The sequence below is a fragment of the Crocodylus siamensis genome, chromosome 1, assembly GCF_052110815.1.
Source record: "Crocodylus siamensis isolate JL-2025a chromosome 1, ASM5211081v1, whole genome shotgun sequence".
Lineage (NCBI taxonomy): Eukaryota > Metazoa > Chordata > Crocodylia > Crocodylidae > Crocodylus > Crocodylus siamensis.
Window position 1 is genome coordinate 71,363,367 of NC_143395.1, and position 122,182 is coordinate 71,485,548.

Consider the following 122,182-nt stretch of genomic DNA (forward strand, 5'->3'; position numbering starts at 1 on the left):
GGTGTTAATCTAGAAATTCTGATGAGCAAACATTGAAAACATCTGCCAGCAGGGGCAATGCATAGGGGGTGCCTGCAGGTGCACGTGCATGAGTGTGGTGCTGCACCCCTTACAAAAAGGTACCTCCAACACTGTTGGTGGCATTTGTGGGCAGTTGCCACTTGCTAACCCACCGCCAGCAGCATCTGCGGGTGGTCTGTGATTGCCACTGGCCACCACTGCTGCTGGTGGTGCCTGCTGTAAATGTTTTATTTCATTCTGTATAACTGCCGCATGGCATTTTTCACATTTATGTAACTTTATAGTCTTATCTTTTAAGTCAACCCAAACCAAAATGTTTATTTAGTAATAGCTATAATCGAAATCCTATCGTGCGCGCTTTGTATTTGCCGCGCACGCAAATTTTGTATTTTGCCGCGCGCACAAATTTTGATTTGCCACGCGTGCGAATTTGTATCAAGCTGCGCATGCGTACTTTGTAAGTTTCTTTTCTATCCTGTAAGTTTCACTTTTGCAGAAACACAACCTATATAAAAATCTGCCTAGCAACACCCATGTAAAAGAAACTATCCTATTCCTGCCCGCTTAGCTTATGTCATAGTGTCATAGAGGCGGTCCAACCAACATCAATAAAGAGACGAAGAAGCAGGAAATGGCAGAGACGACAACTGGATAAACCTCAGGCTTGATCACCCTGTTGCCGGTCCTCAGCCTCCCGTCTGGGCGTACCCAGTGAAAACCCGTCAAAGGCCTCGAAAACCCGACAACGAACATCAGCCTCTCAGCGTAGCTTAGACCACATACCCGCTTTGACTATACCTCCGCGCTTATACTTTAGCTGCAACTTCGCTCCAGCCAGGCTCCCCTCTTATTCGTAAGAGGGTGAGGCCAGGTGAGTTGAATAAACCCTTTTACTATAAACTTTGAAAGCGTATAGCATTTCACCTACTTGCGCCAGTAAGGTGAACCTCGAGGGCGGTCGACGAGCCACCTCTTATCCCACCCCATAAGCCGCGTACTCGCTCGCTCCGTAAAGTCCGCGGCTCACCAAGCGGTGTTGGAGTCTCTAATCTGGCATTTCGCGACATCTGCGGGTGGTCACTGACCCCTGGTCAACACTCCCCGCCCCCCGCCGCTGACATCTGTGGGAGTTCCCGCTTACTGCCACCATGCTCCCACCACCACTGCCACGCTCCCACTGCCGCCATGGAGCAAGCATCATTCATGTCTGCCAGCCTTTTATATGTACTGTAACTTGGGTCTAGTGGTATTGGTATGGACAGAGACTGTCTGCACTCATAGGCTGGTGCAAATCTGCCTGACTTCTGGCTCAGGGAGAGCATCGTAGCATTGCTCTGCTGGCAGAAGGCAGGCAGTTTATTCCTGCTCAGTGGGTTTGAGTGTGGATACACTCATGCCTTTGCCAACAGAAACACAGTACTGACAGCAAAGCTATATAGTGTAGAAAGGGCATGACAGGTCCATGTGCACACTCCCCATTTTCTTTGTACCTGAACCAAGAGGCTAAGGTTCTACATGAATATACTGAAAGTAACTGACAACCATTGCTATAAAGACATTGTCATGTGAGGTGCATATCACACCTTCAGGTAAGTTGTGGGTATGCATGTGTTGATTTGGGGGGGAGGGGTTACTAAAAACCTAGAGCTATTCAATCTTTTGATACAAGACTATAGCCCACCTATGATCAGGATTTCTTTGTTCACCAGAGCGCCCCAAGGGATAATGAGGTTGAACAGTTATAAACTACTCCAAGACCATTTCAGGCTGGACATAAGGAAGAATTTCTTTACTGTCCGAGCCCCCAAGGTCTGGAACAGTCTGCCATCAGAGGTGGTTCAAGCACCTACATTGAACACCTTCAAGAGTAAATTGGATGCTTATCTTGCTGGGATCCTATGACCCCAGCTGACTTCCTGCCTTCGGGCAGGGGGGCTGGACTCAATGATCTTCCGAGGTCCCTTCCAGCCCTAATATCTATGAAATCTATGAAACCTAGAATTTAGAGACAGTTACAATTTTCTTACTGATTTCCCCTTTTTTAAACAAAGTTAAGATGCAGTCACATTTCTCAGTGATCCTCCATTCCTTCTTATAAGGTAAAGCAGTGTTTCTCAACCCATGGTATGTGTACCCCTGTGGGTATGTGAGACATGGGCAGGGGGTATGCGGGTGCTGCATTTTGTGTTTGGTCTACCTCCCCCCATCCCCTGCCTGGCAGGTTGGAGGTGTCTTTGCCTGTTTGGCCCCAAGTTCCGGCTGCCACCCCTCTCGCCACCTCTGATGCGTCGGGGCTTTCACTCCCCAGTGTCAGTGTGCCAGGGGACAGGGAGGGAGGCTCCACGCAGACTGCTTTGTCCTGGGCCATGGTTCACGAGGAAAAAGTGGGAGTTGGCTTACAGCAGCAATACCAGAAGTCCCATGGTGGGACTTCTGGTTTTGCTTTTGCCACGTTGATTAGCAGGGGTTATGTAGGGTACCAAAAGTTGAGAACCACTGATGCAAAGCATTACTACTATCACCAAAGTCAGAAAAAGAGGCAAGACACAAGTCTACAACCCAGCCTTTTACTGATTACACCCCAAAGCAGGAGAATAAGCATTTGTCTCTATGCCAGTTTAGCTGCCTGCAGCTGCACAATACAGATTCTCATCTATAGCACCTAGGGAGACACAGGAGGAAGCTGGCCGGCGGGCTGGGAGCTGGTTGTCTTGAATTTGCAGAGGTCTCCTTAAAGATTCCTGGTTTACACCCAATATTTGTGAGTTATTTAAATAAATATTGTGATGGGTGTTGTTCAAATTCCCTTGTTTCCCTGCAACTTTGGGAATTGGTTTGAACCAGTTTCCCCATGGACTTGGAAAATGCCTGTTAGCTGGGGCTTATGTCCCTGGGAAAAATAAAACTTTGGGAGGGAGGAGGACTCCTCATCTCTCTCCCTGGCCACCTGGGAATGCTACTTGCTGTATATGGTTCCTTTTACTTTGCCAAATAGACCAATTATAAAGTGCAACAGGCTAACAAAAATCACTGTAACAGGGTTCTAGCTAACTCCATACAAGTCAGTTGTTATCACAAGGCAAAACATCAATTGCTACTTCTAGTTGCTGTTACAAAGCTTTCCAAAAAGAAGTTATTCATTCTTGGCAATATATCAGTGGCAGGACTTGATAAATTCTTACTCTACTTTCCCAGGCTACTGCTTATGATTTAACTGCAATCTTATTGATTATATACTAGCTTAAGCAGATATTATTCATAATTCAGGCTTTTGCTAGGTCTGCAGTCTGCAGTAGTCAGTGTGGTGTGTCAGCCACTGAAAATGTTTGGAGACTATTGGAGGGGTGGGGACAGGACTTTAATTAAAATTAGTGAACGAGAAGATGCTCAGCACTTGCTGGATTGGGCATCTGGCCAAGCTCTAGGAAGCTGGAATGAATTATATTGTAAAGCATTCTTCCAATTCTCAGGGGAGGGCAAACCGGGTGACCATCTGGGGCTCCATACTTTAGGGGGCCCAAATTTTTTTGGGGGGGGGTGAAGTTTTTGCAAGGAAGTGGCTGTATTTGCATGTTACCACTCTATTTATCTAATTCCCCCAAATAATATTTTAAAAAATCCACGAAACAACTGTGGTGGGTTAATATTTACCTGAGTACATACCTTTAAGAGGCCCCAAATGACTTGCTTGCCCAGGGCCTCAACAACTCTAAGGCCAGCACTGCTTAAATAGTGTAGAGTGAAAGTTTTAATAAGAAAAGGGATATACCAGTATTAGTTTGAATATAGGCTTCTTGCTACAGTCCTGGCTGTGAAGTCTTAAGTGTTCCCATAGCATTTAGTGTCACTAGAATTTAGGGTCATTCTACATACATCTTTGAGCAGAAAAGCTGCTATGCACATTTTATAAATGTCTGGAAATACTATTCTAGAATTGGGGGGAAAAACACACCCCACAATACAAATGTAAATATTTATTATGAGTTGTTTTGCTAGAAATAAAACCATAAATAAATTTATTACAGAAATGAAAAGGAATGGAATGTTAATAATCTTATGTAAAATGTACATTGAAAATTTAAAACCCCAAAGTGCTTTTTGTGTGTTTATGTAATGACTTACAAACTTTGAAGTCAATTATTGCCTTTATCTAACACCTCCTGTTCTCATGGAAGAAATGTATTTATAATACAAACCAAAAAGGCACTAGAACATGGAAGCAAAACTATAAAAATATAAGTAATGATGGAAATTCCAGTACACAGATTAAAAATCTTGGAAAGAGACATGAGGGAAACTTTGAGGAGCACAAAGGACTGTTAGGCACCTGTCTCCCACTGAAAGTCACTGGAAGTAGAAAGCCCAACTTCCATTTACAGTTTTGAAAATCTCCTTTAATACCATTTGGTCAAAGGTCAATGAAGTGTATAATGCCAGATTACTGAGTCTTTAAACCCACTGAAAGGAATGGTGCATTGAGGAGAATAGTTATAGGCTATATATTTAGATGTAATTTTCTGCAAGGTTTTACAATCCCACTTAAAAAGAACTTCAGCGTTTAGTATTCCATTGTAACAATGGAAACCAATTGTCCTTTATAATGTTCAGGGCCAAACTTTACTGGATTAGTATTTCTCTTGAAATCATAGGATTATTTGTGGAGCAAGATATTATTGACTGTGAGTAAAGGATGCAGAATCTGGTCCTTAGCTTTTCAACTGCCCTGTCAAAGCAATGTTTTTACCTTTGTTCAGTACAAACTCTATTTATAAGAAAGAATGTGAAATGGGAAAGCTCAAGGAAAGCAAAATAAGAGAAGAATAAGATAGTCAAGACAGCATGTAATAGATTTATACTCCCTGATGCATGTTTCTGCAGTCCAACAATCATCTGATGGCTGTAGATTTCTATTAGTTATTTTAGAAAGTACATGTTTTTATTAACATTTGGATGCTTTGGTAAGCAGAGCCCCATTTTATCTTCCTATCAGTTCATGATTGTAGCAGTTTAAAATTTTGAGTATTTTATAATAATGTTTTTTATATATTGAAGGGAAAAAAGTATTGACATTGTTCAGATGTCTTCTATGTCTGCCTGGCTAACACAAGCATAAAACAACAGAACCAGCCATTTGAAATCATATTTTATGCAAGAAGTCCATTCACCTTAAAGAGGTGTAATTTCTATAGCATGACCATGATGAGGGGCTACCAGTAGAAAAGATTAAAACATTTAGCAGCACGTGCAGCAATTTTTTTCCTGTACATATATACAATTTCTTTACAGTTAATTTTTCAAGTCCTATTATCCATCCACATTCATCTACCTACATGTTTGTGGGTAATATACGATGACTGACTGCAAGATACGTACCACTACTGTTTTTCAAGGTCCACTGATTTGACTGGAGGAAGGTTAAAACTTCAGTATCAGACTAATATCTTCATCTATGTTGTTTTACAGTTTTTACTTTTCCTGCCTGAACATGTTGACTATAACTGTAATGTCTTAACTAAATAAGGATGTGATCATTTAACCTGTTTCTCTTTAAAATGGTAATTTGTCTAGTTTCTCTTGAATAGTTCTGTTTTTCTCTAATTAATTCACCAGCACAACTCCCATTGACTTGCAGAGGCAAGTCCTAAGAAATCTCCCATGCATTTTTGGAGAATTTTATTACTGTTGAAGAAAATAAAAATTCTATTAGATATATTTGTATCAATTTACACTTCAGGTTGTACTTAACACTGGATTATCACACAAGCTTGATAGTTTCATTTCTTTTTAGGAATGCACAGGGTGGAGCACATGTGCTCTGTAAGACATCATGATTTGGATCAATCAGTTACTCCACCACTCTCCTAACAAAAGAATGTGTTAAATAGGGGAAAGTGAGCCATAAGCTTCAGTAAAACTTGCCATAATAATCTTTTGGCATTGAACATTTGGTGCTTGCTATGCCACCTATGTCTTTGTCCTGCTAGTTAAGTATTTATTAGGGGTGTGTGAAGCGGGCCGCATTCAATTTGGATTCGGATTCAGTTTGATTTGGGGGACAGTGATTTGATTAATTGATTTGGATCACTGTCCTGATTCGGTTTGGCTGAATCTGAATCTGAAGATTCAACGCTGATTTGGAGAATCAGTGATTCGGCCATAGACACAGCTTTAAAAGTTTTTTCTACACACCTCAAGGTACCAGGAGCGGCTTGTGAACACTTCAATGCTAGGGCGGATGGAGCGTCACACAGGAGCGCGGGGCAGTCCCCCACATGCTCGGTGGCAGACCCGGAAGTGGACTGGAAGTGCTTCTGCTCCACTTCCAAGTCTGCTGCCAAGGGTGCTGGGGACACCCCCATGCTCCTGTCAGACACTCCATCCGCCTCACCATCTCAGCGTTCATGAGCTGCCTGATACCTTGAGGTATGTAGAAAAAATATTAAAAGTTGTGTGTCTATGCCTGAATCATCGAATCTCTCCAATTCCATTCAGGGAGATTAAAGGGTCTCCTGATTCAATTCAGATTTGGAGATTCAGGCCAAATCTCTGCCAAATCAAATCAGCGAACGAAGCTTTGCGCAGCCCTCATATTTGTATAATGTTCCTGACATGAGTAATGCCGTTGAACTCAACTGGGCTATTTAACACAGGAATTAATCCACATGCTTAAGTATTTGCTGGATCAGGATTTTAGGAAAAGTTTCTAAGATACAAAACGAAGGTTTCCCACACACGGGTAGTTGATAATTCTTCAAGATTTATAGTGGCCCATGAGGCACAAGACGGAACATGGTACAGCCTGAAGTATAAAAATATTTGCAGTGAATTCTAACTTTTAGCTCAAACCTGAAGTGTGCACATTGAGGTTTGCAACACATATGCAAGTTATATAATAAAAATATCAAACACAGGATTAATTAAACAGTGTTCAAATTAATTTTTTTTCTCCATTTTCTTTCTATTAGCATGAGAGAGACTGATTTCAAACACAAAGCACTGTGTGGAAATTGACTACAGAAATAACTAATGCTTATGAAAAAATGGACCAGTATATCAAATTAAATAAAATATATGCACCCGGGAATATTATCCTGGAATATTTGTCAATGGCATGGGTGTCAATCCTCATGCTGACGTATCTTGGACTTTTCCTCCTGTTTGAACTCCTTTCAGAACCAAGTGAAAGCTGAACCATCATTCGGTCTTGCTTATCACCATTCTCGGATACATAGTGCCCCAGTTCATTCACGTCCCCATCACTGAAGTTTCCATCGATCATCATAGGCCGTGGTTGAGGTACTCCACAGGTACAAGGAAGCTGTAAAAGAGAGAACGTTCAAGTTTGAATGTTGTCCTAGATATTTTGTATTGGGTATCTGAACCAGATAATTTATCTCTGCCTCCCATCAGCAATGTGGCACAACCCATGGAAGACAAAGGAGAAGAGCAGCAGGAGTGAAGGGAGGGCAGCAGCTTCTCTTCCTTTACTAGGTGTAAATGCAGTGACAAAAACTAGAAGAGGAGCCAGGCTGCAGAGGGGTAAGGAAAGGCAATTTATTTCCTGGATGGTGCTTGGTCTGCATCAGATGTGATTTGTTAAGTTGTACTTCAGCTTTGTCATCTTTCATATAAAAGCACGAAAACTAAAATCCCATTTTTTTTGGTCTATTTAGTAAGAAATTGCAAAATATGGCTTGTGCTGAAACAGCATGCAAAGTTCTGTGAGACTAAGAAAGGCATAGATAGCTCTCAGGCTCTGTGGCCCAGATGTCAGGTGTTCTCTGCCTGGAGCTGTGCAGGACCTGGGACTTCTGTTTCAGAAGAAGTGTTGCTAGCTTAAAACTCAGTTTTGTTCTGGATTTCCCCCCACCCCCTAAGAAATATTCTTTGTATGTCTAGTTCAGCGAGATTAAGGGCCAGGTGACAGTAGCTAGCCTTCAAACCAACAAGGAGTATTATATTAACATCTGCTTTTTTTTCACTTCCTCTGTTCTTTCAAGGAAGCTTAGAATTTCACTGCAAATGCACACTTTCAAACTCTTTATTTTTCTGTTGCATAAAATGATACTGGAGACAGTTATCTCACCTTGTCTCGCAGCTTCCTCTCCTTCCGCTCTTGCACTGTAGTAAGGTAGTTCACTGCTGCATATTCCAGCACTGATAAGAAGACGAACACAAAACTGACCCAAAGGTAAATGTCCACTGCTTTGATGTAAGATACACGAGGCATTGAGGCATTCACACCAGTGATGATGGTGGACATGGTCAGCACCGTTGTTATCCCTAGGAACACACCATCATCCAGTTAGACATAGTCACATTAGATTCTAAAGTTCTTGGGTATCCTTCAAATGTATGTTGTCCCCCCTGGTTAAAGTATGCCTTAGTTGTCTGGGTGGGATCCAGTACTCCCTGATTTCTAACCTGGCTTCACTAGGAAGGACTTGTCTTCACTGCACAGTTAACTTGGATCCTTATTTGAGTGTTGTTTCATACCTGACTTCTGTCCACATAAATACACCGGTGCAGGTATTGTGGTAGTGTTCTAAATTTGAGCTAGATGATTCATTAGAGGTTAAGCACTAAAGCCTAGATGCTATGAATAATTAAGTTTCTATCACGAAGCTTGGCCACAAACTAAGCAATATGTGCACACCACTCAACTTCCCTAGTTCTTGCCAGCCTGTTTTCTTGCCATCTGCCTACAGATCTGCCCATATAATTGGGTTCAGTGTTTGAAACTAACACTGAACATGGTTTACTGTGCTTCTATTACATTTGCAGAGAGGAGGTAGGAGACTATCTTTCAGGAGTTGGCAACCTACAACCCATGGAGTTGGCAACCTACAACCCATGGCCCAGCCCATGAAGGTAGAGGGCCTCTGGTATTTTGCAGTGGGGGGAGGGAGTTTTGCTTTCACCATGGGTCGGTGGTAGGGAGAGCCAGCAGTAATGGCCAGGTCTTAGTGTTGGATCACTGATGAGCTGGGTTTTTCTGGCCAGTCACCAGAAAATGTTGCCCATTGTTGTCCTTGCCTGTTGAAAGCTCACAAGAGGATAAAGCCAGGGTTGTGACTGAAGGACTAGTAGAAGGATAGTATGAGTCACAATTTTGGGGATATGATTTGAAATCTATAGTTCTCTGAGGCTGACAGAGGAAGGAGTCCATCATTTGGGACCTTAGGGCTGTGAGAAAACTGAATCCTTCAAGAATGTGTCCTGGAAGACAACCAACCCGTGCCTAGTCTGGCAGCTTCCCAAGAATGTGCCAGAGGTGAGGTTCCTTTTGAGGCAGAGAGATCAAAGGCCAGGTTCTGATACCTACGTCATGGTGAACAGTACCTTGCTTTGGGAGTGATCCCATTGATTCCAGCAAGCCTTTTCATTGAAAAAGGTGCTGCTCAGCATGCCAAGCTATGAGAATATGGCTGTAGTTAGGTTGCCCAGACTATACGTTCCCTATCTACAAAATCAGGATAATCATATATATCTCTCCCTAAAGGTATTTAGGCATTTAGGGTGTCTGCAGATGTGTGGGGATGCTGCTCTGTAATGACATGTGCTGTAATTACAGCGTGTCAGAGAAGACTCAATTAATAGTCTGCTGGAATTAGCGCACTCCAGCAGCCTCTGCGTCTCATGTATTCAATGTCCCAGGGTTCAAAATGGTGACAAGGGTGCTTATCTAAAGCTCATTCAACAAGCTTTAGTTAAAGTGTCCCCATCACCATTCTGAAACATGGGACGCTGAATCCATGAGACACTGTGGGCACTTTAGTTAGAACAGCTCTTGGAGCCACTCTAATTAAAGTTTCCCCCTCCTTCCACCCTCAAAGCATGTATAAAGATACCCATAGCTACTACAGAACCTGGTAGGAATTAAATGACTAATTTCTTTGTTGCTTTGGGTCTAGTTTCTATTTTCCATTATTATAACTTTAAACTAGGTCTCAAGACATCTGATAGCGACACCTTAGTATAAATGTCAACTGTTTCCCAACAAAAATATTCATTCATATCTACTGTATGCCTAGCATATATTTTCTGTAAGGAAAGTTAATTTGAAGTAAATAAAGCCCTGGTCCTGGTTTGCTTAACTCAGTGGAAGCAAGCTTGGGTTCTCAGTCTGTTGGAAATGTTAACAATTACTCAATAAGGATGAGACTTTCAAGGCATTACTTTTAAAGGAAAGTTTTTGTCCAAGGTCACAATCCTGCAACAAACCCCACTGATTTCAGTAGGTCTTGATGGAAGCCTCTGGATCCATCTTCATGAAGTTCATTGCAAAACTGGGAGAGAGTTCCCTTGCACTGCTTTCAAAATATCAGGTTTATTTCCAATAATACAAGACATCTTGTAGCAAAGGAAATACATTTACATGTTTAAACAGAAGATCATCACTATCATTTTTTTACCTTTTAGTACACTAGAATTGTAAAGTTTATTGGTATCTGTAGTTGGACATGCTCTTCCTTTCACATTTGTTTTTTCAGTGTGTCTTGGTATTTAGGGTACCTACTAATATGCTAGGATAATATGGAACAGGTGGAGGCAGCCTAGGCCATTTTCATATGTGAGCAGTAACCGAATTTCAAGTTGTATAGTAGCACAGGGGTGATGCTAAGCCTGATGAGTTAATTTAGATTAAATGGTCCCTTTTAGCATGTAGTTCTTAGCTGGGTTTTCTATTTCAATATTTTTATTTACCTAAAGGGACTCTGGCAGGTACTGCTCTGCGATCGATCCAGAAGGACACCCAGGACAGCATGACCATCAGAGTGGCAGGGAAGTAGGTTTGGAGTAAGAAGAAGAAGATGTGGCGACGTAAAGTGAAGTTGATATACAGGCGATTGTACCACCCTGTATAACAGAAAGGGGTGGAGGAAAGAAGTGGCACTAAGATCATCACAATCTAATGGTACTGCAATTTTTCAGTGATCACACAGCTTTTTCTGTCTTTCAGAACAAAGTGGATCTTTATCAAACTTCTTGAAGTTTTGGCACCTCACAGGATTGAACTCTTTAGACCAGGGGTTCCCCAAGCATGGCCTGTGAGCCCATTTGTAGCCCACCACCCTTTTGAACTGGCCCTTCAGAAGTGAAACTTTGGGAGCCTCTGCTTTAGAGCAAATACCTGGGTATTTCCATTCAGATGGAGGTAGAGTGCCAGTTTAAAGTAGCATAGCTCTTCCTGATCACATCTTTGTAGGTACTCTTATTTCAGAATAAGAGGGTGCATCTACACAAGCCGCTGTGGCATCGTTGTTACTGCACTGTCATTTAGTACTTCCTTTTGGAACTACTAAATAATGGCACAGTAACAGCCTGTACTGTGCCAACTGCATGGTGCACAGTTATTTTTAGCCTCTACATCGCCATAGCAATGCACTATACAAAGGGAGCATGTCACCATGGTGATATAGCTGTGGCATCATGCTTTTTGCCTGCTGACACTATGTAGTGCGTTGCTACGGCGATGTAGCATCATGTGTATGTAGCATCACACTCCCAGAATGATGCGTTCAAACTGAAATTACTCCAAACTGGATTAAGCAAATACAGAATAAGAAACTCCCAAGAGTCAGGAATAACTCACCATGTAGGCAAAGCCTGACCATCCTAATTTGGAAAATAGTCTGTGTAACTCCTCTGTCAATTTTTGCTAAGGTTAAAGGTAGCTCCATGGAGAGGAGTTTTGTAGAACCAGGCCCCTATCTTTGTGGGCCTAATAATTATGTGGCTATACATATTAAATTGCCAGTTAGTTTTGCATCCTTGTTTTCCCATATTTTAATCAAAGGTATCACCAGCTATCATGTGGTCCAGTTTGAATGCAGCAGATTCCTATACAGAAATTATTATTGATGTTGCAACATAAACAGATGTTGTACAGCACAGAAGGGGTAATATGGTAAACAGTTCAAAGGTGGTGATTTGACATGATCTTTGCCCATTTTTCAACCTGTGGGGGAAGGGAATGCCTTGCACCATTTGACAGAGACCTCTCTGACCAATTAAAGGGCAGTTTTGTACAGGCCCAGAAGGAGTCACACTCAAGACCATTTATTCAGGCAGTGACAGAGTTGAATCTCATCTGAAGGGGAAAGGCGAAACCTACCATGATTGTTCAATACTAGCAAAATTCACCTACCTGTACTACTATAAAAGGCAAGCTTTGTGGTGGTGTGGAACTCCTGTATAAGGAACTGTGATAGTGATATCCTGTCATCTGTTTTTAAAGAATCATTCCCAGTCTTCCAGTACAGCATGAGATCATCTTCAGTGTAGGCATCTGGGAAAGCAGGACACATCTTTGCAGTGCAATTAAATCAAACATTAACAAATTTACAGTTGGCATGTGTTAAAGATAGGTTCAAAAATGTTATAAACCAGAGATTTCCTGCCATGTTGGTCCAGCATTAGTAATGGTCATATATGGTGATGGATGTAATGAGGTAAAGAACAGTTCTGGTTAGAGTTTGATTTCAAGATGTCTTAATTGTATATCTTGCTGAAAGTCAAGGTAAATGTGCAGAGTAACTGCCTCTTTCCTTTTGTTGTATTAATTTTATATTGAATGTATTTTATTATCTAATGTATGGTTTAGACCAATGTTAGTTATTCCTAACAAAAATAACCATGTTAAAGTGGACTTAAGGTTACAAATACTTGTCAACAACTTGAGGGCAAAACCCTTTAATTGTGCATAGTTTAAAGATGCCTATGTCTGACAGCCAGAAAATTCAAATTTAGGTCATAGAAAAAGAAGCTCCATCAGAGCTAGGTATAGCTTAGACATAGATGAGTGTGAATATGACATGTAAGAAGTGAAATGATGATGTTGCTTTTTCATCACATGCATATTGTGTACTCCACATAAAAAACAAGACACATGAATAATACTAGTTAGTATTCTGCTACTAGTTAGGATTGAACTGTAGTAGGAATATATGAGATTTCCTTTTAATGTTAAAAATTTGGTATTCAAATGACAGCTTTCAAATGATTTTGGGTAAAGGATGAACAGGGATATGAGGAGAAGGCTAATTTTTGGTGGAGACACTGATTTAAAAAACATACTTGTCTAGTAATAAAAGGTTTCAAATAAAAACCATCTACGATTATTTTAACTGAAAGAGAGTAGAGACAGAAAGTTTTTACTTTTTATTTAATTTGTTGAAAGATGCAGATCCCCAGCACCTTTGGGAAGCAGCCAACACATTTACATGCCTAAAGTTAACTTATACTAAGATTTTCAAATAAGGGTGCCTACATATACATCCTGTTTACTTACAGCTTTCAATTTCTAGTGAACAGGTTTGTGTATCCAGGGGGAAACGACTGAAATCCATGTTGCACATGGCAGTTACGGTGACCCTAGAAATAACAAATAAAACAAAACCGAATTCATTGTCTTAAGCTACTAAAATATGTTAAAACAAATAAAACTTCAATTTTTTTTAAAATTAAACACTCAACTTATAGATGTTCAAAAAACTACATATATTCAACTGGGAGTAGTACTGGTACTATCCCACTTTCTGCATAATTTAGTGGCAAAACAAGAAAACATTTGCAATTGGCTCTGCAGACCTTTGTTGTTTGACAAGTCATCTTTTGTGTGGTGTTTTCCCAAAAGTGAAATGGTTAATACAGCCATAAATGCTCCCTATTCACCTAACTTCTATCGAATCTGAGGTTTCAGGCACTCTACAAACTCAGGCAGACATCATTGCAGCTGTTCACATCTGAATCATGTACTGAAGGGGGGGTTTTATAGTTATAAGGACTGGGGATATATTTTAAATATGAAGAATAAACTCTGGAACATGGGATAGCTGTGTACAAGAAGAAAAAAGTTTGCTTATCTGCTGAGAGCTAGTCTAGCTCAATTTTGGGATATTATTTTCAAAATGAAAGTAAGACCCTGATGCCTTTGCATCATTATTCCATAAGTGCATACACATACACAAGCATATTCGCAAAACTTACAGCCATGTTGATTCAGCCTGGCAACTCTAGAACTGATCTTTAAATTTCTCTTGAAAGTGGAAACTTTTGGTTCTGTGCAGTTCTATCCATGAAATGTAAATCCACATACTTTTATCCAGTAAATCAAAGTTTGAAAAGTGGGTAGGAACTTATAATGCTACATATTACTGGTATGAGACAAAAGAGTGTTGGAAAAAAGGCTTCCTTTGCAAAGATCTATGGCTTTGCCAACTGCTTTCCACTTGTCAAGCAGTGCTGTGGATGAAGTACATAACTTTCTCAGGGCATTTGTGCAGTCCTACTAACATGCTCCCTGTCTGGTGATCTAACACTGATATCATCCACTAGAGGGCATAGATAGAATTTGTAGTTACACTAGACTTTCAAAAAATTGAACTCTGGTCTTGCTGAACTCTAATATTATTTTTCTAAATAATTCCAGTTTGAGGAGGGCACTGGTTTATCTAGGAAGTATCAGTAGGGTTAACTTGTAAAGACTACAGCTATGAGAAAATGAACAGAAATAATTTACAGGTTACAATGAGAAAACAAGCAATAAATTATAATGAAATTAAAGACAGCCCATGGTTACATGACTGTGGAAGAAAAATAGTCTGATTCTGCAAATGCTTGTGTTTGCAGCCCTTACTTATGTCCATACCTCCATTGATGTAATTAATGTTTGTTACACCCTGAATGAAAAGGTTTTGCTTCCATTTCCTTCTTAGATTGTGGTGCTACCAAAGGTATGGACAGGTGGTTTCTAAACACAGATGAAAAGACAGTTGTGTTGTCCAAAGAATGAAGACTGTCTTACAAAGTCAGAAACAGCTAAAGGGCATCATACATAAAGATATAGGATCAGAGTGATGATAAGAAACCATCTTAATAGCATATTTTATTTTTAAAGTGTAATTCCCCTTCCCTCCTTGTCCTACTTCCCTTCTAGTTTTGCTTTGAGTATAAATGCACATGCCACCTGGCTGATAAGAGTTGCTATATCATCTTTATAGTGATGAGTCAAGTCCAAGCACAAAGAAATCTGAGAAAGTTCAGATTAAAGTCTGTGTTTTAAACCATCAAATCTGATAGCATGTGGATCAAAGAGTTTGCTTTCACATTTTGCCATACTCTTGAAATAAATACTTCAGAACTTCAGTCCAAACCCAAAGTTTCAGTTAAAGTTCATCTCTAGACTTTTTTATTAAATGCCTTTCATTTTAATTGCATTGTTCTTACATATTATCAATCTTCCTTAAGTGTTTGCAACATACCCAACATGCTCATGTTGTGGGTACTATAGGAAACATAATGGAATTACAAAAATTTGTTAGTTGTGAATAAACCTTTCTAAATTGTGTATGAGTCATGTGTATGTCATTACCTAGACTTCAAGCTTCTTGGATACTTTCGAGGCAGCAAAAATACTTGTTGACAAAGACTTTTTCTCAAGATGAATGAAAAGAGATTCATAACGTGCCCTTTAGATTCAGTTTTTGCCAGGTATAGTCAGTATTAGTAGCCAAAGCATTTTAGATGGTATATTAGCTTTTGGATTTTTATCAGTTTTCAAATTATGTTTTTTGTCAAAGGCATTGGGGAAATTATTAATGATCAATTCTAGATTTATCTTGCATATTTAGGCTTTACCATAATGCAAAGACTGCACTAATTTTGGTATCATTGCTTAAATAATAACTGCAGATATAAGCATTTTCATTGTTTAGTCTGGTATGGTTTAAATTACATCTACTGTGCTACTTGGTGGCGGTCCCATGAAAGAGAGATTTGCCAGCTTCTCCTTGTTTGTGAAGCATGCTTCAGGGGTATGTTGACTGCCTGCATCCATTTTGATTATTTATGTAGTCTGCACTTCTATAGAAAAGTAGGTGATACTGGAGAGAGTCTATTGGGGGGGCAACACAAATGGTCAGGTTTGTGACACATGATTTATGAGAAGAGGCTGAGGGAACTAGAGAAGAGAAGACTGAGAGGGCATTTAATAACAGCCTTCAACTACCTGAAGGCTGGTTACAAAGAGGATGGAGTTCAACTTTTCCCTGGGTGGCAGATAACAGAACAAGGAGCAATGGTTTTAAGTTGTAAGACAGGAAGTTTAGGTTAGATAGTAAGAAAAACTTTCTCAAGAGAAGGGTGGTGGAGCACTGGAACAGGTTACCCGGAAAGGTTGTGGAGTCTCCACCATGGAGATTTTAAGACCCAGCTAGACAAAGCCTTGGCTGGGATGACCAAGTCACTACTTTGAGCAGGGAGTTGCATTAGATGGCCTCTTGAGGTTCCTTTCAACCCTCATTTTCAATGATACCATGACTCTACTAATGTTATTTTTGGATCAGAGTGGTAAAAAGAAATTTTCTTTTAACAGCTAATTTCTTAGTCATCTGACAATATCTGTTCTACGACTTGACGAAACTAAAGCCAAGACAGACAGAAGCACTAATTATTGGCTTAGTCACAAATCGACGGATTAGGCATAATGCTATCTTCAGATTTATGGTGAGGTATCTTCCAGTTTGCTACTAAGTCTCCTGTTTCATATATGAATCCTTGTCAGGCTAAGACCATTGCTAATAAAAGATTTGAGGTCAGAACCAAAATATGAAGTTAGGCTGTGTCTAATCAGCAAGCTACCTATCCTCTTTAATGGCTCCTGCATGCTGGCCACTCTTCTAGGCAGAGGTTCCTAACTAACAAGTTTCAAACTGTTTCAGCATCCCCTTTAAGTTGGCACTAGGGGCTGGTGGCCCTCTTGCGTCTCATACCCCTGCACAGTTATGTTACTACTTCCAGGCAAATTGCCTCCTAAACCAGAAGCAGCATAGTTGTTTACTGTAGGTACTGTAGGTGAGTTAAGCAGAGGGAAAGCCAACTGGCACTGTCATTCAGAAGTGCTATTTCACCCACCCACAGCCCTGCACAGATGTGGGTATGCTGCTTCTGGTTGAGGAGGCAGCATGGCACAGTAGCATGGCAGAGTGCTGGAAAAGGGCCAGTGTAGTCCCACTCTTTAAAAAAGGCAGAAAGGAGGACCTGGGAAGGTACTAGACAATATCCAAAGGAAAGCCATTTGAAAGCACGTGACAGAGGAAAGGTTGATCACGAGTAGCATGGATTTACTAAGAACTAATCCTGCCAAATAAACTTGATCTCCTTTTTCAATAAAGTAACTACTTGGGTGGGTGAAGGGAGTGCTGTGGATATAGTGTATCTGGACATCAGCAAGGCTTTTGACCATCATAAACAAACTGGAGAAACATGGGCTAGACAAAACTACTGTAAGGTGAATAGGTAACTGGCTCAATAGCTGCAAGCAAAGGGTAATTATTATGTGTCCATGTCATATTGGCAGGAGGTTTTGAGTGGAGTCCCATCAGAGTCTGTCTTGAGCCTGATGCTGTTCAGCGTGTTTATTAATGATTTGGACGCTGGCATAGAAAGTTTCTTGAGCAAGTTTGCAGATGACATAAAACTGGGAAGGATTGTATATAAGCTGGAGGATACGAGCACAATTTAGAAGATTGGAAAGTTGGGCTAGAGCTAGCAGAATGAAGTTCAGTGCAGACAAATGCAAGGCGCTATACCTTGGAGGAATAATAACAAAAAAATACAAAACTGGGGACACCTGGCTGGATGGTAGCACTATGGAAAAGGAATTGAGAGTCTTGGTAGTGTGATACAGCCACACAAAAGGTAAATGCAGTTTTGGGATGCCCCAATACAAGTAATAGGCACAAGGTGCAGAAGGTGATAGTGCCTCTCTACTCAACACTAGTTAGGCTTCAGTTGGAGTACCTGGAGTACAGTTTGTAGTTCTGGGCTCCACATTTTACAAATGATGTGGAGAAGTTAGAGAAGATCCAGAGGCGGGCAACAAAGATAATCAAGGGCTTGGAAAACAGGTCATATGAGGAAAGACTGAAGGAGCTAGGCAGGTTCAGCATGTGGAAAAGGTGCTTAAGAGGGAACATGATAGCAGTCTTCAAATACTTGAAGGACCAGCATAAAGAAGAGGAAAAGCACCTTTTCTCTGTTACTGCAGAGAGGAGAATGTGGACCAATGGTTTTAAGTTGCAGCAAAGTAAGTTTAGGTTGGGTATCCAGAAAATCTTCTTCACTGTGAGAATAGTGAGGCGATAGAATTTACTGCCTAGGAAGCTGTGGACTCTTCATCACTGGAGGTGTTCAAGAAGAGGTTGGACAGCCACTGGTCAGTGATGATCTATGCCTATTTTCTACCATGGGTCTTTCCCATGTTCCAGGGCTTTACTAGTTGCCCCCTCCCCCTGCCCCACTCTTTCTGCCATGTGTCAAGGTGTTTTTAAGCTTTCCTCAAAGCACTGGGTGTTGGCTACATCCAAAGCTGGGTATTTTGACTGGGGTGTCCCATTACTCCTGCTGGGACCAAAGCCAGAGGTTCCTGGCTAGGGGGTCTTGCCCCTCTGCTTAGGGTCAGACTGATTGCCATATATGGGGTCAGGAAGGAAATTTATCCCATGGTCAGATTGGTGCAGACTGTGGGGGGTTTTGCTGCCTTCTGTAGCAGGGGCTGTGGCCCTCTACCCAGGACCTCTTGAGTGTATATTGACAACATTTCATAGAAGCTGGACACTGGCTGTTGTGGTTCCCCAGCTTTATGTGGCAGGTTAGGGTGTTAGGTACCTGTTTTGTGTTAGGGTTGAGAGTAGTGTTATGCAGAGTTTAGAACAGGGGTGGGCAAAGTGGCCCACCCAGTCAAAATGGCCCACCCAGCCAGTGACCAGACTTCATTTCTCAGCAGCGCTTGCCCACATCACTGTGGCCAGTTCCCATGGAGCAGCAGGACTGTAACAGTGTGGGGCCACAGTTTCCATGGAGACTGGCCCAGGCTGCGCTGGTAGGGCACACAGTTGGGCAGGAAGCTGCTCCAGGGCTGGGGCTGGGATTCTGCAGCAGTGACAGTGTGGTCTAGAGCCACGATCCACTGCCTGTACGTCCTTGCCTGGGGCATATGGGCAGTGGGTTGCAGGTCTTCCTTGGCTCTGGCCAGCGCTCTCACTGTTGCAAGATCCTGGCCCTGGCCCAGGCTCCGGCTCTGGCCCTAGCCCTAGCCCTAGCCCCAGCCCAGCTCCCTGCTCTGCCAACACTGCTCGGGCTGGTCTCCATGGAAACCCTGGCCCCACCCTGTCCCAGCCCTACTGCACTTGGGGTCTCCATGGAAACCAGCCATAGCGACACAAGCAGGGGCTGCTAGGAAATGGAGTCAGTTGCGGGCTGCCCCTGGTTTAGATTATAGTTGTATGGCATGGGTTGGATAGGGATGATTCTGCCTCAGGCAGGGGTTTAGACTAGATTAGGATTACCATATGTCCGTGTTTTCTCAGACGTTCCCTCTTTTTGGATCTTCTGATCTCCTCCTAGGCAGTTTTTTTTAAATATGATCAAATTTTGGAGAGAAGTAGGGCTGGAAGGGATCAAATCCAGCATTTTGGTCAGCTCAGATTTGAAGATTTTCCCAGCACTTCTGGCTTGCCCTAGTAAGGGGCTTTTTGCAGCCGGGGGAAGTGTGGGGAGGGTGTATGGAGGCAGGATGCAAACAGGCAGAGTGATGGGAGCAGCCCCAGCAGTTGGATACAGGTAAGTCTGTGGGGGGAAGAGGTTGGAGGACTAGGGCTTAGGGACTGTCTGGATGGGAAGGAGAATGTGCAGGTGTATGTGTGGCAGGGTATGTGGAAGGGTGGGTGCGTGGCAGGGCTGTGGGAAACTGTCCGGGCACCAGTGCTGCAGCAGGGCAGGGGAGGTGGTGGGGAGGCACCCGACTCTCCAGCAGGGAAGGCGGGGGGGGGGGGGCTTTGGTGGCAGCATGGAGCTGTGTGGCCTGGCTGCTGGCACCAGGGCCAGTGCCCTTGCTCATAGGGACAGGCCAGCCAAGAGACGTGGGGAGCAGGGGGATGTGGGTTGGGAGCGAAGGGCCCTGGAAAGGCTGGGAGGCCTGCGGCTCGGGAGTAAGGGGAACAAGAGGAGGCAGGGGACACTGCGTTGAGAGTGCAGAGAACTGGCAGTGCTGGGGAGCAGTGGATTGAGAGGGAGGGGCACCAGCAGGGCTGGGGGTATTGTGGCTTAGGAGTGAGGGGAGCTGGGGTGGGGGGAGAGTCAGGAGTGTGGGGCACTGGCAATGCCAGGGGGCTGTGCGTCGGGAGTGAAGAACACCAGAATGGCCCTGGGGGACAGGGTACTGCAGGTCGGGAGTGAGGGGCAGCAACAGGGCTGGCTGGTGGGCTGTGGCTTGGGAGTGAGGGGCAACAGAATGGGCAAGGGCAGCGCACCAGCATATCACTGCCCCCCTCCTCCCCACCAATCACACATGACAGGTGTCCTCTTTTTTGGAACTGGAAATACGATAACCCTAGGCTAGATGGCCTGTGGAGGTCTCTTCCAGCCCTACTTCTCTCCAATGCTATGATTCTATGCTTGAGAGCTCCACTGCTGAGGTAAGTGTACAGTGTAGTCATAACTACAGATCCCTGAAGCTGGATTTAGGCACCCAATTTCCCCCGAAGTCTAAAACTGCAACCTTGAAAGTCCTGTTTAGGCACATCTAGAGTGAAGGGACAGCTAAACTCCATAAGCTCCTCAGGTTTTGACACAAGTTCCTTAAGTGGCTGAAGTTCTCGAACAGCTGAACAGCTCACGTTTATGCCCAATCAGGATTCTGTACATAGGTAGTCCCTCACTATGTCCTCAGAAGGTCTTGATGTGGGAGGTGTTTTTCAAAGTATAACTAACAGATTGGGCTCTGCACACAATGTGTCACAATGCCCACCACTTCCTTTTAAAATAGAGCTGTGGGTGCTGGTGCTCCACCTGCTATTCCTTATCCGACAGTTCTGTGGTCAGAGCTCTCACCCAGGATGTGGGAGACCAGTGTTCGGTTCCTTTGTCTGTCTTAGTAAATACAAACACCTGTCCATCTCACTTGCAGAGTGCTCTAACTGCTGGGCTGCAGGCTACTCGAGATGGGGAAGCTAGTCCACTGGGCAGAAGAGAATTCAAGTTTCTTTAGACAACAACAATAAGAGCAAGCAGAAGCCTAACTATAGCGTAATGCTTCTGGGATTCATTGTGGGGTTGAGGGAACCCAGGTTCTGGTCCTTACTGCAAGACTTTACAAGCAACAGTCATTGGAGGAAATGAATAAACTGTTTAAGTCAAGAAGAGCACAGCTGTATCTAATAAAATAATGGAAATGATTTAAAGTGCTTTTACTCTGATTCCACTAATATCACTATCATGGGTGAGAACAACTTTACCTGAGGCTATAAAGCACCTTTCCATCGGGCTGGACCCGCAGCATGACATTATCAGTCGTGGTATCATGGATAAAGGAGCGCTTGGAATGTACAAAGAACATGTCAGGGACCCAGATCTTTTTCACTAGTCTGCCATCAAATGTCATGCTTTGATTGTTGGTACTTGGGAAGGACAGTCTTTCATCTTTCCAGTAGTGCCTGAGATACAGGGTCATAGTAAAATCCTGAAAGAAAAAGGTTTCACATTGTGATTTATTCTTTGGGAAGAGCATTTCACAGCGATTAGCTGTGTAAACAAGTATGCATATGTAAATATGTATGCACCGGTTTCAGTTGGAATAGCAATTTTCAGGCCTTCCTTCACACTTGTTACATGTCAACATGACTACATGTTAAACACTACATCTTGTCCCACTGATGTCACTCCCATTCCTTAAACTGTTGGAAACCAGATGACCTAAGACCCAATATTTATTAAAGAGACTTATTTATTTTAGAAATCAAAGATCATCCAAATGGAAAATCCAATTCTAAATGGAAAATCTACCTCTAGATAGTAGGGCTGTGCAAAGCTTCAGTGCCTGATTCAATTTGGTCCGATTCAGGAGCTGAATCTCCGAATCCAAATTGAGTCAGGAGACCCTTTAATCTCTCTGAATCGAGCCAGAATCCTCTGAATCGATTTGGAGAGATTCGAAAAGATTTGGAGATTTGGACACAGACACAGCGTTAAATGTTTTTTCTACATACCTCTAGGTAGCAGGCAGCTCGTGAGTGCTGCGATGCTGGGGTGCATGGAGCATCCCATAGCCACACGAGCATGGGGTGCTCTCTAGCATGCTTGGCAGCAGACCTAGATGTGGACCAGAAGCACTTCCAATCCACTTCCAGGTCTGCCGGGGAGTGCGCTGGGGCCCCTCCCCACACCTCCCCTAGTTCGGTGACTGGTGCCTCCTGGGTCTGGGGGGCATACAGGAGGATTGAGCTGGGGGGGGATGTGGGAGGACCCCCCCATGTGGTCCCCAGTGGAGGGCCCTCCCCATGCTCCTGTGGGATGCTCCATCTGCCCCAGCATCACAGCATTCACAAGCTGCACCTAGTACCACTGATTTTCCCTCGTTTTCTTGCTGCCCCTTTGAGCTATGATTTTCTGTTTTAGCCTTTACCCCGCATGGTGTTTTTTTGTAAGGTCCAGTTTCTGCTTGATCTGAGATGCTCTGTCTCTCTCTTCTTTCACCTTGCTCTTGCAAGTCCTTACCCTGCTATTTCATTCTTAGAAGGTAAGCATCTCACTAATACCAAAGGTTCCTCAGGTCTCTTAAATTAAGCATGTGCATAAGTGTTTGTAAGGTTGGTATCTTGCTGTGTGACTATATATGTTTAGGGACCTGCCTAAATCATGGTTTTGCAGATTTCATGAAAACTGTGAAAAAACAGTTGTCCACAATTAACATGATCACCAGGAAATCTGGCATTGGCCGTGATTTCCTATGCAATAATAAGCCCAAAAAAATGCACTAATGACATAGACTGAGTCAAGGCACCATCCACCAATCAGTGGTGAGGAGCAGGGCACTGGGGCTCCTCCACCAATCAGCAGTGAGAGGTGGGGCTGCTGCAAAATACCCATGAAATTGGCTCTGTGCGCCACAAGCAGGCTGTGAAAAACCTGTTGTCTTTCTGCGAGTTAGGTAGGTCCCTATATATGTTTCTCTGAGGGGAGCCCAGTTGCCTTGTGGGTGTCTAGTAAGATCAAATAATCTTCTGTGACACACAATCAAGGAATTCTCAGCACTGCAATATTTGGACATTATCTTAGAACTTTTGGGGGGATCTTTTTGCAATATCAGAATATCTGGTTTCCCCTGAGTAATACAGCAGAGATTATTTATTAACCTTGATCTATGAAAGTGAATTGAGGGTCACTGTCAGTATTTTTCATCTTACAATACATCAGTTGGAGGTTCTCATCCTTAGTAACCAGGAAGCTCCTTCCTCATCTTCTGGTCTAAGTAGTTTTATTTCAGGTCCCCTGTCCTCCCCCACTTACATATGCTTTAAAAAACTGGTTTTAAGAAAACTTTTTCTTTGAATTCTAGCAAGGTTATTTCATTTTAGCAATAATATGTTTGTTTTATTTTGCAGGCAGAACCTAATGTTGAAGCCCACGTTTTATGCATGAACAGACCCATTTGTGGATGCAGTTGAATAGTACTAGGGCATAGCATTATACCCTCAACAGTTTTATGTTTGCAACCAAGTTTTAAAGTCTCTAGTTACGACCTGATTTTTCTTCCTCTCCAATGTTCCCCTCAGATGAAACAAATCCACAAAAAGACATTTTTAGTGTCAAGATCTTGCCCAAGATAAAATTTTATACTCAATTAGAAGAGAATTGGACAAGAAGTTTCTGAATTGTATCATCCTAAGAGGCACCCAAGATGCCTTCTATTATTTTTTTGCAAATTTTATGGCAAATAATTAAAAAGTAGGAACAAAATAAAACTTAGTTTGACTTTTAAAACTTAGATTGAATGTACTGAGAAAAAGTGTATTTGGCTGACATTAGCTCCAAAACCAAACAATGTCATTTTACTTCTTATATAATTCTACCCACATTAAAAATACAAGAACCAATAATAAAAGTATAAATCTCTTTCACTGTTGTTTCACTAATAGCTAAAATTGACTTTGAATGCTTTTCTTACCCTCAAGGCAGGCAAGGTTCTTTGGGTAGATGCAATATTTTTTATTAGACCAACTGAGTAGTTGGGGGAAAAAATTGAACACTTTCAGGTGCAATCACCCTTCTTTGGGCATAGGAAGTCTCTGCTGTTCTGAGACTCCAAGGAATGAAAGAAGCTAAAAGTGTGATAGGATGTCAGTGAGAATGTAAATAGGTGGAAATTAGGAAAACAAAAGGTAGAGCAGGGAAAGGAGGAAAGAAACTAACTCAGTTTTTTCCCCCCCAACTACTCATTTCGTCTAAAAAAGATAAAAGATATCACATCTACCCAAAGGACCTTGCCTGCCTATGTCCTTAGACCAACACAGCTACAACCAAAAACCCAGCAACATGGAAGATTTCTTACCCAAGGCTTTGGAAGCTGAAATTCTTAAATAATTACATGACTGGGATTTGGGGCTTAAACAACACAGTCAAATGCCTCACTCTGAACCAGTCTTTTGTGGGCTATGAGAGAAGCATTCCACTGTTTCAACCTCTGCAGTGGGTAGGAACAAGAAACTGGGAATGAGGATCTCAGAGGAACTGTGGACCTCATGAGGCCCACAGGAGGCTCAAAGCTGCAGAGATTGCCTAGAGCAGTGCTGTGGCATGCTATTGTGCAATGAGAGTGGCAAAAGTGTGCCATGAAAATAAATACTTTATTAATGTCAGATCCAGCCTGTGAAGCCATATCATTTGGCCTACAGGGCTTTCCACAGGTCCAGATTTGGTGGTGGGAGAGCAGTGGCAACTAAAACTGCTACTGTTCATCTGCTGCCAAATTTGCAAGCTCTGTGCTACTGCATTGGGCCCATGGACCAGATCCAGCCTGCAGACCAACTTGGCACTGCTCATCCAGCCCATGGGGTCAAAAAATTGGATACCACTGTGTAAGTCTTACATATATATATGTTCCAACCTATGTAAAATATATATCTTTTTGGGTGTAAGAATTAAGTGTCACCATTTTTAATCTAGAAAACATGTGTCCCCCAGATATCAAAAGTTTAGGAAACACTGCCCTAGAGAGCAGGCTGGATTCCAACCATTCCCTCTCTTTGGAAGCAAAACTGGAGGCCCATTTCACTGTATTGTGTACATGTGGGAAGAGTTGGCAATACTGTAGTTGCTATATCTACCTTGCAACAGCAGGCAGGTAGTTCACACATGAAAAGACAAAATATAAGCCTGATATAATCTTTTTTTTTTTACTTTTCATAGTATTGGGGCAAATCTGATTTTTTTAATCTGACGTTTTTCAGTATTGTCAACCCCCAAAATTCTAAAATTCTTTATGGGCTAAAATGTGGGATTTAGTTCAGCCAGGCATTGAGTGGCAAGGGAGGTGTTAATTGCAAAGGGAAGAAGAAAAAAAAAAAATCAGGTCAAAAAATCCTCAGAAATCCTGAAGCATAAAAAATCCGGTTAAAAGGGTGGATGACTCCTTTTTTTGTTTGTTGATTCAAGCAAAGAATGAAAAATCCCTTTTGACTGACAGACTGTCTCAGAAACCCCATGCCGTCAGACGTCAGCCTTAAGAGAATTCGCTGACATAGGACCAGTGATGCTTCCATTGACGTCTGTGGGAGTGCTGTCACCGAGGTCACTGGGAGCACAACTGGCCCCAGAGACTAAACAAAGCTGCTTGTTCTCCAGTCGGGAAAGGCCTGAAAGCTGTTAATTAGGTACTGCTAACTGTGCTGACACAAAGCTGTGTTTGAAACTGGAGACAGGACCAAGTCAGGCAAAAGGGCTTTTCTGTCACACGGTTCATTTGATTACTTTAAAGATGGGAGAATGCAGATGGCTTTTTTTTACATTTTTATGAAATCATCAAAAGCTTCCAAATAAGATCTTTAGGAGAATGAAATGCTTGAACTTTTTCTTTCTGCAAAAGGATTTTTCCCTAAGTAAATGAAAGAAAAGCTTAAGTATTTCTAATAGCTTTTCTACTCTAAATCTAGAAGCCTGAAAAGCTCTGATCCAGGCCTGAATATTGCATTTTTGGTGTCCTTCTCTTGCACTTTCCATAGAGCATGCTATTGCATGCAATTAATTTATTTCAGTAATCTTTTTTAGAAAATCTCCTTTGTACACCATATCTTATTCCCAAGAGGTGATTTTTTTGGTGGAGAAAAGGGAATAGCTGGTTTAACAAGTAAAGTAATGGGACAAATAATAACATTTCAGCAGTTCTGTTAAATTTTAAAGTTTACCAAGTGAATGTAATTACTTGTAGGTAGTGGGTGAGAGTTTAAAGACGAAACGAAACTCTGACATAAATTCATCCAAGGCCAAAGGCCTGTACTAGCACTATGGGTCGCTGTGGCAGGACGGTCCTTAGGGGTGCCGTGACCTCCCCTAGTGCCCTTGCCTACAGCGCCAACCTGGGCTTTGAATGCACCCTCTATCTTGCCCACCACATCTTTGATCTTAGTGTTGTCAGTGGAGGCTGCCTTCCTACCCTTCTTGGCATGGGGCTGATCTTACTATGCCGGGATTTTGGTTCTAGTCCCTGTGCTGGTCCTCTCCCGGGGCCAACTCAATACACGCGCCCCCTCCTGGGGCAGCTCTCTGACTGTGCCCCTCTCGCCCAGCTCGGACTTCTCTATGGGCTTATGCCCCACTCAGGGCTTCGTAACTTCCAGGCAGTGCCCTGCTTGGGCCTGCTTCCCCCATGTCCCGCGGCCGCTCACATACCGGCCTATTCTGCGCTCCCCGTGGTCTCTATGCCCGCACTCGGGCCTGTACCTGCGCCTCTCATGCTCTCTGCCCGCACTGGGGCCTTCTATGCCCGCACTGGGGCCTGTGATCACACCTCTTGCGCTCCACTGCCCGCACTCAGGCCTTCTATGCCCCCACTGGGGCCCTTGCTCGCACCTCTTGCGCTCCCCGCCCACACTCAGGCCTGTGGTCGTGCCTCTTGCACACCCCGCCTGCACTCAGGCCTGTCTATGCCCGACTCAGGCCTACGCCCCACTGGGGCTCCTCCCAATTGGGACTTCCAATTGGGGCCTGTCCCAGTAGTGCCCACACTGGGCTGGGGTCGGGACCCCCTACTGCTTAGACCCACCTTCCTGGGCCCACACCCTACTGGGCTTCCGCCTCTACTAGGCTCTTCCCAAAGTCGCCCCAATGGGCTGGGGTCAGGACAACCCCACAACACGGCACCCTCCGTGGTGCCAGGAACTCCCCCACCTTACTGGGGAGCTCCTGCCGAGGCCTCCTCCACCCCTACAGCCTCGCCCAGTCCTCCGGTGTAACGATAGCAACTCCACAAAGCTCTAAGCCAGCCGGCTATAACATATCACAAGCCCCCCGAGCTTATAATACCGACTCCACTCTATGCTGGCTCTCTCCGATACCTCCATCAGGGTTCTCTCCACCCCTGCATCATTGCAGCTGGTCAGAGTGGTCAGGCTGCAACCACTGACTCGGGCTGCTCAGCTCACCCGCAGAGCTCGAGCTCCTGCTCCTGCAGCTGCCAGAGGGGAACTGTGTCTGACCTCAGCCTTCCCGCCCCCTGTCAGTCAGCTGATCAGCTCCCATAACCATTGGCACCTGCTGCCTTAATAAATGGCAGCTAAGCCATTTTTTATCTTCAGTAGCAGGTACCCTAGTGCCCTGCTACAGTCACTGAAATCCTATTTAGGCTTTATTTTGTAGACTTAGGAGGGAGTCTGATGCTGTAGCCATGTGTTGGCCCTCTGCACAGGAGAGAGGTTTGCCTTCAATGGAAAGGAGGCAATTTCTAGGTAGGCATTGGCCTTCAAGCATTCTTCTTCTATTCGAGCCTTATTCTAGTCTATTTCAGTTATCAGGTAGCAAATTAACCCCTCAGTTGACTAACTGACTGTGCAGTAAGGCTCAGCACGTGTAGACGGTGACGCTTTATTTCAGTTCTGCCTGACCTTTATGGAGGTGAAATACAAGTTTAAGATCACTGGTTGTCAGATAAATACTTACCATATCAACTTCTGAAATACTATCCAAACTTTCAACTTGTACATCTATTCCAACAGGAATTGCAGGGCCTGGAAAAATAAATTAAAATATGTATATTTTAATAGGGCAGATTAAACGTTGAGCTTTAAAATGTAAACAAAAGGATATAAAGGAAAATATGTTTAATTGGTGAACTATTTGAAGTTGGAAAACTTTGTAATTCAGGTGAAATATTTGTGTACAGCTTTAAAGCAGTGGCTTAACTTTAGGGGGGCGACTGTGGCATCAGGTGTCAATTCAGAGGGGCACCAGAATGCCAGCCCCCAGAGAACCTGCACTGCGTGGCTGCTGCTACTACTGTTGCAGCTGCCAGCAGACCTGCTCAGCTTCCCTGGCGTCCAGCAGCTTCTCATCTCCCTGTTGCAGCACTCGCTCTGAGTAGCAGGTAGGGAAGCAGTGGGGGTGGGGGGTAGAGGAGCTGCAGCTGAGCGGGAGTGCAGAGCATGGGGCTGAGGCTGGAGGGAGCGTGGAGCCTGCACCTAGGGGTGGCAGGAACACAGAGCTTGGGTATGCAGGGTATGGGTGTGAGGGCAGGTGGGGAAGTGTGGGGAACCCCCACACTCTCTCCCCATGGCGCACAGCCTCCGCTACTGGCAGCAGCAATAGGAGGTAGGTGCTCAGGGTGCACCTAGTGGTACACGACTCCGGCCAGTGCTGCATGTGGGGACAAGGAGCAGATCCAGGCCAGCCTGCCCGCATCATGTGGGGCTTCCCACAGCACATGTGCAGCTCCCGGCACTTGTGCACCACTGGGGAGAAGCCCTGTGTGATGGAGCAGACTGACTTCCCCGCACCCTGCCATGAAGGTCCCATGACTCTGCCAGGAAGCAGGGGCAGGGCTTCAAAGGGGTTTCAAAGACATAAACCCCCTTGCCCTCTGCCTCCAACTGTGCCCCCCTGCAGCCCTTTTACATCCCCAAAGCGAGAAGCAAATTTGAAAATACTGACCTTAAAATAAATATACCTGTAGTAATTTGCATATAGGGTACCCATAGACCAGGGGTAGGCAAAAAGCGGCTCACCAGGCTATTCTATCCGGCCCTAAAAAGTTTAGAAATGTAATATTTATCTGCCTCTGGCTGCCTGTCATGTGGCCTTTGATGGCTTACCAAAACTAGGTAAGTGGCCCTCTGCCCAAAATAATTGCCCTTCCCTGCCATAGACTGAGTTCATTCAGAACTGTTGCATTTTACCTTTCTTTGGAAACTGCTACAAGTTTTAGTACAGGGACACACCTTCAAGCAGCAATTTTGTACCTACTTATATATAGTACAAATTTTTTTTGTAAATATGTTATTATACACATTCTACTTCTGACCCAGTTTGTGACCACTGTGGTTCACGTGGCAGTCCAAAACATACCTTGACAATTACGCCATTCTCTTTCCTGTTACAAAGCTGCATCGTGCACCTGCATTCCTGCATGCTGTCACCTTTAACCATCACAGTTATGCAAAGGACCAAACTGTTAGAAATGCACAGCCTGCATCTCACTCTTGATAGGAAGGAATGCTACTCAAGGTTTCTTACCTCCCCCAGCTTCTCCCTAGTCTTTCTCATACTGATTACAGAAGCTGGAATTCAATTATCTGTGTCCTTGAAAGGGCGGGGATTTGAACTCTTGCCGACCTGTTGTAGTTTCTGGGCATACTTAATTAGCTGATGCATATTTACCTCTCCGCCCTGCATACTTAAGTAGCTAATTATACTATACATGCGATGTATGTAGTGATGTAACTACATGTATGCTTGTATGAAACGGAAGTAGCTGTAAGAGTTCCGGTGTCTGCACACGTGCTCAGGAGAGAGAAAATAAATTCCACTTGCAAATACCAATGCTTGGTCAGAGTAATCTGAGTACCTGACTCTGCTCTGACCTTTGTTTGCAAACAAATACAACCTTTTATGCCGGCTGCTGAGTGTGTGTCTGTGATTTTTGCAAGCCTCTAGAGAAACGAACCGCAGTTTATGCATCAAAACTATGCATATTAGTCCAAAGTCAGAAGTTTCACGATTTACTATATAGCTCATTAGACTGGGCCCCAGAAGAGTCAACAGCATTTCAAGACATGGTGACCCCACAGCTTATCACTGCTCAATATGTGTGCAGGGCCACACTAACCATATGCGACAGGCTGAGACACGGGATGACAGAGGGATTCCAGGTGGACTCTTTGGGGCCCCATTTGGTGATGTTTAATAGACATTTAAGGCTTGAGATGAAATAGGAATATTGGAAATGGAAAAAAGGTGTGGCTCAGCTGTCAGAATAAAGTGGAAGTGGAAATATATTCAATATAGTAATTTACCATGACTTGAAAAAGAGTCAGCACTGAAAGGGGACTGCATGCAATAGGCACTACTATGTGTCTTATTCAGGTAGGGTCTATTGGCCTGTTTTTGTGGTAGAGCCATCAATTTTGAGGCCATCAGGGGCTATTGTTAACTTTCTCTAGCTATTTCTCAGCCTTTTGGCTAGGAGTAAGCAAGACTAGAGGACATTTGAACCCTTTGTTTCCCAGACTGGGGCTTGTTCATAAGATACCACCAAAATAAAACAAAAAGGTTCCTACCTGGGTGATCGCCCAATATAGGCCATGTGTTTTATAGTCACGCTTTGTGTTGGCTGCAATAATCAGCTTCATAGCTGGTTTCCACTACTGAGCACATGCTACTTTTGGGTGCAGTTTAATGACATAATGAGGTTTCCTTGACTGTGGATATAAGATGAGGAGCTTTCTTCCCCATCTTATATTTGAGTAAATATGATAACAGAAAGCTCTTTGTAATCCACATCTCATCCAATAGCTAATTCATAGCTATTTCTATGAAAGAATCATTTCATAATGTTAAAAATGCCTGATGAATTATTGAAGTAGATAATTAACCTGTGAAAGTATGAAGAATTACTCCTTTGTTACTTGTGAAAGAAAAACTTTTTTCAAACAGTTTGAGAAAGAAACTATGATAAAAGGCCATTAAGAGAATAGGGCACCTCATCTACTGAAGGATTTCTGGATGGCAGATAATGCAGACTATTATCTGCATAATTAAGAAGCTGGTAAAGCATCTTCTAAAGCAAAAATGAAATAATACTATGCCATTAAGACCTAAAGTATGATATAAGAGGTGTGAGACATGAGATGTTTACCACACAGTTGACTGGCAGTCATAGTACTAGAGTTTTATCTTTGCTGTTAAGGGAGAAGTAATAATAGAATAAATTAGTTTTACCGTCACATAATAAGAATAACTATACTACCTAAGGAAACAGCAAAAACAGGGCTCTATGCAGCCATATTGGCACTATATGAAAAGTGGGTTAAGAGTGGTTGGAACTTCAATTCTATATGCTTCATTTAAGTCTTCAGATAATATGTGTGGAAACTGAATGGTGTTACAGCTGACAACTCTAGATGCCTGAAACTTATGAATAATGGTTTGTCCGTATGTAGTTGTTTTACTAATTTAATTTCTTTGTTTAGAAACAGATAGTAAAAGCAAATCACTTCCTTGTGGATGTAAGTATACTATTACAATTTGGTTATATGAGTATAGCTTATTTTCATAAAGATATCTAAATAAATTGTACCTTGCAAGCACTACTATTGTGGTATAACTTTATCCACTGTGGGCACATCTACATGGGATGCTTACTGTGCAGTAGCGTGCAAGTCAAAAACCATGCCACTACACTACTGCACAGTGTTATTAGGCTACTGAGCAGTAAGCATCAGAAAAAAACCATGTGCTGATGCTACTGTGCAGTAACTGTAGTTACTGTGTATTTAGTTAGTACTTCATTAAGCAAGTAATTACTGCACATTAATGAATATGTAGACAGGCCCTGTAAGTACATTACTCTGGTATAATGGGACCCATTCAAAGGGATGGTGCCAACTAAACTGGTTCCTGAGATAGCATAGCTACTGTTATTATGTGAAGGTAAAACTAATTTATTCCATTACTCCTTCTCCCTTACCTGCAAAGATAAATCTCTGGTACTATGACTAAGTGTAGTCAGTCTAAAAAGAATTAGGTTCCCTCAAATGTAATGTTGTATACGGGAACATTTGTAATGGTTCATTTGTAATGGTTGCGATCCTACTAAAGGGTGAGATAAGCAGTAATTGTACAAGGTTCAGAATCCCAAATTCCACAGAAATAATTAGAAGCCAGTCTGAATATGCTAGATAAGCCCTTAGGACTTTAATAACATCTCATTCCCAGCTCTGAGGACCCAGGGCTCTTTGTGGCTTCTCCTCATCACATTTCTGCAAATGCAGTGAATAGCCAGAGAATAGCAAAACTACCTTCTAGCTGCTGATGCTTTAGGAAAACCTTATCTTTACAGATTAGCTTGAGTTCTAAAGATTAATACATACAATATTTACCTCTGGAACTGTTCCAACATGCAGAATATATGTGACCTTTGATAATTTGAAGGTAGAGTCAATCAGATACAGGGCAAAACCATCTAAGACAGGAGTGTCAAACTTGTTGAACCCTGCTGGACAGATGCAGAGCCCAGGGCCTCCCACAAGCCAGATGCCCTGCAAGCAGTGGTGGCAGTATTAATTCCAATGACTGTTGGAGCCACTATTTCAACATGGATCTAGAACACAGGGAGATAGTACTGCTGCTACTTGCTTCCCCATTTTCTCCTGCCACTGATCTTATTTGTCAGAAGTGACTAAAAACCTCTATTTTGATGATGGGTTGGAGGCAAGTGAGTCCTACAGGCTGAATCCAGCCCGTGAGTATGAATGGTTCAGCACACAAGAAGCCCTACAGGTTGTGTATTTGACACTTCTACTTAAAGACATTCTCTCAATATAATGCACATTCAAGCTTATCTGAGTCCCATATATAGAAGGACCATAGGACTGCATAACCTGAATCCTCAGTGATGGTGTTAAAGATGTGATCAGCCATTTCTTTTTCTGGATATATTAGAATATGTGCTCTTTAGACCTTGCACTGACATCCAAGTACTAAAACCTCTTCCCAAAGTGGAGCACTATTGACTTCTTTGGGATTGTGGCAATGCACAGTTCTGCCCACACAGTTCTCAATGCAACATGGAGGCTGTATTCTGTATGTTGCAAATGACTCTTACATTTTTTTAATTGATGTAGTTAGTAGTCATGAGAAGTGCTTCCAGACTGACAGCTATGAAAAGCCTTCTTTTAATGCACTGAACAGGAGCAGCAGGTAGCAGCATATTTAGGGAAGAGTGGGTACATCTACACATGAATTTGATCTGAGATTAGTTTACTTCCGAGTAAACTACTAATGAGTAAATGCTCCCAGGCAGGTGTCTACATGTGCAGGGACATGGGAGCAGATTTGCTGCTCTTAACAACCAACTGCTCCCACTTTCTGCAGCCCTGCAATGGGCCCCTGCTGCCACCAGGGGATGCTCCCCCTGGGTACTAGCCCAGGGACAGGGAGCACCAGGCCAGGAGACAGCTGGCTCCTGGCCAGGGCTGGGACATTGCTCTCTGCCTGCTGCTGGGGTGAGGACAATGCCCCACTGCCCCGGCAGCAGGGATCTCTCAGCCCCAGCTCCCTGATCAGGGCAGGGGACTTGGAAAGAGCTGCAGGAGTGGGGCAGGTCCCCAGATAAGGATCTCCCATCCCTCCCTCCTTGATCGTGATCTTGGAGGGGGGCAGGGAGGGGGGCTTGGAGCTCCCTGCTGCCAGAGCAGGGGCACATAGTTCCTAGTCAGGCTTGGTGGTGGATCCCGCCCTGGCAGCAGGCAGCTCCAGGAGGCAGGGAGCAATCTCCCACCCCCTGATGGCCAGCTGACTGGGAGCAGATTCACTCCCAGTCAGGCACCTACACAAGTGCTACTGCACAGTAACTACTCATGAGTAAAACTTGTACTTGCATTTTCAGGTAGCAAATTTTTTTTGTGATTAGCAAGACTTTCTGTGCAGTAAGCACGTGGACATGTAGACACATGCTTACTGCACAGTAAACTACACTACTTTGCAGTAAAGTGTCTCATGTAGATGCACCCAGTGAGAAGATATTCAGAGACACACCTTTAGTACTTGCCCTCTCTAACTAACCATCTCTGTTACTGACAAATACTTTGGCTTTCTAAATGTTAGATGTATAAAGAGTAATAAGCAAGGGATCCTGGTTTTCTCTGTTTAAAAATCACAAATTCTCTGATAAAAATATAGCAAATTCTCTAATTAAACCCCCCAAATCCACATTTTTCTGTGATTAAAATTAAATGCCACTGTATATATAGGTATCTGTTGAACACAATGTTTTATTGATATATTTACAAGTTTAAAGCAATTTGGAAGCCTATCAGTGCCTCAGTTCTAATATAATATAAGGTTTATTCTGTGTGTGTGTTTGTGTGTCTGTCTGTCTGTTTTAATGCTTCTGGCCAACTGCTCATGCACCTCTGAGAGAGCGGATGGCAATTGGCTGCATGGCCCGAGCTGTGTGGGCCCAAGTTTGCGCTGCTGCTGGGGAAGTTTGGGGTCAGGGAACATACTCGGGCTGTCTGAGCAGCAGGGCTGCCCCCTGCCTCCCTGCCTGAGGGCAAAGGGGGGAGGTCACGGTGGTGGTACCTCCCCGATACCCCCCAGAACAGGGAGGGGAAGGCAGTGTGCAGGGAGGGAGGGTGGGGAGCAGGGAAACAGTTAGATGCAAGCCAGGTGGACCCAGAGCAGCGGGGGGAGGAGGGAAGCGGGGTCAGACCCAAAGCAGCAGGAGGGGGGCCAGACTGAAGCGATGGGGAGGGGAGGAATGGTGTCAGACACAAAGTGGCAGGGGGGAGGGAGTGGGGCAAGACCAAAGCAGTGGGTGGGAGGGGAGGAGTAGGGTCAGACCCGAAGTGGCGGCACAGAAGTGGGGGAACAGGGCTGGACCTAAAGCAGGAGGGGGAGGGGGGAGTGGAGCTAGATCCAATTGACAGCAGGGTCGGACCCAAAGCGGGGCAGGAAGAGGGGTCAGACCTGAAGCAGTGAGGGGGGAGTAGGGTGGACCCAGAGCAATTGGGGGGGGGAGTGGGGTCAAAACAGGGGATGGAACAGAGCCAGACCCAAAGTGGTGGGGAGGGGGTGGGGAGCAGGGTCAGACCCCAAGCACCAGGAGGGGTAGGGGGAGAGTGAGGAGAGATGAGGAGCTGAAGGGGAGCTGGATGCAGGACTCTGTTCCCGCCAGGTCCTCCTTCCCTCCCCCGTCATTCTTGACAGGCAATTTCCTAGTCACTGCAATAAAACAAATTCTAAATACCTATACATTTTTGCATTTGATTTTGGGTTTTCTATTATGAAAAATCATAGCTTCCCTTACCCCCTTCACTCACCAGGATGTGGGTCCAGCTGTGACTGTCCCCATCCCCTCATCCCCACACTGCTTTGTGGAGCTGAGCAGCCCTGATATGCCAGTCCCCTGCCCATAGCATTGATTCTCACTTCACACCCACAGCCCTCCAACCATGCTGGTGCCCCTCACTTTTGACCTACAGCCCCCCAGCCCTGCTGGTGCCCCTCATTCCCAAGCCACAGCCCTTTGGACTCTCCTGGTGCTCCTCATGTCCCACCCACAGCCCCCCACAGCCCTGCTGGCACCCCTCACTCCCCACCCACAGCCCACCAGGCCTAACGGTGCCTGTCACTGCCCACGCACAACCCCCTGGCCCTGCTGGTGCCCCTTACTCCCTACTCACACCTGCTTAACCCTGCCAGTGCCCCTCACTACCCACCCACAGCCCCCCACCCACCCACTGAGCCCTGCCAGAGGGGCCTCCCAGCTGCCAGAGGGCCCACAGTCCTCTGCCCCCCACAGCAGCACCTGACCCCAGCTGCCACCACAGGAAGTGGTGGCTGATGCGGTGGAACAGAGTGCAGAGCCCAGCTCCTCCTCCCCCACAGGCAGCGCAGGCAGAAAGGAGCCCATAGTCAGGGTATGGTGGCAAGCTGCCCACTGTTGGTTGGGGCTCTCTGCCTTGCTACCTTCCCCCCAGGGCCTCAGTGTGGGGCTCATGGTAGTGGCACTGAGATGCCCCACCCCACTCTGTCTTGCCACATTGGGTCCCACTCACTAGGCAGCAGAGGCCATGGAGGGAGGGCAGCAGGGTGGGGAGCCCCTAGCCCACAGTGGACATCCCACATCAGCCCCCACCTTGCACACAAATCTGGGGGGTATGTGCCCCACTTCCCCGCCCTCCCGGGAGTGTGCACAGTGGCAGAGAGCCAGCCCCCCACCCCCCAATCCCTGGGATAAGACACCCATGGCCCCATTCCACTCCCCACCTAGGCCATGCATTTCAGTCCTGGGCCCCAAGCCCCATGCACTGCCAAGGCTGGGAAGCAGCCCCAGCTCCAACCCTGCCCAACTCCCTTCCTCTCTTACTATAAGGGTCTCAATCTTCCCTCCACCACCAGTAGACTTACCTGCAGGAAGCTGCTCTCCAGGCTCCCTAGTGGCCATTTGCATGACTGACTGCCCTCCTCCCACTCCCCCTAACCCCTTGCAGGCTGGAACTCTGCCAGCCTGCAAGGGAAAACCCACCAGTTCCCACATTTTTCTCCTTTAAAGGGGAAAGCACAGGTTTTTCTCCTTAAAATGAGAAGAACCAAGCTTTTCTCCTTAAAAAGAGAAAATCCAGTTTTTACCATGTTTTTTCATGGCAAATAACAAACCCAGATCCCTGGTAATATAGATGAGTTAAAAGGTATACAGACTCTAATATAAATGTATACCTTTATGAATACTGGTCTTTAATAGTAAATTAGACACCTAAAACCCTTTGTGTACATTTCCTCTTCATCCACCAGACTTTTGCCAACCTCTAGCTACTGTTGACAGTCACAGTACAAGATGTTTATTATAATTGTAACCCGGGCAGTACTCCAAGAGGTACCCCCTCTCCAATTGAAGGGATCAAAGCAGGTGCACAAGTGCTGTGGGAGGTGTAGGGACTCTCCTCCCCCTATAGAGCAGAGCCAGACCACCAATGGGGACTTAACCACATACCTTTTAATACTGGGAACATAACAAGCATAAATCAGAGGGTATAGTGGACACTACAATGCCTCAAGGGGGCAGGATTCAACAAAGGTTAGATACTTACAATCATTGACAAAAAATAGGGTTAACAAAATATAAAACACAAACAGCAGAAAAAACAATACGGGTTGGTGAAATATAAAAAGGCACAAAAATGCAAAATGTCAAATGACAAGGAAATATAGGGCCTTGGTACCTGGAGGGGGAGAAAAACACAATGGCCTCTTTCCACTGTAAGATTTGCTTCTTGTTATCTCACTCAACCCAAATCACCCATGTGGTAGACAGGAACACTGCCACACAGCCACCACTGTTTTGGCCTGCTAGGGGTCTTGACCTTCCCAGAGCCCCAGCCTCACACCGAGCTGCCTGGCCTCTGAATCGAGGAGCTGGAAGCAGAGCTGGGAATCTCTCAGGTCACTGCTCAGATCCTTCCTGGAGCAGGGGGAGACTTCCTGCTGGCTGCAGCCTCTCATAGTGGATCCTGGAGCCCAGTGGGGAGCCTCTCCTGCCAGCCGCGCTGCTGAGGGTCCCACTGCTGCCTGCAGGTCCTGCTCTTTCAGGCTCTTCCGGGGCACTGCTCCTGCCCTGCTGGGTCAGCTCTGTGATGCTCCTTCCTTGTTGTCCCTCACTGGTCTCTCCCCTGAGTCAGCCCATGCTGCCCCTTTTATCCCCCTCCAGGTGACCCAAGGGGCCAATCGGCACATGGGGGGGCTGAGTCTCTGGGGCCTGATTGGTGCAGAAAGGGAATCCCAAGTCCTTCAATCATCTTTTGCCCTTTTGAAACCCCTGGGGCAGGTCACTGCCAGCCAGCCCGTCACATCCTCTCCCGCATTACCCTTCACTGTCCCCAGTGAAGCACAGGCCTCAGCCTAGGGGACTACTGAACCCAAGGGGCAGTGATGTTGACCTCCCCCAGCACCCCCAGGCATCATAGGTGAAACGACGGACTAGCCGAAGCTCCCGCCTTGGTCATGGGGTGCAGTCTGGGGCACAACTACATGAGGGCCCCGGCGGCTCAGGTTCCCTCTCACTGGAGGAGTCTGCCCCACTGGCAGGTAAAGGCATGGGGATGTTTTCTCCTTCGGTCTCACCAGGTGGGGCCCCACGAACAGCACTCCCCATCTCCCCTTCACCCTGAGGAGTGGCATATCCTAAGCTTGGGTGAAAGTCAGCAGGGTACCACCAGTCAGAGTCCGAGTCCTACTTGGGAGCTGCAGGTACAACTGCCGGCTGCGTGTCGTGAGGCCTCCTTCTATGGGGAGACCTAGGCCACTCTTCTCGTGGCCCTCTCTCGGGTGGAGGGGGCCCCACCAATTAGCCAATAGGCAGCAGGAGGTTCTGGTGGACCACGCGACTTCGACCCAGTCCAGACTCAGGGAAGATTTCATATACTGGGAGGTTTCCCCATTGTCGCACCACTGTATAGGGCTCAGCCCACAACCGATCAGTGATTTTGTGTCTCCCAGTTAGCCCCAGGTTTCGCAGCAGCACCTGGTCTCCTTCTTGTAACCCCTGCTTATGCACGCGAGCATCATAAAGCAGCTTATGGCATTGCTAGTTTCTTCCAGCAGTTTTGGCTGCCAGTCGGTACGCACGACAGAGATGGTCCCAAAGCTGTTGTGCATACTGACCATGAGTCAAATGTTGTTGGTAGACTCATTCTACCCCAAAGTATAAATCTATGGGTAACCGGGGCTCCCTCCTGAACATGAGTAAATATGGACTGACTCCTGTTGCATCATTCCTAGTGGAGCTGTAGGCACGCACCAGGTATGCAATATGCTGGCTCCATGCAGCCTTCTGTTCCTGCTGGAGGGTACCCAGCATATTCAAAAGAGTGTGATTGAAGTGCTCAGGTTGGTGATCCCTTTGGGGGTGGTAGGGTGTAGTCCTTGATTTCTGTATGCCAGCCACTGTCAGCACTTCACGCAACAACTGGCTCTCAAAATCTTGCCCTTGATTGGAGTGGATTCTTGCGGGCAACCTAAACACGGAGAAGTACTTTTCCCACAGTACTTTGGCAACTGTTCTTGCTGTTTGATCTCACATAGGGAAGGCCTGGGCATATTGGGTGAAGTCGTCTGTCACAACCAGCACATTCCCCTTTCAGTGCCCCTCCCCTTCTATGGCTAGGAAATCCATGCACATGAGCTCCGTGGGTTTTGAGCTCTGGATGGTGTTCAACTGTTCTGGAGGCAGTTCGAGCAGACAGGGTCTTCCTCCGTACACACCGATCACAGTTTGAGAATTTAGTCTTTATGTCTTCAGTCATTTTGAGCCAAAAGAACTGCTCACGGGCTAGCACCAGGGTGTGCTCCACCCCCATGTGCCCAAAGTCATCATGCAAGGCCCGTAACACAAGGGCCTTATACTTCCGAGGGAGGACCAGCTGCCAATATTTCCATCCTTCTGGGTCCTGCACCTCCCGATGTAGCACTCCATTAAACAAGCGAAGCCTTTTCCACTCCCTCAACAGGAGGTGGGCTGCTGGGGTAGCATTATTAAGGGTCGCGGGGTGGGTATTCCCTGATCTCCAGGCACGCAGCACCTCTCACGCATCTGGGTCCTGTTCTTGTGCCATCCAGCATTCTGTGGCCGTGACCTGGGGCAACGAAGAGGGAGTCAGCGTGTTGTACTGAACCCAGGCCTGTGGGATCCCCTCAGGGGGCACCCCCAACACCTCAGCCATGCAAACAGTACTCTCCCTCGTCCCCACAGGGTCTTGTATCTGCAGGTCGCAAATGGTCTTCACTATCTTGGGCCTCCAAACACTCCCATGGTTGCTGGAGAGTTGTCAAGACACGGCATCAGCATCCACGTTCTTTCGTCCCACTCAATAGTGCAGGCTGAAGGTGTAGTTGGCTAGTGCCGTGATCCAGCGTTGGCCGGTCGCATCCATCTTAGTGCTGGTGAGCACATAGGTAAGGGGATTATTGTCTGTCCACACCTGGAAGGTAGTCCCATACGGATAGTTCCAGAATTTCTCAGTGACAGCCCACTTGAGGGTTAGGAATTCAAGCTTATGTACCGGGTAGTGCGTCTCACTGGGTGACAATCCCCTGCTGGCAAAAGCCACTGGTCGCTGGTGTCCCTCACGTTCCTGGTACAGTACAGCCCCCAGTCCTGACAGGCTGGCATCTGTGTGCAAAATAAAATGGCGGTTGGGATCAGCATATGCCAGCACAGGTGCCTGAGTCAACCGCCGGATCACCTCCTGGAAGGCATCTTCACACCGTGAGTCCCACCAGCGACCAAAAGGCTCTGTGGGGTTTTGTGTCACGGGAAGCCCATTTAAGCCATTGTTTCACCCCTTCTTGCGGGGTGACCTTCCCACCTGGTGTCCATGAATTAGGGCATTTAAAGGTCCAGTTATTGTACCATAGTCTTAGATGAATCGCCGATAGAAACCCACAAATCCCAGGAACGTTTTCAATTCCCTAAAGTTCTTGGGTTGAGGCCAGGTGGTCATAACACTTACTTTCTCCAGATCAGTGCTGACCCCTTCCTGTGATACAATATGTCCTACGTACTTCATAGAGGCCTGGTAGAACTTACATTTATCAATGGCCAACTTAAGTCTAGTGATTTCCAGCCGATCAAGTACCCGGAGTAGCCGTTCTTCGTGTTCCTCCAGGGTCTTTCTGAAAACAATAATATCATCTAAATAAACCAGTACTTGGGTCATATGCATATCCTCAACCACCTTCTCCATTAGTCGCTGGAAGGTGCCAGGAGCCCCGGATATCCCTTGGGGCATTTGTTCAAACTGATAGAATCCCAAGGGGCAAATAAAAGCAGTCTTCTCTTTGTCCTCTTCCTGCAGAGGTATCTGGTAGTAGCCACTGCAAAGGTCTAGTATTGAAAATCATTTGCTCCCTGCTAAACAGTCCAAAGCCTCCTGCACCCACGGGACAGTGTACTGATCAGTGATGGTCTGGACGTTCAAAGTCCGGTAATCAATACACATACAGAGTTGGCCGTTCTTCTTCTGCACAATCACAATGGGAGAGGCATAAGGGCTCTTAGATTCCGTGATGATGCAGTGGTCCATGAGCTCCTGCAGATGACTTCTTATTTCCCCCATCTCAGCAAGGGGAACGCGCCGAGACCTTTCATGAAAGGGTCGTGGGTTGCTCAGATGAATGTGATGCTCCACCCCCTCAGCCTCCCCCCACATCCCAGTCATGCAGGGAGAAAACACAGGCTCGAGCCCTGAATTTTTCCCTGAGCTGAGCTTTACAGGCTTCAGGCACTGGAGGGTTCCTGAAAAAGAACCTTGAAGGGTCAATTGGACAGGGGTTTCCCTCCTGCTCAGGGTTCACCACTTCAGCTTCCTTTATCAAGGCCACCTTTTGTCCCAGGCAGACCACAATATCTTTCAAGGTTGGGTTAACCACTATCACTGTAACTGGGTTTTGGTTGAGCCCTTTTGTCTCAATCATGCCATCAGGGACCCTCAGCACACTGGGTCTCTCTCTCCCAGTGGGGATCTCCACCACCAGCAGCTTATTCTTTTCATCCCTCTCAATCCAATTGCATACATTAGACAAAGCCCATTGGCTCTACACAGGGACTCGCTGGGGCTTTGCTACAGAGAAGTGCAGGGTCCCCACAACCTCAGGGTGACCCATCTCTCTATGCTCCCATCGGCCATACACCTCTAAGCACAAGGCATGCATCGTTAACCATTGTTGGTAATCTGGGCCAGCCTGTTGTTTATAGTAGCAAGCAAGAACCTGGAAAAGCCTGGAGTTGGTCCCTACAATGAGAATGGCCCCTTTCATCCACCCCAGATCAGGGCATCCTGGAGTGATGGTTGAGACTTGAGTGGGGGTCTACTACAGACCTCCCAGCCAAGGGGAGGAGCTCGACCAGGAATTCTTAGGTCAGCTTACAGAGGTAGTGAAGTCTAAGGATGTGGTGGTCATGGAGGACCTGAACTTCCCAGACATCTGCTGGGAAGAGCAGTCAGCCAGAACTGACCACTCACGTAGGTTCTTAGCCAGAATGCAGGACCTCCATCTAACCCAGGAGGTGCACAGCCCCACCAGGGGAGACACCTTGTTGGACCTGGTGCTGGCCACAGAAGATGACCTGGTGAGGGGGCTGCGGGTGCTTGACCACCTGGGTGACAGTGATCATCGCCTGCTGGAATTCACCATCCAGCGCAAGGTGGCAAAGACCTGCAGCAAGGCAGCAGCCCTAGATTTCAGGAGGGCAAACTTCAAGGAGCTAAGGAGAATAGTTGGGGAAGCACTGAGGTCCCAGAGAGGAGGGAAGCCAGGTGTCCAAGGAGAGTGGTCGCTCCTTAAGGAGATGATCCTCCAAGCCCAAAGGGAGGTAATCCCAATGTGGATCAAAGGGAGTAGGAGGGTACACAAGCCCCCATGGCTCACCAAAAGCATCTGGGAATGTCTCCTAGCTAAGAGGGAGGCGTACACCCAATGGAAAGGAGGGGCCATCACCAGGGATGACTATACTACAGTTACTCAGGGATGTAGCGGGGCAGTCAGGAAGGCCAAGGTAGAGATGGAACTGGGACTAGCTTCCCAGATTAAAGACAATAAGAAGTCCTTCTTTAAATACATAGGGGGTAAAAAGAAGATTCTGGGTAATGTGGGGCCCTTGCAGGACATGTTAGGAAATTTTGTCGTCACACCAGACGACAAAGCCAACATATTTAATGATTTCTTTGCCTCCATTTTCCTAAGCAGGGATTGGAACAGTCACCCCCCCCGCTGGGCCTCCCTCAGGCCCCAGAGGAGGCACACCTAGGCCAAGGGTTAGTGAGGAACTAGTTAGGAAACTTGTGGAGGGACTGGATGTATTCAAGTCAGCCGGTCCAGATGATCTCCACCTTAAAGTACTAAAGGAATTGGCTGAGGTCATTGCAGGACCTCTGGCATGGCTTTATGAGCACTCGTGGTGCTCTGGTGCGGTGCCAGAGGACTGGAAGAGGGCCAATGTGGTTCCCATCTTAAAAAAGGGGAAGGAGGACCCAGGAAACTATAGGCCAGTTAGTCTTACCTTGATCCTGGGCAAGCTTTTTGAGAAAATTATTCTGGCACATATCCACGAGGGGCCAGCAGGGGAGGTCATGCTTAGGGGCAACCAACATGGGTTCATTAGTGGCAGGTCCTGTCAGACCAACCTGGTGGCCATCACCAAATCCTTAGATGCAGGGGTAGCAGTGGACATAGTCTTCCTGGACTTTCGGAAGGCCTTCAACACTGTCTCTCACCCTGTTCTCATTAAGAACCTGGGGGACTGTGGTGTTGACACCCACACAGTCAACTGGGTTGCCAATTGGCTGGAGGGCCGCACCCAGAGAGTGGTGGTGGATGGGTCATTTTCGGCCTGGAGGGATGTGGGCAGTGGGGTTCCGCAGGGCTCGGTCCTCGCGCCTGCACTGCTCAACATCTTCATCAGTGACTTGGATGAGGGGGTAAAAAGCACCCTGTTCAAATTTGGTGAGGACACTAAGATGTGGGGAGATGTGGGCACGCTAGAAGGGAGGAATAGGCTCCAATTGGACCTAGACAGGTTACAGGGGTGGGCGGATGAGAATAGGATGGGATTCAACACCGACAAGTGCAAAGTGATGCACCTGGGGAGGAACAACCAGCACCATACCTACAGGTTGGGGAACTCCCTTCTTGTCAGTACAGAGGCAGAAAAGGATCTTGGAGTCATCATTGACTCCAAGATGAACATGGGCCGGCAGTGTGGGGATGCAGTCAGGAAGGCCAACCCTACCTTGTCATGTATCCACAGATGCATCTCAAGCAGGTTGAAGGAGGTGATACTCCCCCTCTATGCGGCACTGGTCAGGCCACAGCTGGAGTACTGCATCCAGTTCTGGGCGCCGCACTTCAAGAGGGATGTGGACAACATGGAGAGGGTCCAGAGGAAGGCCACTTGCATGATCAGGGGGCAGCAGGGCAGGCCCTACTAGGAGAGGCTACAGGACCTGAACCTGTTCAGCCTCCACAAGAGAAGGCTGAGGGGGGATCTAATGACCTGTTACAAACTAGTCGGGGGGATCAGCAGGCACTGGGGAAGTCCCTGTTCCCCTGAGCACCGCCAGGAGTGACCAGGAATAAGAGTCACAAGCTCACAAGCTGGCAGAGGGTAGATTTAGGCTAGACATCAGGAGGTGCTACTTCACGGTCAGGGCGGCTAGGATCTGGAACCAACTTCCAAGAGAAGTGGTGCTGGCTCCTACCGTGGGGGTCTTTAAGAGGAGGTTAGATGTATACCTTGCTGGGGTTGTTTGACCCCAGTACTCTTTCCTGCCACGGCAGGGGGTCAGAGTAGATGATCCACTCAGGTCCCTTCCAACCCTAGAAACTATGAAACTATGACACTTCTTCCTCCACCCCAGCTATTTCAGCAGGGAATTTTAGCCTCACATTCACATAACACTCGAAGGATACTGTTTCTGGCTTAAGCCACAAAGTCCCAACCCCATAAAGGGAAGCAAAGGCAGGTGTCTCAGATCTTCTTCATAGAAGGATTCAAATAGGATGGTAACCTGGGACCCACTGTTTAGAATGGCCCGGCACAGGTGACCATTCACCATCACGGGAACCTTTGCACGGGGTCCCACTACCCCCTTTGGCAGTGAATTTACTGAGGGTAATGTGTGGGAATCTGTCTGGGTCTAGAGCGGAGCCAACTCCATTGCTCTGCCCTTCCCTGTTTCCCGCTGCCCAGAGCCCTTTTAACTTTTCAAATACCAATTCAGGGTTCTCAGGCTGGGTGAACTCTCAAGCCATGTGCCCTGGCTCCCCACATCTATAGCAGAAACCCAGGGCCCTAGAGCAGGTATAGGGCTGAGGTCCTCCAGAGGCACGAGGACGAGGCAAGGGCTGACCCCTGTGGGGGGTTCTGGACACGGAAGCTGCTAGTGCTGGAGCCACAGGCTCCTCCTCCACTCCCAACAAGGTGTCCTCATGGGGACCCACTGTTAGCACCCGACCCATGGGTTCTCTCCAGGGGGAAACATCCTCTGGGACCCATATAGTCTCTCAGAGTCTGGATATCTCTTCCTCTTCACGAATCTCTCAGAAGAGGTGACTGAAGTCAGGTGCGCTGCTCCTGCTCCCTGCTAAGTTGAGGTTCCGGAGTAAGTCCGAGCTATACCGTGCCCCAATACAAATTTGCTGGAGCCGTATCTGATTGGCGTCAGTGACACTAAGTGCTCCTTGGGTCACCAGGTGTTGGAGCACGGGATCTAAGTGAAGGACATATGCTGAAAGTGCCCTTGTGCTGGAAAGTTCCCAGAAATTTGTAGCATGTCCCCCCACTCCCTGCAGGTTGGCCAAAAGCATCCTGAAGGACCTGCACACATTGCTGGGTGGTGATAGCAGAGTTCCGGAGTTTGGCTGTCCTCACAACCCGAAAGGCAGGCTCCCTCAGGACCTCCAGCAGACGGCATTGCTTATCCTCATCAGGTATTTGCCAAGTCTGTAAAAGTCTCTTAAATATGGGAGAGCCAAGAGTCAAATCCTTCCTCCCCTGCAGGGACTAACAGGGTTCCCGAGAAACTCCAGAGTCTCTTATAGGCTGCCTGGTCACTGGAGGAACAGGTCACCTCCAGCAGAATCTGCTGGAAAACCCCCACCCATTCTAGGGTAGCTTCAGTACCAGCAGTTTGCTCTGCTCCCTCCTACACAGTCCCATCACTCCCGGAAGGTACGGCAGACTGGTTGGCATTGGACATGTCTCCTGGTGGCTCTCTCTCTCTCTCTCTACAGGGGTACACAGCGCTTGAATAATATTCTAGCACCCGCTACACAGGAATCCCAGATGAGCCCCCAAAATGTAACCCAGGCAGTACTCCAAGAGGTACCTCCCCCTCCAATTGAAGGGATCAAAGCAGGTGTGGGAGGTGTAGGGACTCTCCTCCCCCTATAGAGCAGAGCCAGACCACCAATGGGGACTTAACCACATACCTTTTAATACTGGGAACACAGAGGGCAGATTCAATAAAATCAGAGGGCAGGATTCAATAAAGGTCAGACACTTACAATCACTGACAAAAAACAGGGTTAACAAAATATAAAACAAACAGCAGAACAAACAATATGGGTTGGTGAAATATAAAAAAGGCACAAAATGCAAAGTGACAAGGAAATATAGGGCCTTGCTACCTGGAGGGGGAGAAAACACAATGGACCCTTTCCACTTCAAGAAGATTTGCTTCTTGTTAGTTCACTCACCCCAAGTCACCTCAGCTGGGACTTGACCCTAGATCTCTCATGTAGCAGGTAGGAATACTGCCACACAGCCACCACTGGTGGCACTACTCCAGCCTGCTAGGGGTCTTGACCTTCCCAAAGCCCCAAACTCACGAGCTACCTGGCCTCTGAATCGAGGAGCTGGAAGCAGAGCTGGGAACAATTCAGGTTGATGTTTGGATCCTTCCTGGAGCAGGGGAGCCTCTCCTGCTGGCTGCATCCTCTCCTCAGGGATCCTGGAGCCCAGTAGGGAGCCTCTTCTGCCGGACACATGCCGCGCTGCTGAGGGTCCCACTGCTGCCTGCAGGTCCTGCTCTTTCAGGCACTTCTGGGGTGCTGCTCCTGGCTCAGCTCTGTGAAGCTCCTTCCTTATTGTCCCTTGCTGGTCTCTCCCCTGAGTCAGCCCACACTGCCCCTTTTATCCCCCTCCAGGTGACCCAAGGGGCCAATCGGGACATGGGAGGGTGAGTCTCTGGGGCCTGATTGGTGCAGAAAGGGAATCCCAAATCCTCCAATTATCTTTTACCCCTTCAAAACCCCTGGGCCAAATCATTATCAGATTGGTGAGGAAAGGGAATCCCAAGTCCTCCAATCATCTTTTGCCCTTTCAAAACCCCTGGGCTAGGTCACTGCCAGCTAGCCTGTCACATAATTAATGCTTATATTAATGGACTGTCCTGTAACTGAAGCCATTTTAAATTAATTGAACATACTGGCATTGTGTATATTGAGATTTTAGTAATAAAAGCTTCTCTTATCAGGGTGTCTAATGGTATCCTGGATTTGAATGACCATCTGTCAGCCAGAAAGGGGCAATAAATTACTACATTCATTAATCCAGTGGGTCATAAGAAAGCATGTTCTCCCTAATCCTTTGTTCTAAAAGCTTGGATTGCTATAGCATATAGTCAAAAACCCATGAGCAAAATATTAGTATGAAGCAATCTAAGTACACTCTTTTTTTCTTATAAACTAAAGGACCAGGTCAGCAAATATGGTACATTAGTTGATCGTAGACAAACACTGGCACAGTGAATTAAGGCCCAAGGATTTTGTTGCCAGCTAGAAATGAATGAAGACCAAATCTGTATTTTGTCAGTGGAAGTTTAAACTGATACCATGAATATTAAACATTTGCAGATGATTCCTTGATCTGTGTTCTCATATTTTTGCTGAAACTTTTGTACTGCTCTTGTTGCAAGTTCCCTCATGCTTGTAAATATCTGTCTTGTATTTACAAGGCAGAAAAACAACAATTAGAGATTGGATCTGGGAAAGACCCTATCTTTTCAATGCACACAGTCTTGGCGCTATTCTGTATGGTGTCATAGAAAAGAGCATGTCGACGACTATATTTTTCATACCTCCGAAACCTGGTCTCATGCTGAAATCATGGTCGTCTATTCTCAGAAGTTGTTCTGACTTTGTCAGTGGAGTTTTGGTGATGTCAGGGCTTCGTTTTAGTATGGGGCTATATGGAAAAGATAAACATGGTTATTAATTTTAATAATTGTATACAAGATATGAAAAATAGTTTTAATCTCTACAATGGAGTCGTCTTTTTTATTTACCATATCCTTGTGATCATATTTGATGTCTGACAGAATGGACATGAAAAATAACTCAAGGATTTGCCATACTTAGATGTCTATTTTAATGCTGGTTTGCTGGTAACTCCCCTCCTTTACCATTTTAAATTCTTGTCTCTATATAAACTCAGGTAAAATGTTTATAATATAGTCTGAATACAAAAACTGAAATTTGTGAGTTTTTTTCTTTATTTGTTTCTAGTGTATTAAGTGCTGGGGGTTGAGTAAAACATTTCTGATGTAGTCTTATGACAGGACATGGGCACAGGAATTAGGGAAACAATATCTCCAATAAAAGCCATTGGCTGCAACCCAGGAACAAAATGGAGATGGACTGGGAACCAAGCCAGGAGGCAAACTAACCTGAGCTTGGAACAAAATGATTAATTCCTGCTCCAGATTTCTAACGAGAAGAAAAAGGAGCACTGGAAATTGTACAGTAAATGGCCTAGAAGTGGTCATTCCAGAAGCCTACATGACTATTTGGAGCCTGCACAATTTCATGGGATCTTGTAAAGTGGATCCAGTGCTTGGGCATTTTCCAAATTTACCTCTGAAAATGGAGTAATGCAGATTGCACTCTTCAGCCTTGGAACGCTGGTTTCATTGCAGTATCACTTTTATCGCAGTGCTGATGTAATTATACTTATCTGGGACTAAAAATAGGATGCAGAGATCAGGTGGTGATGAATAGGAAAGGCAGTATTAAGAAGTGAAATTGGTCAAGGGACTCTTCAAAGAGAGAAACTTTCTGTTTCTGACCCAAAGATATACCGAGTGCCATTAGCTTACACTCAGACAATGTCTCTCATGATCAATTTAAAGGTGGGTCAGCAGCAGACCAAACAAGTAAACAAAAATGTTTCACACAACCATGTTTTCAGACTATAAAAGGAGAAAAACATCCTAAGTGAATGCTGGGCAAATCTCAAGAGATTGCTTTATCATGTAGGTTCAGACATTAAAGCCAAAAGAGACTATGATGATGTATCCGAGCATGAAATTTCACCAGTGATTCCTATATCAGTCCATAATTCCTCACTGATCTGTAGCATATTTTGGAAAGATATCCCACTTTGATTTAAAGATTTCAACTGATGGATAATCCACTGTGTCACTAGATAAGTTGTTCCAGTGTTTCATTACCTTCATTTCTTAAAAATGTACACCTTATTTCTCGTTTCAGCTTGTTCCAGCTTCCAACCATTGGACCTTATTATGCTTCTTTTCCTGCTATATTAAAAAGTTCTCCCCTGGATGTATTTATAGACCAGGATCAAATAGCCCCTTATGCTTCTCTTTGTTCAGGTAAATAGATTGAGCTTTTTATGCCTTGTATGTACAGCAACAGTGTTTGTCAACAAGGTTGCTTGAGCACATCCTCTATGCTTGCTCTTAGGTGTAGTGGAGACTGAGGCCTCAAGAACAAGCCCTGAGGATGAGACTAGAGCAGCCTCATCAGCAGATTTGAGGTCTGGACCATAATTGCAGACTTGGGTGTGCTCAGGCCATCTGGTCCCAAGACACATCACCAGTGTAGTAAGTATAAACAATTCTTTAATCTGTGTCTGTAAGCCAGGTTTTCCATACCTTGATTCATCCTTGTGGCTCTTTTCTGAACCCCGCCTACTTTGTCAACGTTCCTTCTAAAGAGTGGACAGCAGGTCTGGAGACAGTATTTCAGTAATTGTCTCTAAGGGCGTTTATACACATGCTTACAAGGGGTGGGAGGAGCGCTTTCATTAGCTCAGCTCCAAGATCTGTGCAAATTAAAATCACCCAGTGTGTTATGTGTATCAGCATTCCTACACTGAAAAATGGTGCTGGGCACTATGAACTAAAGTTCACTGAATAAGCCTTAAAGTGCCCCCCGCCCTACTATTTTTCAGTGCAGGGACGCTGATACACATGATGCTGGAGGCTCCTGGAGCACAATAATTTCCACACTCCAGCAGACTCGATTAATTGAATCCGCTTCAACATGCTGGAATTACAGCACATTGGAGCAGGCTCCCTGAATGTGTATAGGAGCCATATGTTATAAGCAGTGGTAAGGACCTTTCCTTATTTTGACTTGATATTATCTTTATATAAGTAAGGATTGGATAGTCTTGCTTTCCTAGCCTGCATGTCACATTGCAAGCTTGGATTCCATGACTTGTGCACCAGGAGCCCCAGGAGTCACTCGTTTCAAAATTCATTCCCCTACCCTGAATGATGAACATTATTTATTTTTGATGTATGACTTTGCTTTTACCTATATTACAAGATGTTCAAGTGAACCCAGATGCCCATACATTCCAAGCACTCTAACATTGACCAGTTCTTATCATTGTATACCAGTCTAACAATTTTTGTGCCACCTGTAAACTTTACTAACAACTATTTTATGTTTTCTTTCTGTAGTCTCTCACTATAAACTCCCATTGACACAGATTCACAGAAGTTTGGGGCTGGAAGGGACCTCATGAGATCATTGGGCCCAGCTCCCCTGCTCTTGGAGTGAATGTTTCTCCTTCACCCACCTTTTGAGATCTACCAGTTAATCATTTCTAATCCATCTATTAAGGGCCACACTGATATTGTATTATGCTAATTTTAATCACAGTATCATGTAAGCCTAAGACAAAGGCCTCACAGAAATCTGTTATGTCAACAGTTACTTTTGTCAAATAAATTTGTAATCTCAGTAGTAAACCGTTTCATCTGACAATATAGTAAAGACTTTTTATTTCACTTCCTTTCTTAACCAAGACTTTTTTTAACTGACAATACCTTTAATGATGGTAGGATTTGGGGTGTTTTGGGGCAGATGATAAAGTTTTCTTAAACAGTTGTCAATTGCTATTCATATTTTTATGTTTATTTTTTCCTTCTCAATCAATTTTGCACATAACTGTTTTTTTGCTTTGAAATAATTGGTCTTGTAAAGTGCCAAATAGTTTACATATTACTAATTGGGACAGATATCTGTGTACATGTAGCAAATATGACTAGGTTGTGATTGCTTTTACCAAGATACCTTTAAACTTTCAAAGATCCTCAAATATTTCAAAATGGTAAGGAAGGATGTGCTTTGTATTTTGAATTGTTTTATCTCAGATTGAGTGTACACATTCAAATGATCTGGGAGAAAACTCCCAGGTTTGTTTTCCTGGTAGAAAAACTGACCCTGATATCTTTGAACAGACATTTGAATCCTAAGCCCCTGAAGAGCAGAGAGCTTGCAGTGCTGGTACGGTGCAGCCAGGTGACCCTTGTGCACACATTTCAGTATGCTCTGCAGGCTCCCTGGAGACAGACGACAGCAGTGCACAGGACAGCCCTGACTGCTGGACCCAGGCTGCTCAGGATCAGCCTGTCTCCCTGCACCATTATGTAGGGATTGTGAAGGGAGATTGTTCTGCTCCCAGCTCAGCTAAACCAGTAGAGTCCAGACTGAGCAAAACTGTCTCCATAGGAAGCAAAGGGGGCAGGGATGGAGGCAGGAACAAAGCAGCTTGGGATGCTGGAAGACTCTACTGTGGTTTCTCTCCAAGGGAAATGTGTGCAACCATTTGTTTTCCTAGGAGAAACTCTTCTGAGAACGATTTAACCCCAGTTAGTCCTGAGTTATTTTTTCCTGGAACAGCCATTTTTGCTTTGGGAGAAAAATCCTGAACATCTCTACACTGTGGTTTCTACTAGGAATGCAGCAACAGTCCCAAGAGAAACTGAATGTCTATACATGGCCTCAGTCTGGGATCTGATTTCTGCTTGTCCTTCCACGTATTTGTTTTATACATCTATTGTTGTTTCATCTTATGTATAGGCGCTCAACTCTGCGGGGCAAGGACTGTTTTTAGAGAGTGTGTATGTCTGTGTGTGTGTCTACAGTACTACATTATTGCAGTGCCCTAAAGTTTCAACAGTGTCTAAAAAACTGTGTAGGTTTGGAACTAGATGGCAGACCTCCTAAGGAAAGTTCATTTCTGTGGCTGTAAAAAGTAATATTTGAAACTTACTTTATTATTTCCAAAAGGAAGATGTTACAGGAATTGAGATTATGGACTACTAACAGACCTGACAGACTCATTTGCACATAGGAGTTAAAAGGAACTTGAGTAGGTTGGCAGATATAAAAGGTTCTACATGGCCTTGGATCTTCATCCATCCTTGTTCACGTTTTACAGTGCATCACTCCTTGAGGGGAGTGGGGTGATACTACCAGATCACTGCTTGGTGTGAACAGGAGCTCTTGAGAGCTGAGTTGCAAAGCTGGAATGGCAAGAGTGTAGACATATAGCAGCTTTTTGGATGCACAGGGGACAAAGGTATTGCAATTTTATTTGAAGAAAAAAAAGCCAAAAATGTGACGGTAAAATCAAGGGGTATAACTGTTGTGGCTCTACTGAAGTCAATGTGCTGTGCCAGCTTCCATTAAAAACCATACCTGAAATACTAGAATAAAAGCCTAAAAGTAATAACACTTGGGGAAGGGAGAGGGAAAAGGTGAGGGGCTGATTGTTATTGCCCTGCAGGGCTACTAGCTAGAGCTGGTCAAGATAATTTAACAGGACTAGTATAAAAATGTTATGTTGCTGAAGCTGAAATATTTTGTGGAATGCGTAGGTTTTGATTAAAATATTAGAGAGAACCAGGTAAGCGGGGGAGGGTTCATCTGTCAGCCACAAAAATAGCCAGAGCCCATAGTTATGGCACTCAGCAGAGGTGTGAAAGACTCAGGTTCAAGTCCCAAGTCTTCTAGTCTGAGATGTCAGTTTTGCATGAAAGAAGATAAGTGTTTTTTTTAAAATTCTGAATAGGAGCAAAAATATCTTTGTTCACAAAATATTATGACTATTTTCTAGTCAGCAATTTTCTGACTTCTATTACTACTCACATCCTGTATTGTGTTCCCTGTCTCAGGGTACAGGAACTGCATTTGAAAACATGTTTTCGAAAACAGCTATTGTCTCTATATGCCTGAATTATTGGTCTTCCGACTACTAAGGTACATCAAATGGGTGCCCACTTGTGGGCTGATTTGATTTTTGCTGATGTGAATGTGGAACCAACAGAACAATTTTTGAGAAAAAGATGGAAGGAAAAAAATGTTGGATTTAATTGTTTGATTTATTTTGTATAAAAATGTGGAAAAAAATAAAGACTTTATTCAGATTTAAACAAAATAGCCAAGCCAACAATTTTCATATTAGGTTTGTAGCTGAATTCACAGATTCAAGGAATCTGACAGGGACCATAACATGAATGCTCCTGCTGTGGGTCTCGGGGTAGGTCGAAGACAAGAGACACCAACTTCACAGCCACACTGCATAGACTAAAATCACAGAAAAGTTTCCTATCTACAATACAGCCACTGGATGTAAATCTGACAGCCACACAGATAAAAATATGACAGTCATGATTAGAGATGACCCAGCATGAATATCAAAACTGCCAAACATCTCCCTGTAGGCACACAGCTTTGTTGACCAACACAAGGAAGCTTGAGCAGCCTCCAAACACGGGTCAGTAAGACTAAAGTTCACGTGCAGTGTGGGGATACTGTACAACACAAACGCCATGTGCATGTGCAAATATGGAAGAAACCATAAGCTTACCCAAGTATGGGGAAACCATGAACCAGTGAAGACCTCACTAAGGCTACAGATTGAACAATAGCATGAGCCCATTTTTGGACTCGAATTTGAACAGGGTGACAGGACATGAGAAGAAGATGTTTGCTTTTGAAAAATGAAAGAATATGGTTTTGTTTCTTGTCCCTCTCCCCATCCTTACCTTCCCCATTGCTTCTTTCTTCCTTGCTCAGATGGGAAAAGAAATGAAATATGAAGTAGGAGGAAAGGTCACACCTCTCCCTCCCCCCTTTCCCCCCAATTAAACCCCCAAATCAAAATTTCTTTGGTTTTTCAAAACAAATGAAAAAAACTGTTTCTCTTTTAAATAATACATTTGCCATTCTCTTCTTTTTTTTCCCTCCCCTAAGAAATATCAAAAGTTTTCCAACAAAAAGTATTGTTTTGTGAAAAATATTAGGTTCATTCAAAAACAGGCTTTTAACCAAAACTATTTTGGATTAAAGCATTTCAGTCCATCCAATATATTAATTCTTTCTTCCTTCCTATTCTTAGAATTAAAAAACAGGATCTTGACACTTCCCTTCCCCATTTGATTCACCCTCACAGTCTACAATTGCTGAGAAAGCAACAGAAGCTTTTGCCTTCCATGTTTTGAGCGTGAGGGTTTTGTATGTTTTGTGAGTGCCATAAGTAATTGACTTTTAACAGACCACTAAGAGTCAGTTTTGTCTATTGACTTTCAGATGTAATAGCTTGCACTGAGCAGCCCTGAGATTTGCGAGTATCTAAATTTGGCTCTGCTTAATATCCATGCTAAGGAGATTGCATTCACTATCAGAGGGACAGAACTGAAGAGAGGGGAGCAAATGGCATTTTCTGACGTAGCAATGGCAACAGCTGTATGAGTGGCTACGACTGACATAGTGCAGTACTTCTGTTACAGAAAGATTGCAACCTTTGTATAGGTTAGGCTAAGGCAGAAGATTACAAGTGGCCCAGATACTGTCTATTCCATTCAAAACCTGCTTAATGCAAGCCACAGCTACTCTGTGCCACAACACCAGAGAGCACAGGCCCAGGGCCCACAGGAGAATGTCGGTAATTTGTTAGATTTCTAGATGGCATCTGGGAATCCAGTTTGTTTCCCAAACTTGCTCAGTTTCTCTGGGAGGCATTTGGTTCTGTCAGCTTCTACACAGGTCCTTCTTGACAGTACTCCCTTTCCTGCTTCGACATGATTACAATGCATCTATTATATGATGCCGGTGCTACTTGGCACTGATCTCAGTCATATATTTTTAATGACTCAAAACAAAAAGACAAATTTTTCAATAAAGAGCAAACAAGTCACACACACAAGGTATTCTGGGAGCTGGACAGCAACAGTCTCCCACGAGACTAGAGGAAAGGGTTTTCTAGTTTTCATAGGAGCTTGCATAAGGGATGGCAAGACGTCTTACAGACAAAAAAGGACTGCTGTGATTATTCACCTCTCTGTAACACCTAGTGCATAGCCCAGGCTATAGACTTTTACCTGATAACTTGTGGTTGAGCTAGATCATGTCTTCTAAAGAGACTTCATTCTTGATTACCAGTGATGGAGAAACCACCATGTCACCAAATCAGCCATTCCAAAGGCTGCATAGTGTTTTCCCACATTCCCCCCACCCCCTATATAAGACACACACCTTGTTTTTGGAAGGCAGAATGTAGAAAAAAAGATTTTTTCCAGAGTCATGGTTTAGAGATGGCTTTTTTATAGACACTGTGCTACAAGATGGCTGCCAGCTTCTCCCTCCTCGCACAGAAGCAGAAGATACCCACCACAGTACTACATAGCCCCCACATTCTTCTTATCAGATAAAACTTGTCTAAAACTGGTGCCAACTGGAGACCATCTGTGAAAGGGTTAACACTGGAGTTTCCCCACCACCCCTGCTTCCTGGAAGGGAGAAAGTTACTTCTCTGTGCAGGTCTCTGGGCAAAGTCGCATATTAATACCATGGGAAACAGAGAACAGGTTGTGATACCCAGCTCCAAACCACGACTGAAGCTTGAGGCTTCCACAGTTCATTTGCTTATTCAAATTCTGCCCCTTCCAAATGGTGCCTAAGGCATAACGGTACTGGTGCTGCTGACACGCAATAATAAAAAGAGCTAGTGAGAGGTAGTGGCTACTGGGATGCTGTATCTTTAGTAGCATACCTGCCTTGCTTGTGTGTTTCTCCATGTGCTTCCCGTCTCTGTCTTTGAGGTCGACTGTACGAAAAGGACAAGAACAAGGGAGAATTGAAACATGCAGAATCTCACAGACAGTTGTCATGCTTTACAAGCTAATCGGGGTAACACCAAGAAAAAATGTGGTGGGAGGGGAGATGCTGGTACAGCACGTTTGGGGTACAGTACTTTCTTTGTATGTGTTTGTAATGTGTGTAAACATGTCCACCTATATAGTTTTATCTACTCATCTGGACCCTTCTTGAGTGTCGGTGCAGCTATGGAAGAAAGTGACCTGTCAGTATTGCTGTTTAGATTGCTTGACAAAGGGATGAGAGAAGAAGGATTGCACCTTTTGTCCAGGGGCCAAGACTGTCCTTTTTAATGACTGACTTAGTTTCACTACCTCTGTAGGAATAAGTCTGCAATAGACTCTGTTTACCACAGAGCAGCATGGTACTTTCAGCACTAGAAACACAGTCATCATCTGGATGTATGGAGGAAATTGACCCTATATAGTCATGGGCTATTAGCAGTTACATGTATTTAGGATAACATCTACTTAAAACCTTGAACTTTCAGATGGGAGGGAAAGGAAGATAATAGGATTAGCATTGCATTTTAGTTAATAGAACTTTGTCTACTTGTGCTGCACCCTGTGATGGTACAACATGGGCCAAGATGTTGTCTTGTGCAGGAGAAAACAGTGAAAGAGCAATAAAATAGATGCCATGCCATACCAGCAAACAAGTTCACTGCATTGCCCGTCTCCCTGGAGAACATCTATCCAAACTTCCTTGGACACTTTCTTTAAAAAAGCAGACAAAGCTCCAGAAAAACCTGCAGGCAAGACTCCTGAGAAGACTCCAGCCAAGAACCCTTCAAATAGTCCAACCAAGAGCCTTTCGAAACATCCAGCAAAGTCACCTAAAAAAGTCCTTCCAAATCGATATAATTGCTATTTACAATATAAATACACTAATGTAGCTATATTATTCATCTATAATTGATTGAGTACAGAATTCTGGGTTATTTTGGTGAAGATAGGGCATTGGGCCTTGGTTCAGGAACCAATCCCCCATTTATAACATTGTTTCCTATGGGAAAATTGTTTCCAAGTTACAACATTTTGACTTAAGACGCGGTTTTCAGGAACCAATTGTGTCGTAAGTCTGAGGACTGCCTGTACCCAAAAGCTGCCAAAGCATGGGAAAATATCAAGGGTTTATTGCTTTGATTTTCTCCTATAGCACTATATTGACTAGGACTGGCTGGGAAAAGGAACATTTTCCTGTAAGAATATTCATTAAAAAAAACCTAGATTGAAAATTTTCCTATCAGAGCAAACATAAAAATATATTAAAATATGAATACTTCTATTTTCCCCCATGTTCTCACTCATTTAAAAATTGTAAAAATGAAAACCCCTCTCCTTGTTAAATAGTGTTTTTTTTACTGCAAATTCAGTTTTACTTTATCACTAAATAGGGCTTTTATTTTTAATAGTGAAAGTGCTAGTTTCTCCCTGAAATTTAATGCTGCTAAGCTTTGAAAGTAGTTTAAAGTCCAAATTACCTTTTTTTAAGAAAATGGAAAGCTGAAATATAGTATACATGTTTTAAAAGTAGAAGTAAATGTAAGAGTCAAAAGGTTACTTTTAATAGCAAGGAGTAACACAACACTTAAAAAGATGAGGTATTCTACTTAATATATATACTTTTTTCCTATTTTTCTAGAGTTAAAAAGGTGAAATGCAGAAAGAGAAGGCGGAATGTGTCCCACAGTTTCAAAATGAAAAATAATGACTCTTCTATTGTAGCAGTAGCAGTAAAGATAATATTATACTTTGGCAGAGTAATAGCCTGAATGTGCAGCTTCCCAGAATAGGTTTCCATCTGGATGAGAAATTATTGAGTCAAGGTGTTTTTAGCTTAGTCTCTTTGTTTACAAAACGTACATATGTTCTGGGGGACCCAAGACCAGTAATACCAAAACTGTACATAGGCTTTTAATGTTTAGAAGCTTGAGCCAGGCACTCCTGTTTTATTTCAATATCTACACTAGATATTGATAGTTATAGGTGATCCTTAGGGTGTCCCTCAAAGCCAGAGGCATAGTAGGGCAGCTCTGCACCCTGGGTAGCCACAGTGCACAATGCATCACTGGCTGCCAGGTGGCTGATTGTGGTGGTGCATCCAGCAGCTGCTGCAAGGGCTGTTATTTTTGCACATCCCCACCCACAAAGGCAGTGATTGGTGCCGCTGCCCCAGGCACCGCCCCTCAGTTATGCAACTGCTTAAACTGGTCAGAGTCAAGGAGCCAGCCTGGCAGTCATAGCATATTGCGCTTTCTGTTCCTCAGGTGGAGCTCTTCTAAGAGTCCTTCTTGCCTTTCTTTCTGTGCTTGGCCCTAATTGCAGGCACTAGAGACAGGAAGTGGGGTGTAAATGGGCTGGAACTCAGGAGCAAAAGATGTGGGATTGCTGCTGGCAGATTTTCTGTGCTTGCAGACTGCAGCATCTGGGTCAGTTGACAGCACACTGGAGGGAGGGGAGAATCAGATAAAGGATGACTTCAGTCCCTTACACTTAGTAGAGCCTCCACGGTCAGCAGGACTTCAGCCAGCAATCAAGCTTACGGGTTTTCAGTATAGATCAGGGCTGTCAAATTGCTTTGGCTTCCTCAGCCAAATCCAGACTGTGGGTATTCTCATGGGTCACATCTAGGCACACCTCTCGATGAGCCGTAATGGCGACAGGAGCACACAGCTGTCTCTTGCCCCAGGCTGCCACCAACACACATCCGCAAGGGGCTCCCTACCCCAGATTTTGGTCGGGGGCCCTGCGTCTGTTGACTCCACCCTGAAATTCCCAGTCCCTGGTTTAGATTGTGAGGACAAACTTTGAGGGTGGCCATAAATGGTAATGCAGACATACCCCAGGAAGAAACTCCCTTGATACTTTTCTTCTCCAGTGACCCATACGTACTCACAGCAAAGCACAGACTCTTCCTGCTGACTGTTTATACAAGAGTCCTGTCCCAGCCCTTTGCCCCTGACTTTGAAATGTTATGAAGTCCCATCAAACCAAGACCTTTCTCTGAGCCATCGAGATTTGCTTGTTGGTTGTAGAAGGCAGTACCCTACTTTGAAGCTATTTGTTTATGAACAAAGGAGCTTCATGTGAGCACTTAGCTCCTTCTCTCTGCATACGATTAGGGGTCTACCCAACTCAAGGAAGCAGCTGGCTGATTTTATGGACAGACTGACTTTGTGGAGCTGGCTGCCATTTTCAAGGGCTTATCAGGGCACCCCCCAACATCCCTCTGTTTGGCTGAGAGGCCTCAGTGCCCCTCCTCCCCCTGCTGATTGACAGAGAGAGCTGTTTGTCATATGGCCCTGCTACTCACCACTAACTAGCTGAGAGGGTTGCCTGCCATGCGGCCCCACCCCTTGCCACTGATTGGTGGTGAGGGGTAGGGCTGCACAACACACAGCCCTCTCAGCCAATCAGCAGGGAGGGCAAGGACAGCAGTCATCTTGCCTGCTCACCTGTGTGTTGGCAGCCTCCCTCTGACCTTCCCCAGGGTGGACTGCATGACCAGGAGGACTGCTAGCTCCCACTGGGAACCAGTATTTTATTTTTAGTAAGTTTTTGTTTTGTTTTATTTCTGCAGATTTTGCAGAGACTGCCCGATTTTGCAATTTCCACAAAATCCACTCCACTGCAATTTGGGTAGGTCCCTACATATGATGCTCTTGCTTCCCAGATCATTTGTTATTGAATCAATAACAAGTCAATCTTTGTATCAATATTCAGGGCTAATATACTGCCTTTCATCTAGGATTAGCTTGCATAATGGTTTCTCCACCAGCCTGACAGTCACTGAGATGTGAGGAAGATCTTGCGTTCAAAAACTTGTCTAATTTTATCGCAGCTACATAGCTGTTCAATTAAAGCTATCTTCCTAAGTAATCCTTCCTTCTCTCATAATTTCTTGACCATCACAGCTACAAAATTACACTGTGACACGCTATTGCTGCTTCTCACTGCTCATCTTTATCCTCTGCTTTAATGGATCTCCATAACACATACACTATTTATAACAAAACCTTAAAAACCGAATTGAATGTGAAACTGCAGAACAAGAAAGCATACACCAACTGAACTGTGTCAACCATGGTCTTAACAGAGACTGTGTGTTCTTATCCCACAATCTTATCCCACCTGGTTGAGCATTATACGTGAAAAAAGCTCATATAAATATAAGATGTTAGAAACTGCCAAAGATTAAAGGAATTGGAGTATCAAGGAGCAGAAATAATTGCTATCAGGTTAGGATGCCAGGGACAGAGGGAGACAACCTACAATTAAAAGTGCTGCTCTGATGGCTCCACTGACAGTGCAGGATCAGAGCCAAAAATCCTGCATAGAGGATCTCAACAGAGACTGTGTGTTCCTTATCCCACAATCTTATCCTACCTGCACTAGCTTTTAACTCTAGCTGTTTATTCCAGTGCCCCTTGATGTGTTAACTCCCTATTGACTTATTCAACCCACCTTTTGCCTTTCTCAGCAGTGCCCCTTTCACCTGTCCTTTTCTTCCTATTTAAATTCCTTTCTGCTTTAAACTCTTTAAAGTCCGAAAGGATCTGATGAAGTAGCTGCCACTCATGAAAGCTTGTGCCTTTCTGTACTGCCTTCTACCTGATATTTGGAAAGATGCTGTATAGATTGATACTAGTGAAAGTCCAGGGAGGAGTGCACTGATCCTATCATTTGTCCTCTCTTACCCGTGAAGTCACCCCCTAGTCCTCTCTCTTTCTCCACTCTCTGTCACTAGTCACACCAGTGTGACATTTTACATAATAAAAATTCTTACCCAAAATGCTTATGTTGTTGTTCATTCTAGATATACTGTCCCTATGAGGCAGGAAAGTAAGATTTATTACTCCCATTTAGGGTACTAAAGCAGAGAGATTAATTGGCCTCGAGCCACAGGAATTCATGCCAGGATTAATCATCCAGGCCTTCTGGTCTACAGGTTTGTACTCAAACTGTTGGACAATACCTCATTGTTATTCTGTTCTAATTATGCAGACGTCAGGAAGCAAATCCATGTATTTTGAACATACAAAGCTCTTGGGAGGGACTTCATCTTCTTACTTATCTGTAAAGTGCTTTGTGCTGTTTAGAAATAATGTTATTACTCAAAGAGCAAAACGGGGCTTTTGCTCTTTTAATGGCTCATTTCCATTTTTCTTACAGATTTAATTAAATGTTTTTCTTTGGCTCTGATCCTGCACTGTCAGTGGAGCCATCAGAGCAGTGCTTTTAATAGTAGGCTGTCTCCCTGTCTCCTTCTGTTCCTGGCATCCAAACTTGATAGCAATTATTTCTGCTCCTTGATACTCCAATTCCTTTAATCTTTCACAGTTTCTAAAAGCTTATATTTATATGAGCTTTTTACACATATAATGTTCAATACTCCATCCACAGGAGTCTGTGCTTGTTCACATTTGTGGTTCATCTCCTTCATTTTAATGTCAGAATTTCATATCCATGGCATATTTTAGAATAGAGATATCTGAACTTCCTTTTAGTCTGCCATCAGCTTTTTCATTCTGTCTGTAAATAGTACTACTTTCTAGGGCTGTGCGAAGCTTTGGTCACTGATTCAATTTGGAAGAGATTCAGCCCAATTTGGCAGCTGAATATCCAAATCCGAATCAAATCAGGAGGCCCATTAATCTCTCCGAAACAAATCGGAAGCCTCCAGTTCAAGTCAGAGAGATTTGGAGAGTTTCGATGATTCAGCCATAGACATAGCTTTATATGTTTTTTCTATATACCTCAAGGCACCAGGCATGGCTCATGAATGCTGAGATGGTGAGGCAGATGAAGCATCCCATGGGAGTGCAGGGGGGTCCCCCGCACACTTGGTGGCAGACCCAAAAGTGGGCCAGAAGTATTTCTGGTCCACTTCCGGGTCCGCCACCAAGTGCGCGGAGGACCCCCCAACCCAGCCCCCTGGCTCGGTGACTGGTGCCTCCTGGGTCTGAGGAGGTATCCAGGGTCCCACCTGTGGCCAATCACTGAGCTGGAGGGGCATGGGGGGGTCCCCCTGCATGCTTGACAGCATAGCTGGAAGAGGACCAGAAGTACTTCCAGTCCACCTCTGAGTCCACTGCCGAGCATGCAGGGCCCACCTTGCACTCCTGTGGGACGCTCCATCCGCTCCACCATCACAGCATTCATGAGTCGCACCTGATACCTCAAGGTATGTAGAAAAAACATATAAAGCTGTGTCTATGGCTGAATCACTGATTCTCCAACTCAGAATCGAATAGGACAGTGATCCAAATCTGCAAATCAAACTACTGTCCCCCAAATCAGTCCAAATCTGAATCAAATACGGCCCACTTTGCACACCCTTACTACTTTCACATGTATCTATTGCTAACTCTGTTTCTTCTGTTAGTAGACCATTAATTATAATTTCAAACCTGTATCTCAATGTACAAAGAAAAGAACTCTGTGACATTACTGCTGTGGATTATGAGTGTTTTCCTGCCAATAAAATTATTAAAGGCAAATACATTATCTGATATAAGCATCTTTTTCTTTCTGTTTCTCAATTATTTGCAAGTTGATCTTGATTCCTGTGAATGCATTTCTTATTCCTACATATTCACTAAATAGTTTGTGTTAACAAATTTCAGTCTACGATCTGCCCACAATCTGTTCAGTTGTACTAGTTTCTTTTCATTAGCAACTATAAAGTAGTTTTCTGTTCCCTAACTGAGGGCTCCTATAGACGTATGGGGAGCCAGCTGTGATTTCCAGCACATTGGAGCAGACTCGATTAATAGAGTCTGCTGGAGCACAGAAATTGATGCACTCCGGCAGCCTTCCAGATCACATGTATCAGTGTCCCCAAGAGTCCCCGCAGTGGAAAAATGGTAGCAGGACACTTTCAAATAAAACACATTCAATAAGCTTTAGTTTTCAAAGTGCCCCACCACCATTTTTTCAGTATGGAGATGCACAGGGACATTGATACGCATGATGCATGGGTGCTTTTAATTAGTGCAGCTCACTAATTAAAAGCGCCCAGTGCCACATCCCAAAACACATGTAAAAATGTTCAAAGTTACTTTTTAAAAAACAGGTGGCTAATTAATGATAGATACTATACAGTTAATAATGAATAACCCTTTTTTAAACATGAACTTTCTATACCTACTTGCTTTATTGCTAAAAAAGCTTGATGTCTCACAAGGTTAAGCCTGAGATCATTTACTAAAGAGTAATGAAGTCATAATTCAAAACTGGAGGAACGGGAAAATAAAATTTCAAAAATTTTCATGTTCCCATCAGATTAAAAGAAATGGCTATCAAGAATACCGTTGCCAAGAGAAAGTATCTGAAAATAATATTAATGATCTAGATCTAGAGCTATATTTTCCATATCCTTGGAGGTTTTTAAAACTTGGCTAGACAAATCCTTGGCTGGCATGATATAGTTGGGGATGGCCCTGTTCTGAGCAGAGGGTTGGACTACATGACCTCCTGAGGTACCTTCCAACCTTCATTTTCTAGGATTCTGTGATTTCTATAATTCTATGATCAGAATTTTTTAAAGCAAACATATTAATAAAATGAAAGCTACAAGGAAACTGGTTGTTTTAGGGTCCAGTGCATTGCAGTATGGAGATCAGTGATGATCAGAAGTTGTTATACTGGGCATGTGTAGACAAAACAGAGGTTTACTTCACCCTAAATCGAAGCAGTGGGTTTTTAAAAACACCGCTTCAATTTAAGGTGAAGTAAACCTCCCTGTCATGTACACCAATGTCTTAGCTGCCTCTCCAGTGGTGAGAAGGGGAGGGTAAGCTGCTGGTGGGCAGAGTGGTCCCTGAGCTGTGGTGAGTGGGGCTGGTGCATCCCTCCACAGCAGCGGCAGCATCGCCCAGGCAGCACCCACCCACAAGCACCTGGCTCGGGCAGTCCCAGGGGGTACTGCCACCGCAGAGGGAAGGACTGGATCCCCATGCAGCTCAGGAAGGCAGGCAGGCTACAGGGACTGGGAAAAAAAAGATTAGGCTCTCTATTTTTTTTTCCTTTGGTGGAGCTTGTCTTCCCAAGCTGCTGCCAGGCTGCCCGCACAGCTGCCTGCAGAGCCCCTGAGCTGCATGAAACCAGGTGCTTTGCTCCACAACTGTAGGGCAGCAAACTAAAACTCCTCAGAGGTGTTTTAGTTTGCTGTGCCCCATGTCATTTAAGGCACATTTCTCTGCTGAATGTGCTACAGCAGCTGGAATTAATGCGCAAGAGGCAGGGGTGTAGCTCTCTATGTTAAGGAAAGCTAAGTGTCCCTTCCAGCTGATGTTGGCAACCAGGGTGGATGACTGGAGACCCTCTGGGTTAAAATCCGTGGGGAACACGGCACAGGGGACACAACGGTGGGAGTCTACTACAGACCTCCCACCCAAAGTCAAGAGCTTGACCAGGAGTTTGCCCAGGAACTGGCTGAGGCTGCATGCTCGAGGACCATGGTTGTCATAGGTGACTTCAATTACCTGGACATCTTGCGGGAGGATCACTCAGCAAAATCCGAGTGGTCACAAAGCTTCCTATCGTGCGTGGATGACCTCTACCTGACTCAAGAAGTCTATGGGCCAATGAGAGGTAAAGCGCTGCTCGACCTGGTACTGGCTACTGGGGATGACCTAATCAGCGACCTAGTGATCAATGGGAAGCTGGGTGACAGTGACCACGAGCTGATCACTTCCACCATCCACCGTAAAGCTGGCAAGTCAGTCAGCAACATGGAAGTCCTTGACTTCAGAAAAGCTGACTTTGACAAGCTCAGGAGGCTTGTCAGTGAGGCCCTAAGGAACCATGACCCCAGAGGGGAGGGGAGTCCAGGAAGAGTGGTTGCTCCTCAAGGAAGTGAGCCTCAATGCACAAGCTAATTCTATTCCATCTTGGAGGAAAGCCAGCGGGAGGGCACAGCAGCCCCCCTGGCTCTCCAGGGATCTAGCAGACCTCCTGAGGCTAAAAAGAAAGGCCTACAAAGGATGGAGGATGGGATTCACTTCCAAGGAGGATTATTCTGCACTGGTCTAGACCTGCAGGGAGCAAACCAGGAAAGCCAAGGCTGCAACTGAACTCCAACTAGGTTTGAGCATCATGGCAATAAAAAGTCCTTTTTCAGATATGTGGGGAGCCAGAGGAAAAGCAAGGGCAACGTTGGACCCCTGCTAAACCAGACGGACAACTGACACCCAGAAAAAAGCCAACCTATTAAATGGGTATTTTGTGTCTGTCTTTCATCAGTCCCATGGGATACCCATGCCCACCACGGGACAGGGCAGTCCGGGTGAGGGAGATCCCCTGCCCTCCATAAATGCTGACCTCGTGAAGGAACACCTTGAGAAGCTGGATACCTTCAAGTCAGCCGGCCCTGACAATCTACACCCCAGGGTACTCAAGGAGCTGGTGAGCATCATAGCTCAGCCCCTGGCACGGATTTTTGAAAACTCCTGGTGCTCTGATGTAGTGCCCGAAGATTGGAAGAAGCCCAATGTGGTGCCTATCTTCAAGAAAGGGAGGAAAGTGGATCCAACTAACCTTGGGAAGAAAAACCTGCAGCATCCTTATAGGCTCAGCAGTGCTATGCTGGCTAGCACTACGGAAGAAAGAGATTTGGGGGTCATCATTGACCACAAGATGAACATGAGCCTGCAGTAAGATGCTGCGGCTAGTAAAGCAACCAAAATGCTGGCTTGCATCCATAGATGCTTTTCACGCAAAACCTGGGATGTCATTCTCCCGTTGTACTCGGCCTTGGTGAGGCCACAGCTGGAGTACTGCGTCCAGTGCTGGGCTCCACAATTCAAAAAGGATGTGGAGAAGCTTGAGAGAGTGCAGAGGAGAGCCATGCACATGATCAGAGGTCAGGAAAACAGATCTTACGACAACAGGCTAAGAGCCATGGGACTGTTCAACCTGGCTCAGGGATGATCTAATGGCCACCTATAAGTTTATCGGGGTGCTCATCAGGATTTGGGGGAACATCTGTTCACCAGAACGTCACAAGGGATGACAAAATTGAACGGTCACAAACTCCGCCGCGACCGTTTCAGGTTGGACATAAGAAAGAACTTCTTCACTGTCTGAGCCCCCAAGGTTTGGAATAGACTGCTGCTGCACCCACTTTGAATACCTTCAAGACACATTTGGATGTTTATCTTGCTGGGATCCTACAATCCCTCCTGACTTCCTGCCCCTGGGACAGGGGGCTGGATTCAATGATCTTCTGAGGTCCCTTCCAGCCCTAATGACTATGAAATCTGTTCGGTGTCTGTCTTGCCTCATATGAAAGTAAAATCAATAACACCTCCCTTTTGTAAAGCTCTCCTAACAGTGCATCTATGTGTGGATTAGAGATCATACATTTGTTCTCACCATTTCATTTATTCTTGCAGCTGAACAAGCACTGTGACGTTTCTTTGTTTATAACTTTGGGCATATCTGCTTTGTAAAAAAACCACACTGGTGAATGCTTCAGTGAGGCATGTCATGGCTGCTCTGGCCACACTATACCCTAATAAGTAAATCATACAGCCACCTTAGTGCTACTAATTAGCACACCCAATACAAGAACTTTATTGGCATGTGCCCACTGCCAGGTAAGGCCGGTATAATACATCTATCCTTGGAGGTTTTTAAGACCAGACTAGACGAAGTCTTGGCTGGGATGATCTAGTTGGGGATGGTCCTGATTTGAGCAGGGGGTTGGACTAGATGACCTTTTGGGGTCCTTTTCAGCCATACTTTTTTATTTTTCTATGATTTTGGGGCATAGCGTATGTAGAGCAGAGGTGCTGTGAAGTACTCCCTAGCCCAGTCCTTTGATGGTGTAGACATATGTTTTGCCTTTCTGCCTGTAGCTCTTGTTTCCACTTGCTGCATTATAAGGTGGGATAGATGGGGAAAGAGATGTTGTAATGAAAGAGCTCTGTAGTTATTGGCTCATACTGAAAGTCAAGACTAAATTTCCAAAGTTTGTTTTGAGTCTCAGAGGGGAAAATAGCATTGTTGCCTGGTCTCATGCCCTCAAACGTGGACAGTGTTGGTCAGGAAGGCAAAGATAAAGAATGATCTGCACCTGGCAAAGGAGGTTAAGGACAACAAGAAGAGGTTCTACAATTATGCTGGCCAGAAAAGGATCAAGGAAGCTGTGGGTCCTGTGTTAGCAAGCCAGGAGGACTTCTAACTGAAGCTAGAAAGAAGGCAGAACTACTCAACAGCTACTTTCCCTCAGTCTTCTCATAAAAAATTAAGCTGCCGGACACCTATTTCTATAGCCAGAGGAAGTAAGACCACTGGGCAAAGGAGAGATGATTCATGGACGGTCCAGGTGCTGTTTCCCTGTACAGAGTGGGATCTAGCTCTGCAGTGCCTTCAGGTGTAGCAGTATTCACAGGAAAGCGCTAAAGCAAAATGGAGGGGCCTCTGTTGTTTGGGTCCTTCAACGACTGTTTGCCCTTGTCTTGAGAAAGCATATCCAGAACATAGCTGCAAGGGGATCTTTTCTCCTTGCTCATATCCCCAGATATCTATGTTGGACACAGGTTTGAGATCTTGCACCTTATTCGTTATTTGGCATGAGCCCAACTTTGGATAGTTCAGTGATTAGAGTATCAACCTGTCTCTAAACACAGACTTCCTGTGTGTTCCTGGGCAATTAGCACAGGTCTACCTTTGAAAGGCTTTGCTGGCATAATTATGCCAGCAAATACTCATGGTGTAGACCCAGCTTATACCAGAAATATGTTTTAACTGCTATTATATCTATTCCAGATCACCACTCCCAAGCCATCTCATCCCACACCAGTGAAATTACCTATCCTGGCCAAAGTGTGGTTTCAGTAACACAGCTGCATCTACACAAGAGGCTTTTGCCAGCACAGCTGTGTTTGTTATAATTCACAGCTCATCATTGACCATCATAAGTGGCATGTTGTCAGAAGTTTGCTTTGGCCACATTCATGCGAACAGGGCCTTACGTTTGCAGCAGCACATATAGCAGTGACACAAATAGTAATGCCCCTACTTTGTGCTGCAGTACATGCCCCTGCTAGTGCAGTTTGCAGTGGAACACATTGTCCCTCTGCTCTGCAGGGGCCACTGGTTGGGATCTAGGAAAATCCTGGTAGCAAATTTTGCTCCAGAGCTGCTAATTAGCACTGTGGCAAATAGTTTAACATGCAGCACATGTGGTTTGTGGCACCGCAAAGAGGTTTGGATCCATCCTCTGAGGTTAGTGCCTCATTTGTAAACTATGGGTTTAGCATTTTCCAACCCCACGGGGTGCTATGAGGCTACGTACGTTACATACCATGAGATACTCAGAGACAGTAGTGATGGAGCCATATAGGAACCTACCTACAACGAGCGAGAATAATAGAAATAATGCAGGGGTGCTTAACCTCCAGCCTACAGGCCAGTTCTGGCCCGTGGAGCCATGTGATGTGTTCCATTGGTCCCCACATATCTAAAAATTTGGCAGCAGGGAAGCAGTAATAGTATCAATTGCCATTCCCCTGTCGCCAAATATCAAGATCATATGGACCCTGTGGGCTGGATATTGTGGTCCTGTGCACTAGATCAGGTGTGTGGAGCTGGGGCAGTACAAGGCCTGATCTGGGCAAACAAGGGAGGATGGTTTGAAGAGGGATCCTAGAGGTAGAAGGTGGAATCTGGGTGCTTTGAGCCCAATCCAGGGAGCATGAAGCTGGATCTGGGTGCATGGGATGCAATCCAGGTGGCACCAGGCAGGATCCAGGCATGCGGGGCCCAATCTGGATGCCAACCCTGCAGATCTGGCCCACAGGTGGGCCCATGGGGCAAAAAGTTTGAGCACCACTGGCATAATGCATAACATGATGAAGTGCTGATAATGCAGCTATGGTGGCCATCATATAGAACATTTTGGTTTTCTGCTACCCTATCCTCTGTCCTGTATTGATACGAAACCCAATGTCTTTATGTCTTCTATTTTTCTCTTCAAGGGAAAAATAGAGGACATAAAGGCATCTGGTTTCATATCAATAGAGGACAGAGGACAACTGGACTGTCCTCCATGATGGCCACCCTAAATGCAGCTGCTGGAGAGGCAGAAGGAGAAGTGAGAATGGATATAACCAAGAGGAACTAGAGCTATGACTTATTAGCTGATAGGTCTTTGCAGAACCTGCAGCATCAATGGGGCCACCCAGGAGATCTCTGAATCAGGGAGAAATGGAAGGTAGTTCAAGACTACCTGTGTGGGACTGGAAGAGATAGGGAGGGAGAGGGAAAAGATAAGGCACTGAAGGGAAGTCCATGAGACTGGAGAACCAGGAGAGAGTGTATACAGCTTTCCAGATTCTTATGGAAAGGGCAGGTGAAAGTGTCAAAGGTAAAGGCTGAAAAGGGGGATGAAAAGATGTGCTTAAAAAGAACCGGATATTTAGGTCAGTCTGGTGTGCATATGAAAAGTTAAAAGGTCTTCAATATTCTTTAAAGGCCTTATAGTTCTCTAACTATAAAGTGATGTAAATCTGTGTGATAAGGTCTTTAAAATGTCTCTATAGTTATCTTTAAAGACCTTACCACAAATCAAATAGGAGGCATATTAAATGGCAGATGACCTGACGCAAGATTACCTTTTTGGCAGGCATACCACATATTAAGTCTCCGTACTCCCTAAGTGGATGCCGTTAGGAATGTATGTAGAAAAAGCAGGGGCGAAAACTGTTTGCTTTTACGCTTAGCCATTCCACAAGAGCATATCTGGAGAAGCATCGGCAACTTGTTTCTCTTACCCTGCCATATCTTAAGAGGCATCCGCTAACTTGTTTCTCTTACCTCGCCATATCTTAATAGGCTACTTGTTTCTCTCCCGCCCTGCTAACTCACAGTTAGAAAGTCCCAAGTCTCGTAACTATGTTGGCCTAAAGTACGCACGCGGTAAAGAAAGATTCCAGTACTCTGTAACAGGATATATAAGTAATGAAGAACCAGCACTAGGGGTCAGCTTTGATCTGAGTCTCATGACTCCAGGCCGACCTGCTTGCAAGCAAATAAAGGCTTTATCTCTGTGGCTCGTGGTGTGACTCACTTCTGGGGACCAAATTGGAACTTAGCCTCCAGGAGCTCAAACAGCCCCTTGTGCAACAATTCTGGTGAGCCAGGCAGGAGAGCTCTTGGACCACCCCAGGGCCGGACGACAAGACCGCCGTACGTACTCGTGGAGTGCGCACCAAGCCATAATTTGGGCTTGCCACGAGGCCGAAAGCGTGAGTCGGGGCACCCGGGAGGTTAAAGGCACTCCATTTCTATTTGAGTCACCCCAGCCACAGACTCCGAGGACGAGGTACCTGGGCGTGTTTGGAGTGAGTATACTAATTCCCTGTCTCATTTTGTTAGTATTGTTATTTGTTGGTCCGTCAGGACATTGGTCTGGGAGTTCTTTGGCCCAGAATTTGGAAAGAGACATAATGGGTACGGGTCGCTCCCGAGTTGAAAACTCCAGCACCCCGCTGGGTTGTATTTTGCGCGATTTTGATAAATTTGTCAAATATGGAGATTATAGAATAAAAATGACTACGGGTGAAATTTCAAAGTTCTGCCAATTAGAATGGCCTACCTTCGGGGTAGGCTGGCCAGGAATGGGATCCTTTGATGTTGACCAGGTCACAAGGGTGCATAACGTAGTAATTCATGACTGACATTGGGACCAGTTCCCTTACATTGACTGTTGGATGGGCATGGCCCAGGACCAACCATCTTGGATCAGGAAATGTGCAACAAGTATAACTGTCAGCATATTCTTTTGCATTGTGTCAATCTCCTGTCTCCTCACCTGTTGTGTACAGTGGTGTTTGCAGGCAGACTGTCACAGTTTGGATTTTCAGGCAGACTGTCATAATTTGGATTTGCTTCTGCTTTTTTCTGGCTTGCATGCTTAGGGTGTGTTCAGATGTGCAGGCATGTGGGCTTTGTGGTGTCACAAACTGCACTCATTGCATGTTAAACCATGCTTGGCACTGCTAATTTGCAGTGCAGGATTTTCTGGTAGCACAAATAAACCCCAGAAAAAAAAAAAGCATACGAAATAGCATGTGCTGGGACAAACTTGGAGATGGGGGGAGCAGGCAGCATACAGCTGCTTGCTCCCCCATCTCTGCACCCTTACTCCAGTTTATTGAAAAGGTAGATATGTTCTGTACTTCAGACAGATTTATAGGGTGGTGGGGCAGTGGAAGGGGTGATCTTTTAAAGGTGAAGGTATAGTAACCATTTCATTTGAAGCTGTAATGTTCCAGATATGCTTAGAATTGGTAATCTGTTTTGGAATAATGCATGCATTTAGTTTGGAGGTATCCTAAGAAGAAAAGAGAACTTTTTTCCTGAAGTTTTAGTTTTGGAATTTTCAATCCATCTGCATATGCCTGAGTGCCTTGATACCTTATTGACTGGTTTCAAGACTATCGGATTTACTTGGGTATTTGGGGGTTTCGTGTCACAGGGAGCAGGACGTGTCGAGGCGGATACATGTGCCTATTGCAAGGCGAAAGGACATTGGAAGAGGGAGTGCCCTTGGTTGAGAGAAAAGAGGGGGGAGCACCCTAAAGCACACCAAATGAGAATCGAACTTTCTGGGGAGAAGTCCAGTTGATGGGGACCGGGATCCAAAACCACCACCCTGCGGGCGGAGTCCCGCGAGGATCCCATGGTAATAAGGGTTGGTGGTAAAAATTATGAAGCACTAGTGAACACTGGAGCTACATTTTCAATGCGCCCTGAAAAGCCCCCATCCGGAGAAGAGAATGGGAAGTATGTAACGGTAGAGGGAATTGAGGGGAAGCAACGTAAAATCCCCTTGTGCAGACCTCTCCTCACTAAAGTCAGCAATAATCTACTTGAACATGCCTTTGTTCACTCCCCCGCCTGTCCGGTTGCCCTGTTGGGACGAGATATCCTTACTAAACTCCAAGCTGAGGTTTTCTTTCGAGGAAACCAGATGGTGGTGCAGTTACCGGTGAAACAAGGATCCAGCTATCAGATGGCCCTCCTGAAGGGCAAAAGCTCAGCGGTGGGAATCGAGGACTTGGAAGACGTAAATCTGCAGGTATGGGCTGACGGGACCCCCCGCGAGGGCCAAGCATGTGACACCGGTAAGGGTTTACCTTAAGGAGGGAGAGGGGCCCGCCCGTGTAAAGCAATATGCCCTTAATAAGCAAGCCAGAAGGGGATTAAAACCCCTCACAGAGAAATTTAAAGGATATGGATGGCTAGTGGAAGGCTCATCTCCATTTAACACCCCCATACTCGGAATACCCAAGGCCGACGGGACCTCATACCGACTGGTGCAGGACTTACGAACTATGAACCAGAAGGTTCTAGTAGATCACCCGGTGGTCCCAAATCCTCACACCATCCTAACCCAGGTCCCACCGAATGCAAAGATCTTCACAGTGCTTGACCTAAAAGATGCCTTCTTTTCCATCCCTCTCCACGAGGATAGCCAAAGGCTCTTTGCTTTTGAATGGGAAGATCCGGACACTCACCATAAGTCTCAACTTATGTGGACTGTTTTGCCTCAAGGATTTGTATCTGCCCCACACATTTTTGGCATTTCTCTCCAAAAAGACTTAGAGGAGTGGAAGCAAATACACCCTGACCAGCAAAACCCCCCACTCCGATGGGGGGAAGACAGTGGGCTCGCTACCCGGGACAAGCCTGGCAAATTGACTTTGCTGAACTCCCCAAGTCTGGACGACATCGATACCTCCTGGTGATGGTAGACCAGTTAACAGGATGGATAGAAGCTTTCCCAACTCGGACAGCGATGGCATCAGTGGTGGCACGCACTTTGCTGAATGAAATCGTGCCCCGATACTCCCTTCCAGAATCCATAGAGTCCGAACAGGGGGGGAAACTTTGTTGGAAAAGTAACACAGGAGGTAGCTAAAGCTCTAGGAATTCAATGGAAGCTCCATACCCCCTGGAGACCTCAGAGTTCAGGCCAGGTGGAATGCATGAACAGAACCCTAAAAGCAATGCTGACAAAAATTTGTATAGAGACTCACTTAAAATGGCCTCAGGCACTCCCACTAGCCTTAACTCGTATCCGTAATACACCACGAAGGGGCATTAAATTATCCCCTTATGAGATAATGTTTGGAATGCCACCCTGAGTCCTGCCACCAGGGGTCCGGGAAGCGATCACCTTTGAATTAGGTAATGCTGAACTTAGAGCACATGTTATTGCCTTGCAGTCTGTTTTAACCTCTCTCCACTGCCTCCTTCCAGCAACTTCCCCTGGACGCCCCAGTCCATAACTTCCAACCCGGAGACCAGGTGTTGGTGCAGCAGTGGAAGCGGGAGCCGCTCTCGGAGAAGTGGGAAGGTCCCTACCAGGTGCTGTTAACCACCAACTCCGCAGTAAACCTTGAAAATCACGACTGGTGGATCCATCACACCAGGATTAAGCGGCACTCGGGCAGGGAAGCGGACAGCAGCTCCCTGGGTGAGCCCGCACCGGAAGCCGGGCCACCCTCGGAACAAGAAGCTGACACCTGGACCAGTGAGCAAGCAGGGGACCTCACGCTCCAACTTAAGCGATCATCTAAAACCTAGTAGTATGGCAAAATAGTTGCTTTGCTTGCTTTTTCTCTCATTCCTCCCAACTACCCCATTCCCCTTTTCTGAAGGAGTATTAACCTCCTCCTACCAGCTTGCTAACCACACAGCTCATAGCTTAAATCTTTCTGCCTGTTGGCTTTGTGTATCCCAGTGAAGCTGGGGAACCACTATCCCAGCCCCACCACCCCTGTGGGGTACTCTACAGGATAGTAATTCTCAGTGGACGGAAATGCACCCTAAATCAGACCAGGGTCAGTCTCTGAGGGGAGGGGAGCAAGCGCTTAAATCGGTATGGAAATTTAGAGATCAGCCCTTTACAGCAAAAAGCCCAGCATCCAGGTCCATATTTGGATATATTACTAATCATGCTGAGAATTTATACCCCATTTGCTTGCAGAGCAATTATACCAGTCATAAAGACTCTGTTTACCTTGGCAGCATAAGGCCCTGGCAATGTAATGTTACCTTTTCAATCCAACCCCCAAAATTTACTACAGGAGGTTTCAATTATTCTGTATTCTCCCCCTCACAACTTAAAACTCTTCAAGACCCAGGCAGTACAACTACTCAGACTACACCTGGGGTAGACCCACCAACTCGCACCCAGCTCTGACAAAGGGAAGGCCAAATGCGATCATATTGTATCAATCATTGCAGCCTCAGGGACAGGTCTTTTTAGATAGTAGCCGTCGATCTTCTTTGGCCCCATGAACGACACCTCCTACAAAGATCCTTCCCTAGATCCTTTGCTTTCAGCTACCATGGCTGCTCAAGCACTGCAGGCCTTTGTTGCAAAAGAAACTAGGAATGGAAGGGAGGTCGACCTTAACCCTCAGCACTTATATGCATCCGCCGTCTTCAGCAGTGTCCTATCCCCCGCATCGGGAGCCTACTGGATATGTGGCAATCAGGCCTACTGGGTCTTACCCCCCAGTTGGCAAGGGACCTGCTCCCTAGGGATCGTATTGCCACAGATCGAGGTAGCCCCCTCTGGAACACCACTCCCCTTCCAACTACAAGCAGTAGGTAAATTAGCCAAACGGGCGGCCCCACTGCTACCCCTAATGGCAGTAGTAGCAGCAGTAGCCGGAGCAACCGGAATGGCCACAGGGGGAACTGCACTAGGATTGCAGCAGGAATTATCCCAAGAAACAGCTAAAGCACTCGAGAAAACAGGTGAAACCCTGACCTTGCTTCAACAGCAACTTGACTCACTTGCGGGAGTGGTACTCCAGAATAGGAGGGCCCTGGATCTCCTAACATCAGGACAAGGGGGGACAAGTCTATTTCTCCAAGAGGAATGTTGTTTTTATGTAAATCAATCAGGACAGGTACAAGAAAACATAAATGAGATATCACAGCATGCTAGTAACGTCAAGTCAGTGGGATGGGGAGGTTGGTCAGGAGGACCGATACAATGGCTACTATCTCTCCTATTACCCCTCATACCAGTCTTAGTCATCGGCTTAGTTATCCTAGTGTGTGCACCTCACATAATACAGGCATTAAATTGATTTATTTCCGCCAGAATGAAAACTGCCACACAGTTACAGCTTGTACTGCTTCGTAAGAGACAAGTGAGGAATTAAAAAGAAGGCATCTTGAGGGGGGGATAATTGTAGAAAAAGCAGGGGCGAAAACTGTTTGCTTTTACGCTTAGTCATTCCACAAGAGCATATCTGGAGAAGCATTGGGAACTTGTTTCTCTTACCCTGCCATATCTTAAGAGGCATCCACTACTTGTTTCTCTCCCGCCCTGCCTACTCACAGTTAGAAAGTCCCAAGTCTCGTAACTATGTTGGCCTAAAGTACGCACGCGGTAAAGAAAGATTCCAGTACTCTGTAACAGGATATATAAGTAATGAAGAACCAGCACTAGGGGTCAGCTTTGATCTGAGTCTCATGACTCCAGGCCGACCTGCTTGCAAGCAATAAAGGCTTTATCTCTGTGGCTCGTGGTGTGACTCACTTCTGGGGACCAAATTGGAACTTAGCCTCCAGGAGCTCGAACGGCCCCTTGTGCAACAGGATGAAAAAGTAGGAGCAAAAGAAAGGAAAACTGAGAGGCTAAAAGGGAGTATACAGCATAATGTACAGGACAGAGACAGTTGGGAGAGAAGGAAAAAGAAGGTATCAAGGATTTTTTGCAAGAGTAAGAAGAGGTGAAACAAGTAGGGGTAAGTGAGACGCAGGAGTCAGAGTAGGAAGCTGTAGAAGGATATAGAGCAAAAAGCAGGAGGACAAATTCTGAAAAAGTAGACCAAGACAGTGTAAGTAAGAGGAGAAGTGGATGACTGAGCAGCAAGTGAGTAAGGTAGGGAAAAGGAATGGGAAAGTTGAGGAACAGAAAGGAGAGAAGGGAAGGCTGGTTCTAGGAAAGGCAGTAGTGACTGTGTGGGGAGATGTGGGTTCTCAGCACATCATGGGTTTTCATTTGTTACTCATAAAAGCTCCTAATACAGGTAAAATGCTTACAGGGCACTTTTTGGAGATTGTGCAAGGTACGTAGTGCATCTGAAGGCCAAGTCACTGTATAACAGTAAGGATGACTCCCATAAATAAGGGTTTCCAGGATCAGTCTCCAAGACAAGGTACCACAGCAAGATAGTGAGGGAAGCAGAGCAGGATAAGGATTACTAGTGCTGGTGGAAAGGTGCTGGAAAACATGGGTTTAAGGTGGGGTTTGAAAGACGAAACAGGCTCTTGGGAGTGAAGAAGGGAGATTCTGCTCCAAGCACAGGGCAGCCTAGGAGACCATACTCAGTTGTGTGTGATTTGCACCACAATAGCAAAATATATCAGAAAATATTTGCAGTAAAATGATCATAACCACGAGAAGAGGAATGTAAGATGCAGCAGGCTGGCTGGCAGAAGCTTACAGCAGCCTGCACACTCCCGGCTGCAGGAACCTGCAGATTGGCAGGCACTGCAGCCCAGCAAAACCAGTAAGGCCCAATTGCAGGCTGCCTTGGAGGCCTGAGGAGCTGACACAGATTAGTAGCTGACCACAGGAAGCTAAAGGCTCCTAGGGAGGGAAGCCTGGGGTCAGACAGAGGGAGAGTGTAGGTGCTTAGCTGGCTGTCTAACAGCTGCAACATGGGGCTAAGGACTCTCGTGGGGTCTGGCAAAAGATTCTGCAAAGCTGGAGGCAGCAGCTCCAAGATCAGGAAAGGGAGCTCATGTGAGAGAGAACAGGAAGATTGCACTGGAGCACTGAGGGCAGCATAAAGCTAGCAGCACCTTCTTGGGATCGGGAAGAGATCTCAGGACTGAGAGTCAGAGTCATCCCCTTATGAACTGTGTTTAAGGACTATCATTTTAAAGGCTTTGTGAGCTAAGCGATAAGCCTGAACCTGCCATATAAGGATATGATAAAAAATGAAGCAGGTCTTGTAGATAAATTAAGCAAAAGACCGACAGTATCCATATATCAGCACAATTATATTTGCCTTGCAGGGGAGTGCTTATCTGCAAGGTGACTGTCCAGAGGGCTGTAGGGATTTTAGAGTTTAAAATCTGGGGGTCTGAAGATGTAGCCTGGGCTCTGAGAGCTAGCCTGGTTCTTCTCCCGTTGTTCACCCTCACCAGTAGTAATGAGTCTCCAGGTCTGACTAGGTCATCAGCAATACCTACTAGATCCAAAAAAAAAAAGAATTACAAATCTAGGGGTCCCAACCAATTCCTATTTTACATACATAAAACCAAAATTATAAGCCTCAAAATTCTAGCATACCAAGGTGTCTCAGTTTTGCCAGTATAGTTCCCTAGATGTCTATAGGTCGACTTCTAACAACAAAAATTGCTTCAGTGTTGATATTGCTGAGTAGCTTGGAGGTAAGTCATGCCTGGGTCCTGACAAGACTTTGGCAAGAAATCCAGAAACCAGGGGTTGATCCACCTATCCTGCTGGCAGGACTTGATCCAATAGGCAATCTCAAAGCAAGCCTTTTGGGCTCTGTACAAGCAGAGGCACAATAGTGATTCTTTATCCTTTTGGACCAAAAACTTAGTGGTTAGATCACTCACCACAGAAGTGGGATACCTGAATTCATTTTCCTCCTCTGCCTGAGGGGATTCCCATCCCGCAGGATAGCACCCTAACCACCAAAAGAGAGGCTGTTCTAGGTGTGTGAAGGGAATGTCAATAGTTACATATGCAGTCGTTTTCCAAAATACTTATAATCTAGGTATTATCTTTGGACTAGGGGCTTTCCCTGTCAAATGAATGCACTAAGCTAAAAAGTCCTGCTGCCTCTTCTTCAGAATCATTTATTTCATGGAAAGTTTAATGGCTTCCTCCGGAGAAACTGAGAAACTCCTTCCCCCTGCGTCTAGACTAGACTCAAGCCTGATGGTTAGATCACTACTGTCACTACTGACTACACTGCTCCATCCCTGACTGCACACATGCATGTAGGGGATCAGAGGACCATGGTAGTGCTTTCAACAGAGCTTCAGGACCTGGTAAACCTGAAAGGTATGTGCAATATTCTTCCTTATCTTTTATGCAATTTTATGAGTTATGAATGTTTGAAGATGCCAAAGAACTGCCCCATTAGGTAAAAGAGAAAGAATAAAACCATATTTGACCTTGTTGCTTCACATCCTGCACCAAGAATATGTCCTTTGCTTCTCCAATAGCTTCACAAGTGCAGCTAACCAGAGTGCATATGCCAGTCCAGGGGCAGCATAGATATATCCTTGGACTCTAATTCTGCCCTCCTAATAAAAGCAAGTCTTCCAATACAAATCCAGGAGTCTTGCCTATATCAAGATTGGCTTATTTGAATAGTATGAATTTTAATACAGTCAAATGTGAGGTCATACATCAAAGAATAAAGAACATAGGCCATCCATATAAGATGTATCCTACAATACAGTGATACCAAGAAGGATTCAAGGCAATGGATTGCTTAAACAATTAAACACGGTTCCCAATGCATTGCTGCAGCTATGGATATGGTGTTTTGGTGCCCACGTATCAAAAGAGACTATGAGTAATTGGAAGGGATTTGGGGAAAGACCTACAAGAATATTCAAGATCTGGAAAGCTGCTTATAGGGAGAAATTTAAGAAGCTTTGTCTGTTTAATTTATCCAACAGGTAATTAAAAGGTGACTTGATCATGAGCTTCAAAACGTAGTTAGAGAACAGTTTTCATGCTGCTGAGGACTTAACCTAGCAGACAGAGACATCATAAAATCCAGGGTTAGAACGTGAATTAGATACATTCAAACTAGAAATAAGGCACACATTTTAGCAGGGGGTTGTAATTAGCCTTTTGAACAGCTAACCAAATAATATGCTGGTTTCTCTACCACTGGAAGTTTTCAAATCAGAACTGCATATTTGTTCTAGGAGATAGGGTGCAGATCAAGCAGAAATGATAGATCTGATGCAGAAATTTAGAGAATGAAGTTAGCCTGTTTACACAGGCTGTCAGACTTGGGGAATCTTACTGGTTCTTTCTGGCCTTGAAAGTTATAAGCATGAAAAAGTTTACGGACTAGGGCTGGATCATTCATTCTGCAAAGCCAACCAAAAGCTCTCTTTCCTGGCACCCAGAGTATCTCTTCAAGTGGTGTAGCACTGGTTTAGCAGCTATTATACTATACCCTTCCCTGGCTGACATGGGGCAGTGGGGGTGGGCATGGATGGAGTGGTCTGAGATACATGGCTGCAGAAACATTCCCACCATACTACAGACACCTGGCACAACTTTTAGCAGGCTTTGGGTCAGAAAGATCAGTTCTTCACAGGGATCCAGAATCAGGGAACACAAAGATGGCTTAAAGTGACATCCAGGACTGTAGCTTTGGATCTTGTCCTTTGTGACTGAAATGTCATCAACTGGCCTAGTACCTTGCTAAAGCAAACAGCCTCATAACTCCTGGTCACTGAAGCATGTCTGGTTATCAGGTATGGCTGTTGGGACTATTCCAGTATAGTCCAGCAAGCTGTGAGAAAAATTGTTCTTTTTTCTATTTCCTCAAAATTACTATTATCATTTACCACATGTTTCTTTATTCTTCAGACAGAAATTATTACAGATAATTAACAGATGCCAGATGCTGACTCTGTAATGAACTAAAATCCTTCTACAAAGTGCACCCAGATGAGTACAGATTTGACAGATCTTGTGCTACACATGTGTTTCACTTTGAGCACTGCTTTCTCTGTGGCTGCTGTAATCCCTTTGTCTCCTTATATAGCTAACTCTAAATCAGATTGTGTCTATCCCTTGGGCAAACTGTGTATGGAATAGAAGGGCACAAGGAACCTTTCCCCCCCAACCTCCAATTTGCACCAACAGATGAAGACCCAGAGCTGTTTCATGCCTTCTAGTTCTCTAGTCACACCGATTACTCTAGGCTATCACCACTATCAGTGCTAAGCATCCTAAATGGTCCAGGGTCCTGATTCTTTCTCCCCATTTGGAAGCAATTGCTCCTTTATTGGAGTCTCAGTGCCTCCCAGAGATCCTGCTGGAGCAGTTTAACCAGATGTTCACATATATGTTGTTTCATTTAAGTGTTAAATGCCACTTTCTCCGTTTTGCATATACAACTTAACATCCCCTTCTACTGTGACTTATTAAATTCTGTTGATTAGTAGTTATGCTGTTGAATGTTTGGGAATATAATTAGCATTAAAAATGTTGCATAGAACACAATTGCATTGTGCATACATGTGCACACGTGTTTAACTTAAAAGCTGTATTTTTATTCAATTAAAGCTGAATTGGAACTTGTTTTGCAAGGCTCAACTACAGCATCTCAGGTGCCATTTTCATAAACCTAGATGAAAGGAAACTCAGATGGCATTGCTTTGCTATTTATTGAAAAGTGTCGCAGTGGGACTGTTTATGAATAAGGGCTGCAGCATCCATTTTGACAGTTTCATTTTTCAGCAGTGAGACATCACCATTGAACCCATGTCATATTTCATCTCTAAGACAAATATTGGATTCACAAGTACTACAGAGCTATTGTAGTACCAGAGATGATATGATAGTCCTGTCCTGAGGGGGAAAATATCTGAAGACGTAAATCAAAAACCATCTATCACACTCAGCTATTTTCTGCTCATTTTCTCCTAATTCCGATTCTTAGAGAAATGGTTTAAATTCTTGAGGGCTATAACACTTCTGCAATTCTTTTCACAGGCCAGGTCCCTCAAAACTATTTCTTCTCCTTAATTAAGATGGTGTTGGAATCAGTACATAGCTGCTAATGAGCAAAAATAATGACTGCACTGAGGGGACAGATAGCTACTCTCAGTTCACCTTGGGTAGCTCTAGTAGACAACATTTTAAATACTGGTTCCATAAAAGAGGTAGCCATTAATATCTTCCAAACAAATCAGTATTTTTTGTCCAGCTGTATCTCATAGTGCATTTATCTGTTTGAATGTACAGATGTCGCTTATGTAAGTATTTGTACTAGGCTCCCAAATCTTTGCAAAATAAAGATAATGAGTACTCTAAAATGAAACACAAAACTATTTTAGTATTGGGAAAACTTCCTCAAATCAAAATATCTGAAATGGCTGTATATGGCAATACTGGGGGGCGGATTAGGAGGGAGAGGGGAAAATGTACTGTTTTGGGAAAAACTGAATATTTTATCTTCAGCTGATTCAAGCTCTCTTTCTTCATCATAAGTATGACTAATTGTATCCTTCAAGTTTGCAGACACATTTGACTGTTTTTCCTCAAACAAGGGCTATAAGGTAACCAACCATTATTGCGCTTTTCATGTGAGGAGATTCCCAGACTCTCTGATACAATAGTCCTCGGCACCTTATGAAGAGTTTCTATCAGACATCTTGGAAACAGTAAGTTTTCTATCCATTCTCTTGTAAGTACTGCCAAATTCAACCTTAATAAATATAAATCACTACTTTCTTTCCTTTGCTGGAGTTGCTGGAATCAAGAATAATCAAATGTTACATTAAAACAGATTTTAGACCTAGTAATTTTGGTTGCTGAAAAAGTAAAACTATTATTCATTAGAGAAAAGAGTTCAGAAAACTATTTAAGATGCTCAGATATCAATGCTGCGTATGCAAACCGCAGATGTCCACATTAGCTTATTAAGAATTAAAAAATGTTGCATCTGCCCAAACTGTATATATGGTAATTGAATGTACAGAATACTCACCTGCCCTTCTTGTATACCTCATGGATTTCTTTTCCTTGCCGGTGGGCTCTGCATTCAGTGGACAAAACCGATCCCCATAACAGCAAGATGAGGCTAAACTGCATTTTATGGACAGTCAACATGATACTCTCAGATCCTGTATCCAGCAATAGTCCACACAAGAATAAAAAAACCAAAATGTAGATTCTGTTTTTCTTTTTAAGACATTATTGGTCTGTTCATTATTGGGAGGATGTTTACTCATACAAAAAATCATCCTGCAGTATTTAATCTGGACAGTAGGGAAAGCAATTTCCACTAAACCTATAAATCCCTCTACGTCAGATGGCAGGGATTTTCAAACAGTGTAGAATTCACGTATCCCCACAGAACAATTGTTTTGTTTTGGGGTTTTTTTTCCAAATAGGCTCTTGAATTAATTGGTTTAAACAGACCACTTTCAGGTAGTTTGGAAAATGGCATTCATCTTTCCACTTGGTGGATTGGGATAGTCTAGTAGTTCATCAGAGTGGTTCTTTCATCACTGATAAATGATCTGAATGTACAAATAGAATCTATTAAAATACCTTATGTACAACAGATCTTTTAAGTATCTACTTTTATCTGCTTCCAGCACCTGAGAATCATAACTTCTATCTGGCTTTAAGGATAATATTTTGAACCTCTATTTGTTGTGCTCATGCTTACAGTTTCTTGGTGATGCCATTACTGTTTGCTTTCGAGCTTCCATGGCTTGTCTCGCACACTTCACTGCTAAGTGCCATGCTAATTAGGCATATACAGGATCTATAGAAAATGTCCAGTTACAGGAATAATAATGTTTGTAGGGTGAGTTATTTACACTTGCTGCAGCTGGATATTTATAAGAGATCATGACTGATCAGGAATGGATCTAGAAATTTGTAGTGGTGGTTGGTACAGTGGAGAGCTTCCTGTCATAGGATGTGTGACTGGTAGTGAAGACCAGTAGCTAGAACCAGAGTTCTCACCTGCGGAAAGTTCACTACATGTGCACTATGCAGTCGAAGGGGGTGTTACCACTTCAGTGCACTAACCTCCACCCCTGTCATGCACCCCTGTGCTTGACTGTTACTCCCCTGAGAAAAGCAGAGTAGGGAATGCCAAGAGGTAGACAGATTTCATAGAATTTGAAGGAAAAGCATTCTTGGTCTTCAGTCAAGAATAAAAGTATCATTGATGCTAATTAAAATGAGAAATACTTGTTCTTACATCCTCCCTCCTTTCAGGGTTTCAGTAAAAATATCAAGCTAAAGATGGCTGCCAGTAAAATTAATTAAAAAAATTAACCTTCAGTACAAACACTAAGCAGCTTCAGCTTGATTGTAGCTCTGGCAGACAAAATACAGCAGTGCTGCCTGGTACAGAGCACAGCATCCTGCGCAGAGCATTCTGCCAGCCATGTACTGCTGCACCCCAGGGTGCCTGTAATACTGCTGGGTTGTAGGCAGGCTTCTTTGGGGGGGAGGGGGAGCAGGATTGGTGGGTGTAAGGTTGGGGAGTAGCCTTGTGGGGGCAGCATGGTGCAGGATATAGTCAGGGGCATCAGAGTATTGGGGTGAGAAGGGGGCCTCAGAGGGGGGCAGCCCTGTGTAAAATCATTTATTGCAGTCAAGCAGGGTTGCCAACCCAAGAAATTCTTTTTGCCGCAAACTTTTTATTGACAACCAAACTTGTTAATTTTTTTGATTATGATTGATGTTAAACTCCTAAATTTGAACCCAGTCTTTCAAACTGGGGGCTGGCAGCAGGACAGGGCCTGGCAGAAGAGTTACGTTTATATTATATAAACCATATCAGTAAAAAAGTGTCAGTAAAAAAGTTTGGCAGTCTGTAAACAGTTTCTAGATTGGCATTAAAAAAAATCTTGTGTTAGCAATCTGATTCATCTCTGTGAAGCCCTCCACCAGCCTTTCCTGACTATTTTACATTTTAACTCCTTCTTCTTGCCCTCAGTCCATCCAACTCTGCACCAGCTGACACTGTATCATATCACTGCTGCCCACTTCATTCTGCCCCTAATGCTAACTTTGTTCCATTCCTCTATTTTTTCTACCAAAATGTTTCTCACTATGTCTATACCTCAAATTCCTACCCTACACCTGTCCAGCAAGTGCTAAGTCCTATTTACTCTTCACATGTCCCAGTGGGATGTACATGGCTCTGAAACTCCACTTTTTGCCATTTATGCACTGTTTGAGATGGCAGGAAAGATTTTGGGCAGTGCCTATGTTGGGCAGTGCACTTTGGGCAATACCTATGTTCTGTCTTGCTGGCTAGAGCACTTTGTTGGGAACCAAGAGAAGGATTCAAGCCGCCTCTATGTGAAAGGTGGTCTAGAGCCTGGGTCTCCCACTCCTCAAGCAAGTGGCCTAACCAATAGGCATGGGTTAGGAAGTAGGAGAGACCTTTCCCTCCAAACACCCATTCATTTTGTTTTTCTGAGACTGACGTTTGGGATTTGCCCAGGACTACACATAACCCTTGGCAATTCTATTCCTCCCAGACACCTATGCAACCATAGTTACATGGCTGTGAAGGGCAAATAAGATCTGGCCTCAAGTCACCAGTCTCTCTTGATTCAAATTCCTCTTAAAGTACTTTGGGACAGAGTCACCTGGCACAAATTGGTTTAGATTTATTGATTTCAGTAGAGCTGTGACAAGACTCACTACCTGAGGATTCCCAGAATTTAGAGTCAGAAGGAACCATTAGATCCATCTAGTCTGATCTGTATATTATAGGGCATTACATTTTACCCAGGAAACCCTGCAACTTTGTTCTTATTTAAAACTTATCTTACAGAAAGGCACTTGGTTTTGCTTTGAAGACCTCAAAAGAGGGGGAATATATCCTATCCACTTCATAATTTGTTCCAAAATTAAAAATTGTTTTGTCCAATTGTCTAATTTGAGTTTATCTGGTTTCATCTTCCCGCCATTGATTCTATTTATTCCTTTCTCTAATAGATTAAAAAGACCTTTTTACTTGTTGTTTTCTCTCAATAAAGGTAATTAAGTCTCCTTTCTATCTTCTTTTTCATAAGATTGTCAGGGAATTATCTTGAAGCTGGTGCTGCCATTACAGGGAGTTGAAACAGTCCAACTCAGACAGGCCTCCAGCACGTGCCCTCTGAACGACCTGCCAGCTGTCAATCATAAGTGACCTACTTTCTGGTGCTGCACAGGCTCAGTCAGCTCACAGCTTTCGCTTTCGCGCAGGCTCAGTCAGAACTCCTGTGAGGTAATCAGTCTGGAACCTTCTCCCTTGGTGGTTCCCTGATTGGCTCAAGGAGAACTATAAAGGGCCGTGGGCCCTCAGTGTGGGGTGGGCGTTTTTGGAGTTGGTGGGTTGTTCTGGAGTGTGAGCATTATAGGAGTTGGAGGTATCGTTAGTGTGAGGATTGTGAAGGAGAGCTACTTGATCTCCCAACAGAGGCTGCTCTAGCAGGGACTGTGGGAGAGCGAGGTCGGGATTTAATACCCCGGCTCTTCTCATAGCTTCGCGCTGCAATAAACCCCTCCGATTTCCTTCACCTTGTGTTGATATCTTCGGTTATTGAATTGTTTCGGCCTGGACTTGGACTTTGACTCTGATCATCCCTTCGGCGCTCTGACTTCGACATCGTTCTACTTACCTGGCTTTCAACCGACCTTGGCTTTGTCTTCTTCATCTTCCTTGATTGCGGACTGTCCTTTGGACTGGCGTCACACTCTCGACTTTGACATCGCTTCGTCTCGTCGCGTTACAGTTCCTGTGTTGTTATTTGTTCACCCCTATATAAGCTGTCGACCAGCTCTGGGACTAGCCAGCAGGCAGCCGCCCTTGGCCCTCCGGGGTCTGCCAGTGAACCTCGTGAGCCGACAGTCTCCTTTGTTGTTTGTTCAATACGTTCTTAACTGTAACTGAAGAAATCACCTGGGCCTCCACTGCCAAGCGTGAGTAAAATAAATCATCTTTGTTTTCAATTCATACGTGTGTCCCATACAGCTCGTACTCCACCGCCAAGACTCCCGCCTATTCCGTGTCCAATCCGCCACCACCTGGCCGTCCCACCGTGACACCGTGAGCTTGGCTCCCCAGCTCCGGGACAAAGATAAACAGACCGAGCTCTTCAAGCCTCTCCTGTAAAACACTTTTACAGTCTTTGAATAATTTATGCAGCTTTTTACTGGACCCTCTCCAATTTTTCATTCATTTTAAAGTATAGACTTCAGCACTGTATTCAGGACAGGGGTGGATCCTGGGGACTATGAGCAGGCCCCCCTTTGGCTGTGCTGTGCATGTGCATTGCGCTCTGTGAGCTTACCAGTTTGTCAGCACAGATTCTTCTGGAACCACTGCTTTGGCATAGCTCTGGGATCCTGGTGATGAATTTGATGGCAGGGAAGATTTTGGGCAGGCGATTGCTTGGACCTTCTTTTCCCTTCCTACAGAATTAATGGCAGGCAGATCTGCCCATGATGCAGGATCCTAGTTTTGGTCTTGCCATATACAGCAATAAAGTTCATTCTCCTATTCACTATTCTCCTGCTTATTCTTCTACATTGGCCTTTTTACCACAGCATCCAAGAAGGAGCTCATGCAATTGCATGACCTCTAAATCTGTTTTGGAGTCCCTGCTTTCCACGATACAGTCCCCCATTCTGTAGTTACATCTTGTATTCCTTATTTCTAGGTATATAACCCCACATTTATCGGCATGAAAGCCCATTTTGTTTTAATTTAGCCTGACTGAGCACATGATCTAGGCCAGGGGTAGGCAATGTTTTTTGGCTGGAGTGCCAAAAAACCCACAATGTCTACCTTGAAAGGTGCCAGAGTGCCAGCATATCAGAAAAACTAAATGAGGGCAGAGGAGGACACACTGTATATTAGTGTTATAAGGTCTCTCTCTCTATATAATTAAACTATTGTTGTATGTAAAGTAAATACTGGGGCCAGGGCCCACTGGCAGCACAGGGCTGGGACCAAGGACCAGGCCATGGGCAGCATGGGGCTGGGGCCGACCGGCAGCATGGGGCTGGAGCTAAGGCCCACCGGCAGCACAGGGCTGGGGCCACGGGCCAGCGCCCACTGGCAGCGTGGGGCTGAGGCCAGGGTCCAAGCCATGGGCAGCACAGGGCTGAGGCCAGGGCAGCATTGGGCTGGGGCTGGCTGCAGTGCCAGGATGGGGTCAGGGCCCTCACAGGTCCATGGTCCCAGCCCCACGCAGGCCCTGGCCCAGTGGCGGCACTGTGTTGGGGTGGGCAGCGGTGGTGATGCTGGCTGGAGCTGGGGCCAGTGCTGGCCCAGTGCCAGCACTGGGCTGGGGCCCGCCAGGGCCGGGACCTCTGGCAGCACGTGGCTGGGCTGCCAGCAACACTGAGATGAGGCCAGGGTCTACTGGCCCAGGCTTCGGCCTCATCCTGGCACTGCCAATGGCCCTGACCCAGCAGCGGTGCCAGCCAAGGCTGGGTCCACTGGCAACACATAGCTGGAGCCAGGCCTGGGCCCGGATCCATAGCAGCAGTGGGGCTGGAGCCAAGGCCCGCGGTGGCAGTGGTGCTGGCTGGGGCCGGGCCCACCAGCAGCATGTGGCCGTGGCTGGCCCCAGGACCGGGGCCGGGGCTGGGGCCGGGGCCGGGGCTGGGGCTGGGGCCATCAACTGGATAAGACATCCAGTTCTTAATCCATTCAATATGTTTTATTGCTATTGTCTAATGCTACATTTTTAATGAGCATGTCATATAGAATTAAGTCAGACTCAGGCGTTTTTATAGCTATGCAGTTACCTTTCACCATCTGATATCTTCAAAAATGAAGTCAAGCTTTTTTGCAAGAGCTATTTAATTTTAACCATGCTGACTACTATTAATTATATTTTTATCTAATTCTTTATTAATAAGCTAGACTCTTTTATTATCTTTTCTGTTGTTTTTAGTACTGTCTGCTGGCTTTTGATTAGCTGTGTCATTCAGCTTGCCATTTTGAAAGCTGGCAGAATTAGCACACTTTCAGTCCTCTGGAATTTTACCAATATTCCTAGATTGACCAAAAATTGAACCAGGCTAGCGATCTCCCCAGCCAATATCCACTAACCCCTGCACTTTATGAGTGATAATGACCATACTTAACAAGCTTTTGTTTCATCTGCTATTTAGCTCAGCTGTGTCTGTTTCTGTCTTAGAGGCCTGAGGAAGGAATTGTGATACCCAAAAGCTTGCCTATGTCTCTAACAACCATACCGTTGGTCCAATCAAAGATAGCATCCAGCTGAATTCTTGCGTCCTGAGCCAAATTTCTTTTAGGATTCTTGAGTGAAAGTTATTTAGGTCTGATAGTTTGAAAATGTTTACCACATCCCCCTAAGAGATGTTGTGTAACATTCATCTTAATTACTAATGCTTAATTACTAATACTGAGTATTTTGTTTTGCTCTTGTGATATGAATACATCTTTCTACATGTTCTAAATACAAAGTAGAAATATTTGTTTCTCCACCTTTTCTACATCATTGCAGTCTTCATGTAGTAATGAGCCCATACTGTTGTTAGGATGTTTTTGTCCCTGGTGGGACAGGGAGGGAGAAATTAAACCCCTGCCTTGGCCAGTTCACTTGAGGGCTGGCCACACCTGCCCCCTCCCCCCGCTCTCAGTATAGTTTCCCTGCAGCCAGTGTAGGCATGTACCTGCATTCCTCAGTCAAAAGTGAGTGTCTATTCATTTGCAAAATGGTTCAGTCTATGCAATTAAACTAACCTGCAAACAGGGGCAACGCGTAGGGGGTTCACGCGGGTGCACGTGCACCCCCAGTGTGGCGGTGCACCTCCTACAGAGAGGCACTGCTGACACTGTTGCCAATTGCCACCCCACTGCTGACACCACCGGTGGTGTCTACGGGCAATCCGCAGTCCGCACTGGCCACTGCCAACACTGCTGGTGGCACCTGTGGGTGGTTGCCAAACACTGGTCAGCACTTGCCACCCTCTTCTCCCCTACTGCCGACAGCACTAGCAGTGCTGACGGAGTCTGTGGGAGCTTCCCTGCTTACCGCTGCTGTGCTCCCACCACTGCTGCCAGTCCCTTGAGTGAATGTGAGTATGTATGATGATCAGTAGTTAATTTAATGGGCATTGCCATGCCCCCCTAGCTGTCGGAGGGCATGCATCATTCATGTCTGCAAAGATTGAATCAATTCAGGTTCCAGCTTTTTGAATATCTGTCCCTAGCCCCAGTTACTTCATGCTCTGGCTTGTTCATCATAAATGTTTGTATCAAACACATGCTCAGGCCATATACTGTCCAATTAAATGCCTGTATACATGCTACCACACTATTGCACACAGCACCATACCTTGCACTCAGCACTCAACAGGTGGATACTACTCACTACATATGCTCCACAGCAAAACTAGATCACTTATGTCAGCAAACAAAGAGCTCACTCTTGCTAGAATAATCTTAACTGAACTGACTACTGCACACGCACAATATAAGACCTTATGCACTTCGGGTAGGGACAGACATTACATATAAACCAGTTTAAGTGATCAGAAATTGATTTAAATATGTAACAGAACAGATGTTCAGTGCATATCAACCAGTTTGAAAATGGCTGAAACTGGTTTGAAATAAACCTTGTTGAAAGTAGTATCAGACTTAACTGTTTTGGCTCAAACAGCTTTATGCAATGTCTGTCCCAGACCCCTTGCTGGTTTAAAATAAACCAGACACCCCCAGCATCCCAGCATGCTCTCTGGGCTGGGTGGGGCTCTCTGTTCCGCAGCAGGGCTGTCCCCTCCCTTCTGCTTCCTGGCTGGAGCTCGGCACAGACTTCCAGGCACAGCAGGGTCTACCTGGCTTCCCCATGCCCTATGCCCCTCTCACTGCTTGCCACACAACCAGGAAATCCCCCGCCCTCCCATCTCCCACAGCATGGACCCCAGCCCCAGAGACTCTAGGCATGTGGTATGCTAGCTAATGCTGAGGGGTGTCTCTGTGTGTGAGTGTCTCCGATTTCACTGGGACAGGCAGACAAAACAGTGACCGCTCAGAGCTGTTTGGAGCTAATCAACAGGTCAGGTGGTAAGCTGTTTAAGAAGAGTTTGAAGTAATGGAGAGTTTATTGCTTTGCTGATGAGGTGATAAATACTGTTATCAGCCCCCTTCTGGCTTGCTCCCCTGTCAGCTGCAGACGGTATAAAGAAGCAGGGAGGAGATTGAAAGCTCCGTATCATCAACAGATGCATGTACTGCACACACCACCCCCTTGCCTATCAGAGTGCTAGCAGGAGGCTGGGGTCTGGCAACACTCCTGCCCCTTGAGCAGTGAATGGGATGGTGCAGGCAGACTTTCCTAATCAGAGGTCCTGCTGGGGCCCGGCCACACCTCCCTCCTCCCTCAGCTCAGCACTGTACAAGAGTAGGGAGGGCTGCTCTAGCACCCCAGTTTCTAGCGTGAGCCACTGCAGGCATTTGCCTGAATTTTCTCAGTCCAGAGAGAATGCCTGTGCAGTTGCAAACTGATTCAATTTAGCCAGATTAGACTAACCTGCAAAGATTGAATCAATTCAGGCTCAGACTTTTTGAATGTCTCTCCCTAGCCTCAAACAGCAACTATACTAATTTAGGCAGAAGAGTTGTCCTATGGATTAAAAATTCCTCTCATTGCATTTCCGTTATGGTACAATCTTTCATGCTGGTAACTGCTTTGAACAACTACATCTTGGCCCCTTGTGTGATCTGAAATACAAGGAGGTTAGTGAGCAGAAACATGGGAACACACAGTTACTATGTTTATATTGAAGGGTTTTTTAATGATAGGCTAAGTAAATAAGAGGAGAAAAATAATATTTCCTTAACAGCTAAAAAAAGGGACATGCTGTACCCCAGTGGCAGGATTCAAAACTAGATGTACTACCTTTCTCTTGTTCAGAGACCAGCAGAAACTGGGGAAAGAGGAAAAGGAGGGAACAGGATTTTGTTTTTCAATACTAAAGGTCAAATTCTCAGCTGGCATAAATCAACATCAACCCTGGAGTTGTGCCAACATACATCAGCTGAGGATCTGGTTCTAAATAATGGCATGATCACAATTATTATCAAGGATCCCTTCCACCTCTTTCTGGTCTCTTGTGCCCCTCAGTGTCATGACCATTCAATCTGCAACATCTTTTAGTTAGAGACTGAGTCTTTGTTTGTTTTGTGAATGCTGAGGATTTTGGGGAGAACTCAAGGAATCAAAGAGAATCATGACAAAGAAGATCTTTATGGAAAATGATTAGCAAGCACACATCAGAGGGGAGCGCCAAACCATCTATGACCCAGGTCTACTCATCACAAAACATTAATAAATAGAGGGAAAGCATAGCACATGTGCTTCTAAGCCAGTGTAAATCCCTAAATAGATTGTACAATGTATAAAGAGAGGGGAAATATGCCAACCACATAGTGATCAGTCAGGACACAGAAATCTGAAATGCTGCAGCTGACAGCACACCTCTGTGAGCTGCAAAGTTTGTACAATGATATATTTGCATGTGCTTCCCCACTAGTCTGTTAAAAATATAACAACTCACTGTACTAGAATATTAAAAAGCAAGCTGTATTTTCATTGGTTTTGGAAAGAAGCTGAGGCACAAAAACAATACAAGGAAAATGTTTAATACCTACCTACATCTTATTAAAGTTCTTTATCCAGTTTTTTCTTTCTGCAACACATGGATCTGTTTTCCCCACCTGGCTCTGTATCATTGTATCTGGGAAGTTCCATTTAATGTCACAGATTTTCTTCCCGTAGACTTAGATTTTGGTTTAGGAATGATCCAAGTGATGAATGTTGTCTCTAGAATCCCTTCCTTTTGCTTCACATCAGTCTACTGTTTTACTGTATGCAGTTTGTTGGCTTAGAATATTTTATGAGCTGTTTGACAGGGCACTTGGCCTCCTGCACTGAGATTTTTGTTGCTAAAATTGGAAGGATAGGCTTTTAGCATACCTAATTTTATAAAGAGCTTTTTTAAAACAATGTTGAAATATGCATATATATGTTGTGTCTATTACAAACTAGTGAAAAGTTGCCATGTTTGTGCTACATAGTGGGGATAGTAATAGCACGTGGTAATGGGCTTCTGCATGTCCTAAGTGCTGCACACATCCCATTGTGATTTACCACGGTAAGGAGCAAGGCTTCTTCTCCAAATGATCTGATCCCAGTTTGTTGGAAGGTCTACCCAAGATGGCATGGAGTTCTGTAGAAGTCATAAAAAAATGGAGGATGAGCAACCCCCACTTTATAGTGTTTTGGGCACTTTTCAAGGGCATGTGAGACCCAGGTTCTAGTTTGCCATCAATTAGGGGGGGTTGGAATCTGTATCTCCTACTATCAGGGTATGGGCTAAACAGGTTTAATAGACCCTACAGGCCCACTGGATAGCCAAAAAGAAAAACAAGCCAAACCCTGTGAAGGGCCTCAGTGAAAGGGACAATGCCCTGGAGATAAAGCTCTACCCTGGCTCCTGCTCCCCATGGTACATTTAGTAGTCACTGTGTTGGCTACAAAGGACCAGCTCTCGGGATCATCACAAATTCTAGTTTATTGAATGGGATGTGAAGTTACCAATAAAATCATACATGCAAACTTTGAGTTATGAGGGGTACTGGTCACCTTAATACACACACGTACATACACTCACTCATTCAAACCCATGTAGTATAGTGGCTACTGTATATTGTATAGTATCTAGTAGCCGCTGTAGTGATTGTAAGAGCACTGGTGTTAGTGTATTTACCTATCTGAGGCCCTGGAGTCTGCTGTGGATGGCCAGCTATCTTCAAGGCAATGTCTTCTGCAGAAGAGGTTTGCCTGCTTGTTCTTCTACCTTGGTAAGTCAGGTGCTGGATGAGAAGATACCACTGATGGTAATGCTTCACTGCCTTTTATCCCTTTCGGCAGACTTGTGTGATTCCCCAGCATCATCTTGGCTGTCCAATCTAGAGGTCACTGTCCCATGTGGGTCTTGAGTAGTGCATGACAGCTGTCAGTCACAGGGGTCTCTGCCTGCCGATATGTGCAGTTTCAGGAGTCAGTTTGTGATTTTGATTAAAGTTAAGGGTTGCAGGAATAATCAATAGGGTGGGTGCTCAGCTCCAGGAATCAGTTCCTTGGCTTGATTAGTCTAAAAGGGCTTGTAGAGTTTTGTGATGGTAAATTTCTCTGCCTAGGCTATTGTTAATTAACAGCCAGAGGCACTTGCTTTGTCATTAACTACTGATCATCATACATACTTGCATTCACTCAAGGGACTGGCCCAATATAGCAGATTTTATCACTTGACAGTTACAACTTTAATGCAGTTTTTAACAATGGTCCAGGGTGTAACTTCATTCTACAGGGAGTACATTCCTTAAGGGTCTAAAAGTATAAAATATAAAATACAAAATTCCATGGAAAAGATGAGACAGATGAAATATAAAAATACACTGTGAGAAATATATAAAAATGCAATGTGAGGTAGTGAGGATCAAAGGCACTGGGGACAGTAAGTGACTTAGGTTAGCTCAGGATATATTTACAGTCTTTGAAGTGGATATTTTAGTTCTTTTGCTTTCTTTAGTGACACTGAGCTTACTTGATATGTAGATGTAGTTTCTAGGTTTCTCCTACAGAAAGCCACTTCAGCTTTCTGGCTTGCTCTGAGCTTTGCCATACCCATGCAATGAGTGTGCTAGGTCTCTGCCAATACTTAGAAGGAAAAAAAAATGCACAAAATGCTGGGGGGTGCAGGCAAGAAGGGGCTTCTGTTATGTCAGTGTCCAGAAGGGAAATGCACAACAAGGACTTTCTGCTACAATTGGATAAATTGAATTCTTCATCCCCCCAACCCACCCCCAAACCCAACCCCTTGCCTTAAATGCTGCAAGTATCAGGGATAGCTCAGGGAGCAGAGGGAAGTTCCTCTGCTCCCCTGCATTAGTTTTGCCTCAGACTCACAGCAGCTACTGAAGCAATCAGCAGTTGGGAAGGGGGAGGGGAGAGGGCTGCCCTGGTCTGAAAAGCCCCCACCACAGGGGCTTCCCTCCCACCATGTGCTGTGTAGATCCTGGCTAGCAGAGGCTGGGGTGAGGGCTGTTCCCTCCATTTTCACCAGCACTTTCCATACCCGAATAATGTACCCAGACTGGGATTCCCACTCATTGCAGATTCAAGTGTCCTGTGGTGGAGAAGGATGGGGTGGGTGAACTTCAACTCATTTTCCTAAGTTAAATTTTCAAGATACCTCTAGGAATTTCAGCCCATATGTTAGGAAAGACATTAAATGAAGTAAGCCAGCCTCCTATTTCAGCCTGACATTAAGTTCCCCATTCTCCCTGCATTTAAGGCTTGTTTCTTCAGCTGCTGTTCATTTTCCTTAATTTGAGGATATTAAAACCCAAAACAACTTAAAAGCCCCACTAAGAAAAATATAAAATGTATTTGTTTGATTAAACCTATTGCATTTAACCAATGAGGAAAATTGGTATGGGCCTGTCTCCCTCTGCTGGAGGCCTAGTAAAACTGCAGCTTTCCCCCAAATACCTTAAATAGCATTTGGGTTTCTGCATTATGATTTCTGACACAAGGGCACTGATCATCACACATGCCTACACCTATACTGAGTTTCCCCTGGTTGAAGTCAGTGAAAGTTTTGTAAATGACTGCAGTGGCAACAGTTCTGCCCTCATTTATGTACTGCATTTCTAAATCAGACAAGACCCAAATGAGAGACACCAGGAAGAAGAAAGTTCCAAAATAGAAAGGGCAATGACATTACTTTCCATCCAGAATGAGCTGAAATTACTTCTTGTAGCATAAATTTTTTAGAGGCTTTGTTTTGTGACCCAGCACAAATATGAAAAGAAGAAGTGCATGTTTACATGAGAAGATATAAAGGTGATCCTGACTTAAAGGACGCTTCTCAATATACACAACTGACACAAACTTACAGTGTTGCTGGTGATCTCAGCAAAGAGCAAGCAATAGTACTGAGGCAGGAGGGGGGACCTTGGTTTGCTATTGCCTGTTCTCAGCCTGTTGTGTGCATAAACACATTTTCAGGGCAGTTAGGCTGGCCACTTTCACTTATGCTAGTTCTCACACACACACGTTCAAATAAAAAATTGAACGCCCTCAAAAGACACTGATTTCATTATGGACAATTCCATAAGCTATGAACATGTGCTGTTGATTTGTCTTTTAGTTATTGCTGAGCAGAACACTCGAGACTAGAGGTGCCAAACACCTGGGCTGCCGGGCTCCTAGTGGGGCGGGGAATTCAGGGGTAGGGTAAGCCACTGAATTCTGGGGTATGGAGCCCTAATAGGAATGTGTTCCAGCAGTGGGGCAAGGGATAGCTGCATTAACCCCCACGGCTCTCTGAGCCAACATAGCACTGCTGCTTGCCCCACCACCAGAGATGGGTCCTGACCTAGCTTGCGAGGAGCCCCGCCATCCGCAACCACAAGGCCCCCAGTTGCGGGGCTCAGGCTGGGGGACCCTTATCTCCTAGCTTGAGCCCCACGACCATGGGGCTCAGGCTGGAAGATAAGGGTCTTTCAGTCTGAACCCCATGCAGTGGCTTCACAGTCCTGCAAGCTCCCCACAGGCAGGGGCTAGGAAGACTGTTCCCCATCCACACACGTGAAGCTGGTGGCGGGGAACAGGCTGGGTAGCTTGTTCCCCACCCAGCTGCATGAGTGTAGAGCTGGAAGCAAACAAGCTGGGTAGCTTGTTCCCCCTGCTCACAGCTCCACAAGCACAGAACTGGAGGGGGAACAAGCTCCCCAGTCTGTTCCCCTCCAGCTCCATGCTCACACAGCTGGGCAGGGACAGACTCCCCAGCCACCACTCCACAATCATAATTGTGACCATGAAGCAGAGGCTGGGAGCTCCCTGCACAGGGACAGTTCCCAGCCAGCCCCTGGAGGTGGCTGCAATCTGTCCTGTTTTGAACAGTCCCAGACAGCTCTGGGCTTCACCATGCAGCCTGGGGCTGGCTGGGAACTGTCACAGTCAAGGGCAGGTCCCAGCCCTGTGCCCTGATCAGGCAATCAAGACACAGGGCTTAGAAAGAGCTGCAGGGGAGGGGCAGATCTCAGCCCCCTGCCCTGATCTGCTGGTGGGGTGGCTAGCAGCAAGGTAGCTGCTAGCTGCCCCACCCGCAGATCGGGGCAGGGGGCTGGGACCTGCCCCTCCCCTGGAACTCTTTCCAAGCCCCAGACCCCTGATCAGGGAGGCAGGGCTAGAAGCTCCCTCCAGCTAGGGCAGGGGAATATTTTCTTCACCCCAGCAGCAGGCAGCTTCCCCAGGACCAGGAGACAGCTGTCTCCTGCCCTGGTGCTCGCTGCCAGCCCCTGGCTGACACTCAGAAGGAGACTGGAGCTTTCCCCAGTGGCCACAGGGGCACACTGCAGGGACCTGGGAGCAAATCTGCCCCCTAATCCCCACATGTTGATACCTACCCAAAAACCCTTACTGGGTGAGTCTACACATTACCCTGTGAGTGATGCACTATGTCACTGTACAGCTCGCTACAGTGACATAGCGATCACATGGGTCTACACATGATTTCCAGCTACACTGCCATAGTGGCATGCTGCCCACCTATAGCACGTCACTATGGCCAGCGAATCTAAAAGTATACCATCCACATGGTGCAGTACAGGTGGCTGCTGTGTGGTGTTTTAGTACTTCTCCCAAACAAGTACTAAAATACAGCACAGTACTAACGTCACCATATGGTGACATGTAGACACAACCATTGTGCAGTACATTACTGCACAGTAAATCTAAGCTGGAGTAAATGCATGTGTAGACATGCCTCAGATCTGGCCAGTTGAAATGAGTCAGTCGTTTTAGACGCTGGTGCTATGACACCTGTCGTGCAAACTGTGAGCCTATTTTCATGACTCGAGTTCACTTCTTTGTAATGCAGTAGTATGACATCAGCCCAGAAGCTATTTCAGAAGGCAGGAAAGTTTATGCATGAAATTCAACCCTAAATGTGTGGGGATACAACTGTCCAATCTTATGCTGAACGCATGAGTTGTAATGGGCCTAGAAAAATGCATGGCCTTTGCCAAAATGTATAAGGAAATTTAAAAGTATAGAAGATCCAACTACTGGGCAAAGAGTTAAATTTCCATTTGCAAATATAGGTACTTGGTTGCATTTTTATTTGAATTACACTTATGGAATAGATTTATAAAAAGTAAATAAAAATATTATTTCACTTTATGCTTTGAAAAATACACAGTTAGCTCTTGGCATCTATCTTTTAAATGTCTTGGTTCAAAAATTTGTGCCCTAGCTGAATCCTGTTCTCATAATAGAAACCGCTTTACATAGCCTCCTGTATTGCCATCTGCCTCTTACACCCTGTCAAAAATATTGTAATCCCAAATAGACCCTTAGATTTAGTTTTTTTCTGTGGCAGGAAGTTTTGCATGTGAATATATTACAACAATTTAATTTGGGGGAGTTAAAACTCATTCACCAGATATTTGTCTCTTTTTAGAGAGTGAGATACAATCCTTGTTGGGTATTAGCACTCCAGACTGCCTCAGAGAAGTTTGTATCTCAACTTCAGAAACAATTAGGTAGCTCAATATGCATAGAGGCAAGCAAAATAAACCAGTTAACATAACTGTCTGAATGTTTTGGGATAAATTTAGCACTGGTGTAAGGGGGCACATCTCCGCTGAAGTCAGTGAAGTCACAGCAGCACTGATTTTTGACCCAGTGAATCTTTTTTTTGAAGATACTGAAAGACTGGGGAAAATTTTATTTCACATTTGTGTTATTATCTTTGATACCTGACAATAATGATTGCTCATAACTTGTAATATGGTTTGTTTTTGTTTTTTTTACAAACCTTAAATATTTCTCACTGGCGGCGTCTGCTGCTCCCTGGGAATGATCATTTTTCATTAGGAACAACATCTAGTGTGTCACCTACAAAAAAACAATTATCAGGCTCCAGTGTACATGGAAGTACCTCTTTAACATAGCTATGCACCAATCCTGCATCTTTTGGGTGATAATTTGGATGATTTGATAGATCGGCCCCCTCAGACATCTGTGATTTAGGGAGCTCCATATTCAGTTTATTCTACCATCAAATTACCACCAGTTTCAAATTATTACCAGTTACAAATCTAAATTATCCTTCCCTAATTTAGACTACAAGCACAACCTAGCACCACTGCACAAAGTTGAGTTTCATATTGTGCTAAAAATGGTGAGGTCCTCATGAGATTTGAAATTAAAGATTGTAGCATGTGACAGAGACTGTGAAGAGTGATAACAGTTTTTGTCCTTTCTCTAATAACAGTGCACAACCCTCACTCCTTTCAAGGTGGTAGTTTTTATGACTGATTGGGGAGGATACCTTGTTTACACACATTTTTAAAGCTTCTGGTACCATTGACGGTCTTTCCTTTACAAATTAGCACTTTCAAATGATCCTTCCCTGGGCAATGGGATACTAGATACCAACCACATGGGATTCACTTTCATGCTATTTTAAGTCCTGAAGTGGTTTCAAATTGCAACTAGTCATACTGTTTTGTCAGCAGTATAATGTCCTTCAGCAAACATATCCTTCCCAAAGAATTATCATTTGAGACTTGTACTGCAATGTTGTACCCCCTCAAAGGAGAAAAAACAACATGCGTATGATGAGAATGATGACATTGCAAACTAAAGCAAAGCACATTAGATCAATCATAGATGGATCACATCTACAAGGAAAAATACTGAAAGCCCTTCTCTTTTCCTCCAAGAGCTGACTAGCAGAGGAGGATGTGAAAAGGAGCCCTCAAGGAGCTGGCTATGTCCCCTGGTTCTCAAACAGCCTCAGCTCTGAAGTAAGAGCAGCCCAGGGGCTACACTAGTTATGGCAACTGACTCTAGTCCTTAAGCAATTTTATGCCAGCTGAACTGGCAGAACATAGCTGTGCTCTGCCCTGCACATGGGCAGGTCGTATAAGGGCTGTCTCTGACTTCTTTCTGCTAGTAGAAAGCTGGCACTCTTGCTTACACTGGGAGCTGGGCAAGGCCTTGCACACCTCTCAAGTGTGAGCTTAAAGCTGCTTTGGAACAGAGGAAAAGAGAGCAAATTAAGGGACAGAAGAACTGAAAATCAGATTCTGTGTGTTTTATGATGATTATAGGGTCATAGGAAAGTAAGGCTGGAAGGAATCTCACAAGGTTATGTAGTTCAGCCCCCTACTCAACACAGGATCATCCCTGATGAAACAGTCTCGCCAAAAGTCTGTCCAACTTGCTCTTGAAAATTCCAGGGATGGAGATTTCACAACTTCTCCACGTAGCCCGGTCCAATACTTGACCACCCTTACAGTCAGAAAGTTCTTCCTAATCTCCAACCTAAATTTCCCCTACTGAAGCTGGAGGCCATTACTGAGTCCTGCCCATTACAGCCACAGAGAAAAGCCATCTCCAGCCTCTGTAATTGCCTTTCAAGTATTTGAAGACTATCAGATCCCCCTTCAATTTTCATTCTCCACTTCTCCTGGCTAAATAATCTTGGTTCTTCCAGACTTTCATCATAAACCGTGCTTCCCAGGTCTTTAATCACTTTTATTCCTCTGAGCTGGACTCTTTCCAAACTGTCCACATCCATTTTGATGTGTGGGGCCCAAAACGGTATATAGTACTCCAGATGAGGCCTCACCAGCGCGGAATAGAGCAGAAGACTTTGAATTGCAAGTGACACTACTACTGTTGATACAACCTAATAAATTGTTGGCCTTTTTAAAACAAGAGCACACTCTTAGTTGTATATTTGATAATAGTATGAGTTTTAGCTCAGAGCTATGTTCTACATTACATTACATTGCAGGAGATCCTAGCCACAGGAGCTTGCTTCTTGCCAGTGCAGGGGGAGCCCCAGATTGACTCACGCTGTACTGGCAATAAGGCACAATGGGAACTAATGTGCACTCTTAGTTCCCACGTGGCATGTGGATATGCCTGTGTCAATAATCCACACTTGTGTGGATCACACATTAGATCCCATCGTGCCTTTACCTGCCTTTATAGAGGGACCCTAAAGATCATGAACAAAATATATCTGACAGCTCTGATGAAGCAGTTCACATTTATTCTTGGGCTGGAATTAGATATTGCAGTAATGTGTCCTGTGTTAGAAAAATTATTTCGGAAGTGAAGGTGCGTGGATACCTTTAAGAATGTTATGTATAAGTTGTTACATTGGCCCAGGGATTGCAGATGAGGGAACAGCAGATGAGTAGGCTAAGAAGGCTCCTTGAATAAACAATTGTTATCATTTTATAAGTTTAACTCCTTGGGCTTTTGAGATTCACACATGGTACCAAGAATGAGGTGTGAAGAAAGACAAAAAAATGGAGCATCTTAGAATTCCAGAGGAGTTTAAGCAGAGCTTCACCATATATGATGGCTAGTGATGCTACCAAGAAGGAAGATTCACTCAAGGTAGCTATTTTTAAAAAAAATATATTAGGCCCAGAAGCTCTCTTTCTTTATAATAGCCTACAACTGTAGAACAGAAAAGCTATGGCAGAGTGATAAAAAAAATTAGGCATATTGTATACCCAAACCAAAACTTTTGAATGGTATAATTTCCAGATGAGACAGCAGAAAGAATGTGAGACAACAGAGGAGTTTGTCAAAGACCTCAGACTCCTGAGCCAGTCATGCAACTTTGGACACCTAAAAGAGTCCATGATCAGACACCAAAAAGAGTTAGGTATAAGGGATACAAGCCTCAGGAAAAGACTGAATCTGAATCTGGAAAAGGCAGTTAGAATGTGCCAAGCAGCTGAGATAACAAATGCCAGGCTGCAGAAGCCAGAGGAAAAAGCAGAACAAGTCAAACTAGACAGAATTACAAGACTGCAAAAGCCTAAGGCAAAACACAAAGAATACAGAAAGGAGGACCTCACTATGAAGCAGGCAAACCAAGGCCAAAGAGAATTGTTTGAAGTAATGGTCAGCTGCAGATGCTTAGGGTGTTATCACAAACCCATGCAATGCCCTGCATTTGGTAAGCACTGCAACCAATGCAAAAGATTCAATCACTTTGCAAGAGTTTACAGAAAGGATCAGGATGCAACACACAAGAAGCAGCAGGTACATGCTCTGTGCAATGAGGAAAAGGAAGAATTCCTCACTGGCAAAATGCTGGAAGAAGTTAATTTTTCTCAGAATTGGACAATCACCCTGGACACCAATGGATTAATAGTAACTTTTAAATTAAATACAGGAGCCCAGGTCAATGTAATACCAGAATACATTATTCAAAAAATGAAAACAAAACCTGTGTGCTATGAGAATAAGAAAGTGAGACTTAGAGTATATAATGAGAACATGATTGGAACCAAGGGTGTTTGTGTATTGGATGTTAGACATGAGGGTAATATAGCAAAAGTTCAGTTTGTAACAGCCCCAGGAAAGCTAGTGCCAATTATTGGGTTGCATACTTATAACATGAGCTTGTACATGTGACAGGGGTTAAGTCCTCACTAAACTAAATGGGTTTATTTTATGCCTCCAAAATTGACACAGTGTGTTTTAATTTGTTCGGTCACTGTGTACAAGTGATAGCTCTTAAATTGAATAAATCCCAGTGTGCTACTCATAGTAAATTACTGCAGGGGGTACTGCATAACAACCCACCCCACTAATCTGTCTAGTAATGAACTACAGCAGGAGGTGCCACCAAACCAGTAATTTCCACAACAGACCAGTTGGTGATATCTAGCTCACAGGTCACTGACATGTACAGCTAACCAAAACTGTTGTGATTTCATTAATTTAATAAATTTAATTGTGTCATTTCACTAATTTCATTACTTTTTAACACATATTTTTAAACTGCCACCATGTGGGGGAAGGACCTGGCCCCTGCAGCTCAGGGGCTGCCCACCCTGCCAGCAGCTTGCCTCTCCAGCTGCAGGGGGTAGTGGGCAGGCTCCACCAAAAGCTTATGCTTATAGGCTCAGCAATGCTGCACTCGCTAGCACCACAACCAAAAGAGACTTGGGGGTCATGATTGACCACAAGATGAACATGAGCCACCAATGCAATACTGCACCAAAGCAAACAGAACCCTGGCTTGCATCTATGAATGCATCTCGAGCAGGACCCAGGTTGTCATCTTCCTGCTGTACTCAGCCTTGGTGAGGCCGCAGCTGGAGTGCTGCATCCAATTCTGGGCTCCGCAATTTGAGAAAGATGTGGAGAAGCTTGAAAGAGTCCAGAGGAGAGCCACGTGCATGATCAAAGAGCAAGAGAACAGGCCTTATGAAGAGAGGCTGTAAGCTATGGGACTCTTCAGCCTAGAGAAGCCCAGGCTCAGGGATGACTTGGTGGCAGTCTATAAGTATATAAGGAGTGTGTATTGGATCTGGGGGAACACCTGTTCACCAGAGCACCCCAAGAAATGACAATGGTGTCTTTCAGCAGCTGGCGTAGCTTCGGTACCACCACTACCCCAGTCATGCAGGAAACAACTGGTTCATATCCATGGCTGCCTCCTGGTTCTCCCACTCCACTGAACAAGCTATTGCCTGGTATAGCCAGGCATGATTAGGTCCAATGGTCACAAACTCCTGCAAGACCATTTCAGGCTGGACATAAGGAAAAATTTCTTTACTGTCCAAGCCCCCAAGGCCTGGAACAGACTCCCTGCAGACATAGTGCAAGCACCTACTCTGGACACGTTTAAGAAACATTTGGATGCTTATCTTGCTGGGATCCTTTGACCCTAATATCTATGAAAACTACTAAATTAGTAACCACTTATCTGCCTAACATGGGTGCCCAGGAGTGGTTTCATTTGCTATTACCAGCAAATGGTGCCCACCCAGTGCCGGGAATTCCCGGGTGCAGGGAGGCTAGGGGAGTTGGGCAGGGCCGGGTGTTGGGCACTGATTCATGAAGGCTGTGACGGAGTGAGTCGGGCCCCAGTGTGGGCTGGAGGGAAGGGGAGGTGATGCCTGTGGCACCCCCCCACCCTGGGCTGAGGCTCCAGCACCATACCAGACAGCCTGATAATGCCTCCCTCTCTTCCCCAGGCATCACCTCCCTCCCTTTCCCCCCTTCCCTGCCACAGCCCTGGCGCTGCCTGTTCATATTCAATTAACCATGGGAAGCCGCATCTGCCTGTAGGGAGCCCCATGCCCACCCCTCTCCCTGCCTCCCCCACAATCCCTGAAGCCTCCTCCCTCACATTACACACAATGTATTTATGAGACAGATGGAAGTGTTGTGTTGCAACAAAAAAATTATTTTGTATTCAGAGAAACACTGAATGGTAATGGTACCATATCCATTGTCCTAGAGAACCATTTCCATTTGCAGCAGCCAGAATGTGTGTGGCCAGGCAATTCTCCACAATGGCCACCTGACCCCCATTTGCATTTGCTGATGGTGGGGGGCAATGTGCACCGCCCACCCACATCTCTGTCTGTCCATTTCCTCCTGTGACTCTTCAGCCCAAGACTTGCTGAATACCTGCCCCCTGGTCTTGCAAATATTATGGAGCATGCAGGCTGCCACAATGAAAGCCATTATGTTTTCTGGTTCCACGTCAAGCCTATATTTCAGTTACCTCCACCATGCTTTCAGACAGCCAACGTCACATTCAACAGTTATCCTGCATTTGCTGAGATGATAGTTGAATGCCATCTTTTGTAAGCCAGTAATGTGTCCTCCATATGGCCTCATGAGCCAGAGCAGAAGGGGGCAAGCCGCATTTGCTATGATAAATGGGAACATGGCAACACCCCAGATCACTGCATCTGGGACTCTGGGCATATATTGTCTTTTCTCCATTGTACGAGGCAGTGGCAAGTTTCTAAAGACATGCACATCCTATGTGCTGCCTGTCCAGCCTGTATAAATATTAGTGAAACACCCTGGTGATCCACTACAGCTTGGAGGATCACCAAGGCAAATCCTTTCCTGTTTGTGAATGACCAGCTTGCCTGCGGTGGGGATAACACTCGGATGTGTGTGCTGTCCAATGCACCCAGCAGTTAGAGAACCCCATGGCCTTGAAGTCTTCAACAACTTCCATGGAGTTACGGAGGCAAATGTTCACCATGGTGTCTTTCAGCAGCTGGCATAGCTCCAGTACCACCACTACCCCAGCCATGCAGGAAACAACTGGTTCATATCCATGGCTGCCTCCTGGTTCTCCCACTCCACTGAACAAGCTATTGCCTGGCCTGGTATAGCCAGGCATGATTAGGTCCTGGCATGCCTTCACAACTTCGCAGAAGGTTCATCATCCCCTGCGTTGTGGCCAGTAGCAGCATCTCTGCATTATTGAGTGCCTCCATTCTGCAGTTAGACATCTCCAGGGCATCCAGCCACATCTGTTTCTCCTTACTCAGTCCATCTGTCAGACAAAGAGTCCCATTATAGATTTCCCTCCTATGCATGCGTGCATTGATTAGAGGTGGGAAGGTTATAGAACGGCTGAACTTTCCACCTTGATGATGTCAATGACCCACATACCATCTGGGAGCATGCGCAGGAGCCTCTCTGTTTCGTTGTAGTGCTGTGTACTGCATCTGAGTGTCGGGTACACTATATTATGGGTGTTGTGTGCACATAAGCATGATTGGATAGAAGATGATTGACAAGTGGAGTGACTTTGTTGGTATAAAAGGCATCCTGAGAGGATTTTGGGTGCGCGATTGGGAATGATTGGTGCATGCGAGTTGAGGACTGAAAGAACTGTGGTGATGGCATACTGTGCATGATTTAGTTGGTTGGTTTATTGATTGATGATTAAATTAAGAAGGGTTGATTGAGTTTGGATTGGTTGTGACAGTGTGTGAGCAGTGACTTATTGCATTATTCGGACTATTTGATTGAAGACTTTCCTGTACTCACTGGGGACTTTGATCATCAGTTGGAGTTGGTACATATCACCCTTCCCCTCACTCTCAGTCTGAGTACACTGTGTGGAAAAGACTGAAGGCTTGGTTGTTTCAGTGGTTCACTGAGTCTTGAGAAGGCCCTGACGTTGCCCTCTACTGCCAGCTTTGGCAGTCTTGCTTATAGTGTTGTATTCAAACCAGTGTATGTAATTGTTGTACAATTCTCACTTGTTAATGTTCTTATTTTTGACCAAAAACATGGCCAGCACAAGGGAACCCTGAAGGGATATCATGGACAGCACAAATAAATTCCTTTAGCTGGCCACATGGTGCCATGCCAGTCTTGAGGAGAGACACGGCTCAGAGTCAATGTTTAGAGAGGCGATCCTTAGGCGTATGACCACAGCCCCAAATTGTAAGCAGCTCCCCCCCAGGACCAGTCAGATGAGATCCAGGGCCTACAACCCACTGCAGCCAGGCAACCCCTTCTCAGTCATCTTTGCCTAACCACTTCTTATCCACTCACGAGATTCGCTAAGTGCAGAGGTCTCAAAAAGACTCTAATTCCCGCATTTCTTGCTTTTCAGCTCTGCTTAGTATGTCGCTGCTGAGCAGACACAGGACAGATAGGCATCCTGTTAGCAATGCCTAGACAGATAGGATCGTAAGTGCCATCAATAGCTGTGTAGTGTGGCTGCATGAGATTTCCAGACAGGTATGTCTCGCCAGCGGCCACTTCTTGTCTGAGCAATGCAGCAGGAGGCATTTCCAGACAAGGGGAAGAGAATGGCACTCAGGCCTGGAAATCTAGAAATTCTTATTGCTTAGCTGTTTCAAAGTTGTTGATTATTGCTTATTGCTTGTCATTATAGAAGCTGTTGATTATTACTTGTTGCGTGTCATTATAAAAGTTGTTCGTTATTGCTTATTGTTACCTTGGAAATGCTGCTTGGGGGGGGAAATCACTAAATTATGGAAATTATGTTTGATATATCAATTGTGTTTAATTATTTAAATAAAGGTTTCTATGTGCTTGACTTCATGTTCCATGTATGTATAAACTTGAGGGGCGTTTCTTTCAGTGCAGGTGATTAGCAGATAGTCAAGCCAGGTTGCCTCACTTTCTTATCTTCGGTGCCAAATCAACAGCAGCTGACAAAGGGACCAGCAGAGGGGCTGGTAAAACTGGAAAATCTGGTAAATCCCCATCCCACCTCACCCGTGATGGTAGTGGGGGCACTTTTGGGACTGGGGGACTGTGGGTGGGAAGTGATGGAGAGGCCTCCCGATAGGTGTCCAACACGTGGCCTTGCACAAGCACCCCTAGCCTCTCTGGCCCTGGGGAGTCCTAGGACAGTGCAGCTACCATTTGCTTTGAACAGCAAATGAAACTACTCCTGGGCACCCATGTTAGGCAGCTAAGCAGTTATCAATTCCTTGCATGAACCAGGGCTGGGCTATGAGCCAATGGTGCCTCTGAAAATCAAGGCCCCACTTTGGGGAGCCAGGGGCATCATGGACTAGGTGAGCACCCTAGACAGGGCCACACTGGGTGAGCAGGGGTTTCCATACAGGTGGCGGTTGCTTCCTGGAGCTGTCTGCTGCCTGCAGTCCTGGGAGCAAGCAGCCACAATTTGCTTTTTACTTGGAAATGAAACCACTCCTGGGCACCTGCATGAGGCAGCCAAGTGGTTTTATATTCTTTGCATTAACCAGGGGCAGATTATGGGCCAAGAGAGCCACTGGCAATCAGGCCCCCCTGGAGAGCCAGAGGCAGCACAGCCCAGGCAGGCACCTTGGCCAGGGCCATGCTGGGCAGGCAGGGGTGTCCATGCAGGTGGCAGCAGCTTGGCAGGACTGTCTGCTGCCAAGCCAGGAGAACCATGGGTCTTTCTGTGTTGTCAGCTTGTGCCCACCCACTGTGTTCGCACAGTGAAAACAAAAGTTTTAATGCCTGCAGGCTACCGGCTGTAGTCTAGAGACCAGGTGGCTGTCATTTGCTTTAAATATTAAATAAAACTGCTCCCAGGCACCTGAATAAGACAGCCAAGCAGTTTTATATTCCCTGTATTAACCAGGCTAGAACCTGCAGTCCTAGAACTGGGCGCCCAGTTGTTTCTTTTAACGGGAAATGAAACTGCTCTTGGCAGTCCAAATAAAGCAACAATGCAGTTATTAATAAACACCACGCACCACACTATCCCAAATAAGGGAGCACATGCAAACGATTCTTTATTTAATAACATACTAGTTAAAAGACAGCAGAAGATTGATTCATGCCAGGCTGTGCAGCTACACCTGGCATGCTAAAACATGCAATGCACATAAATACCTGCAAATTTACACAAATACCTGCAATTAGAAGTGACATCTAGTGGACAAAGGGGCTCACTACAAAAAAATTGTACAATGACATGTAATGATCTGGTGGCTCATTACATGTCATTGAATTAATTAACATGTACACGTGACAGATTAATAAATGAATCACTGCAATTTGCATAATTGGGAACTAAAATACACCTTGCACTTGTCAGTGTTGACTCCCATCCTATTCTTGTCCGCTCACCCCTGTAACTTGTCTAGGTCCGATTGTAGCCTATTCCTCCCTTCTAGCGTGCCCACATCCCCTCACATCTTAGTGTCATCACCAAATTTGAACAGGGTGCTTTTTACCCCTTGTCCAAGTCGCTGATGAAGATGTTGAACAGTGCGGGCCCGAGGACCGAGCCCTGGGGAACCCCACTGCCCACATCCCTCCAGGCCGAAAATGACCAATCCACTACCACTCTCCGGGTGCGGCCCTCCAGCCAGTTGGAGACCCATTTGACTGTATAGGTGTCGACACCACAGTCCCCCAGTTTTTAATGAGAACGGGGTGAGAGACAGTGTCAAAGGTCTTCCAAAAGTCCAGAAAGACTATGTTCATTTAAATTGCAAATATCCCACACATGGGTACTGTGTAATGCAATTAAACCATACAAACAGGCACTTTTCACCACATGTACAAGTGTTCCTAGGTTTAGTTAAGAGAATGGATGCCAGTGAGAAACTAGAAAGCAAGAACATAGAAGAAAACTTTTATGATATATTTCAAGGAATAGGGAAACTGTCAACTGAGTACAAGATAGAATTAAGAGAAGCAAATACTCCCACCACACATGCTCCAAGAAATGTTCCCCTTGTACTAAGGGAGAAACTGAAAAAGGAATTAAATAGATTAGTTAACATGGACATAATAGAAAAAGTAGAGCAACCAACTGCTTGGGTTCATTCATTGGTCATAATAGAAAGAAAAAAAAGATGAACCCTTGAGATTGTATCTGGATCCTAAGCAAATGAACAGGTACACCAAAAGGGAGCATTTCCCCATTCCTACCAAAGAAGCTAAATATTTCTCCACTTTGGATGCCTCTTGTAGGTTTTGGCACTTTCCCCTAGAAATGAATAGCACTACATTATGTATCTGCAATACACCCTTCAGAAAGCATTGCTTTTTTGGCTTCCTTTTGGATTGTGTTCTGCCTCTGAAATATTTCACAGAAAGCTGCAACACATTTTGAAGGTCTTGATGGAACTGTGATTTATATTGATGATGTATTCTTTTGGGGAAATACTATGGAAGACCATGACTTGAGGCTAAGAAAGGCACTAGAAAGAGCTTGCAGAGCAGGTTTGAAACTGAACAAACAAAAATGCAAGTCCAGGGTCAAAGAAATAACATATCTGGGAGAAAAGCTCTCTGAGAAAGGGGTGCAAATCAATCCTGCAAGGGCTAAAGCCATTACAAATATGCCACACCCTATGGATAAGGAAGGAGTGTAAAGATTACTGGAAATGATCAATTTTGTAGGGAAATATCTACCTACCTTAGCAGAGCAGACCACACACCTTAGATCACTCCTACAAAAGAATGCTCAGTGGATAAGGGAACATGAAGTTGAATTTAAAAACTTGAAGGAAAAAATAATGAAAGCTCCAGTACTAAAATACTATGACCCTAAAAGACCCATTAAATTGTCAACAGATGCCTTCTAAAGAAGGCATTGGAACAGCTTTGCTTCAGAACCATGGGGATAGCTGGAGACCAGTGGCATATGCGTCTAGGGCACTCTCTAAGTCAGAGTGTCTATATGCACAAATTGAGAAAGAAAACCTCAGCTCTGGTATATGGCTGTAAGAAATTTCATATATGCATCTATGGGAAGCCTGTGATAGCTGAAAATGATCATAAACCTTTGGTACCTATAGCAAAGAAAGGGGTACCAAACATGCCACCCAGACTACAGAGACTTTTCTTTCAACTGCAAATTTACAATCTAAACATACAGTAAATGCCAGGAAAACATCTACTTGTTGCAGATACATTGTCCAGAGCATATGACACAGCAAAAAATGACAGAATTCCAGACTCAGACATAGGACATGTTAATCTAAAACAGTGACTCCTCTCACGGATAAAATGTGGGCTCTAACTGTGGAAGCTACTGCTCAGGACACTACATTGCAAAAAGTGATAACAGCTCTTTGTTCTGATCAGCCTGGAAAACATATACCTAGCTGCTACTCTCAGTTCAAGGAAGAGCTGTCAGTATTGGATTGCATTTTGTTCAAAGGCTCATGACTTGTTGTTCCAGCAGGGCAAAATAAAGACATGAGAGGCATCTATGCATTGAAAAATGCAAAAGGAGAGCAAGCTCTATATTGATCCAACATGAATAATGACCAGGGATCTGGGTTTTCCGTTTCCCACAGAAAAATGGAAAAAAATGCAGATTTTTCATTTTAATGGAGAAACAGGTAGATTTTATGCTTTTGCAAAGAGCTCTATGCAGGCTGGCAGAGTTCCAGCCTTCAAGGGGCTGGGGGGAGCAGGAGGGTGAAAGTCAGGCAGGGGGTGCCATGTACATGTGTGCACTTACATATGAACATGGCTGCCAGGCAATCTGGAGAGTAACTCCCCCAGGTTAATCTGGCAGCACAGGGAATTGAGGCCCCCATAGTGAGGGACGGTGGGAGGGAGTTGGGTAGGGCTGGAGCTGGAGCTGGGGATGCTGCCCAGCTGGGACAGTGCCTGGCATTTGGAGCCTGGGGCTGGATCACACGGCCTCAGGTCCCTAGTGGGGAGCAGGAAGGGGCCATGAGCAGCTCATCCATGGGGTGGGAAGGGGACTTGGCTCCCCACCGCTGCACACATTCCCAGGAAGTGGGGGGGGGCACATGCCCCCAGATCTGTCCATGGGGCAGGAGTGGGGGTGCACTGCCCGCTGTAGACTTGGGCTCCCTGCCCTGCTGCCTTCCCCATAGGGCTCTGCAGCCCAGCAGGCAGAACCCAGCATGGCAGGGCAGAGCCACTGGGCAGGGAGTCACCTTGATGCTGCAAGACCCACACTATCATGGCAAGGCATGGAGTTGTGCCCCTCACTGCTGCCAGGAGAGTAAGGAACACCTTGCCAGGGTGGGGCAGGGCTCCCAGTGGAAGCACAGAGCTTCCCCACCTGGCCCCACTCTGCCCTGCTGAGCCAGGTCCTGCCCACTGGGCCACAGTGGCACTGAAGACAAGGCAGCAGGGCAGGGAGCCCTGAGCCCACAGCAGGCAGCCTGCCCCTGCCCCCTCTGATGGGCTCCGCCCCAGCCATGCCACCTGTTATTGAGGGGGAGCCAGGCTCCATGCTCTGTTCTTCCACTGCAGTAGCTGCCTCCCACAGACAAAAGCTGAGGCTCAAGCAGTGCCGCAGGAGGGTGGGGGCTGCAGACCCAGGGCCCTGGCCCCATAGCCCTGGTGGCTGGGGAGGGTGGGAGGAACTGTAGGTGGGGAGTGAGGGGCACTGGCAGGGCTGGGAGGCTGTGTGGGAAAGTAAGGGGCCTGGACCTGCATCCTGTTGAGCAAAGGAGGCAGGGGGAGCTCTGATTTTCCATGATAAAAAACCCCAAATGAAATACCAATATTTATAGGTACTTAGAATTTATTTTATTATAGTGACAGAGGCACTGGTAGGCTTCCAGATTGCTTAAAAATTGTAAATATGCCAATAAAACATTATAAATCAGAGAATTTGAAATTTTTTTATCAGAGAATTTGAGATTTTTAGACAGAAAAAACCAGGATCCCTGAGACATAGAATCATAGAAAATTAGGGTTGGAAGGGACCTCAGAAGCTCATCTAGTCCAACCCCCTGCTCAAAGCACGACCATCTCCAACTAGATCAACCCAGCCAAGGCTTCATCTAGCTGGGTCTTGAAGAGGATGGAGATGAAGTTTGGAGATTCCACCACCTCTCTGGGTAACATGTTCCAGTGTTTTACAACCCTCCAAGTGAGAAAATTCTCCCTAACGTCTAACCTAAACTTCCCTTGCTGCAACTTGAGACCCTTGTTCTGTCATCTGCCACCACTGAGAACAGTCTAGCTTTATCTTCTTTTTAATCTCCCTTCAGGTAGCTGAAGGCTGCTATGAAATCCTCCCCTCAGTCTTCTCTTCTCTAGACTAAATAAGCCCAGTTCCCTGAGTCTGTCCTCATAAGTCATGTAGATGATGCTGTAAAGGCTTGTACAATGTGCCTGAAGTACAGATCAGCTCGAAGAGCCCATGATGGTCATGGAGGTGCCCATAGCTCCATGGTATCAAGTAGGCATTGACTTATTGATGCATACAGGAAAAAGAGTTATGTATTCGTGCTGGATTATTATTGTCACTATCCTGAAATTGCATCGCTTGAAAGCACAACAGCAAAACATGTCATAACATGCATCAAATCTATTTTTGCTAGACATGGGAGTCAACAAATTGTGAGAACTGTGGACCTCAGTTCAACTGGTTTGATTTTAAAGAATTTGCAAACAAATATGGATTCCGTCACAACACTTCATATCCTAAATACCCACAATCCAATGGTCAGGTGAAAAATGGAGTACAAATAGTGAAGAAATTGTTGAAAAATCTACAGATTCACACAACAATGTTTACTTATCACTCCTAAATTACAGGGCATCACCCATGAAACATGTATTGTCCCCAGCAGAAATGCTGTTTAGCAGGAAACTCAAAACACAGCACCAAATCTTGTGGATGATGCTTATCAGAATGCACAACAAGACATGAAAACATTTTTAAAAATCAACAAACTCAAACAAAAAATGTACTATCACAGGGGTTTCGGGGAGTTACCACAACTGCACAACAAAGAGACGGTGCTTATTTCAGATGGACAAATGTGGAAACAAAAAGCACTAGTTTCACAACAAGTAGCTCCCTATATAAAGTAGTTACACCGGAAGGACAGGTATTAAGAGGGAACAGACAGCAGCTTGTAAAGGGGAGAAAAGATGCAGCATCATGGGATTCGCCAAAAGAAACAGAGCTAACAACAAAGCAACAAGAAACAACAAAGGAGATCGAAAATGACACAGAAGTGGAGATATCTGAACAAGGAAACCAAGTAAGAACTGAACCAATAAGGATTGAAAATGCAGAGAAACCAAGAAACTCACTCAGAGCTAAAAAGCCAACACAAAGACTAATAATGACCTGTTAAAACATGATTTAACTATGGATTGAACTAAACTGCCAATGTTAGTATTACATGTTACATGTAAAGGGGGATGATGTGTGGATACCTTTAAGAGTGTTATATCTAAATTGTTACGTTGGCCTGGGGAAGGAAGGGCAGGAAACAGCAGATGAGCAGGCTAAAACATCTCTGAATAAACAAGCTTTATCATTCTATAAGTTTAACTCCTTGGCCTGTTGAGAATAACACAATAGGTATTCATTTGAATCAGAGCCAAGTGATTTGCCAAGACCTCACTTTGAATATTCCTTCCCTCAGAATTACTTAACTGTTGCAGGTTTGAAAGAAGAACTGATGCATATTTTTGTGCATTTTCTAATAAACTAATAAGCATCCCTAAGGCCAATTACACATTTCACTAAAGATATTTACTACTAATATGTATATACCCTCATGCATTTAAAACCTTAACAGTATGAGAGACAGATCAATAGCATTGGTGGACACCCTCACAGAATGATAAAACATCATAATGAAAAAACCTCATTTTTCAGCTTCCTTAGTCTTGAATTAGGACTGCAGTTCATGGAACCAAAAGATACACTCTTTGGTCAGTGAAAGGATGGTAGTGTAATGTGACTGTAATGTGTGTAGCAGCAGGAGGAACCAAGGGGAAGTCTGCTGGGGGGAAAGGGGTGAGGAAATTAGGGTGCTGAGTGTAAGTTACCGTGGTGTTTATGTTTCTTTACCTTTTACCTGTTCCCTCTCTTTGGCTTATTGGCTTGTGACCCTAACCCCTAGGATTTTCTAAATAAAAGTGGGAACTCTCCCTTGCGTCTTATGCCAGTTTCTGGGACTGCAGAGTTGGTGCAGTAGAAACTTTGGAGTGAGAACCAAAGTTACCACTGTTTGGTATTGGTAAAGAAGGGGGAAGGAAAAAGGAGAAGGCCACGTAGTACAACAGAGACACACTTGGACTCAGAAGTCATGCAGGCAAGATTAGCCACATATTATGCGTTTAGTCTGAGTTATAAATATAATTAAGTAAACCCAGTATTTTATGGAGGGGCAAGTATTGCAGATATTATAGTCAGCAGCTCACACTGGGGGAGCTCCACCAGTGCAGATGGCAGTCTGGGATAGCCTTGATTTCCTCTTTCCTGAATCAGGCTAGAAAAAGAACACGTGTTCCTAATTCTTGGTATCCTGGTGACCCAAGAGGAACAAACCATCTTATACATTTACCTTGTTTTTTTTAAGTTGCCAATCTTACTCAACGACACATCTTGAAAGCAGAATAGGGGAGTGCAAATTTCTGTAGGGTTTTTGACATGGTATGTGATATGATATGATAGGAACCGTCATTGCCCCTGACATGCACAGACTTCTTTCAAATCCTCTCAACCGTTCCTCCAAAGAATTGGAAAGCTAGCCATTTATCACTTAGCTCCATGACAGGTCTCTTTGTTCTCAGATGCAAAGCCCAGGGGACGGCCTTAGTTCTTGATAGTGTAAATCCCACATAAGTTAGGGAAAAGATAAAATTTATACACTGTGAAGAAAGCTGAAGATTATAGCTCCAGGCTCCACTCACACAGCTCTTTAACCTTTATGTCAGCAGCACTGATTTGTTTTAAAATAATAATCTATTTTGATTTTTTTTTAGTCTCTGCTAAATCTCCACATTCAATCTTCCATTCTAAGTCCTTCATTACATGCATACAGATGACCTTTCCTTCACTTCTTATAGCTTGAATCTGTTTACTATAGCTTGCTGATGCTATCAAAAAAAAGGAACAGAGGGAAAAAGAAATTCTCACATCTAAGAAATCACCGTCATTCCCTAAGCCAGGGGTTGGCAATTCCCAGCACGCATGCCAGAGCATGGTAAACAAGGCCATATTGCTTGGTATGCCACAGCCAGCCCAGGCTCCGGGCAGCTGCTGCTAGCCACAGAGCCTGAGCCGCTTGCAGCAGGCAGCCAGTAGGCTGCAAGCCCTACTGCAAGCAGCCCAGGCTCTGTGGCAGACAGCAGTTGCCCAGAGCCCAGGCCAAGCTGAGGCATGGTTCGTGGTTGGGGTGTTTTTAGCGCTCTGACCTAAAATATTGCTGGGCCTCCTCTAAACTATTCTCATTTTACCGGCTGTGATTTCCCAAGTACTCTGTGTTTAGCATCTTGTTGAGAAGCATCCTGTTTATCCTGTCATAGCTCCATAGCCTCAGCTGTATTTGCTTACTGTTTGGTGACAGGGCATTTTTTGGGGGCTTAAAACAAGATAATTGTAGAATTCAGGCCGGCAGTATGCCTTAGACCATTGTAATAAAACTCTTTCAAAACCCCCTCATTCAGTAAAAAGCACCTAGAAAAAAAGTCATCTTTGTTTTTGCTTTCTATCAGCTAGATCAGATTTATTTTATTTGTTTTATCAAGCCATGCAACAAACAGGCTCATGATTCTGCTCCTCACCTTCAGTTGTTAAAGACATTTGAATAGATTTGGGTTTCAGACTATCCGTCCTCTCAATCTCAATTGTTCGCTTTTTAGAAATGCTTTAAGCCCTGAGACTGTTTCAGAGTCTTAGGGCACTTAGGGCAGGTGCTGAGGCTGGTGGTCCTGCAAGCGTGCACCTGTCAATGTGATGCTGAAATACACTGGAAAAGCCATAGAAAGATCCTGTCCTGAGAGGTCTAAAAAACCTGGCTGCTATTAACACCTAAATTTCCTGAGAGGAAGAGAAAACAGTGCTTTCTAATTTAACTTAACATCAAATATATTGTTCTTTTTGAAGTGATAGATCAAAAGCCAGGACCATGGTAGAGGTGGCCTTGATGGATTGCGGGATCGCTCTGCAGGGAAGTGTCTAGGGTGGCCAATGATGTATCAGCAGAATACAGGCCATCCCTTTGGTGAAGGACAGCACCACCAGCCCCCTTGACCAATCAGCAGTGAGGGGAGTGGCTGCTACCTCCTTGGCCAATCAGCAATGAAGGGTGGGGCCACTGAGCCCCTTAACCAATCACCAGCAAGGGGAAGACCCACCACAAAAAGGCCTCTCCCTCCCTCCCTGGCTCAGAACCCAGTTCTCCCTGGCTGTGCACCACCCTACCTCTAGGCCCAGCCAATAGAATCATGAGGACAAATGATTGACATGTATTTCCACCAGTGAACTGAAGAACAGGACGTTTTGCAATCCACTCCACATTCGGAAACAGACAGAGGACAAAAGGTTTAAAAACCGGATGGTCCAATATAAAACAGGACCAATGGCCACCCTAGAAGTATCAGACTCATCCCATGTGGACAGGCTGTGGGCTCTTGTAAAATGGGATAGCTCTGTTGAAACCAATGAAACTATATGGATTTACTGAAGTCTGGCTCCTAGAGAAGACAAGCTGGAAGAGCTGCTGCAGAAAAATGCTCTTTCCTAAGCTGTTTTGATCTTTTGCATTTTGTAATTTGTTTTCTTGTGGCTAATGGAAATTAAGGCCATAGCTAAGGCTAACCCTGCTTAAGCATGCAAAACAGCACAAGGATTCTTATTTCCTGCCCATCTCCTTCCCCAAAGTGTCCTTGCTCAGTGACTTGAGGCTGTTGGCAGTGCTGTCCTTCCCAGACAGCTATATGCCCTACTCTGAACCTGCTAAAAGAACTGCTGAAGTACACGCTGCCTCCTGCAAACAGGCAGAAGAGCTGCTGCTTCCATGTCACTGCACACAAGATCCATAGAGATGTCCTGCTGAGTCAGCCACTGTTCGTTCTTCTTGGTGTTCTCAAAGCAGTAATGGCCCTTCTACACTTTTCTAACACAGAGCTATGCCATATCCCCTTGAGGTTCCTTAAAAGCCATATTCTGTGAATGTTCCATATATAACTCCATACATAACTTCCTAGCTCAACCTTTTTGCCCAGTGGGCCAGATGGGCAGTGTCCAGTCTGTCAGCAGGCCAGATACAGCTGATGGACCTGATCCAGCTCCCAGGGCAGGCACCACAGGAAGGGGGCAGCATGATCCAGCTCCCAGAGCAGCAGTGTGGAGGGGCACAGGGGAAACCAGCCCATTGAGGGGAAGGGGGGTTGATGTAGCCCCAATCCAGACCCACAGATTGAATGGGGCGTAACCCAGATGCTCTGGGGGAAAGGGGACATTGCCCAGCTCTAACCCACTATTGGTTGGGAATTTGGCACTGGGGGAGGGTGGTCATATTAACTGCCACTAGCCCCTCCACAGCCAAATTTCCCAAGCCCTGGGGAGCCCTGTGGGCCAGATGCCCAGACTCCACATGTCACGTCTGGCCCGCAAGCCGGAGGTTGAACACCCCTGCCCTATACTACTACCTTACTGAAAACGCTCAAAAGCTTGTAGCAAAGTAGGACACATCTGTAACGTTGGTCTATGAATTAATCCAGTGGGACAAAATCCATAAGCCAAGAAGCCATGGTAAGTGGCCCACAGATCTCACCAGACCCCTCCACTTTTCAGTTGAAAACTTGGTGATATGCTACCTGATAGTCTGTAAGAAATGTTGAGGGTTGGACCAATGCATTTTGGAACCACTGATTTTAACATATTGTGCTATTTAGGAAACAACTTTGATTCCTTGGGAATTGGAATCCAATTTAGGTTGGTTGAATTGTAACCTTTAAAAACTGGCAGGTTTTTTGGTTTATTTTTCCTGTGGAACAAAGCCGGATTTAAAGGTTTGCCGTGGGTGGATGATTGCAATCCTTGAACCACAGCCAAAAGCATTGCATTACATAAAGCGTTTTTTCTTCATTAGGAATTAATCTGTACTAACCAACTGTCAACTCTTGGTAATGACACTTTATTAACATGCTGCCCTTGCTGAACTAGGGGTATTTAATTTATTTGTTACATTAGATGTAATATGAATATGCACTTAGAGCTCAACTTTCAACTCCAAAGTCCATGCATGCATCACTGCATCAGCATACACTTCCTCAGCTGCATATCTGCATAAGAAATGTATGCCCAGCTAGACCTGGCTTCTCTTCCTAATTCTCTTGCTCCCTGGATGCATGATCTCAAGGAAGTGACTTAACTGATCTGTGCCTCCATTCCTTCATCTGAACAACAGCATTGATAAATCTTTACCTTTACCAAGGAATCCTGTGTCAGATGTAGGTCAAACAGTGCTATTGGTGTTGACATTCTTTATCATTCTGAGAGTGAACAGTACGTGCTAGAAGCTCTACAATAAAAATGCACCCAATAGTTCAGATATTAAAAAGTGGAATGGACTTTTATGAATAATAATAATTCATATTTGTTTTGCACTGTTGCATGATGGAATCAAGCTCCTTCATATTGCCACAGGCAATGATGTAGCTAGCATCCTAACAGAAATGTGCATGAAAGATTATTTTTAATAGGGTATAACATCTATTTTATTCAAATGTACAAAATATATTTATTTGAGGACAAGCTATATATGACGTGAAGTAAAAATAGTTCAGCCTGCTTTGAGTTGATTTTGTGCAAACAAAATGTATTCTTTTAAAGAGGAAAGCATGCTTTCCCAAAAAAATGTGAGTAAAAATGGCTAAAGAAATTAAACTTGAATTTTCAAAACCAGGTCACCTTATGACTCTGACTAGGAATGTTCAAAAGTCTGTAAAAAAGTTCTGAGCAAGAATAAAAATAAGGGGAAAAATAAGGGGAAAGGAGGGTGTTATAGGAATAGTCGATTTTCAACCTTTAATCACTGCAATGAAGATTAATAAAGTAGAGGCAGAAACCAAAGGCATAAAACACTGGCATCAGATCATTCCTGCAAGGTGTATGCACAGAGAAAGCTGCTTTTGTGCAGGTGTCTTTTGCTCTCCATTGGAAAGAGGAAGGAAAGGGAACTCTGTAGAGGGATCTCTGGAGCCAGGAACTTGGCTAGCTTAGCTAAGAAGGAAATGAGCCTAGAATGAGGCTACACCTCTCCTGAGTTTAGGCACAAAGAGTAATACATCCCCGATCATTACCTTTTCCTTTATAGCAAGGGCTTTAGATGTTGGCATGGCCTCACTATAGCCATGGAACTGAGAAAGGAAAATATGGTTCCTGCATGAGTTGATAGAGGCACAAGCCTTCCATGCTGAGCATCTTTTACTCCAGAGGCTTTACTAGGTTTGCATGTGGAACTGTGACTCACTCTGCAAAGGAACAAATGCAGACAGAAAACATATTAGTTCCTGTTGGCACAAGTTGGAGAAAATCTACAAGGATGTTCTTGCTTTGTTTTCCTCCCCCAGACCCTCTCCTGCAGGGAGCTGTGCTGAAGAAGGTAAACTAAAACATGGCCAAGCTCAGTGACAACAATCTCTTTCCAGTTTCAGGGACATGAGCAGTCCCATCAAAACTTATTGGAGTCATATCTAGAGTAGTTGGTGCATAATAAAGGGTAGTAACCTCACATAAATTGAATCATTCCTCACTGTATTCTGTCCAGCGTCCTCTTCCCTACCACTGTGTACTCAGATGTTGATCCACAGAATAAAGATGGCTGGTTGGGGGGATAGAGCCTACTTCCCTCCCTGCTCCTTGATTCCCTGAGGCCTGTGAGAGAAAATGAAAGCAGCCTTAAGCCCTGAGTCCTGAAGGGTACTTTATGCTCCTGTGGCAGGCCAGTAGGGGGTGCTCCTGTGCTAAGCCACCCGCCTCACTGTGCCCAACCAAAAATCAAGCTTCCACTGTCTCCCCTGGAGCACCTATATCCGGCCAACCCCCTTCCTGGAGCCCACTTACAAGCCTGGGGTAACTGCTGCCGCCACCCGGAGTCTGGTCTTTGTTAGGGCTCTGTGCCACTGGGGGTACACAGACTCTGTAGCCCTTGAGGGTACTTAACCCACCATGGGATTCTGGAGTGCTTCTTTTAGCCTGAAGCATATACAAGCTGGCCCCTATACAGGAGGGATGCAAAAAGCCAGGCCCACCTTAGTCAGCTGAGTAAGTGAACCAAAAAAGGCTGGTCCTTTCCCTCTAATGCACATACCATGAGGCATGCTACAACAGATAGCTTTAGTGATCAAAGAGGGATAGGGAGAGGAAAGAATACAAAACAACCAAATATAGAAAGAAAACCAACCTGGAGCAAAACAGCATAGGCTTGTTGCCTTTCAATACATGACTAAAACACTTAAATCTAAGTTCCTAGCTAGATTTTAGGTAAGTTACTCACATCAACTTCCAGAGAATTCTGGAGGCCCACAGCTTGATTCAGTGACCAGAAGATGTCTCCCCCTCCTAAGATGGAGGGACCCTTTTAAATAACCTTTCTAACCTCATCATCTGGACCCAGTCAGGATCAGGTATTTTCTGAGCACCACTCATGCTGACCAGTCATTTTGAAATACATCAACCCTCACCTTGGTGAGTAACTACTACCTTAGGACAACCCCTCCAGGTAAACAGCAGAAAAGGTCACACAAAGGACCTGGACACAAGAAGAGGAAATCCCCACTCCTTAGGGTATCATCTAGGCAAACAGGTTGATAGACACATGGGCAGAGAGAGAGAGAGAGCAAGACAGAGAAATACAGAAGAGGATAACAACCAACCCAAAGAGGGGCCTGGGTTGGAGATTTTTCACAGCTCCCTTCTGCCATTATCTGACGGTTGCCTGCAGTAGCAAGGAATGGGTCTGGGAAACCCAAGAGGCCCCTTTCAGTTGTATGTTCCTAAACCATGAAAATGTTTCAGCTTCTTTCCCTTTCCTTATCCAAAATCTGCTGTCTGGCAGCTCCCTTGCTTCCCTCATAACCTTTGCTCTGCTTTCTTAGGAGGAGAATAATACAGGGAGAAAAGAAATCTACATTTGTGGTTTTGGCAGAGACAGGGTCAGCACTTCCTCTGCAGATGTTGTAGAAGCAGCAGCACCCAGCTGAGATTTATTAGGGGGCTGATTGAGATGGTGGATGCCTGGCATTTGCTATAAGTGAGATCCTGCATGAAAAGTGTGTGCGAGTACAGGTGTGTTCAACTAATGTTAACTGAGGTGGAAAATAGGATGTCCATTTGATATGAACGTTAGGATCTAGTTTAAAGGTATTTTAAGCACTAAAAGATGCAGATAGCTTCCTACAGGGTAGGTCCCAGATTCAAATAGGGATTGAAACATGGCAATGCTCTGTCATGTCTCACAATTTAGATATGAGTTCCTGCAAGTGAAATTTGAAAACAATGAATTGTGTGTCCTGGTTCTCCATATCTGGAATGAAGACACTTGAGTGCCTTTGGCTTGAGACCCATGGAGGATGCAAAAGAGAGTTATAAAATCCTATCTGTTTCCTGGAATTAAGTAACATTTATGCTCTTCCCTGCAAGCAGGGATTCTCAATCCAAAGGCCCCATCAAGGTTTAATTACCTAAGGGCATGCCTTTCTTGAGTCACAAAAGAGGAGTGTGGACAAATGCAACCATTACAATGTAACCATTATATATGCATACAATGTAACTATTATATATGCATTATATATGCAAATATATAGCAGTATAAGTGGAGGAAGTACATAGTAATGTTTCATTCAGGGTTAAAGTTACAGCAATTTACCATATTTTCTCACATATAACACTCACTTTAAAAAAAATCAGCTGCTAGAAATTATACGTGCTTTAAGCAAGGAAATATGTTTAAACAGTTTTTTGAAGCTTGAGCCCCTGCATATATGTGGAACTCCCTAGCTGATGGCCGTGGACACTTTCTTGTTCTCCTGGCAGAGGCTCATGCTGCAGAAGCTGGCCGCCCACTCAGTTCAGGTTGAGAAGAGAAGAAGGGCTAGGCAGTCTGTCAGTTTTGCTCAGACAGCAGTACTTGTGGCAGTCTTACAGCTGGAGTGTTGACAGAACAGCCACAATGTTTTGTTCCCCTTGACTGAAGCTGCCTGTGTTTTTCCTGGGAAAATACTGTAATTACCAGTATTTTCAAGGAAAGATGTTTTGGCCTTGGGAGACAGCCAGGATGGAGCCACTTTCCACCCTCTGTAACCACATTTCCCTTTCCCAACCTAGGAACAGCCTAGACCATAAACCACTCCCTAAATTCTCCAATGGCCATTCCAATTGCCATTCTCCACTCCAGTTCTCCACTCTTTATGCTCCTGTGGCAGGCCAGTTCTCCAATTCTCGCACTGAGCTTGTCTGCGCCATGACAATGGCCAGTCTGGCTACCAAGGAGCTCAAGCACACTCCCCTCACCTGTAGCTATTGATGCAAACTGAGAAGTACTCCAGTGAGGGTGCTTCAGACTTGACCCCAAGCAGCTGCTCTTAAGAATGGGTGAAGGAGGACAAACATGGAGCAGCCTCACTGGTAGACTGCAGGGTGTGAAGTGTGCCTGTGGACATGGGAGTGGGGGAAGGGAGTGGAGCAGGCTCAGGCTCTTGATGCTAGAAAACTTGGCTGCCATTGTGTAGGCAAGCCCACCAGGATCACTACTAGTAGACGTGCAGAACATCCGCACCATCTGACTCATTACACCATAAACAAGAGCTCTAGTTTTGCTCTTAGTGGTAGGTTGCCCTCCACAGTCCCAATTCACCCTCTACGCTTTGTAAAACTGATTGTTTAATTTGATTTGCACAGTAAGAAAACAGATCTTTACGAGCAGCTCTTATAAACTATCATCTGTTCTTCTCTAAGGTGTTTCTCTTCTTCAGCCATTTCTTACATCTATTGATGGCTTGTGTCACAGTTGGTGACAGAAGGAATTTCCCTGTTCTTCTCAACATGTCATAATGTTCAAATTCATTCTTTGTGGGCTCTAACACAACAACCACACAGAAACTAGCTTGGTGTCAAGAAAATCTAGGAAAGGGAAGAACTTCTAATGGCTAAGCAACATGCTGCTATGGCAGTTGGGATCATTTATTTGTGTCTTATTTTTCTCTTGTCTCTGTTCAATTCTTTCAATTCTTTTTTGATGAATTTAAGAAAAAATCTTCTTTGCTGTGCCAGAGAGAGAGTGTACAGGTTGCTGCTTTATATTTCAATCTTCTGTAGTTACACTAATCACGTTGGTGAGCCCAAGCATGAGGAGAAAGAATTGGGGTCTTGCCTCCAGCTCTGAAGTTTATAGATAGTGTCTCAGAGGGGTATATAATAATGACAGGCACCGCGAGGAATACAACAGATGGAGAGA

General features: G+C 44.9%; 1 protein-coding gene across 3 annotated transcripts; it reads right to left on the reverse strand.

Annotated features, from left to right (window-relative positions):
* Window positions 1–7,051: 7,051 nt before the first annotated feature.
* On the reverse strand, window positions 7,052–81,714 carry GABRR1 (gamma-aminobutyric acid type A receptor subunit rho1). 3 transcript variants are annotated; one of them, XM_090031408.1, is made up of 11 exons: window positions 81,593–81,714; window positions 55,718–55,771; window positions 54,535–54,537; window positions 47,706–47,812; window positions 28,015–28,082; window positions 21,321–21,544; window positions 13,316–13,398; window positions 12,173–12,313; window positions 10,729–10,881; window positions 8,108–8,304; window positions 7,052–7,339 (listed from the first exon to the last, which is right to left on the reverse strand). In XM_090031408.1, exons 1-11 carry the CDS (start codon window positions 81,712–81,714, stop codon window positions 7,052–7,054), a joined length of 1,440 nt encoding a protein of 479 aa, XP_089887534.1. The 3 variants fall into 3 exon arrangements, with proteins under 3 accessions (XP_089887534.1, XP_089887533.1, XP_089887535.1); XM_090031407.1 differs by lacking the exon at window positions 54,535–54,537; XM_090031409.1 differs by lacking the exons at window positions 54,535–54,537; window positions 55,718–55,771.
* Window positions 81,715–122,182: the final 40,468 nt, after the last annotated feature.

Excerpts from the sequence above, each read along its gene's own strand:
- GABRR1 (XM_090031408.1), bottom strand. The coding sequence starts at position 81,714 with ATGTTGACTGTCCATAAAATGCAGTTTAGCCTCATCTTGCTGTTATGG. Across the intron at positions 10,882-12,172 it reads TGCCTTTTATAGTAGTACAG|GGTGGTACAATCGCCTGTAT; the intron begins GTAGGTGAATTT and ends TCTGTTATACAG. Across the intron at positions 8,305-10,728 it reads ACCTGCCAGAGTCCCTTTAG|GGATAACAACGGTGCTGACC; the intron begins GTAAATAAAAAT and ends GTGTGTTCCTAG.